The sequence below is a fragment of the Squalius cephalus genome, assembly GCF_949319135.1.
Source record: "Squalius cephalus genome assembly, chromosome: 5".
Lineage (NCBI taxonomy): Eukaryota > Metazoa > Chordata > Actinopteri > Cypriniformes > Leuciscidae > Squalius > Squalius cephalus.
This window is the reverse complement of record NC_137126.1, coordinates 37,376,479-37,520,657: the sequence shown is the minus strand read 5'-3', so window position 1 is coordinate 37,520,657 and position 144,179 is coordinate 37,376,479. Positions and strand designations below refer to the sequence as shown.

General features: G+C 37.9%; 10 protein-coding genes across 19 annotated transcripts in view; 3 read left to right on the top strand and 7 right to left on the bottom strand.

The window, feature by feature from the left end:
* Positions 1-5,142: 5,142 nt before the first annotated feature.
* On the bottom strand, positions 5,143-42,834 carry gria3a (glutamate receptor, ionotropic, AMPA 3a). 4 transcript variants are annotated; one of them, XM_079872523.1, is made up of 16 exons: positions 42,496-42,834; positions 42,107-42,265; positions 36,558-36,797; positions 32,151-32,338; positions 30,753-30,806; positions 30,498-30,659; positions 30,036-30,203; positions 29,659-29,763; positions 27,335-27,442; positions 24,753-24,959; positions 23,088-23,461; positions 21,505-21,703; positions 15,356-15,603; positions 14,394-14,508; positions 7,917-8,164; positions 5,143-6,567 (listed from the first exon to the last, which is right to left on the bottom strand). In XM_079872523.1, exons 1-15 carry the CDS (start codon positions 42,581-42,583, stop codon positions 7,919-7,921), a joined length of 2,661 nt encoding a protein of 886 aa, XP_079728649.1. In that variant the 5' UTR covers positions 42,584-42,834; the 3' UTR covers positions 5,143-6,567; positions 7,917-7,918. The 4 variants fall into 4 exon arrangements, 3 of the variants coding, with proteins under 3 accessions (XP_079728649.1, XP_079728650.1, XP_079728651.1); XM_079872524.1 differs by lacking the exon at positions 14,394-14,508 and adding an exon at positions 10,783-10,897; XR_013821352.1 differs by lacking the exon at positions 14,394-14,508.
* Positions 42,835-53,930: 11,096 nt separating this feature from the next.
* On the bottom strand, positions 53,931-65,850 carry cchcr1 (coiled-coil alpha-helical rod protein 1). Of its 3 annotated transcripts, none has more exons than XM_079873042.1 (19): positions 65,617-65,850; positions 64,649-64,898; positions 64,414-64,566; positions 64,251-64,326; positions 64,005-64,112; positions 63,450-63,544; positions 63,258-63,372; positions 62,960-63,070; positions 62,707-62,847; positions 61,701-61,811; positions 60,020-60,126; positions 57,415-57,527; positions 57,266-57,341; positions 56,385-56,506; positions 56,128-56,295; positions 55,707-55,805; positions 55,447-55,598; positions 54,952-55,081; positions 53,931-54,751 (listed from the first exon to the last, which is right to left on the bottom strand). In XM_079873042.1, exons 1-19 carry the CDS (start codon positions 65,678-65,680, stop codon positions 54,624-54,626), a joined length of 2,319 nt encoding a protein of 772 aa, XP_079729168.1. In that variant the 5' UTR covers positions 65,681-65,850; the 3' UTR covers positions 53,931-54,623. The 3 variants fall into 3 exon arrangements, with proteins under 3 accessions (XP_079729168.1, XP_079729169.1, XP_079729170.1); XM_079873043.1 differs by having other exon boundaries at positions 61,701-61,796; positions 65,617-65,788; XM_079873044.1 differs by having other exon boundaries at positions 63,450-63,520; positions 65,617-65,788.
* A 615-nt stretch (positions 65,851-66,465) lies between these two features.
* On the bottom strand, positions 66,466-86,720 carry stag2a (STAG2 cohesin complex component a). Its single transcript, XM_079873216.1, has 34 exons — positions 86,477-86,720; positions 85,781-85,865; positions 85,350-85,425; positions 84,192-84,326; positions 83,856-83,952; positions 83,685-83,761; positions 83,337-83,541; positions 80,960-81,111; positions 80,806-80,879; positions 80,568-80,691; positions 79,288-79,386; positions 79,106-79,185; positions 78,896-79,003; positions 78,126-78,234; positions 77,924-78,041; positions 77,706-77,809; positions 75,934-76,026; positions 75,640-75,729; positions 75,213-75,416; positions 75,064-75,134; positions 74,740-74,827; positions 73,856-73,936; positions 73,684-73,776; positions 73,317-73,488; positions 72,451-72,578; positions 72,054-72,155; positions 71,825-71,973; positions 71,316-71,444; positions 70,423-70,625; positions 70,104-70,323; positions 69,819-69,911; positions 68,832-68,958; positions 68,580-68,657; positions 66,466-68,022 (listed from the first exon to the last, which is right to left on the bottom strand). The coding sequence occupies exons 2-34, from the start codon at positions 85,816-85,818 to the stop codon at positions 67,999-68,001; spliced, it is 3,741 nt and encodes a 1,246-aa protein (XP_079729342.1). The 5' UTR covers positions 85,819-85,865; positions 86,477-86,720; the 3' UTR covers positions 66,466-67,998.
* Positions 86,721-87,830: 1,110 nt separating this feature from the next.
* Positions 87,831-96,848, bottom strand: acsl4b (acyl-CoA synthetase long chain family member 4b). 2 transcript variants are annotated; one of them, XM_079873222.1, is made up of 15 exons: positions 96,704-96,848; positions 94,304-94,537; positions 94,020-94,197; positions 92,459-92,568; positions 92,238-92,376; positions 91,996-92,146; positions 91,071-91,194; positions 90,833-90,904; positions 90,595-90,734; positions 89,750-89,919; positions 89,573-89,647; positions 89,296-89,490; positions 89,077-89,191; positions 88,815-88,972; positions 87,831-88,214 (listed from the first exon to the last, which is right to left on the bottom strand). In XM_079873222.1, the coding sequence occupies exons 2-15, from the start codon at positions 94,532-94,534 to the stop codon at positions 88,057-88,059; spliced, it is 2,016 nt and encodes a 671-aa protein (XP_079729348.1). In that variant the 5' UTR covers positions 94,535-94,537; positions 96,704-96,848; the 3' UTR covers positions 87,831-88,056. The 2 variants fall into 2 exon arrangements, with proteins under 2 accessions (XP_079729348.1, XP_079729347.1); XM_079873221.1 differs by having other exon boundaries at positions 96,700-96,825.
* A 1,224-nt stretch (positions 96,849-98,072) lies between these two features.
* On the bottom strand, positions 98,073-106,046 carry cwc15 (CWC15 spliceosome associated protein homolog). Its single transcript, XM_079871695.1, has 7 exons — positions 105,638-106,046; positions 105,067-105,207; positions 104,819-104,925; positions 104,632-104,732; positions 104,446-104,553; positions 98,628-98,779; positions 98,073-98,363 (listed from the first exon to the last, which is right to left on the bottom strand). Exons 2-7 carry the CDS (start codon positions 105,195-105,197, stop codon positions 98,234-98,236), a joined length of 729 nt encoding a protein of 242 aa, XP_079727821.1. The 5' UTR covers positions 105,198-105,207; positions 105,638-106,046; the 3' UTR covers positions 98,073-98,233.
* A 626-nt stretch (positions 106,047-106,672) lies between these two features.
* fam76b (family with sequence similarity 76 member B) lies at positions 106,673-116,348 on the bottom strand. Of its 2 annotated transcripts, none has more exons than XM_079871693.1 (10): positions 115,884-116,348; positions 114,362-114,426; positions 114,189-114,243; positions 113,944-114,099; positions 112,237-112,418; positions 109,487-109,537; positions 109,294-109,356; positions 109,054-109,189; positions 108,496-108,597; positions 106,673-107,463 (listed from the first exon to the last, which is right to left on the bottom strand). In XM_079871693.1, the coding sequence occupies exons 1-10, from the start codon at positions 115,968-115,970 to the stop codon at positions 107,374-107,376; spliced, it is 987 nt and encodes a 328-aa protein (XP_079727819.1). In that variant the 5' UTR covers positions 115,971-116,348; the 3' UTR covers positions 106,673-107,373. The 2 variants fall into 2 exon arrangements, with proteins under 2 accessions (XP_079727819.1, XP_079727820.1); XM_079871694.1 differs by having other exon boundaries at positions 109,054-109,186; positions 115,884-116,335.
* A 2,197-nt stretch (positions 116,349-118,545) lies between these two features.
* On the top strand, positions 118,546-123,779 carry kat5a (K(lysine) acetyltransferase 5a). The gene is made up of 15 exons (XM_079873223.1): positions 118,546-118,627; positions 118,739-118,805; positions 118,955-119,023; positions 119,173-119,309; positions 119,462-119,530; positions 120,150-120,323; positions 120,494-120,574; positions 120,917-120,979; positions 121,236-121,484; positions 121,789-121,878; positions 121,996-122,136; positions 122,638-122,731; positions 122,888-123,047; positions 123,134-123,215; positions 123,322-123,779. The coding sequence occupies exons 1-15, from the start codon at positions 118,613-118,615 to the stop codon at positions 123,454-123,456; spliced, it is 1,626 nt and encodes a 541-aa protein (XP_079729349.1). The 5' UTR covers positions 118,546-118,612; the 3' UTR covers positions 123,457-123,779.
* Positions 123,780-124,348: 569 nt separating this feature from the next.
* On the bottom strand, positions 124,349-132,174 carry mtmr2 (myotubularin related protein 2). Its single transcript, XM_079871262.1, has 16 exons — positions 131,948-132,174; positions 131,445-131,505; positions 131,309-131,332; positions 131,166-131,229; positions 130,988-131,082; positions 130,808-130,912; positions 130,224-130,328; positions 129,989-130,072; positions 129,272-129,421; positions 128,978-129,166; positions 128,722-128,907; positions 128,274-128,480; positions 126,617-126,709; positions 126,392-126,505; positions 125,966-126,142; positions 124,349-125,601 (listed from the first exon to the last, which is right to left on the bottom strand). Exons 1-16 carry the CDS (start codon positions 131,989-131,991, stop codon positions 125,437-125,439), a joined length of 1,863 nt encoding a protein of 620 aa, XP_079727388.1. The 5' UTR covers positions 131,992-132,174; the 3' UTR covers positions 124,349-125,436.
* Positions 132,175-138,298: 6,124 nt separating this feature from the next.
* gjb1a (gap junction protein beta 1a) lies at positions 138,299-141,738 on the top strand. 2 transcript variants are annotated; one of them, XM_079872620.1, is made up of 2 exons: positions 138,299-138,431; positions 140,560-141,738. In XM_079872620.1, the coding sequence occupies exon 2, from the start codon at positions 140,574-140,576 to the stop codon at positions 141,294-141,296; it is 723 nt and encodes a 240-aa protein (XP_079728746.1). In that variant the 5' UTR covers positions 138,299-138,431; positions 140,560-140,573; the 3' UTR covers positions 141,297-141,738. The 2 variants fall into 2 exon arrangements, with proteins under 2 accessions (XP_079728746.1, XP_079728745.1); XM_079872619.1 differs by lacking the exon at positions 138,299-138,431 and adding an exon at positions 139,718-139,829.
* A 1,190-nt stretch (positions 141,739-142,928) lies between these two features.
* The window catches only part of gja2 (gap junction protein, alpha 2), a 5,911-nt gene continuing 4,660 nt past the window's right edge, over positions 142,929-144,179 (top strand). For both annotated transcript variants that reach the window (XM_079872323.1, XM_079872324.1), the window contains exon 1: positions 142,929-143,077. The gene's annotated coding sequence lies outside the window, so the exon portion shown is untranslated. The remainder of the gene's footprint in view (positions 143,078-144,179) is intronic.

The following is a 144,179-nucleotide window of genomic DNA, read 5'->3' as shown; positions in this document are numbered from 1 at the left end:
ATATATTGATTATCGCAGAATTGCTGTCTCGTGATATTATCGGTATTGTGAGGTACCCTGTGATTCCCACCCTAAAACTTGGCTGCCTATGGAGTAGAAAGGAAATCGGTGCAACCTGACTAGAGAAAAAAGAGAAAAAAGGCCGTTTTCTTTCCTTTTGCCAAATAGGTAGGAAAACTTCAACACCCATAATGCACTGGGCACGATGCCATCAGGCCACTCCCACCAGTCTGCTATGGATACGCTTGACCAGTGTCAAATACCGCCTTGCTTATAGGAAATACTTCTTAGCAAACTTTTAGTAATAATGGTGTTGACTTGTATTGTTCCCAGGTGCAAGAATTCAAAGAGTAAATGTTTAGCGGGAGTGAGTTACTTTCGGTTTGCAGTAAAGGATCCAGTGCGTTGTAGGCAGTGGCTAAAGGCTGGATGACTACGAATACAATGTTTAAGGTCAAACGTAGGGGGAAAAACAAAGAAACTGCCGTTTTCATGAAAGCCCTGGAGCTGTCAAAAGTCACCAAGACATTTGCAGACAAATAAACATGAATTTCTCGGTCCAGGTAACACAGAGAACGACTAAATATTGTCAATTTACATATAATACTGAGCAGTTAAAAAAAAAAGAAGTGACATCAGGCTCAATAATCCCCATTTCATAACTCACTGCCCCAGAAGCACTGTTTACAGATCATGCAAATACCAAATCTGTAAGCCTTCCTAAGGCTCTGACAGAAATGCACACTTTCTGGATAAAAAACTGATTTGCAACCATTTACAGCCAGAGATGTAAAAATTATCCAAAAATTCTGTATCAGAGCTTTGATCTCATAGACATTACAGAAATAAAAGTGAATATCAAGATATTCCAAATTTATATAAAACGGCTCACAATTTCTATTTCAGGAACATTATATGAGCAAAACACTATGCAATGCAAAATAATTAACAACTTCCAGTACAGAACCTAAAATACCTGATTTCTACATGCCTGGCACTCTAGAGGCGTGAAACTACTTTCGTTCACAGTGGTGTAAAACACTGGTGTGTTGAGCAGGTGCTTATATGACCTATTTTATATAATTGCCTTTCCAGTAAATTCAACTTTAGAACTGCAAACAACACAAAATTCAAAAATCCCATGTACACAGAAACAAACTGATCTCAACCTGACCAAAAGCAACCGCTGTGCAGACTCATCACTAGCATTATTATGCCTTAAAACAGCAACCTACAGGATCAAATAATTACAATTATTCAGTGTGCAATTAACTGGGTCATTCCCATTATGCAGCACCTCTTGAACTCTGAAAAGTATTTCGATTAAAGGTACACCAGACCTTCAGAAATATACGCTGGTCAAGTTCAGGCATCAAAACCATCAATTATAACTTGATGAATTACACAATGGCAAGAGAATTTCCCATCATGCCTGTACAACTGAACAGTGAAATTAACTTAATGAAATGAGTTAATTTCACTCAAATATTACAGATCAAATATTACTAAGTTCATTGTACTTTATAGAAAAAAGTCATGTGAACTCAGTAATTGATTAGCCTATATTAAGCTGAACTTAACTATATTATATTAAACTGAAGAACTGATTATTGCATCAGACTGTAAAAGGAGAATACATGTTGGAATTAAGTGTTATTTGGTGTGTTGTAGCACAAGATTAATTTAGGGAGAGATGTGTTAGTGTAAGTGATTATGTAAGTGTATATAGTCTCCAAGCTTGTTTCATAACCACTTGCTAGCTAGCAGTTAACGTGATGTTTAGTCAATCAAACTGAGCGAGTTAGCTTAGTCAATATTTAAATTACAATGAACTTGTTTGTGTAATACAAAATCAAAATTTAAATTGTGTTTACTTAGCCTAATCTTCGAGAATGTCAACTTAAAATAATGTAACTGATTACCTCAAATTTCTTTTCTTTTTTTAACCTCTGCTGACTTATAGAAATAAGCCTAAACTAATATTTCCATCTTTTAAAATGTTGAATTTAATAAGCCATTCAGCCCTTATGTGTAGCCTACCCACGGGCTCTTTTGTGGATCTTTTACTGTTGTTCACCGCTGTCGCTGTCCATGGTGCTGATGGGATTCGCTACCTGTAGAATATCAGTATAATAAACAAACGTAGCCTACTCGCGTTTCTGTAAATATTTTTTAGCTCTGGGTTCCTCCACCCTTGTAATGTGGGTCAGTTAATCTGAATCGTGGGGGCCCATCGAGAGAATACTGGGAGTCCGTTTATTCCAGTGCCCATTTTCCAATAGCGAGCGGACAGGGGAGGACAGCGCGCGCCTGAATCAGGTCAGCTATAGGGTAGAAGTGTTTCAAAATTGGGGTCCTTGATATTTAACCCACATAACTGTGCGAGAAATGAAATGATAAAGTCTGCTTTCATTGAACTGACGAATTCAGCTCTGTTTACATGAAACTGGTGCTATTGCCTATTCAGGTTTAATGATAGGGTAAACGGCTTCTTTTCTGCATTCATTAGGAATGGGGAATGGGGAGTATGTGTGTGTTCCCCGGACTCACGGCGGGGACGGTGAAAGAGACTACCATACGAGGGATGAATACCAATAGTCTTGTCCCTCCCCCTCCTCCTCCTCCTCCGCCTCCGCCTCCTCCTCCTCCGTAGCTCCGACTGAACGGTGCAGTGGCGGGATGGCGCGCGGATAATAAACTATGCGGGGGCATTCATTATGAAAACTCTAGCGAGGTTCAGTATTCACTGCACATCTGATAACAAGTAGCTCGTGAAACGAGCTGTGGTGTCACGACCCTTCCCTCGAATCGGCTAATGCCAGTGTTTTGTAACGTAAACATACAACATAACGCCTAGACACACACGTGCGCGCGCTGGCAAAGCTTTAAGCAAACCATGCCAGCAAATGGTAAAATCACTATGACAACTTGGACTCTGTACCGGCCTCGCTTCCTGGATTCATCCACACGGACGGTCGCGACACTGGTTCCTGACTGGCTCTCCCGCGTGCGCTGCCGTTACCTTTCCAACAGGTGACGAACTGCGCTTTAATTCACACGCGCTCAGCGTCACGCGCCGTCCGTGATTAATATACCAGCGGGTATTGAGCATGCACGCGGAGAACAACTCGACCCCCGAGTGTCCCTCGCGCAGACAGGCCTGGAGAACAGCTAAATAACGGTGCTGGCAGAGGTGTTTTTAAACAGATGCGAATAAGTTTATGTAGTCTGACAACGAGTAGAACTACAAAGCCGACTGTTTACGACCATCTAATGACTATGATTAACGAGACCCCACAGCCCAGATGCAGCAAATCACGGCTTTGAGGTTATTCGAATGATAATTCTCTACCTCTCTCTATCAATTCGTATCTCTCTCTCTCTCTCTCTCTCTCTCTCTCTCTCTCTCTCTCTCTCTCTCTCTCTCTCTCCTGCTATTGCAAGCTTTCATGTTGCAGATGAGAATGAAAATGTCGTTAAAATCATATCAAATCAATTGAAATAAAGAAAATGAAAACATTTCCTTTACAAAACCCACATCCTTTTATCGTAGCCATTTCCCAAACACAAGCAATGCGGCGCATTCATTAGACCGTTCATTGTTCAATCAAAACGCGTTCCACATACACTCATACACAATCCAATTCACGCCTTTTTCATAACTACCCATATTTTTTTATTCACCAGCATCGGAAAATTGCTCTTATTACACGGGATCGTTCGTTCTCACCGCTGGCTGATTTTGAGAACCGACGGCGCGCATCAGATCAGCCATAAATAAGAACATTTTGGGCTCACCTGCCGAATCGCTCAGCCGGTATCGCATCCGAGCGTGCACTGTAATATTCTCGTATCTCATCGTTCCCACCATCCAACATGCCCCCTTTTTCCCCGTCGAGCCGTATGAACGGCGCTCGGCTCTTCTTGCGTTTTTCTTATTTTCAATTAACGTCAATCTCCCCGGGTCTATTTTAAGCGCGCGCGCTGTGCGCGGTCGCGGACGCAAGGTCAGGAGCGCCCACTGCCACGCGCGTTGCCAGGCAACCAAAGGGACACGAGCAATCTTACAAACCGGCAGCGAAACTAAATAAATAAATAAATAAATAAATAAATAAGGCTGATGTAGGCAGCAAAAGGTCGTCTAATCCAAACCAGACACGAAGCTTATAAATTAAAACAAACACCACTGAGTCATGGGGAAATGAGAGCGTATAATGGCATTGGTGGGGTGTGGCGGGTGCATCACCATTTATTATCTGAATAAAACTCGTAAGATCAGTTTGCAGAGCTGCTGCAATGGGAATAAATACAGAACCTTCGATAATAACAGAATAATAGTGTATTTTTAACGTTTACATTTGTTCATGTGTTTTTAGAAACACATTTAGGCTACTCTAAGGTTAAAAAAAAAAAAAAAAAAAAAAAAAAAAAAAAAGCCGAAATTTAGCTGAAGCTTTTATCCACACTTACAGATACAGTCCTCCTGAATGATGCTGTTTCAATGGATCGAACCAACAACCCTCTGATGATCAGCCCAGGACTTTTGCCGCTACGCCACATCAGCCTTTATTAGTAAACCTTCAGAAGAATTAAGCAGAACTGCAATGGTCATAAAGCTCTAAAAACAGTTTCAGTAAAGCACTTTTCCATTAACCTCTTATTACACAAACCTGTATAACTGCCAGCTGCTGCTGTGCAACATGTACTACATTTGCATGCACAGCAGCAGGCGCCTATTTGCTCAGCAGGTGGCATGTATTGCAATAGTGATGAGGCTTATTTGTAAGTGAGTTATTATCAATAAGATCATCTCTTCATGTTACAGTAATCTAGAATGCAAAGCTTCTGACATGATCCTGGTCTTCTTGTGGTTTAGTGGAACATGTCAGTCAGCAGCGGGAAGCTGTCAGTCCTGATAAAAGATGACATCAAATTAATATGAGGTGTTTTTTTTCAACGTTACAATACTTTCTCCTATCAGCCTAATGTGCACAGACAACCTTAAGAAAGACAAACTGAAATTCCTTGGAGAATGTAAGCATCAATGACAAAAAAAGAAAAAAGAAAAGGATGTTTGAGATAATAATACATATAGTACAAACTCATTGCTTCTGAAGCAAAAAAATCACACATTAGTCAGTAGAAATTTGTCTTAAATCTGTCTTTATTTACAAAATTAAATGTTTAAGTGGGATGCAGTCATGCAGCGGGACAGACTATTGTTTTCGTCAGGATGTATCTAGATCATTTCATTATTTTCTATTCATTCTTTTATTATTTTTAACCAGGAATGGAGGAGGATATGGGAAGAGGGGCATGTCAAGGGAGGCTTTACTGAGGGGAAAGCAGTTTTCATCCTTACTGTACATGCAAGTTCACTTAGAAATCATACAGAAGTCAGTTTATATAAAATCTTCAAAATAAATATGCATTTTACCATCTAAACAAATGTTAAGAATTTCAACAGAGTGGCTTTATCTGGATCTATAAAATCAAAGATCCATGTGTTTTCTTTTCTTTTTTAAATCGGTTTAACAGATATCATACCTCTGTGACAATCACAGTTCATTAAAGTATTTTTAAAACCAAAGTATACAAACTATTAAACATTTTGCTGTTGTTTCCTAAACATGACTTGAAGAACTTATCTATGATAGTGACGAATATGATTTTTTTTTTATATTGTTGTTGCAGATGCTATATGAATGTGTTGTCATTATTTATCTCCTATGTTTAAGAATAAAGTAATATGGCAATAACAATTCAGCATCTTCCACCCTTGTTGGGTTTTGAGAACAGAAAACGGAAATATTCACTCTCTCTCTCTCTCTCTCTCTCTCTCACACTCACACAATATGAATTCACTCTCCCGCTAAAGTAAATGCACTATGAAATAAAAAATCTTAATAAACTGTAAATTGTGAAAGGAAAACAATATTGACATTTGTTCTTGAATGCCATAATGTATCTGAAATTATTATTTACATTATTCATAACATAAGTTGATGAGGACAGAATCACAGCACACATTTTTTAAACAAATTAATGAGCAGAATCCTTCAAAAACATTTACTACAGTTTGCATAATATGTTTGTTTGCAGAAACCCTTTTGGTGTGAGTTTTCATGGAGACAAGCTGACTGTCGCTCATTAAACACTGTCATCACTGATCAGGAGATCAAACTTCTCTATGGTGTGTGTCTATCTCTCCCTCCCTCCTTCACCGTCTTTCCCTCTCATAATAAGCATACGTTTTAAATATGGTTTGAGACCCAGCACCCAGCAGGACATCTCCAGGACTTTGGTGGGATGGCCTGCATGTTTTGTTGTTTTGCCACTGGTTCAGTAAGGCACTGAGAGAGGGTGGGCGGGTGTTTGGTCCATCCGATAGTCTGTCGCGTGATTGGTTCAGGTTGTGGTCAGAGGCGAGAAGACAAATGTTCCGGTGAGATGGGTTTTGGTTGGGTGCGTGTCCACTTTCTAAAGGGAAATCACAGTCGCCTCAAAGAGACGGAGAGTCTATCCCATGCCGCATACGACATGATCAGCAAGGGACAGGCTTCCAATCTGAGAATAAGAAAAGACAGCAGCCCAACCCATTTGAGACTTGCAGGAAGATACGTTCTTTTGACAATAACACAATTCACCGACACCAAAGGCACTGAACTAAATGCAGGAAGTTTGAAGAGATGGAGCCTCTGATTCATGGCACCAACGTAAAGCCACTGTAAGTACCACCAGACTAAAAGTGAGGTCACATTAGTGAAATATCAGCAAAATTTTACAGGTAAAAGGTCCATTGTCTATTGTCAATACTGTATGAAGCACAGCTCGCAGAGAAGTCACTTTCAATTCAAGCAAATTTGCTTGACCAACTTATGCAAAACATGTGCGGGGAAATATTTCGCTTCCGTGCAACATTCCTGATCGGACAGATTCCTATTGAAAATTCCCTAAACAATGGTAAATGTGACCGCACTTTAAGCACTGAATTAGAGAGCACCTCCTATGTGACAGGTTGAGAGGCAGAGGTTTTATGATTGGCCAAATTCTCTTACTGGTAAAACGCCACTATTTCAAATGATATAAATCACAATTTAATTTGTAGTTATTTATTTTATATATGGTTCCTTTTTAATATAAGTAACTATTTATTTTATATACATTATCGTTCAAAAGTTCAAGGTCAGTAAATTAATGGATGGATTAAAATAATTGAAAGTGACAATAAAGACATTTATTATGTTCCAAAAGATTTCCATTTCAAATAAATGCTGTTCTTTTGAACTTTCTATTCAAGGAAGATTAAGTATCACTGTTTTCAATATTGATAATGTAATGTCTTGAGCACCAAATCAGCATTTTAGAAGGGTTTCTAAAGAATGACTGATGTGACACTGAAGACTGGAGTAATTACAGCTTTGCATCACAGGAATATATTACATTTTAAACATTAAATTAGAAAACGGCTATTGTAATAATATTTATTATTATTTACAGCATTTTTGAGAAGATAAATGGAGCCTTGGTGTGTATAGTCTTGCTGACTCCTTTAGAGTATAAGACTTCTCCTTGAAGACCGACCCCAAACTTTTGAGCGGTAGTGTAATTCATTACAAAATGACACGCTCCAACTCTGCTGACTGGGCCACGCTCAGATTTTTTTTTGAATGTTTACGGTGCCTAGGGCAGTTAAAGAGACGAGTGTGATTTCTCAGAACAACTGCTATTCTAAAAACAAATAGCTAACAGCAGCTTTAACACAGTGGAAAACTTTACTCACCTCAGAATTGAACACCAACTCTGATATCATCACTCATCAGAAGTAGACCACCCATCATTAATACCTTTTTTAAGAAATGGTATCACTAGTAACAAACATTCAAAACATACACATAAAACATCCTTAGACGAACCATTATATTTTGACGCTCTCTGTTCCGTAGACGTTATAGCCTTCTCTGTATGTGGTGAAACTTTGTGCAGTGGACGGAGGAGCTGGTTTGAAGTTCTGGGCATTTTTGGCAAGTTTGAGTCGTTTGGTCTCCTGGTGCGACTTATAGCAGAACTCCACCAGAGCCACAGTCATAGCCAGACCCAGACCCCCCACCAGGATATAGAACACGCCGGCCACGTTACTGAGACTCAGCGCGCTGGTCTTATCCTGTGGGGGGGAGACACAGTTAGTACAAAAGTAGTATACTTGGATGCACACCAAACTACTATATAATAACTAATAAAGAACCTTAAACATACGCATGCAAGCTTTCACAACCCAGCATGCACTTATTCACACACATCAGCGTATCCTCACTTTCGATCTCAGGGGTTGCACGACTAATCGACTCAATGGGTCTGCGCCAACTCTACATACATTGGACGGCAGGAGGATCATTTTTGTGTGTATGCTCAAATAATCTGGAAATTATTTAAAGGTGCACTATGTAGTTAAAATTCAAATGAGTCAATACACCATCAATCTTACTTCCAAAATGTGTTTTTGTCTTTCACTATGGTAAGCCTGTTAAAACTGTTTATATTTTCGACCTAGTTAAATGCTTTTAATGCGAAATTGCGTACTTGCGTCACTCTATTCCATGCGTGTTTCGTCATATACGTAAATAGAGAAAAGTTGCTCTGGCTACTTTGACGCATGTGGGAGTGGCATCGGTTAGTTGTCACAACAAGCGAGAAAGGTCATCATGGAGCAACTAAATCTCTTTATTCAAAAATGTATTCAAATCAGCATAGAGCAGTTTACTTTCACAAAGCAGTAATATGCGAACGTTACATAAGTGCTCCGGACATCTGAGATGGTTCATTTTCGAGTTCAAATACAAGCCAAATTTATTGCAAAGCATTGTGAAATTAAGTGAACTTAAGTTAAGTGGCACTCAAAGCCAGACAGAAACCGATTAAGAATTAAAAAATAATAATCTGTAAATTGCAATTTCTCACCTTTCTCTGCTCTTGCAACCCCCTCCATTAATGCAGAATTAGACTTGCCGGAAACAGCAAAGACTGCTGATGTTGAGTCATAAACAAGATAAATAGTGATTCGCCGACTACTGTTCGCCTAGTAAAAAAAGAGTAGTCGTGCAAGCCCTGTTACACACATACCATACGCAACTTGCTTGGAGGTAAAGAAGATGAACTAAATAAAAAGGGGTACTTGAGGGCTGTATTCAAAAGGGCATCAAATCATTATGAGGTGTGCCCAGAGGTCAAAGGTTAATGGATTAAAAGCTCAGGCAGCTCAAGAGAGGAAGAAGTTATTCCCTCTCTCCTCTCATACCTTCACTCTACTGGCCAGAGAGACAGTGAAACACTGCCCTCGAACAGAATGGAAACAAAACTCACACACACACACAGACAGACAGACACACACACACACACACACACACACACACACACACACACACACACACACACACACACACACACGAAGAGCCAGCTCTGAGCCTGTTGCCCCCTCTAGAGGTGAAGTTGAGTCAGTACAGAAACATGACAAATAAGCTGCCACCAGAGAGCTACAGTCGGATCCTCTGGCTTCTTCGGTCTGCCATCTTAACAGAGGAAGTAAGGAAGAGGAGAAGGAGGGGGGAAGAATATTGATGTTACTATGGCAATTCCCCTCTCTGAACTACTTCTGCAAGCTTCACAGCCTTCAAAACTCATTAACAGACACCTGCATGCGACCATCGCCACACCTCAAAACACAGACAAGCCTCAACAGGACTCGGTTCTGCTGCTGTGACCACCAGCCTGGCTGTCTACGAAACACTCTGACACACACAAACATGGTCTGTCTTCACTAGAAGCCTGTGAAAGGGCACCATAGCAACCGAGGACTGGGAGTGTAGCATTACGGTCTTGAATGCAAAGCTAGAGACCCGTTTTCCCTCGAATACGGTTACCATGGTTACAGGCCCATATAGTCAGTGGTATAGCCTCGTAACGGATCTGCTGTGCTTATGCACATGGGACATGTTTTCAGAGTTAATTAACTTTCTTATCAGACTGGATTACATTGAGAATTGGGATAAAAGAATTGCAACTAGAGTCTCCAGGCAAACACGCTTTCCTGCACGTGGTCTTTATTAAACCGATGCCACTGGCTAATACAGGGGGCGCTGTGCAGTTCCATAAACTCAATCAGGACTGGAAATAAAATGACCAGGATATGTCCCTGGTATGTACAATTCACTTGAACAGAATGTATTCATCTTCACATGCTATATGGCATTCAGTCTCCCTTCATCTGGCCAATTAGAAATACTTTCAGAATGACTGTGCTTCTTTTAAGTTTTCATTCTGTTGATTAATATCTATGAATGTTGCCTGGAGACCATTTATAAACTAATTGGTTAACGAAACACCAACAATATTGAGAATGAGGCCATGTCACAGCAGCAGAAGAGGAAAAATTGAATGAACTACTTAATTGCTAAATCACTGTTATGAATGCTTACTACAAAATACTTATGTAACACTTAATTACTACATCATTAAGATAATGAATCTCGAACACTGGTAAGAGCTTCCTTAATGTGCCATTTCTCCTTTTGTGTGTGTGTGGGTGGGTGGATCTGTTGTGTTGTCTCATTAATGCTAAAGGTTTTGATATTTGCTACATTTGTAAAGAGGCTTTCAAAAGAAGGGGCCAAAATGAAGTGAATCCAGCTGGAGCCAAATCCACTAAATCCATTAAAACCAGTAAGGCTTGTTATGATGTTTGTAGAATATGAATATGTTTGTTGGCAAATGAATGAGCAGACTAACCTTACTCCCAGAGTCTTTGGTCCCACATTCACCCTTATCGTACCACCACTTGTTTTTCAGCTTGTCTAAGATGCCTTGTTCACTGAGTTTCAACACTGCAAGGTTTACAGGAGTTCTTCACGAGGGGAAATAACATAAATAACATGGCACCATTATGTTATTTTATGTTATTAAAACTTAAACCTACCGAATATCTGTTAACCAAAGCGATACTGTAGGACACCTGGCCTTGTGCTGTTGATATCGTAGACAGCGAAAGAATAAGAGAGGGAGAGATGGAGAGAGAGAGAGGGAATGCAGGCAGGGCTAGCCTCAGTGTTACCTTCGACCTTTGACCTGGCAGTGCTACCTACTGTTATCGCTTTGAGTAATCGGCACTCACTGTTCCAACAGAGGCAGAGAGAGTAACCATGGTAACACAGCCAAACAGAGCATAATTACAAAGAGCATTGGGCAGATGAGTTTGGTTATTGTAATTGTGGTGTGAATGCAGCTTTTCTAACCCAGTATTCAGCAAGCCGGATCCATCGGGAGAAAAAACCCTTACTTGACTAACAGATAAACAGGACCCAGCAGTCAGAAGGGGAACCGGTCTGTGGTGGGTGAGGGCTGAAGCCAAACATCTTACAAACGAAAACACCAAGCCCTTATGAAAGTCAGCACATAAATAATAAACAGAATATTAATATTCGCGGGACATTCGTAGATATTTGCATAACGCATCCTATGGCAAATTTTATTGGTAAAAAAACATTAGTTTAAACGAAAGCAGACAAAATAATGGAAACGAAGATGTTGCTATTCCTTCTGGACATTTCCGTTTGTAAGATGTTAGTATGTCATCAGCAGGACTGCTGGGAAACTCAGTTTATTTTCCTTCTGCTAAATGATGAGAGTTGTAATCCAGCAAAGCAAATATACCATACTTACCACCGTGACACAAGCCAGCTTCGGACCTCGAATGGTTTGACACCTGACGAATAATACCTTGAAAGAATGAGATCTGTTTATGGAGAGATGGACCTAATGCTTGAGTACATTCAACTCGTACAGTATGTTTACTTATATTAGAATTGAAAATCCACACTTTTATTCAATGCAACAGCACTGTACAAATATGGTTTCTCCAATTTTATTCCAAATTTTAAATAAATGACTAAATATTGTTCCTACTGTACTTCAACAGGGTGCTCTCGTCAGAATGAAGTGGCCATGGTTGAATTCTGTTTTCAGCATACACGGGTTCGAGAGCACATGACTCTATGATGAGCTTCAAAGAACTCAGAAGTGTGTCAAATCGCCAACAGCTAAAAAAAAAGGGTTTTCAGTAATTCATATGTGAAAAACGGGCCCCTGATTCCTACATTCATCAATACATCCTATGTATTGGGGTGGATTTTCACCACTGTTTTTGTACTGTACTGTACTGTATGTTTGTTCTGTAAAGCTATATGCTATATGTGTTGGAGTTGTTTTTAATTTTGCTATGTGTGCTAATAATAGTATAATATACTTGCTAGGTTTGCTGAATTACTCCATTCATGCATTTTGGATCAGACTCAGGTCAATAAATGAGAAACATGCAGTTGTGATGTCATAACAGACTAGACACCCTCCACCCAGCATGCTCAACTTATCAATGCACGGACTAGGCGGCCATCTTCCTCTGAGTTTTTAGAGCTCAGACGCCACTCATGAGAGAGAGCCAATTACTGTAGTGAACCTGCTTTTGAAGACCAATCAGGACAGAGTGGGGCTACCTTGCCCTCATGATAGGCTGAACACAGGGTGACCATTCTGCAGGCACAGGGGCTAAAGAAAAGTGGCCATAAATTAATTTAGAAGTGTGCGTGTATATATATAATGAATAATGAATTTGTGCTTGTTTGTGGTTTTCTGTGCATTCGTATGCAGATGAAAATGTGCGTTTAGTGAGTCTACAATACGGCACCAGATCTTTCTCCACCTTTGATTTCTAGGAGTGTTTAATTAGAATTCTCACGTTTTCCTGTGATGTTTTAGTCCCTTCAGGACTGTCTGTCCCAGTGGTCTTATATTTTTTCTTTAATCCCACCAACAAGGGAGCTACGGCTTTTCCATGGATTACACGCCAATTCAGGGAATAATCTGAGAGAGCTAGCAGCTCCAAAAGGATTTGCATACTTGTAGCAGGGAGTTGGCCAAAGGCCAAAGATCAAAGATGGCGTCTTTTAAAAAAAATCTGTCATCTGACTATTTGATTGGAGATGTGAAGATACCAAAAGTCTTTGCATTTCTCTTTTGCCACTACCAGAAATATGACACTAACAAACAGACACTCGACATATAGTGCCCTCCAGATGTTTGGAAACACCATAGGCATAGTGATGTGGACAATATCAGCATAAATATTTGTCATTTGTGAAGACTTTGCATTGACAAGGGACAACTATCTAAACTGTGTTCTAATTGGTCTTTTTGTGTACTAACCTTAATAGGCAATCAATTGGTAAAGCTATGAAGGCATGCTGACCCAATACTCTGCAAAAAAGAAACTCGAGTTAAGTTTATCCAGTATTTAGGCCTTACAGCTGACTGTGGCATGCATATATTGCCATTAATATTTAATTAAGAACAAATTCATTATTTCTGGTCTTCAATGATAACTGCAAGTTACGTGCATGCATTTACACCAAAACATGTTACATTCATGTTGATATTGTCCAAAAATGCCACTTTACTTAGGGCATTTCCAAATTTTTAGAGGGTATTGTAAACTGCAACCTAAACACGTAATCCCAACTACGCTAAACTACAGCTCCAAAACTAGGGATCATTTACCTAGAAATGGAAATTCTGTCATCACTTACTCTCCCTCATGTCATTCCAAAAAAAAAAACACTTTTTATGTTCCACAGAAGAAAGAAAGTCACATGTTTGGAGCACACTAGTACAGTAAATGATGACAGAATTTAAATTTTTGGGTGAACTATCCCTTAAACATAATAATAAACATCAAATAGGCTCATCCAATTCTCTGTGCTACAGACATCCATTTTCCAGAGCAGTTTTGGTCTTGTTTGCACTATCTATTAGATCCCCATTCTTCTCTATTTTTTCTTTCTGTTGATAGCCATTAAATCCTGGAGCCTTGGTATACACAAACAACACTACATTTTGTGATGGTCTGATGTTACAGATCAGAGGAGAGCCTAGTCTATTCTACCTAGAACAAGCTGCTTGTTTTACCACACAAACAAACCCGCGAAGCAGGTTCGCAAGAACCTAACCATCCTAATAAGCTCCGCTCTCGGTGACCCTGACCTCGCTCTACACATCCACCCACCGAGTCTTTATTCCTCTCCTCCTCTGCTTCCTTTCCTCCATTAGCCAAGTAAAGGTTCACATCTGATCACAGTTTGCCTTATTACGTAATCTCCAAAAAACATTACATTAGCAGCGCTGACAGTAACTGCGGCCGTCGCAGTGGTGTTAATGTCCTCGGATCATTAAGCTCAGTTTGCTCGTGTCCACCCCTGAGGGTCAGGGTACTGTTGCCGGAGGTCATAGGTCACAGCCTTGCCGATTACTCGTAGCTAGGAAATGGTTGTTTGGGTGAGATTGAGGCTGACCTTCGAGTCCCCTCCCCCGCTGCCGCACTCTCCCTTGTCGTACCACCATTTATTTTTCAGCTTGTCCAGCAGGCCCTGCTCATTCAGCTTTAACACCGCCAGGTTTACAGCGCTTCTTCAAACGAATAAACACATAGCTCGTAAGAAAAGGGACAGGTTCGTGAGAAATCTAATGAGACTGCAGCAACTGGCAGTTGCTCTTTTGTTAGGGGTCAATACAAAGGAGAGACCAGTTAACTGGTGAAGTGGTTGGACCGTTTGATTGGTTAATTGCGTCGGCTACTGGGTACAGACAGAAGCGTGTATGCAAGTGAGGTGTGTGTAGTGCCGAGTGGAGAGAGAAAAACAGAAAGAAGTGAGAGAAAGAAAAAGAGGTTGAGTGCTTGTGAGTGATGGGAAGGATGCAAGGACAGTCCGTTGCCAGGAGGACAAGAAACAGTATATGGCATGACATGCATGGAAGCAGGCAGAACAGCGCCAGTGCAGAGAAAAAAAACCCAATCCAACCACACAAATATTACAGAACTGCAATCACAGCACAAAGCGAAGGACAGAGAAGATTTAAAGGGAGGAGGAGGACAGGAGAAAAGGGTGTAGGAAATCAACAGCAACAGGCATCACACTGTAAAAATGGACTGTAAATTAACAAGTTAAATTACATTTCTGTAGAGAGAAACACGGTAAAACATTAACACGACAGACATAACTTAAAAAAAAAAAAAAAACTTGACACACAAGACACGGTTACCTTGTCATTTACCACAAGAGAAAGAGAGACAAGTAGAGTGATAAACAAAAAAGAATGAAAAAGAGTTTGAGGTAGAGAGATTGAGAAAAGGTGGAAGGGTGAGAGAATAAGAATGAAAAACAAAACATGAAGACAGAGAGAAGAGAGAGATGGTGGAATCAGGGTAGGTGGAATACTATAACAACAGAGGGAATTGTTATATTATTCCACCCACCTTAATGCCGACCCTTTGGGCGTGGCCACACCGTAGCCCTTGGAGTCCAGGTTCCCTCCCACCTTCATAGTGTCGCAAGGCTTTCTCTGCTCGATGTATTCGTTCATCGTGGACTCGAGCAGGAACGCAAACTTCCCCTTTGACTTGCGCACACGAGCCACTCCGTCGGGGGTGGTCTTAACGAACACGGAAGGCTCAGCGGACTTCATGTAGGACCACATCTTCTCGTAGACGGCGATCTTTGAACGCTGAAAGAGAAAACAGAAAGGAAATTAATGGAAAGGTTAGGAAAGATAGAAATGTGTTCTATGGAGGTTCAGAGAGATATAAATGGGTTTTATGACAGGCTAAAATGTCTTCTCAGCAAGGGATGGACAGGGACTGGGACTTACACCAGCCCATCATTAGCCACCACTGATAATTTTCCACTATATTATTAGAAAATAGCTCATTTTTGTTACATATATATCCTGTAGTCCAGGAGCATTTCTAGCTTTTCATCAGTACACATACAGAACCCTCCCATATGCTATGGTCTGCCATTTAAATGCTCATCAGATTTAAAACCAAAAACATAATTTAAATCAAGAAACATTGATTTAAAAATGACCTACAAACATCTGGTGTATAAATGAATGTGTGAATATGTTTTTCTTGAGTTTCAGTTGTCTTACAACATGTACATCCCACCCTAGACACATTGCCAACTAAAGACCTCAAACTCTCCTCTCAATGAGTCTTTTGTACAAGATCCTTCAGGGACTTTTGATCTTGGAGCCTCCTTCAATAATGAGACTAAACCTGACAAGAGCAGAGTATAAAATAATAGAAGAAAAGACAGAAAATTAAGAGCTCTTGAAATAATCACTGCAAAGTTCCCTCACATTCTCTAGAGGAAGAAACATCTGCCATGCTTGCCTGTCCAAGGCTTTTCCTTTCGCTGACATTAAAACAAGCCCTGTATCTGGAGTTAAAGTACATGACTATATTAAGAAAAAACCTCAGCAATTCAACACACAGTTATCCAACACAAAATCCTCACACTCAGAATGCACAGAATGAATGAATGAATGAATGAATGAATGAATGAATGAATGAATGAATGAATGAATGAACAGATACATTATGGTTGTACTAATACTTCTGTCCTTCTGCAAACTTAAGTTTCATAAACCAAAATATTCTGTGTCCATCTCTTGTGAGACTAGATATAAATGGCCATGTAGCGGACAGGATATCTCTGGGGTAAACACACACACACACACACCTAAGTTTATTAGGACAGATACACACACTCCTGCTTTTATAGGACACAGTTTTACACACATACACTCACAAGTATCGTACACGCAAGTAGGTTAACTTGACCTACACACAGATGGTGTATGAGTGAATGTGTTTTTCTTGCGTTTTCAGACACAAACTGTAGAATTCAAAGGGGGCCATTTCTGTGCCAATGGTGACACAAAACAAATGCAAAAATAATGACTCTTTTCAGACCTCTGACATGATAAACATATAGTCCAAATTAACACTATTAGATGAGTGATTATTCCCAAAAATGCTCCTTTAAACGATGTATTGAGAGCTAACTAGATGCAATGACTATCAGTCATTTAAAATTTACACAACCTTTCAAAAGTTTGGGGTCGGTACAATTTTTTATAGAAGTCTTCCCTTATTTGATAAAAAATACAGTAAAAGTAATGTTTAAAAAATATTGAAATAACTGTTTTCTTTAATATATTATGAAATACATTTTTCTTTCCTGTGATGGCAAAGCTGAATTTTCAGCATCATTACTCTTTTAGTGTCACATGATCCTTCAGATATCATTCTAATATGCTGATTTCATGATCAAGAAACATTTCTTATTGATATTAATGTTCTTATTATCAATTGTCAATGTTGTGATGCTTAACATTTTTGTGTGGAAACTGATACTTGATTTTTTGGTCAAGTCAAGTCTAGGGATGCACTGATATGAACATTTTGGCCGATACCGATAATTCTTTATATTTGAAAGCCGATGACCGATATATTGGCCGATAAATCTAAATCCAAATTTGTATAAAATTTTGAGAGCCTGATTACAAAAATAAAAGTCTCACCATTAAAAGCCATGTCCCAAGCACAAAATTACGATATTCTCATTATAATTTTATGTAACCTATATGACAGATTTTTCACTTCGTATGTTGCACTTAACTGTATTTTCCTTTTTGAAGGGATTCCAATGATATTTCAGCAAATTCAAAAGCATCATGGCGAACAGTGCGCATCAGAAGAGTCTCAGCTGAAGGAAATAATACATTATTTAACGGCTTTTATATATCGGCCACAATTTTCTTTTTGGGCCGATAACGATAACAGTAAAAATGAACATACATCGGCCGATACCGATATGGTGTCCGAAATATGGTGCATCCCTAGTCAAGTCAAGTCACCTTTATTTATATAGCACTTTTTACAATACAGATTCAAAGCAGCTTTACAGTGATAACAGGAAAATAATGCAACCAAGTTTGTTTCGGCTGTACAGCAGATCTAAAAGAAAATAGTAAAAGAAAATTTGTAATGTAAATGTCTTCAACATCACTTTTGATGAATTTAATGCATCCTTGCTAAATAAAATAGTCATATGGGCCTCTTTACGATCATTTTATGGTGTTTTTGCATCCTTTTTGAAGTTTGAAAGGGTCAGACCTCACTCACTGTAATTCCATGGACATTTTTCTTTTGTATTCCATGGAAGAAATAAAGTCATCAATTTTGGAATGACATGAAGATGATTATTCCTTTAAATCACTTTACTTGTGGGGTCCGTTTGGCTGCCAGAAAATATGCACATTGTTTTTTCTACGTAAAAACCTAAACTCAAACCAGCATCACCATCTAATAAGTTGAATCGTCTTCATTACTTGCTAGTACAGACAGGAAACAGAATTCACTTCTATTGACATGATGTTTTTTTATATTTCTGAAATAATAAGTTATGAACACAAGGTGGAGACTGTCTCCACATCACATTCAGTCCAACTCCATGTCAGCTGCTCTCCTGTCATCTCTGCTCTGATCCAGTGTGTTAGCAGATGACAACTCATGAAAGAGAGAAGAGCAGAAGGCATCTCATTTCATGTGTTCTCTCTCTAAAACTCTGACTCCAACCACTCTATAGGGGGTCTGCGACGTGACAGTGACTGTGAGTGACTGATTAAGTGAATGCATGAGTGTGTGCACATGTATATCTGCTTTCACACACACGCATTCGCGAGTAATCGTGACATTAAGGTGAAATGACAGGATGAGCTCATCAGCAGTGTTGTATCTGGGTCATCTTAAAACTGCCCTGTTCCCTGTCATCTCAAAACACATGGGCAGACAAGAACACACACTCTGCCCCCTGGCTAACTCACTTGAAAACGGTTTATGGCAAAGATTCAGTAAAACATGTTTTCAGTCAAAGATGGTTTGTCCACATGTCTGTGGTGACATGTCTTTGTCAGATTGCCAGTAGTCTGTCATCATATTTTATTGTCAGAATTTCTTGCACAAAAATATGTGCTTTCCTTGATATCACCTATTTTAGTATTAAAGTTACTTAACACCATGTCTACACCAGACGTGAGCGGCCCGATGCAACGGCACCAAAGCAAATAGAATACGCAATAAGAACCCATAATAATCAGTGATGCTGTCTACACTGGATCCGGCAGGACACAAAAAATCCCGACAGTGAACTGATGTCCCGTTTTATTTCTGATGTACTCCAAGCACTCGTGCTACTTCTGACACAAAGAACAAATAGATTTGCAACAGTCGCTTTGTTGCGTCCAGTGTAGACATGCTTCAAGCTGTTGCGGTGCAGTGCGACAACTTCGCTAACTAATCGTTTAAACTAAACTAAACTAATGTTTCTGACTATTGGGTGCTTTAATAATAGAGTTGTGTTTACGTGACATCATTGTGTGGTTATGTAAACAAACTGGTGAATCGTTTTTTTAACCAGTTTATTGAAACGAAATGTCAGAAAAAAACAGTTTGCGGAAAAGAATCGGACTTCCCATCTCTAGGTGTTAGGCAACAATCATTTATATTCTTGCTCCTCTAATGTGTAAAGTAAGCCAATAAAGTATGACATTTATAAATTGTCATCATAGCAATATCACATACTCCCTCAATCCTATATATCAGTGTTTTTCAATCCTGTAACAAAGTCCCTTCCAATAGTGCACATTTTGAATGTCTCCTTTAATTGACAAATTCAGTTCAGCTACTATGGCTAATGAGTTGAATAATGTACATTAGGCTTTGTTCAGACAGGCAGATTTTTTTTTTTGGCACATCCATTTAGTTATTTAGCAAGGATCCATTGAAGGCACAGTATGTAAGTTTCACCGCTAGAGGTTGCTTATTCAAAACAATAACAAAGGTATGAATTAGTGCTTTGGGTTTAAGAAAAGCATATTACAAATAAAATGTATTATTATTATTATTAAGTCATAGATTGATGCCGTGAATGAGCGTGGAATCCTGGGAGTTGTCGTCTTCACCTCCACAGCAGAAGGAAAGTAATCCGAAGGGACTAAGGCAAAAATCCTATTCATAGACAAGCTAATTTATTAAAGTTTTATTAACAGTACTGTGGTATGAAGCAGGGCGGGGCCGAGAGCCGTGGGAGTGGAACGAGGCCAGCAGAGCGAATGCTAATGAGAGGTACCTGTGCGAGTCACCACACACCGTTCTCGAGTCCCATGGAGGAGCTCCGGAACAGTCGGCCGCTGCCGCTCCTTTCGTTTGGTTGTTTATGTTTATTTTACAATTAATGTTATGTTTAATGTTTGCCGGTTTGGTTCTTCTTCCCTAAACTTGAACTTTGTTACAGTTACATTTGATCACTTAAAATCATGTTATTTTAATTCATTCTAATGAAACAGCCGCAAGTGCTGAATTACTACACAAACAGGTCACTTTATTTGACAAACTAAAATTGTGAGGTAACCCAACTCTATTTTACTTGGTCAAAACAATCATACTAATAATACATTTGAGTGTGTTGAAAGTTATGTTAATGTTACTGGCTGGTATGAGACACTGCACACTGCAGTCAGCTAGATCGATATTAGAATATCATATTAATAAAAGCTGGGTTGCTTACATGGCATGCAATTCATTTTAAAACATTGTATGGTGGAGAAAATGCTGTATTATTGTTACAAATAAAGCTCTTTCTGATTATGTTAGCAACTTGACAAAATAGTGTTGTCTGATTTACCTTTTAGGTACAAATATGTTACTATATGAACTATATAACAATGATTAGTTTTCTGTCTAGAAAAGTATCCAAACTGTCGCTCACCTGTCTAATTTAACATACCGGTAATATATTAAAGCGTCTTTTGGTGTTTCCATGGTTTCTACGGAAGTAAAACTGGAAATCGAGGGTAACACGTCACGGATATCATATGACATCATTGACAGGCTACGAATGACACGGGTCGTTACACTAGTTAAAATAGCTGATTCTCCAGATTTAAATATTGTTGGAAACATTTGGGATAGTGTAAGTACACAAGTCAACTAAATATATAACTTTGTTCTAGTGGTTTTTGGATATTTTAGTCAAGGAATCTTACATTTTGTGCCTTTAAATAGATCAAAAGTTAAGTAAAAACCTTTACATTCTTACAAAAAATGTCTATTTCAAATTTTCTTTGATGAACTTTCTATTCATCAAAGAATTCTGCATTTTTTTTAATCATGGTTTCCATAAAAATATTAAACAGCACAACTGTTTTCGACATTAATAAGAAATGTTTCTTGAGCACCAAATCAGCATATTAGAATGATTTCTGAAGAGTGAAGCAATGATGATGAAAATTCAGCTTTGCCATCACAGGAATAAATTGCGTTTTACTGTATTTTTGATCAACTAAATGCAGCCTTAGGGAGCATCAGAGACTTGAAACATTAAAAAAATCATACCAACCCCAAACTTTTGAATGGTAGTGTAGATGTAAATAAGATCAAGATATGGTTGGGAAACAATGGCACTGAACACTATTTTTACTATCATCAATAACCACACCAGCTTGGCTAAAAATGGTGGTAATATTGCATTTGATAGAACATTTCTATTGCTGTCTTACCCTGAAGAACTCTTTAGTGGAACCGGAGTCGAGCGTTCCGTAGGCGATCTCAGTCTGCTTGGCCAGGTCTTCTGCGCCCTCTATAGGCGAGACCATCCTCTCCACAGTCAGGAAAGCAGCCAGATTGGCAGTGTAGGATGAAATGATGATCAGAGTGAAGAACCACCACACACCTCCAACAATACGGCCAGACAGAGACCTGAGAGAGACAGGGAGTGAGGGAGAGAGACAGAGAGACAATAGGAGAGCAAACAAATCCCCTGTGAAAGGTTAACAATTAATACACACATATTAAAGCTATTACTGCTGATAAATGATGCAAAGGTCTTCAAGCTACGGACAAAACAATCACTCAAAGTACAATTGAAGCTTCTGTTTGGGCAGGTCTCCCTAATGAAGGGCCGGAAGAAAGATGAGGATGAGAACAGGGTCACAAAGATCACCTCAAGAATGAAAGACAAATCCAAGAGGAATTTGGTGAGTAAGATGGACAGGAAAATCAAATGACTGAATAGAAGAACGATGGAATGAGTGAAGAGGGCTGACAATCCTCCACTGAAACAGTTTATAAACACCAAACTGCTGACAGTAAAATAGAGACATGCAGCAAGAACACGGTAGCCCTCCAAGAAAGAGAGAAAGACAGTGAAAGAGAGAAAATCTGTACATTTTACAGTCAACACATGGTGAATATAAATTATTTTAGCTGTTGTCAAGCATCACTTAAAGCAGTGGTTCTCAAAGCGCAAGACAGTTCTCAAATATTGTTTACTTACAGTATGTTTGAAACATGACAATGAGTAAATAACTGAATTTTCATTTTTTGGTGAACTAACCTTTTTATCATTGCGCCTGTAAAGCAGTATCATTTGTTTATCATTTCATTTATTTCTGGATATCATAAAAGACATTTCCTGTTTTATTTCATATATTTTTGCCAACTTTTTTCAGTGAAGACTGTAACTTTTCATAATTCACCAAACATGCTGGATCATTATCCAAAACATGCAGTTTTCATTGTGTTTTTAAAAAGAATTTAATATTTTATTATTAAACAGCAAGCATTTGAATAAAAACTTCATAAAGTAACTGCACATGACATTGGTTCATGTGCATTAAATTGTTTGTTGTTTTTCCTCATTTTTAAGTTGCTTCGTACAAAAGCATCTAATAAATGATTATATGTCATTATAAGTGCCAAAACTTGGCAGCAATACTGATAGATTATTATATTATTGGCTGAATGTGGAGCGAAAGTTTCTTTAGTTCCAAAGAGGAGTGAAAAAAAGAGAGAACCACTGATTTAACAAGCTGTATTTCAAAAGAGGAAAAGTGGAGAAAGACAGGAACAGTTGTAGTGACAATATTGTGACTGATGAGTGTTTGAGTGAATGAATGAAGTGACACAATGATAGAATGAGTTAAGGGTTAGGAGATAAGCTTTAGCTTACTGACAAGTGAAACACCCCAAGTAAAATAACATATATGCACCATGAAATACGAGACAACCATAAAATGCAAAGATGAGGGGAGAGAGAAAGATGAGGATGGAGAGACAAGAACGGGCTAAATAATACACCAACCTTGGCGAGATATCGCATCCTTGCTGCATGAAAGCTCCAAGAGAGAACCAGAGACTGTTAAAGATGCCAAAGTCGTTGGGCGGGTCAGGTGGCGTCTGCGGATCCTTCGCCTCTTCATTCTCGTCCAGGTGCCATTCGTATGGACTGAAACGACTCACCAGGAAGAGAACCACGCTCACACCGATATATGCAAACACGATACACATCCAGATCTCATAGGCCAATGGGTCTAGGAAGGAGAAGACTCCCGGTTTGGACTTCTGTGGTTTCTTGATCATGATGGAAATGCCCAGACTCATGAAGGGCTTGGAGAAATCTATCACCTCCTCCCGGACAAGGGTTATAGTGAGAGGAGCCACAGCTATATCTGCCCTCTGGAAACATGGAACACAGTAACTCTCAGTTCATAATATGAGAAAAACAATGTCATGGTGTGATCATGGAAATGTGATTAGATAGTTTAACATTTTCAAAGTCTAATGACAAAAAAAATGCAGAATTGAGGAGTGAACCAGTTGTTTCAGTACCAACAACACTTTTACAAGGTTCATAACAGCAAGTAATGGAGAACCTTTGGTTCACTCTTTACATTTAACTGTATGTTGTAACTGTATGTAGCAGAATGTTACCATGTACTTCTGTCCCATAATGCCTTCTTGTCTCCATCTGCTTATGAATGCAACTCAGAACTCGATTTAAAATTCAACAATAGAACTAAATAAAAATTCATAAAAACATTGTGTGTAAGGATGCGCTCAATTCTGGCCAATACAGAGAAGCCAGGAATTATTTTCATGACATGACATTTTGTTATCGTAAACAAAAAAATTGTTTACGATAAATGCCTGAAAAATATAAATTTATATTAAATTAAATTAAATATTATATATCTGCTGAAAAATATCAAATATTTGTCAATATATACATAAAAATTCCAACATTAACTGATAACCGATATGATGAAGATACACAGTGCATTATAGTATTGTGTATAAGATCATTTCAGTTAAAAAAAAGACTGAAAATCCAGTTCAGTGTTTCAGGTGAAACACTCTTCACCTGAGATTATTAAATGATAAGCATCTCATATAGTCAGGATATGTTGAATATCACACAGAAACAAAACAAAAGCATAGAGACACAAACTCTTCTCATTCTTAGAGAACATATTGTGTTGTTTAACTTTAACAGCAACCAGGAACAAATTGGGCGAAGCTGTTTTTGGTTTTTTTTTTGTAAATAAATTTAAATGGATTTAGTCAAGGTGCCTCAACAACATGCAGAGAGACACTACTTCGGAGCTTTATTGTGTAAAAACACTGACCATGACCAAAGACTTGGGTGATGTCAGCAACACCAGGAGACTGTAAATAATGTAAAAATCACATTACAGTGTCAAAATAAATCATGTGACACAGGAAATAAATGTTGAGAACAACCCTGACAAGCACCAAAGTCATAAAGCAAACAGCTCAGTTATATGAAAAGATTCTGCATGACACATTTTGAAACCTGCAAAGAAAAATAAACAGTGATTCTGTGACTTTTATTTTGACAGAGTGGTGAGTGATTATATATGAGGCCTCCTAAGTGTTGCTGGCTTCACACAGCCACTATCCCACCACCAAAACCTTCCCATTGCAGGATCATTTTCCCAGCACTCACCCCATATACCAACTCCCCCACCATGCCGTTCCAGGTCTTGGTCTCAGGGTCGCGTGCTCCGTATTTCCCATCAGCTACAATGGACAGTTTGTACCTAATGCCGACGTGCTTCGCGATTTCTGATGCCAAGTCTACACAGTAGCCCTCATAGCGATCATTTCCATCCATCTGCATATAATTCCTCTTGTACATTACATATGGAGCTTCCTGTTAACCAAATCAGAGGAGGTTGAGCTGGCTTACAGGCTGACAGCCCAGAAAACACAAAAAAATCATTAGTCTGCCATCATGCCGATACATCTCTCTCACACACACATTTACATTCATTCTTACTCATTCGCACAAACACATACTGAAATATAAACATGCATTTTGAGTCTTGTAACAGCAATGTGACCAACAGCCAAGCTACCAAACAAACAGCAGCTGTGAGGAAGGCTAGTTTGAATTTAAAGTGGGTTTTGGGTTTGTGGACAGTGCTATTCAGTGGAATCTAATTTCTCAAAGTGGAGAGAGAAAGACAGAGCTGACAGAAGTGAAGTTGCAGGTCCTCTCATTAGTAAACTGGAGTCATTCGTCAGTCTAAAGCAAGCAAATTTAAGGGGGTTCCACTTAAACTTACACACATGTACGTCTAAAGTGCATGCAGGTGGGTGGGTTAAAGAGGGTGGCAGAGGTTTTCTCACATGTGTGCATGCTTTTAACTATTTTAATCAGGCCAGACGTTAACATGAATGATGATGAAACTCTAACATTAAAAGCAATCAAAATACTGCTTTAATAGCATCAGATCAAACTCTATTTTAAAAAAAATATTTTTTACAAACTGGCCCATCTAAACTCATTAATATTTTCAGTCAGTTTATATGAGATTTCTATACACAGGCACATCTGTCCAATCTATGCAGAATAAAACTCTTATTAACCTAATCATCTAATTAACCTAAGATTTAGTTCTTCTTTCACTTTCTGTATCTACTTATGAGATCATCATAGGCAGAGTCAGAAAGAGGTCATTATCACTTTTAAATGTAACATAAGGCGAACCTTGTGGTACATTTAAATATGACTGCTTCTGTGACTAACTAAATTTAGTGAAATATGTTTATTTACGTAATTCTGACTGGTCTTATAAATGCTCACTTTTCTAATGAACGTAACGTACCTGTATTAAAATAACTGTATTCCTCATTGACATAGTTCTGAAGTTCATTTGATGTTTTCCTCACTAGGATTTGGTTTCTGTGACCTTCAGGTTATGCATTATTCAAAAGATTAATTACCATATTCACTCTTTAATTAATATTCTTTCAGTTTCATCTCAGTCCTCGCCTCTATCCCCCCCCTGCCCTCAAGTTCTCAGAGTTCTTCATTAAGGACGTAATTATGAAACTCGTTTAAGCCCAGCTGTAATCACTCTACAGCCCCAACCGATTCACTTCCAGCATTTGGTTCAATTAACACGTTTCTTTAAACACAATGAGACGTCCAACGTAACATGTCCAGTAGGCAAAACATTATCACGTGCATAACCTGGCACGTGTCCTGTTTGAAATGCTCTAGATTAAGAAGTTCTGCATTTCTTGTTAACTGTTAATATATGGGATGGACAGTAAAATTCTAATTACATTTTGCTATTTTAAAATTGTATAAAACCACAGTTCACTCGAATATATTCATCTTTTTGCTTTGGTTGGGAGTTACAAAATTAGGGCTGCTTGGTCTGATTTTTTATTTTTAGTCAAACAAAATTGCAGCTGTATTTCATGGGATGTATCTAAACAGTGGCAGTACATTTGTATTCATTTAATTTTGTAATATTACTGGAACGTAATATTGAATGAAAAGGCACTGAGCTGGTTCCCAACCACAACTCGTCTTCATGTGGCACTTAAATAGCCACTAATAAATTAGAGAAATACGTAAAAGCCAATCTAAGCAAAAACTTTAATTGTATTGATTTGCTATTGAGTGGACACTGCTCACTCTCGCTCACAGTCATGTCCCTGCTCACATTCATCGTTTCTGCTGGGACGATTATGTCATTTTAGGAAGCTAAATGAATAACTGTCTGCACCTAATGGGCACTTCTGATTTGACAGCTGGAAATTAAAAACAGCTCAGCTAGAAAATGCAGAGAACATCTGAACTCTGAGGGGATGTAAAATAAAACACTTTACTTAATATTGCACATGTGTGAGAAAACCCTAAGCCAATTTTTGTTTGCATGTGTCTATGTACACTGTCATTTGCATCCAGCCCGACATCTCAGTTGTTCAGTACTTACGTTTGGTGAAGTGAAAGAAGCAGAGATAACCTATTTCTTACCAAAGCCAGTATTGTGATGTCACTGCTACAACAGGCCACTGGAATGGAACTGAAAATGCTTTGGCACTCACACGGATACAGTTGAAACACTCTATTGTGATCGACTGTTTCAACATGTAGTGAGTGAGTGCAAAGCAAAGCAAAACATAAAAACGTTCTGACCCCCCCAGGATGCAATGCAACTGTGACACTAAACCTGAGAGGGCAGAAGGGTCATGGTTCGGCATATTTAAAAGCAGCTTTAGATAGTGTACCATGATAGTAGTGACCACAATGGTTCTGTTTTCCACAGATGAGGATTCGTTGGTAACCTGCGGCTCCACTATATAAACAAATTTCTCTAATTCATTCCAGTAGCCAATCTGCAAGGGACAGAAACAGAAACAGAAACAGCAAAAGCATAAACAGAATCAATCAATCACTGTCAACCAATAAAAGAAATGAGTAATACAGAAAGAGAATGACTCAGTAGAAACATGATCTCATGAATGATGGAGGAGGAAAGCAAGTATGACGGTAGCTTGAGCATTCAAGTGCACGTTAAAGGGGTTGTATAGTGAGAAATACAATTTTCCTTGATCTTTTAAGATAAAATGTTTGTTTGTACTATAAAAAACAGTTAAGAAAAAAAAGAAATGGGAAACAAATGAAACATTTAATGATGAGGGTCTAAAAGAGGGAGGTAAGATGGCAATAAAAAAAACTCTTGCTTAACTCTTTCCCTGCCAGCGTTTTTTTTTTTTTTTTTTGCCAGCCACTGCCAGCATTTTTGATAATTTCCACAAATATTCATGCCCCCCAGAATATTTTGTTGCATGAATATTTGAACATGCAATATCAAAAGAAAGAACAAAGCCTCTGCTTTTAAACAATTCTTTTTTATTCTAGCTTCATGTATTCTATTTTTTTTTTTTTTAAATGTGGGTAAGCAACATTTTGAACAAAAAGCTGAAAAAAAATCACATTTTCGTCAAAGACTACATGTGCATAAGCAGAGCTTCTATCACTTGTTTCTGCTTCTTTTTCGCATGTGTTTTGATCCTGAGATTTTGTACTCTTTCAGAAGATGCTTAACAGCACCCCCTACTATAAAACAGTGAAAACACGGATTGCCGGAAAGTTCCATCAATGGTGGGAATCATCCTGTCAAATATGACGGAAAATTCCAACGATGGCAGGGAAAGAGTTAATAATGACTGTTTTTCTGTTTTTGGAGCAGAATTTTTTAATTTTTTTATAGTATTCATTCTCATCGGCCACCCTTTCAACTGCTAGTTAACGCAAGTATCTAATTAGCCAATTACATGACAGCAACTGGCATGGCAGACATGGTCAATACGATCTGCTGAAGTTCGAACTGAGCATCAGATGGGGGGAAGAAAGATGATTTAAGTGACTTTGAACGTGGCATGGTTGTTGGTGTCAGACAGGCTATTCTGAGTATTTCAGAAACTGCTGATCTATTGGGATTTTTGCACACAACCATATCTAGGGATTACAGAGAATGGTCCAAAAAAGAGAAACTATCCAGTGAGCGGCAGTTCTGTGGGAGAAAATGCCTTGTTGATGCCAGAGGTCATATATTAATATATGGCTTTTCTCGTCACTCAAAATGCTTTACATATGGAAGGGGGGAATCTCCTCAACCACCACCAATGTGCAGCATCCACCTGGATGATGCAACGGAAGCCATATTGTGCCAGAATGCCCACCACACACCAGCGTATTGGTGGTGAGGAGACAGAGTGATGAAGCCAATCAGTATATATGGGCCGGGGATGATTAGGAGGCCATGATGATGGATAGAGGCCAATGGTGCTTTTTTACAGGATAGTGTCCCCAATCCCCATCACTATACTGGGGCATTAGGACCCACACAGACCACAGGTTGAGCACCCCCTGCTGGCCTCACTAACACCTCTTCCAACAGCATCCTAGTTTTTTCCAGGTACTGACCACGCTCAACCCTGCTTAGCTACAGTGGGCAACCAGTCTTGGGTTACAGGGTGATATGGCTGCAGACAACCGAGGAATGGACAACACGTCGAACCTTGAAGCTGATGCTGACCATGTCCATCCCTTTATGACCACAATGTACCCATCTTCTGACAGCTATTTCCAGCAGGATAACACATCATGTAACAAAGCTCATCTCAAACTGGTTTCTTGAACATGACAATGAGTTCACTATTCTCAAATGGCCTCCACAGTCACCAGATCTCAATCCATTAGAGCACCTTTGTGATGTGGTAGAACGAGAGATTTGCATAATGGATGTGCAGCCGACAAATCTCCAGCAAATGCATGATGCTTTCATGTTAACATGAACCAAAATCTCTGAAGAATCCCAACATCTTGTTGAATCTATGCCATGATAAAATAAGGCAGTTCTGAAGGCAAAAAGGGGTCCAACTCGGTACTAGCAAGGTGTACCTAATATAGTGGCCGGTAAGTGTATAAATATATATAGTCTCATTTTCAGCACTGCTAAATGTTCTAATTCTAAAGTGACTTGTGGCTTCACTGTGACATTAATATTGTGTGAATTTATAGAAACTGCCTTTCCAGAGCCACTAACCTTTTTGGCTCCTCCCGGTTTCATTTCATAAACATCAATGGTGTAATTTGATCGTCGTCCAAAGGAGTCGAACTGAATATTTCCCGTCATACCCTGAACCTGAACCTGCAGAAGGAAAGCACACAGGAACAGTAACACCCACAAAATAACAAGCAAAAGAAAAAGACAAGAAAAGCATGAAGCAACATTATTAAAGGTAATATAGGTATCATTTAACCATACAGGTGAAAATAAACATTTTTCAACAAATGTAAATGCATATCTAAACAGTAGTGAACATTCATTTATAGTAAAAAAATGTGAATGTTGCTGTTTTTCTAACTCTTAGAAGAAGTCTCTCAGCTCTCTGTCTGAGGCCCTTTGTGGACCGCTCCTACCATTTTGAGAGCTCTTTCAATGTCGATTCCCTGGCTCCATGGTACGGCCGGGTTGGCAAGGCAGTCGCCTGCACTCCCTCGACGGGAAATATCAACACGCTGACGTCTCAAATACCGAAATGCCTCAGCGATCACCAGGATGGCATCGTGTGTCAGTGCAGATGTATACTAAACATGACAACAAACAGACAAACGGTTTGCATCCATGGAAACATCAGTATAGAAAGACCAAATGAGTGCTCATATTCTATTAAATAAAGGTGCAGTATGGGAGAATTTCAGCAACATAGGCAAGAAACAACAAAAAATAGATGATTAATAAAACTACTGCATGACTGCTACATTAAACTCATCAAAATATGTTATCATAAATTACACATACAAGCATATTCACAAGTGGCACACTCCCAAATAAACACATCACAAATGCACATAAATAAGCATAGAAATATAGAGAGAGACCTTTAGGGGAGTGTTTCTAGACTCAGGGAACTCTCTCTCATCGAGCCGCTCCCAGCGCTGGAGAAACTGCTGCACAATCGGGCTATCAGAATTTATGATTTGGAATCCGGTAATATTTGCTCCGCCTGAAAACACCTTATCCAAACTCATGTTAGAAAACCCCTGCAGAGAGCAATGGCCAATAGTCATAAGTGAAAGGTCACTCACAGAAGGTTAGGAAATAAGAGCTCTTTGCATGTGTGTGTATTTTCTCACAAGATTAGCCAGGATGTAATGATATCCTCGACCGTTCTTTCCTGAGATAACAACCTGGAAATAAAAGAATGGAAGAGTGTCATCTAGCATTATGTCTAATAGTTTATGTGGACATGATATCAAAACCAACGAATGACAGGCGAAATTGGAAACAAAATGCAAAAGCCTTAACTGCAGAAGGGTGATTCTGTAACTATGGGCACTCTGCAGTCCCAGCGGAGGAAGGAAAAAGTTTGCTTGCGTTTTTCTTTTTATTATTAGTAAATAATTGGGGGGGGGGGGGGGGGTGTACTGGGGAAAAATAATGGCGTCTTTCTTTTTATTATTAGTATAGCTGAATACTAGGGAAAAGTCACAGGCCATGAGTGACAAGGTCTTTTATTGTCATTTTTATGGGTAATAGTTTCTGCCACGTCATGGAATATTTGAAATCACAAATAAAGCCAAATATAAAAAAAAAAAAAAACTTTATTTTAAATGAAAAATGTCAAGTGTCACAACCACAACATTTATGTTAGGGAAAATGTATATACACAGATAGATGGATAGATAGATTTAAAATGTTTTTTCACTAAACCAATCAGGTCAGTAGTGCCCATTGTTACGTAATCAGATATGAATGAACTGTGTCCTGCTTGAACCTGTTGGGAACTGTGGAGCTGTTACAATGCATATTCCCACACATCACAGGACTGTGTTATTATTTATTGTTCTACAAAGTTGCAGTGCTTGAATACATTGGCAATATTGAAATTTTTAGTGCTGTGCCAGCACAACATAAAGGTATGACCCAACCACAACCACACACACACACACACACACACACACACACACACACACACACACACACACACACACACACACACACACACACACACACACACACAGCTATTGATTTACAAATAACAACAGACAGCCAGTCTGCTGAAAGCGCAGAGCTCTGAGCACTGATTGATCTACTTGTGGATTTCATTATCTCTGTGACCTCCTAGTGACACACGCACACACATTCTTTTCTACTCTGTTTCAATGCATATGAGTGTGTGGGGGGGAAAAACAGGAAAATATAGACAGAGGGTAAAAAAACTGAAAGAGAAAGAATAAGTGAAAGAGACAAACAGAATCGGAGAATGTAACAGTACCTTTGAGAGCTGTATTTTTGGATGAGAGGAAAGGGAGTATTTTTAGTTTTCTCACTGTTCCCTTGTTATAGGACGCTGTGCCCTACTTAGACAAACACACGCACGCTTTCACACACACTATTTTTATCACCTTATTCGCTAACGACAGTTGAATTTTGGAAAGGTATTGATCAGGTATTGTCACCACTGTGACAGACAGACAGTCACTGTAAACAGACTCACAGGCAGACAGATGAAATGATGTGTTTTTATTTACCTGCTCTAGAATACTGTTAATGCGTTCAACCTCACAGTCGATAAGGAAGCGTTTCTCCTGCCGACGATCCATTTCTTCAACAATGCGTCGGTATTCCAGCGGATCCACTATGTTCCCCACTGAACGCGCCGTCACCTGCCAATTATTCATCACTGCGGATTCCATGATGGCCTGTAGGATGGAAAACCCTGAAAGAAAAAGAGAGAATAATACATGGTGTGAAAAACACTGCTACACCGGGCCTGTGCAGATGTAGTAACAGGGCAGAATTGGGCCAGAATGATGGAGCAAGTACAGCTTCATTTCTCTTCCTGGTTTGAGAACACACAGGAAATGCTGATGCAGTGCAAATCTGAAGGGATGAAAGGAGGGAAGGCTGAGAAAGAGAAATGGTGAATGTAATTACTGCAACTCTGCACCAATGATACTAATGCAATGGCAGAACGCACATATTTTATGCATATGCATATGTTTGTGCAGGTGTGTTTTTGGCCTTCATTCATGTATTTCTCTGATACGTTACACTATAGATCAGATCCAATGCAGATAATATATTTTACGCAACTGATCAGGTCTTCTGTAATACATCAGATCCACTGCAGCACATATTAGACCCCTGGACAGGCACCCCGCCTCAGCGAGTGAGTGTTTTGTTTGCTCTGAAATAAGCTATGCTTACCGTAAAAAATTTGGGGAAAAAGTCTTTCCATCCTATATGTCTTCAAGAGAAGAAAAAAACATCACTAAGGAAAGTGGTGCAAAAAATACAGATAGATAGATAGATACATAGATAGATGATAGATTATTTTCTGCATTAATAGACAACATACCACAGGTATACTTAACCTGTTAAAGGATTCAAAGCAAACACAAAAGCAATAACACCCTTTATCGCCTCCAACTCAAGGCCATACACACACACAGGACACAAATCAGCCCTGTTCTATTTGATCTCGTTTTTAGCCCCGCGACCACATTTATTATAGGACAACACGCGCACACATACACTCAATCACTATTTTAATTAGCATACGTCCTAGAGTGCCAGACCGCAAGGCTGTTTAGCAGTGACCAATTAATCCAGACTGACAGCTTGCAGAGAGGTGAGAATTCAAATGACATACATACACACAAGCACTTCAAATCTTTAAGTCATACATGTTATTAAGAGGAAGGGCACATGCCATGTGATAGTAGCGCTCAGACCTGCAAAGGTTTATGAGTTAATTAAACATTGCTCCTCATTAGCAATTAAGAGGGTCTTGCTAACCACTGTATGGACAAAATCTTTTATAGTCCTTCATTAAATATCTCTTAACCTCTGACAGATTAATTTTCCAAATTATATACTTGGCCTTTTGAATTATTTATTGAGCATCTCTGCCAAATATTGCGGCACCCATCTGAACATCACAACTCGATGTCTCTGAATGTTTATGTGAACCATCAAGCCAAGGCTACAATCTCACGCAGATTTTTTTTTAATCGTCACTGTTTAGCATATTTAACAGATCCAAGAGCCCTGTGGTGATGTAAAACCATTTAAAGTTTGGCACTACCAGCACAACTCCCTGCTGAGTGTAGTGGATGATTTCAAGGGTGGTAACAGATTGAGACTGTCTTCACTGTATCATGATTTGAGAATGATCTGATTCCAAAGAGCATGATCTTGTGCTTCAATAGAAGAAAATCTGACCTTTTGTACAAATGAGTTCACATGATCAATGAGGTCTCTGAATTTTGCCGCCTATTGTATTAAGAAGTGGAGGTCCAAACAAAATTCCATTAACTTCTAGCTGTAAGTACACAGTTACTCCAAATATTCTGTGCATTAGTTTGATGGGTTTAATCCATTAAGGAGGATCCCTGGAGTAAACATAACAAAGTCTCTCGTTATCTTAAACGGTCCCTGTAAGCACTCTCTTCAGAGTAAACAAGCTAGGAAAAAGTGTGATTGTTGGCTGTAAGCCCATCAGGTGATTTGGAACACAAACAGAGAGGAAAACGGTCCTCAATTATACCAGTGTTTGACTCTGCTGTCACAATACCTGATATGAGGAGTGATGTCAACTGCTTTAGCTGTAATTTGCAAGCCAAAATCTGATTTCTAATATTTGTGTGAACAAAAGCAGACATTAGACCTATACAACGCTTCAGGCACGTGCACAGATAGACCCTATAAGTGGTGCTCAAGCACCTGCCATTTTGGCCTCTAACTAGACACTTTTTATTTTATTGTATATTTTACTTTTTGTTTCTATTTGGTCCGTGGCATCAATACACAGCATGTGTACCTGACAACTTTTTCTTAATAATTCTGTGAGACCGCACAAGCCCCTCCCCCTCTCCAACATCCCTCGTCACAGTCACCACAGCGCTCTGCAGAGCAGGCGAGCAGCATCCACGTCTCCCGGATCTGCTTCATTGGTGACAGCCAGGTAACGATTGTGTCTGCGCTAAACCTTGGCACTGTTTGTCACCACTGTGAAATTAAACCACTATTTAAACATCTCAATACAGCCAGCCTAACTTAGCCAATAGCCCTCCATATTAAAGGGGTCATGACATGAGAAATCAAATATGCCTTGATCTTTTGACATATAAGAGGTCTTTGTACCAATAAAGCATCCTCCAAGTTTCATAGCATTTATTTATTCAAGATCAAAAAAAATGGCTTGTTTTGATTTTGGCAAATATGGGCAAATATATTTTGCCCCTTTAAGCTTAAGCACAAGCTAGTCTGCCATTGACGTGAAATAACGTCATACAAGGTCAGAAATACCACTAAAATAAATAAAAATGCATCCAAAATTCAAGATATGAATTGCCCTTGTATGAGTTCTTGTATTTTGTGTTTATAACATAATATTGTTAAGCAATATCACACTAGCAAGAGTGCTCTTTTCTTCAGCATGATTGCAAAATGTGATATTTATTTTATACAACAGTTCAATAAACTATAAGTTGATTATTTTCTCATTTATAGACACAACTTTGCCAATTTTGACTGTTTTTGCTTTATTTTACAAACGAAAAGAGTGATAGTTTTTTCATACAAGTGTTTTTTGCCAAACTAAGCAGAAAAGTTGCGTCTCCCAGTAACACACAGCGGTGTTTCGTTCTTTGTTCAATGACTCATTCAGAAAGTGAACACTTGCTTCATTCATGAAAGAATCAGCCGGTTTGAACGAGTTGGTTGAATGAATCATTCTATGATTCACTTATTATGACTTGCCGCCATTTAATTTTTTTTCCCCATCATTTCACATTTCTATATTCAAAATGTTATATTTAGAACATTAATATCATGACATTATTTGGGCAATTGTAATTGCAGTGTAGGCTACATGTTTGATAAATTGTAAGATGGATTTTGTTGATACTGATTTCAATTAATTGGTATAACAGCCCTATAGTGTATAGTGATAAATAGTGTAACTAATCAACAATTTGACACTTTACATTTTATAAGTAATTATACAAGGGGTGCCTTTTTTTCACTTGAGCACTTGCCCCCCAAAATGTCAGTGCGCGTCCCTGACAGACTTGGTATTCTATAGGCCCAGTTTCCACCTGGTATTAAGATGCTTTTTCAGTCATCCAATCACACGAATTACCGTTTACACCTGATATTAAAATACGATATCGGATTTCATTGAGACACTCACCTCTTATTTAGTCACATTCTACACCACTTTTGTGGTGCACGAATACTACTGACTGAACCCATATTACGCGGATTACCAGCAATCTAGAAAGGAAGTGAATGAAAAGCTAAAGAAAGACATCTGCGATTTCGACTGTAATCCATGTGTTTTGGTGCAACACAGCAAAGTTTGAATTGCTTGTTTTGGTGCAACACTCACAACACTTCTCACTACCCTTCATTCAATGATTACATATTAGGTTAGTAGGCAGTCTTTTGTATCAGTTTGAGCACATTTAACCACATGAGCATCTACACTACAAAAGAAATTCAGTTGAATGTGTTTGTTTTTGACTACCGATGTAGAGATCCCCACCATGGGTTTTTTTTGTAATTTTTCAATATGCTGTTACATTCAATAAGCTATTTAAAGATGCTGACTCGGCGTCACAATATGGAAGAAAAGATCTGTCGCTACCTCCATTTCATTACAACTTTAAAGGTATAATTCACCCAAAAAATTTCATACCACCATTTGTATGACTTTCTTTCTTCTGCAGAACACAAAACAAGACATGTTGAAGAACATTGGTAATCAAACAGTTTTGGTGATCACTGACTTTCATTGAATAAAAAACAACAACACATTTCTCAAAATATCTTCTATTGTGTTATTGCGTTTTCATTTTTGGGTGAACTATTCCTAGTGTTTGAATACTTGTTTGAATAGTGTTCACGTGAGTGTGTGTGTGTTTACTCACCTCTATCAGTGTCATACAGGTAGACAAATTTCTCCCATTTGTAATGGGCTAGCAAGCTGAGCAGCGCCCCCCGGAGGCTCGGCCTCATCTGCATGACAAACTGCACATCTGTGTCCGTGGGAAAAGATGGAGTGATGAAGGAGGTGTGCAGAGCGCCGCAGAACGATGTCAATGTGTTCATTGACCTCCTGTCATAGAATCCAAATATTGCATACACACCCCTGGAGAACTGAGAACAGACTGCCAGACCAAGAGAGAGATGGAAGCATCAGTCAGTACATTTTAAAATAAACAAACATTAAGCATACAAACTTACAAGCATTTTGATTTGTATTATGACACTCCCTACTGAGTACATGTACTTGTGTATGTGTATGTGTGTGTCTGAGTATGTCTTTAAAAAAAACCTGAAGAGACAATAGCCTATTAAAATGGAGAGATTTTGACATCATATTTGATTTCACAGACTGCATGTATTGCAATATGGCGTACATTCTTCTCAAATCCAAATCAAATGTCTTATTTATTTATTTTAAAATACCCTAAATGCAGTTGTCATCTAAATTATTTAAAGATAAACTGCAAATGTTTCTAAATCTAGCAACCATGTAGCGAAGCTGACAGTAGACAGATTGAGTTCACTGACGTCTCCACGACCCTAACCATGATTGAATCCTTAGAAAAGTCAGTGTTAAGCATTAATTCAGCTTTTGCTGTCTAATTAACTGAATATTTACAGCCATATGTTATCCAGAAAGAGTACATTTTAACTATTTGTTTCCAAAAGCAAATTATGTTTTGCCTTACACAAACACCTGCCTCTTGAAAAGAAGAGAATATGAGAGAATAAGCGACTATGGAAGGATTAGAGGTTAGTTGATTCTAGGAAAAGGACCAAACGGGACAAATGTTCCCAAATGTGTCCAGAAGACATACAAACAAAAAAGCAAGGCAAAAAAATGATGTGGCATGTAAGCATGAGGGAGAAAATGAAGAAAATACAAGCAAATGTCAAATTAGTCAGAGAGCCCAGAGGTTAAAAATCATCACACACAGATAAACACACACATACACAGCCTACGCTTGAAAAAAATAATGCTCAAATGATCATGCAGCACAGAAAATATATTCATACACAATTGAGAGCTTTGGTACAGCAAAAAAACAACAGCAACAACAACAACAACAGCAATGAACAACTTTGCAAGCACTAACTACATACAAACACACACACACGTAGGCCTTTACATAGAGCCATACCCATCAAAGACTGAAGGGGAAACATCCTCAATATTTAAATTAGCAGTCAATCAAAATGTGTTTTTTTAATAAGCAGAATTTTTATCCACTAAAATTGTGGTGGCTGCCATTTCTTTCCTGTGCACCACCCCTCACTTCACACTCCAGTCCAGTAGGTGGCGGAGGCTGTATGGTGCACAGGAGCACAATGGTGCCCGTCATGATTTGACTTTTAATACTGATTAACTATTGGGATCTTTTCACAAAAAACAATCAGAGCACTTGGACAATGATCAGTGAGACACATAGCCTATATTTTTTGCTGACACTATTGGATGTTTTAGTAATTGTTCAAGCGAGTCCTGAATGGACTCTACACATGAACGTTTCCACATTTAGCCTCAGTGGCCACTGCAACTTCTACTGAAGCACAATGTAAGCACAAACTGTGAGAAAATGAAGCACAAAATTAAATCTTGAGGAAGTGTTACATGACAGAATAAAGCAATATTGATATAATCCACCTTCACACTAAATGTATTTAAAGCTGGTGTTTAGTTTGGTTAATAATGTATATAATATACAGTAGCCTGCTGTATTATAATATAATGTAATTATTTGTGATTGACAAAGATTGCTATGGGAGAATACTATAGCAGAAGCCATTCACCAACTGGATATTCATCAAATGAGTCCAAAGAAGAAAGATAACCATACACGTCATATCTACACACAAATTGAGTGCTGTTTTTGTGTGGGTATATGTTTTAGTGTGTATTTGTGTGGGGGGGTATATGTTTTAGTCAGTGTGTGTGAGTGTGGTCCTGTCCTGTCCTTTTTCTATATTGATTGCGCCTCGGTGGAAAGCTGCTTTCACCATGATAGAACAAACCAAACGATCACTGCAGTTCAGAAAGACACATTCAGTTCTTACTCACTCTCTCATTTTAGTCCTTAAAGCTGAAGAGTGTACTTTTTTTGTTACAATATTTTCTTTTACTCAGCTTTATATAGAGTCATCTATAACTAAGTGTAGGTTGATTTTCCTGAAAAGTGTAAACACTGTGGCTCTGTAGTGCAATCAAAACATTGCTCAGCTTGTTTGCTCAGGCCAATGACGTGGTGGGACTTTGTTTGTCTGACCAATTACAGATGAGGCTTTGAGTGTTTGAAAAACCTGTTTGATAACAACTATAGGTGCACAATATATCTGTGGCCATTTGCATTGTGTTCTCCTCCAAAAAAATATGAGCTATGGGGGTTATTTGAGGGAGGAGGGGTAATTGTTTAGACATTTTTCAAAAATATAATTATCTCACCTACATATTTGAACATGCAGTGCATTTTTGTTTTTACAATGGGGCAATTTTGTTGCACATATAGCTTACACACAGCACAAGCCTGATTTCAAACGCTGAATTGAATTCACAAAAAAAAAAAAAAAAACCTTGGGATAGTAATGGTCTGAACCTGTGGGCTGCTGTATGTCAACTTTCAATTTTTCTGCTCGCACGCAATAAAACGTTTGGTCCGAGCGCACAAATGTGAAGCCTGAAGCCTTGCACTCCTATAATAAGTTTATTTTATATATATGTTTATATGTTTATTTATATATATATATATATATATATATATATATATATATATATATATATATATATATATATATATATATATATATATATATATATAAATAAAATAAACTTATTATAGGAGTGCAAGGCTTCAGGCTTCCATATATATATATATACACACACACACATTTACTGATTGCAGTACTTTACTGGTTAGATGTTTCATTGGCTCTGTACTAGTACTCTGCACAATGACAATAAAGTTGAATCTAATCTAATAATTATTTTACCCGTGCTGGACAGAGATTGAGACGGTGCCACTGCATGTCATGCCATACCTCTGACGGCAGGAGCGAGTCGTAATGAGATCGGTTTACGAGATTGGCAAATTGAGAGATTTGCGATTATCGGCCGATAGCGATTGGTCGCAGATCAATCAGAGCACCCTAAATATTTTCTTACGTATTGTGATGTACTATATTAGCAAAAACTGTTTTAAGAAAGTGGGCCGTTTATGAGGACGAAATTATTTTATAGAAGTCAGACACTAGAAATCCGACCAGAGAGAAGTTGTGACACTGCACCAGAAGATCAAGCCATTTTGATAAAAAAAAAAAAAAAAAGATTATTTTTTTTTTTATGAAATGCATTTCGTTCAGTAAGATTAATAACATGCATTTAGAAAATAGATAGGGTGAATTTCAATTTCATGCCGTCGTTATTTTTGCAATTCTCTTTGGTGACACTAGTGGTGCAGAAATTATACAGAGACAAGGTAATGATTACATGTCTCTCTCTCCTTCATTTGTTTTTCTGAGCAAGCAGGTTACATCTGCTTATACCTTTCTGCCCTTCTTTTCATCTGTCTCTCGAACGCTTCAGGGAGCAGTAAGGAAAAAAATGATGAGAAGACGGAAAGTAGAAAGGGAGGGAGGAAGAGAGAGCAAAAGAGTGAAAAATAACATGTTTACAAACCCTCTGACCCCTACCGTTTTCTCTTCACTACACAGATTGCCTCAATTAAAACAGCAGGGTCACTGCATACATATGCTGTCAAAACCTTTTCTCGCAGGATCCGTTAGACGCACAAATCGCACTCACAACACCGAGCGACTGGTCCGAGCTAAAACCGGCTCACCTGACTAATAAAAGCACTGCATACAAAAGTTTGTGTGCTCAGATTCAAACACCACCCCAGAGAGAAAAATAAGTGTCTGTCTCTATTTATGAACCATTCTTGCATCACTGTTAAAGCACTTTGTCATTCCTGTCATGTTATTCCTGGATATGTACTTTAAGCTTTAAGAGCATCTCCACAGATTATTCATTAAACTTTAAAATCACCTTCAGAGTATGAGAGGTATGTGTATATGTCTCGCCTTGGAAAATCTTTTTATTTATGTTTTTAAAAGCCCGGCCAACCTGATGCTTGGAGCAGTGTGTGTGTGTGTGTGTGTTAATGCAGTGAAGAAAGATCAATGACTGCAGCAATAACACCATAAGAGAGGAAACCAAAAGCTCACAAACACTGTCTCTCACATAGACACGCTCAGATGAGCAGCCAGGCCAGTCAGAGACACAAAATGGTAATGACAGCAGCTGTAAACAGGCATTTTATAATGATGGTAAAGCTCTCTCACTCTCACACACACACACGCACACTGCAGGGCACTAACCCTTGCACTGGTTTGGGCACGTGTGCAAATGTCAGCCTGCACTCATCATCATCGCTCTTTCTCTCGCAGTCCTTCTCCCTTTTTCTTTATCTCTCCATTATAAAGACCTGAGGCTTGTGCCACAGAAGAGTTTTTCACATTTTATTCTCTCCATTCTTCTTCTTTGCCAACTTCTCACACTATCAGTCTTTATTTGTTCTTTTTTCTTCTTTTTCACTCGCTTTATTTTCTTTTTCTTGATATCAAAAACAAATAAATAGCTTAAAACATTAGCTTTTTGTCACCTCCAACAAAATGATACATTTTCACTACACATGCTCCATTTTTCTCATTTGAACATTTTCTCTGTGTTTAAGGACTAAATATGACAGTTTATATTTGGTTGTGTTTTATTTTATGAATTCACTGGAGAAAATGTTTAAATGAGAAAAATGGAGCATCTGTCTTTATAGCAGTTGTGTGGGGGCAGCGCTTCATAACGAACGCTGACGCTTTTTGACGTCTAGTCCCCTAGCTAGACTAGAAAGAAGAACACCACTTGATAAAAAAAGAAAAAAAGAATGCATACTTAATGCATGCAATGAACTTTAAAGTTTGTAACAACAGGTAAAACGGTATAGGATTCAGTGACATACTATCAGATATTAGAAACAGGACAGATCAACAGTCTTATTTATATGGTGTGGGCTGAGAAATTATGGAAACATGCATGTACTATGAGACATCCACGCAATTGAATTTTCTCAACACCTACATTGTGAAAATGATCAAGGTCCTGTGACTCATTGCTCGAATTGTTTCTGTTTGTTTTAGAAATTAGAATCTGAGGGTTGTCTCCTGCCTCCTCACAATATGTCCTTGCAAAGCAAGCCTACATCTTTGGTGAGAATTAGGAGCTTTTATTCTCAAAGAGCGCAAGAACAAGTCTTTTCTAAGTCTTCCTATAATATCTATGATGATATATATATATATATATATATGATATGAAGTGTATCGTTATGAACACTTAAAGGAGAACAGGTGCAGAATTGCATGTAGGAAAAAAAGAGCATAGACTCACACGCGTGCGTGACTGAGAAGCTATTGGACGACTCCAGATTGTCCACGTTATAATTCAGGTGAAAGGGTTTCTCAGTGACGTTCTGATTGGTGTTGTAGAGCTGAACGGCGAAGCGGAACGCGCTGTGTTCCTGAACCGTGGAGCGCATGAAGAGACCACCTGTATGTGAGATCAGAATCAGATGAGTTAAGAACATCTACCTGAATTTACACTTGTTCGAGTGAGGGATAGTAGCAGTGCCATTCATATAATTCACACTCTGTTTGGCGCTAGAGGTGCAAACTTCTCGAATTAAGAATATGTGGGTGATGCAGCAGGTAGATGAGGATCAGCACGCGTACAAGGGGAAATGTTTTATGTTTTGAGCAATAAATAATCAAATCACTTACCGATATTGATCTGGTTTGGAAAGCCTGCCTGTGTTTGCAGCACAAGCCACGGCAGGAGCAGGACGCTCGCGTGCGCTCGGCGCCGCATTTTGTCTCCGACCTCTAGAATTCTTCAGCTCGCGCGCAACATCCAGACCGGGCGCGAGGGCGACAACAAAATCCTCCAGATGTGCACCGACTCCCTCACGCGATGCCGGATAGGTGCATTCGGGCTACAGGACGAGAGCCGAACACGAGCAAACAAGCACAAGAGCTCCTCAATTCAGGACAGCGCTGTAGATCATCCAATCGGACCGCTGATCAAACTTGATGTGACGTGAAATTACAACAGCAGCACCCGCGTACGCGCAAACGCACGCGCGCAACCCGCCACTGCGGACCCGCGTGCGCAGTCCGCATACAGCTCAGAAAAATCGGCACGCGACCCTGGGAACCGTCCACTTCAAAGACGTCGTTTAAACCTCCTATATTCAGCTACAAATCCCTTCTCCATTTGTGCGCTCGGACCAAACGTTTTACCGCGCGCGAGCTGAAAAATGTAAAGTTCACGTACAGCAGCCCACAGGTCCGGACCATTACTATAGTCTATCCCACACCGGCATGCTAGTCATATGGTGTTAAAGTACGAATCTGTCGAAAAACAATAGGTGTCGATAAACGAGTGTAAGGTGCTTCTGCCTGAATTTTTTAACAGAATATTAATATTTTATGTCGAATAAAGGTTATCTCTGCAAGCTGTTAACTTGAGGTCTTTACCAAACACACGGCACTGCATGTGTAAACAATCCAAATTTTTATTTTTTCCCTCCGAATTTACCCCTACTGAGGCTCTTGCAGTTTCGTGATTATTATGGCTATTATGATTCTATTATTTTCACATACGTGTTTATCTATTTTGTCTTGTCCATATATTAAGGAGAATATTTTTTCTATTTTAATCCTCTGATCTGTTTGATCACTGCTGTTGACTGTGTGTGAAGTCTGTCTCTGGAGTGCTTCAGATAACACAAGCTGTCCTTCCTTTATGCTTCTAAGAACTGACTGACTCATATAAAGAAAACATGTTCATCAGTATTGATGTTTCAATGCGTTTATGCCATTATATGTTCTTTATTCTTGAAACACGCTCTGCTAAGAGAAAAGCTATCTGCAGGTGCCTGTAATTGTGATATGCTTCCACGTTTTCAGCCTTGGCATCACCCAAAACTGAAAGCTCACAACACTGAGCTGGATACGGCTGACTAACAGCGACCCAGATTTCCTCAGCTCCTTATTTCCTATGTGAGTGAGTGTGTGTAAACTGACCGTACAAGCCATGTCTGTGTATGCGGTGCCAGATTTATCAGACTGACTCTCTTGTTGAATGCAGACACACACACTCTCACAATCATCTCTCTCACTCACATTCAAAACACACTTATAAGTGTGTGCTGATGTGAGTTGACCATCTTGTCTTTTGGGTAAATTTTGACTTGTAACTTGATGTGCAGATGGCTGGACAAGTATATACAAATAGTATATATACAAATAGTTATTTAAGTCACACATAGTGACTATAAAGAGAATTAACTGCCCAAAATGACCAATCTTGCACCAGTTTCTTACAGGTGTCACTAATGAAATGTATTGCACGCTGAACTGGTCGCATTTGAATTCAGATTAGCATGCAACTCGCCCGCAATAAATTATTGCCACAGAAACAGTGATGTTGTCTACAGCTGGCTTTTTCACTCTGAAACAGCAGCACAGATGGAACGCAGCTGATCTGATGTCTTTTGAGTCCCTTGTACTCCCACGACAGAGAAAAGCATAAAAGATATATTGGGGGGAAAAAACATGAGATAAACAATAGGGTTCCCTCGCAAGCTGTGCAAAATACTGGACGTACAACACAAACTAATCTATGAGGCCTTAAAACAAAAAACATGTTACTTAACCTTGAAATACCAAAATATTCTATAGATTAATTTGTTCTTGATAATAATTATCACTGATGAATTAGCACTACACTTGATGTAGCATGACAGTAACAATGTCACTGTTCCAGGATCCCCCCCAAAAACTGTAATCTATAATGGTATCTCAATGATAGTACTATAATACTGCTGCAAGCTCAAGAGATTGATTAAAGGAACGTACTAATTAATGCATATGCATAAGCACTCACACACACACACACACACACACACACACACACACACACACACACACACACACACACACACACGAAGCTCTGGGGAGTTATCTGTCCTATATTCAGGCAAGTGGAAAGTTCATTCATTCTGCATAATGATTGAGAGCTGTGAACAAACTTAATTTCACTGCAGGTAACATTCAAATACCTGTGAGCTCTCATTACATGCATTCATATTCAGTGTTCCTTAAAATGTTTACAAATATATTACACACACACACACACATACACATGCACATATTACTCTCCATAGGCATAATGGTTTTTATGTTTTATATACAATATATATAGTTTAGAAAATGCTAATAAAATATGACAAGAACTCAGAGTTATCAAATCCGTTGATATTTCACTGGTTTTGGACATCCTTCTGTTAGACTGTCTCACAAATGAATTAGGTTGAATAGCTGTCAGATGTTAAATTTAAGTGCACAATTAGATAATACCAATTTATGTCAACCAATTACCAAGCAATGCTTAATTTAGTTCAGTCTGTGGTGTAAAAAGGTGCATTAGCAATTAAAGAAAAAACACTTAAGCAAAACATGGTCAGGTCAAATTGTCTGAATAATTTTTGGTCCCAATTTTACTGGTAGTCCACTGTATGAAGAATATTAGGGTATAATATGTCACAGTTTACTTTTTTCTGCTATCCTCACTCACATAAATGAACTACAGTGTCCTACACCCACTACTAAAGAAATATCCAAAATTATATTTGCTGTCTGAATTTTTTTTTTTAAAGGAACACTTAATGCTATGCAGTTAAGGTCCAATAAAGACTGGTTTAAAGCACTTACTCAATGACATTTTTTCCATTTTCTGTGAACTGATCTAAAGTGAGAACTATTTACGGTTAAAAAAAAGCATTAAAAAACATTATCTAATTCTTTACATATGAGCTATTTAAACAATAATAATTAAGTCAATTACAGTGGCAATGAATAAAGAACTCACTATTTGTATATAGCCTATTAATATATGAACAATGTAGAGACTATAATATATCAACTAGAAAATAACTTAGCAAATGATTTATTAGTACTTTATTACTGTATATGTATTTTAAAGTGTTACAAAAAATATAAATAAGAATATGTGCATAGTAAGATTGTATGCAGAAGCTGTTCTTCGTATATTGTGTTTGTTTATTTATTTATTTTTGTTTGAAAGTGTACCTGTTCAATTATGCTAGTTGCAAACGAATTAAATAATTAAATGTATTTGTTTTAAGTTTTCTTAAATAAAAAATTAGTCTATGTATGTGTGCATTTAGTGCTCTGCACAGCTGTCACAGTGATCTCACCATAATAAATGTGCAGGAAGTGATGCGATATCTAATGTGGCCAGTGGCATCAGCTGGTGGGCAGTCATCCAGTGAGACACAAGAACAGCGGTTTTGCAGCAATCACTCCATTTTCACACTGAAGAAAGAAATGGACAAACAAGTGAGGATGAGGCATTTCTTAGAGAAGTGTCAGTGCAGATTAGGAGTTTAGTCAATACAATGCTAAAAGACACACAGTTCTGTGATGGACAGGCTGAAAATAATAAATAAATAAGCATCAAATTACATAATCAAATTTCAGCATGTATTTGAATGTGACCATATTGCCTGGTACGACAGAAGCTCATCTTGTCAAATTCTAATTGGACCAATCGGCTACAAAAGCTCCTGTGGGGATTTTAAGAGAAATGGGAGTTTTCAGCAGTAAACAGCTTTTATCCATTTCATTTTCTGAGAAGGCACTTGGCCCCAAACTGTCACTTAAAGATCAAATGAAGTCAAAATTAGACTTTTGTGGCTTTTAGTCCATGTCTGTAAGTTTTTATTCCATCTATATGCTAGTGTACTCCAAAGAGTTGACAAAATTCACTTCAATTTGACAGTTTTTCCTCTATATGGTAAAAACAAAACAAAAAACAACCAAAATATTGATGACTCAGGTAGCTCTCAGAGGCATAGCCAAACCTTTGTCCAATAAAATGCTCTTCAGAATGAAAAAAGTCCTTCACTTCTAATACCACATGCATCTGACTAAAGTGGTTAATTTTCATCAAAACTATCATTTTAAATGCACTTGCTTGAGTTTGACCATGCTTTTAAGAGTGAGACATTTTACGTTAGCAAAGAAAGAAATCACAGCGAAACGACGAAGACAGCCATCCAGGTCTAAAGGTCTAAAGACAACTGATCCGAATGAAATTGAATGATGCTAACCCAAGTGTACAGACTGCACAATTATATGGGCTATCTAAGATTTAACCACAGAACTGCTCCAAATTTGAAACTGTTACTTTTTATGTCACTTTATTAAGAAAGTCTTGTAAGTCTGCATCAAAGAACAACCAATTTAGTCCAGAAACTTTCTCTTGCTCTAGCTCCGTCCATTCCCTTCACAACTCTGTTTCCGTCTGTGCGTTGGCGGAGAAAAAAAATATAGCCAAATTGTTTCTCTATAGTAACTTCTTGTTTATTTAACTTCAGTATAAATATCACACTATCAATCATGCTGTTGTATTAGCTAAAATGCATGATTGTGAATCCGATGCTGCTTAAAGAAACTTATATTTCTATAAAAAAGTTAAAAATCTGCATTTTAAAAATTAGGTTTAAAAAAAAGCACCCAAATCTATACTTAAAGTCTTAGTGACCACAGCTCTGACAGCTGATTTGTGAAATAATATGTCAATAACAGCAAGCAAGCGAAATTGACTTATTGACTTAATCAGTAATCAGAGCATTGTCCACGACTGCTGAAAATTCATCTCACAACCTCTCATGAACACTGCTTACAATTCTGCAAATCTTTTTTTTAAGAAATGGGATGATGCCAAAAACTGAAAAAAAAAAAAACCCAAAAAAACCAGTAGTAAATATAAACTATTTTTATAAGAATATATGCATCTGTATTTTTTTACAGGTCTGAGGTGATGCTGACCTGTCAGAAACTGGAAGAGAATAACTAATGACACACGGGCTGAAGTGATGAGGAGTATTTAGTATTTTACACAACGCAATGACCATGAGCCACCTGGACTGAATACACACACCACAGAGGTCAAGCTGTAATTTATCTGTGTATCGGTTATATGTGTGCATGTCTTCGTATACCGCTCACTTACACTGGACATTCTGTAATAGGAACTCATGGTTGACTAAGCACACACACGCGCACAAACCCACACACACAGTAACAGCCTCAGCAGCCATCACTCTTTCTTTTTTCCCCCCATTTCTTCTCCATCATTTATTCTCCGCATTTTTTCCAGGCAGAGATTCTTCAGTGCCGACCCACTGAAGCATAGAGATTCGCCCTGAGCACACTCACAAACACACACACACCCCTAACTTGTCTCTGCAGTCTCTTACACACACCATCTAAAAGAACAAATCAGATTTACGGCAGATGAATCTCTGACTTCTTAAACAGAATCACAGCAGAGAGAGAGAAACAGATTTATATTTATTTTTATATATTGCATTAATTATTATTAAATGATCACTGTTCAAACTCAAATATTTCTTAAAATCATATATGCAATACTGTATTCCAAGTTATTGCAAAAAAAGTTTACTAGACTACCTTGTGAAAAAATACTTTATTATACTTTTAATTAAAAGGAGTATTTATACTTTAAAGGAATATACATAAGCACATACTTAGCGCTTTTTATTGCAATTAAATTAAAATGTGTTATAGTTTAAATTAGCATACTTGCATATCCACTTTGCATATTGTCTTTGAAATATGGTTCTAATGTACTGACAATTATTTACGGTAATCTAAAATACAGTATAATGCCATTTCTACTAAAATTGTCATGCATTTAAATATATTTGTAATTACACATTTTTAATAAAGTTCCAATTTAGTACATTTAAAATATATTAACATCGAATAACACTACTTAAATGTGCTTTAGAATGCTAGTCAACATCAAAATAAGTGTACGTCTTTTAAACACAGAAAATATTATTAAACAATGAATTAAAATGTATTTTAAAATAAAACTTTTCATTTGACATTATTACAAAGTGCTCTTTTTAAAAATGTACTTGATTATCTTCATTTATCTTCAAGTACAGTTTTAAAAATATATACTTTTAAGATATTTTCTCTTAAGATACTTTCAAGTGCACATTCAGTACAATTAAATGGTTAGTTCACCCAAAAATGAAATTTCTGTCATTAATTACCCTCATGTTGTTCCAAACTCGTAAGACCTTCGTTCATCTTCGGAACACAAATTAAGATATTTTTGGTAAAATCCGAGAGCTTTCTGAACCAGCCATAGACTGCAAAGTCATTGCAACTTTCAAGGCCCAGAAAGGTAGTAAAGACACCGATAAAATAGCCGTGTGTGCGCGTGCGTCGTGGTGCTCAAGTAAACAGCATCGAACAATGGTGAGCCGGTGTTCTGACGTAGAACCTGGAAACGCTGCACTGTGTTTACTGCGTGATCAGCGTAGGAGACTGACACGGAAGAGAAGAAAGTGTTGAATAAAGTCGTTATTTTTGTTTTGTTTTTTTGCACACAAAACGTATTCTCGTCACTTCATAACATTAGGGTTGAACCACTGTAGTCACATGGACTATCTTAACAATGTCTTGACTACCTTTCTGGGCTTTGAAATTTGCAATGATGTTGCTGCCTATAGCTGGTTCAGAAACCTTGGATTTCATCAAAATATATTAATTTGTGTTGTCTTACGGGTTTGGAACGACATGAGGGTAATTAATGACAGAAATTTCATTTTTGGGTGAACTATCCCTTCAAGCACACTTCTTTTTCACAAGGGTATGCTTGGAATCTCATTAATTCAGATTAAATCACTAATTTAGATTCAGCAATAAGTGCTTTTACACTGCTTCTAGTCAATAACTTAAAGCACTCTGTGAAATCAAACACAGCTAGATGATTGCTTGAGAACCAGAGCTCACTGCTGCAGAGAAAGAGTTATCACAGGGGAGGTTTATTTATGATGTTCAAATTGTACTGCCGATGCAAACAGGCTGTAAATTCCATGCTAATATGTTAATGAATAGCCTGCAGACAGTGCCTGTGATGTTCAAATCAAGATTCTACATGATTTGGTTCATGAAAACATTTAGCTAGGAGCTGCTTCAAGTTAATACCACCAATCAAATTCTGGGGGTTTATAATTAGCTGTTTCCTCAGGCACAAGCACTGCCTTCATCAGTTTTCTCAAGAGCCCATATCCACAAGGGTCATTCAAACTTTATCACACAACTCTGGAAGTCATCCGTCTACCTGCTACGGTTTCCTCTAAAGCTTGAATTTAAATGCGACTGATGAGTAAAGCAGCCGGGGGCGTGGCTTAGAGGGCATTTGATGATGCTGCGAAACACCCGTTGCCGTGACGATTGCACTGATGACATCATAGAGAGCAGGAGATCAAACTATGCTTTGCGGCAAAAGTGCAACAGCACAAAGTCTCCCTGTAATGCAGACACACTCACAGGAAGCATTAGGGGTTCTAAGATATCAGAGGAAGTAAAAGCCTCATCCATCATTAAGTTCCCCCTCTTAACCCCCTTGGGGCTCTATCATTCCTGCACATTCATCTGTGTGTCCGTCCTCTAAGTTCCCTTAGGAAACCGTTCTCCCTGTCCTTGTGTTGCTCACGCAAATATGCCCTGTCAGCAGCTCTCACTGTCCATCTGCTAGAGGCCTGAACCCCAACTGCAACGAGCCCACCGAAAGAGCAAAAAGTGTGTGTGGAAGAAAGAGTGTGCGCGTGTGTATGTGTTTGTCAAGCTGAATTATGCCCCATGGTTTCTGTAGTCGAGGTCAGACTCAGATATAACGTTATGGACAGTTTCCATGGCTGAGATCTATAGCGATCACACAAAGACCTTGTGACATTACCGATAAGTTATTTACAGTCACGCATGACGTCCATGAACCGTTTAGTGTGGGTCACAAATCTCCCTTCATTGAGGTTCTGATATGGCTGCAGCGGGTCATACCACCTATTACTGCTGCACACACTTCCATGCGTTCAGTACATATCCATATATTCAAATCTTGTATGGCAGCTGTTTGTGCTTTAGGACAAGCACACAGGCCAGCTGCAGTTCTGCAAAATGGTTACATGAGCAACGTCACTTTTCATTGAGGGAAATGTAGAGTACGTGTCTTGAGGGAAAATGAAAAGTTTGAGCATAAGACAAAGACTCAGTAACGTCACGAATCGGAAGAGAAGTGATGCAACCAAGAGGTCACGGTTTGGCTGGTTAGAATGACCTGGTTTGTCCCTCCTGGTACGGTGTAACTAAACCATCTGGACAGAAATAGGTATCTCAGTCTCCCTAGAGTGCTGCAGGAATGAGTCCTAAAACTAATGGGTTTTTGATTAAATGGCTGAAATAGGGCCTGTGGTTAACGCAAGCTCAAGATAGTTTCGTGTTTTATTCTTTGGAATAAAATACATCACTAATATCCCACTTTATTATTATTTTTCTAGTCTGTTATGCGTCAACCCTCTGGTGCTCTTGGGTCATTTTTGAAAATTTGTACTTTTTGTTTTTTCAGAATTCAGAAATCGGAATGGTACGAAACATGGTAAAGGTTTTGGAACTTGCTATATGAACACAAAAAAAAAAAAAAATGACCGCATTGAAAATGAATGGGAGACGAATTTCATCTAGTGAAAATATTTGATCCTGCGGCCAAACAAAATCTTACTGAAAGCTAATTTTTTGAGGTATCAAGCTCAAATTTGGAACACAACTTGTTTATATTTATGGCTTTGATTTTCTGGGAGTTTTAGAATAAAACGTGTTTTTGAAAATATATATTTCATATAAAAATTGAAAATAGTAAATGTAAAATTCTGTAACTTCACTTTTTTAAACTTTTTTCACTTCAGCAATAATCTGCCAAGTGTCATCTTTGAAAAAAGATCAAACTTAAGTCTGTAAAGCAATTGAGATTTACGACAGATTAAGTTAAAAAAAGAGTTCAAAGCTCAAAAAGTGAATAAATGGATTGTAAATGCAGCGTAAATATAATTTAGTACCATAAAATCCCCCCAAAATAAAAATATATTAAATAAAAAACATTATCAAACTAAAATATAGTGCATTCATTTCATTGAAAAAAATAAAAATTCTGTCATTTTTGACTGACACGCGAAGAGCACCAGAGGGTTCAAAAGGCGGTTGCTGTAAAGTTTCTAAATGGGATTATAGAGGTTGTTGGGAAATTACACATCACACAGAACAGAAAAAACTCATCTACTCACTACTTTGATTATACAGCTTCCTCGTGTTTATGTTCACGCTCTTGCAAACTATTCAAACTCAAAATTTGCAATTTGTACATTTTAATTGTCAAATGCTTAGTGGTGGTGACGTTGAAGTCATGAGCCATTGTGTAGTTATTAGTTCATTTATAGCCTTAAGCTTTTTACTTATTTTTTAAAAAAAAGTTCATGTGTGAAGATTATCTTGCTGAACAAAATGTGTAAAAATTATAAAAGTTAGTTGGTCAGAGTTTATTTTCAGCAAAAATCCAAAAGCCAATGGAAAAATGCTATTGGCTTTTTGTGTGATGCTAACTTCCAATTGGCATATAAAATTATGTAGCACTCTATTCGACGTCCATTAACACATTAGCCATGTCTTATGACAAACTCTGACTGATATACAGAAGTCCCCCCAAAAAACAACTAATAGAGAGGCACTGGATTAAAAAAAAAAGGAAGAAAAAAAATGTATCATCAAAGAGGCTTTTCCCTTTAAAGCATACAAATCACCCACTCAATAGTCATACTCACTTCTTTCAATACTACATCATTTACTTGTCACTTTTAGACACTCCACTCTTTCTTTCTCCTTAAATGGAGTCACAAACTGGGATTTTTAAGGCCTCTCAGTAACCTGTATTAAAGCCCATTATTGGATACATCCCAAACATCACCAGTAGATAGTGAATGCCATAGAGAGAGAAGTGTGTTCCAAAACAGAAAAATACAGACATACATGTAAAACTAGGCATATATGTATGAAGCAGTCAGTGACAGTGAGTGATGCCTTTCTCTCTTCAGCACAGGCTGAAATACAAGCAGTAACGTTACTCAAAAGTTCTCTGGAGGTGAGTTTAAATTTTAATAGATACACTCTACGCTCTAAAAGCGAAGGAGTGTATCCATTCAAGAACATATCAAGGAAATATATGACAGGAAGGACAAAGTGGTTTAACACACACACACATTATTTACAGGTTCTGCAGAAAAAGCTATTAAAGTCAACATGAAACAATGTTCACAGCCCATTTTCCTATCATAATGAAATGACTACTCACAAGAGAAGAGAGTGTTGGCGTGGGGATTTCATTAATAGGACAATGAAAAATGGGCATTTCATACCAGAATGGAACCAGGTGGCTGAAGGAGAAGGGTTGAATGACAAGCCAAAAAGGACAGTCAGAGGTGGAGCAAGTTATGTTTTTGATGAAAGATTGCAAAGCCACTAATAATAATTAAAAAATTAAAAAATTAAAAAAAATTCTCAATAAGTCTCATTTTTATTTCATGTTGACTCTTAAAATGAATCTTCATTCAATGTATGATCATTATTTTTCAAACGTAAGATTTAAGATATCAAACTGGGCAACCCCATTAAACTATTGGGCAAAAAAAATCGTATGCTTTGTTTTATCGTACATTTCTTCATATTTGCAATACCACTCAAATGTTTGGGGGGCCAGTAAGCCACTTCATTTTGGGAGTTTGGGGTTGTGGGGGGGGGGCACTTAATTTTTTTAAGAAATTAATATTTATATTTAGCAAGGATGCACAAAATTTATCAAAAGTGACAGTAACAACATTTATAATGTTACAAAAGATTACATCCAGGCCAGAACATCCAGACTCAAAAACAGTTTCTTTCCGCAAGCGGTCAGACTTCTGAACCGCAAGCCTGAGTGCATCTAACCACGCTCAACCCGCCAAAAGATTGTGACCATACCCCCATTATAATATATATATATATTTTTTTAATTTAAATATACTTGTACCTCAATGCTGCTACACTTAATAATATATATTGCTTTATTTATTTGTATAATTTATTGTCCATCTTTTTGTATATCTATTGTTTACATTACTGTTGTCTTTTCTTAGTCTTCATGAATGTTACCGTTGTTCCCTGAAGGAACTGTTTCGTTTTTAACAATTGCCATGCAAGGTTCTAAAAATGACAATAAAGTTGACTTTGACTATTACTATTTTTATTCATCAAAGAATCCTGAAAAAAAATGTAGCACAATTTTGACAAAAATATTAAGCTGCTTAACTGTTTTAACAATGATAATATGAAACGTTACTTGAGCACTAAACCAGCACATCATTTCTGAAGGATCATTTGACACTGAAGATTGGAGTAATGGCTCCTAAAACGTCAGCTTTTCCATCACAGGAATAAATTAAATAAAAATCAAAAATCAAAAAATCAAATAGAAAAATATTATTTTAAATTGTTGAGCTGCTCTGGAAAAAAGGGCCTGCTAAATAAATAAGTTATTCTATAAAATGACGGGAGGTTTTAGTGACATCTCACACACTGTATTATTTTTCTTGACCAATGGCAGCTTCTCGTTTCCCTCATTCTCATTTCCATATCCCTGATCTATGGGATAACTGCAAACAAATCAGAAATATAAACCAATAACTAATAATAATTGTCGTAAAGGCACTGACAGAAATGTGTATTTTTGCAAGCCATCTGAGATTAACTGAAGATCTGCAAGTCTAATTTTACAAATAACTCTTTTATTAAATTATAAAAACAGACATCGAACCCCATGAGAGGGATTGGAAAGACAGTGTGCGTGTGTGTGTGTGTGTGTGTGTGTGTGTGTGTGTGTGAGAGAGAGAGAGAGAGATTGATTGGTGTGTTCAGCACTATTCTTTATGTGTGTCAGCACAAGAGGGTGTTTGTGTCACAGTGAAGGCCTGACTCTCCTCATCATCCTCTTCCTCTGAGCTGCCCATCACTGCGGCACTAAGAGCCTGCAGTGCCCCCAGCAGACCTGAGAGAGAAGCAGGATGAGGAACCAAGTCAAGTGTGAAAGAACATTGAGTAGACAAAGCAAAATAAATGAATGAATCAATGTATGAATGAACAAATAAAATAATCAAAGATTTTACAATATTATAAAAAATAAATACATATCATGTGCAAAAAAGCATTAAAAACCAACTGCATAAGTGAGTGTCAGTGTATGCTTACGTTCAGGAGTTGGAGGATTGCTGCACTCAGACTGAAGATTATGTTTTTGTTTCAGAGCATCGGTTGTCTGAATTGCTGATCTTCTCAGTCTTTTATACTCATTCATCAAACCCTGTTCCTGAACCACTGCCTGCACACACACAAAACACTATAAGGCAAGGAAAACAGAAACAGATCTAAACCCCACATTTAGATATTTGAACCAAGTGGATTTAAATACGACTTCCAAAAAATTGTTTGCATCTTTGACAAGTTAAAACAAAATATCACACCTTATGTTAATCTCATGTGTTTTTTTTTTCTCAGCAAAATTTGTTCTGAAATTAGCTGTAAATATTTGGATAGTAAATTTAAAGCTTCAAGTTTGATTATAAAACTTGCGATGAGCACCAATTGAGCCAGGACTGCCACTGATTCCCCCTTAGAGAGAATAGATGAGTATGTGAGTATGTGTGTGTGTGTGTGTGTGCGCGCGCGTGTGTGTATATGACTCACTAGGAGAAGGTTGCAGTCTTTGTCCTTGTTTTTTAGCTGTTTCTGCAGATGTGTGATCTGTTTGAGTGTGTGTTCTGTTCTCTCTCTCTCTCCTTCTTTCATCTGTTCTTTCTCTCTCTCCACCTGCCTCTGAACCTGTCGCAAAGCTACAACTGCACACATATAAAACAGACCGTGTGTGTTCAGTTCCGTGCAGACACTCAAGAGCATTATTCAGAAATATATAACATAACATTTGTATGCAAACTATATATGTATACCTGCTTTTGTGTGCTCTCTCCTTGCTGTGTTGAGTTGAGCCTCCTTGTCCCTGAGCTTCTCTGCACACACACTCTCAGCTTCTGATACCTTTTGTAAAACTGCACAAACATACACATCTTCAAAAAATAAGCAACTGTACTGTTAGATGTTGTACACTTTGTAAATATTGCATGGATATAAAGAAGCACAAATGATTCATAATTAGAGTATGTGAGCTGAGTGGAAGCAGAGCTGCATGATTTTGCCTGGAGCAACGAGCAATTGATGTCAGCAGAATTCACCGTGTGTTAAGCACAGTGTTAATAGACTATTAGCAATGAGAATTAAAGAAAGATGGAATTTGTGGAGTGAATACAGAATGCTCTGTGTGGGGAGGGGAAATTACCATTGCTCCACTCACACACACTGTTTTTCACACACCTGAGTCACACTGCTGCTGTAGTCTCTGGGCCTCAGCACGGAGCTCCCCGATGGTCCCCTCATGCTCTTCACATTGTCCCTGAATCTCCATTCGCATTATTTCTGATGCCTCCAACTCCTCTCTGCTGCGTGACAGAGCTTCCCTCAGGTGGCTCAGCTCTCTCTCTCCTGTAATGTGCATACAACACACAGTTAGGGCTCCTTTATTTAATCCACTCTATAAACATTCAGTGTTAGGCTGGGGTTTGTGTACATACGCTGCTGCTGTAGTTCGGACAGGGAGGCCTGGATGAGGTCTGGTGTACGTTTGAGCTCTTGTGTGAGTTTGTCCCTGTCTGCACTCAACAATGCCACCTCAGCCTGGAGACTCTTAATAAAGCTGCAACACAGAGAGAAGATGACAGAACGGAACACTAGCGTATTGCTTATTATACACAATTTACTACTAAAATAATTGCAGGTGAAGCTGTACACATTATGCAATGATTAACATTTCAAAAAAAGTTTTATACTATACTGTCATCACACAATCTCTTGCATGTTTAGTTTAGAAAAATTTGGAAAACCGGTTTTCTTACCAGACTGATCAATTAATATTAAAAGATAAATATAAAGAAAAGGCTGATGTTATTTTGCTTATTTCTCACATTGGATATAGAAGGTTAAGGTAGTAGTAGTAACAACAATTTGTATTACTATCATAATTATTATTATTATTATTATTATAAAGAAAAGGTAGAAAAAAGGAATGCTGATATAATTTCTGGATTATCTGTCACACTGGAAAAAGGTTAAGGTAATAATAATAATAATTATTATAATCATATTATTATATCATTGACAACAACAACATGCAAAAACTATTATTATGTGTATATTATTATGATTCATGGGATAAAATGTCTAAAACTCATACAACTGATGTGTTTCGGGTAATTTAAAATATGTATATATACTGTGTATATCTATATCTATATATCTATATACATATATATATACTGTATTATGACTGTGCTGAAACTCAAGGATCTTTTCTGGCTTTTCCAACAATCAACGGTGAAGTCACCTTAAAACAAAATAACTACTCAAAATTGACATTGAATAACAATGTCTCTAAATCTTTCCCATGATTCTCTACCTCTCTGACACTGCCGGCTCTGGAGATCTTGTAGCTTTCTTGGTTCTCCACAGAGCTTCTTTCCTCAACAGCAGCCCTGCAGACAAACAACACACGTTACTAAAAGTGAAACGCACTTGCACACGCTCACACACAGATGACAATCTCACCATGTACTGTGTCCAGACGTTTGGCAGCGAAGGCGAGTCTCTGGTTCAGCTGACTTACACTGGACTGAACTGCTTCCATCTGACCTGCCTTCATCTCTATGGCTGACATCACCCTGATGACAGAGACAGAGAGAGAAAGATAACACAGAGAGAGGCAGATGTTTATGGATGAGCGGACTTCAGGGGTTTGGTCAGAGGAACAGTCAGCTTTAATCTAATCACGACAGTCATGTTGGTGTTTAGAAGAAGAAGAAGAAGAAGTAGTAGTGGTTTTATTTATATGTGACCCTGGATCACAAAACCAGTCACATGTCGCACGGGTATATTTGTGCCAATAGCCAACAATAGAATGTATGGGTCAAAATGATCGTTTTCTATTTTATGACAAAAATCATTAGGATATTAAGTAAAGATTATGTTCCATGAAGATATTTAGTAAATTTCCAACCGTAAAAATGTAAAACATTTATTTTTGTGAGTGAATGCATCACAATCGCGAAGATAAATGGTCAACTTTAAAGGCGATTTTCTCAATGTTTCGATTTATTTGTACCCTCAGATTCCAGATTTTTAAATAGTTGTATCTTGGCCAAATATTGTCCTATATACATCAATGGAAAGCTTATTTTATCAGTTTTCATATGATGTATAAATCTCAATTTCAAAAAATTTACCCATGTGACTAGTTTTGTGGTCTAGGGTCACATATAGCATCTTTCCGTAGCTCAAGGTCGCTTTACATTGTACATTACAATACATTTACACACCCGCACACACATTACAATCACATAAGGACACATATAGTCACATTATCCAAAATACATATTAAATAGATATGTTTTAGCTGAGTCTTGAATGTAGCCATAGATGAGATATTACGAAGTGTAAGGGGTAGTGAATTCCATAATTTAGGAGCATTGACACTAAATGACCTTCCACCTACAGTAGACAACTGGAAACGAGGGATGGACAATAAACCAAGTTCAGCTGATCTAAGGGACCGGGCAGGGAGGTTGAGTAAAGTAGATCAGACAGATATGGAGATGGAAGACCATTTAATGCCTTAAACATTAGAATTAATACATTAAAGTGAATACGTGATGCCACGGGTAGCCAGTGAAGGTCATGAAGCAGAGGAGTAATGTGAGCAGAACGCCTGGTGGAGGTGAGAACTCTTGCTGCTGAGTTTTGAACATACTGTAATCTTGCAATAAGTTTTTGGGCAGACCAAGAAATAGAGCATTGCAATAATCCAGACGTGATGTGATTAATGCATGAATTAAGGTTTCAGCATCAGCTAAAGTGAGAGAAGAAGTGCAATATTACGAAGATGGAAAAAAAGAGTTTTTAAAGTGGATAAATATAAATGATAAACAGTAGTGGGCCAAGAACTGAACCTTGAGGAACACCCTGTGTAAGCGAAGCAGTGGCAGATCTATACCCTTGTATGGTGATATAGTACTTTCTGTCGCTGATGTAAGAAATGAGCCAGGTAAGAGCGGAACCAGTGATGCCGATATCAGAAAGCCGAGAGATCAGTATTTCATGGCAGACTGTGTCAAATGCAGTGCTTAGATCGAGAAGCATCAAGATGTTTATTTACCCTGAATCCACGGACAAAAGAATGTCGTTAACCACCCGAAGAAGAGCAGTTTCAGTGCTATGAGATGGGCGAAATCCTGACTGAAAAGGTTCAAAAAGACCATTAACATCTAAATATGATCGCACTTGCGAAGCCACAACCTTTTCAAGGATTTTGCTTAAGAATATTAAATTAGATATTGGCCTGTAATTGTCCATGTTTAGATGGTCTAGGCCTGTTTTTTAAGAATGGGGGTCACCGCAGCCATTTTTAATTCTGCTGGGACAATGGCGGAAGACAAACTACAGTTTATCATATGTGTTATGAAGGGTGCAACCTCAAAGACACACTTCTTAAGCAAAACAGAAGGTGTAGGAAGGATCAAGCCGGCAGGATGTGGAATTAGACTTCACAATTAGATCACTTATGGCAGCAGGAGTAGTCAGAGTAAAAGCAGAGAGAGAGTTTGTCGAGTGAGCTGAATCAGATAACATCAAATGAACATTTGAGTCACTTGTATGAGGGGTGTCTTTGGTGATGGATTCAGTGATTGACTTCAGTTTGTCTGAAAAGAATTGGGAAAAGCTATTCACAAGCACCCCAGAGCCCGAAATAACATTGTGAGTTTGTTAACCATAGCAAAGAGTGATTTGGGCCTGCATGTGGAATTCCTAATGGTAGAGGAGAAATAAGAAGATCTTGCATCTTTGAGGGCTGTACGGTAGTTGAGCCAATGTTCTTTAAAAGCCAGAGAGTGCACAATGAGTCCAGTTTTCCTGTATAGTCTTTCTAGGCGGCGACCCTCAGTTTTCACCATTCGAAGTTCAGGAGCGAAACAGGGTGAGGCACGAGTAGATGGAACCAGTCTAGTTTTAACAGGAGCATGCCTCTCAAGTATTTGTGAAAAAGCATTATTGTAAATACAGCAGATTTCTGAAGGACAGTTAGATAGCAAACATTCTGACAAGGTTGAAGCCCTTATTGAAACAGAGAAAGCTCAAGGGGTGTGACTGTGTGTGCTACCTGTGTGCAGTTCCACTGATCTCATTCAGTGATCCCTCTGTGCTCTTATTGTGCTCTTTCAGCTGAGCATTCTCCTGTAGAGCTCCGTCCAACTGTTGCTGTATTCCCTGAACACACACAAAAAGCAAGCACACAGGCTTTCAGAAAAACACACTTGCCTGTAGGCGCTACAGAAGAAAAGTTTTGGTGCTGTCACCGTGTAACACAGCTGATCAGCTGGACAGCTGCTCTGCATGCAGTGAGTAATCACAGATGAACAACGCGATGCTAAAATAGCAGATCTTCAGTGAGTCAATGCTGAACAAGCTTAAACCTCCCTAAGCTCAATCCAACCTGCTCAGGCTGTTAAAAAGCAAAGATAAGAAGGCAGAAGGAGATGAGCTCATGAGGGTTAGAGAGAAAGCTCAAAATCTGATGCTGAAATGATTATGTGAATATCAATGAGCTAAACTTAAGATATTTAGTGAGTAACCCCTTAAATTTCAGTCTGTTTCTCACACAAAGCAATCACATGACCTGGAAGACCTGGAATGTAGTAAACCCTTTATCACACCATACCTGGTTAGAACACGTGTAACAATGTGAAAATGTATATATTGAGTCCAGAAACCCAATATGAATGACAGCAACACAGATGGCATCAGTGCATACTTTAAGGCCTGTTTCACACCAAGAACGATAACTATAAAGAGAACAATAACTACTCTATTAGCATCCACACCAGTGGAGGATATCATTGTTTGTTATGTCATCTGCCACTTCAAATGCTTGTGCTTTAAAGCAGGAAGGATTCTGATTGGCTGTCAATGTTTTTATCGTTCATCAGCTAGAAAATCTCGTTCTGAAAGTGATTCTAATGAAATTGTGAGTGTATCAATCAGCTCAGGGCACTGATCAGGGAGTTGGCCTCAATTGTAAAAATCCTTCCAGTGCACTGAAATGCTCACTGCCTAAAAAAGTCCCACAATGCACTGTGAAAACCAAGGAGCATCAATGCTCACTATGTTCCCTTTTCTGAAGCATGAAATAAAACATATGAATACTTGAATACTGAAGAAATTGAATAGGGGAAAGTCTTATAAAAATTATAAAAAAAAGTATTATAAAAAAAAGAAAACTGGAAAGTCTTCCCTGAATAAATTAAATACAGATTAATCCTTACAATTAAAGTTACAAAAGTTATCAGTTTAAAAGCATGGGCATTAATGTTAATCAAACAACAAAAGTCAAATCAGAAACAATTATTAATATTAGGCTGCTGTCATCCTAAGAGCTGCACAGATCCATTACTCCATTGGAATTATGCATTAAAATTATCGATTTTTCTTTTATGCAAATAATCATTAGGATATTAAGTAAAGATTATGCTCCATGAAGATATTTTGTAAATTTCCTACCGTAAATATATCAAACATTTATTTTTATGAGTGGATGCAGCACAATCGCGAACATAAATGGTCAACTTTAAAGCCGATTTTCTCAATGTTTGATTTTTTTGCACCCTCAGATTCCAGATTTTCAAATAGTCAAATATTGTCCTATCCTAATAAACCATACATCAATGGAAAGAATATTTCTTCAGCTTTCATATGATGTATAGATCTTAAGTTAAAAAAATTGACCCATGTGACTGGTTTTGTGGTCCAGGGTCACATATGTGCATATGTGTATGACAGAGTACCTGCGCTTGTACATGCTGTAACTCCAACTGGGCTGTTTTGTCCTCTAGGTGGTGCTGAAGGACACTGTTCTGCGACTGCAAACACTCTACTTCCTGCTGTAGAGAGGATACCTACACACATTTACAGATTCATAAATTCATTATTCACACATTCAAACATGATAAAACAGACAATTATTTAAAATGTGTTAATGACATCAGCTATTTGTCTTTTTGATGTTGATTTGATTTTGATAATCACAATTTTATAAGCCATAATTTAACAGATTGAGAATTTATTTTAGATTGATTCAATTAATTGACACACTACTGTTAAAAGCTTGGGGATGGTCCATCTCTTATACTCACCAAGGCTGCATTTATACACCTATACCTATTTATACATCTATACAGTAGAAACAGTAATATTTCAAAGCAGCTTTACAGAAAATGCATGAGTGCACATTACAATTTAGAGAGTGATCTATAGACCTTATGTAGCCCCGCTCCTTTTCAGCGATGCGCTCGTTGTCTTTTGACTTCCGGTCTGTATTTTCACAGCGATCTTGGGTATTTATGAATGAACGGCTCGTTTTAAAATCTTCCTGGTCTACTGACATTTGTTAAGACATCTGCTTTAAACATTACAATCCTCATGATAACTTTCGTTAACTTTACATTAAGTAAATCCACTTCAAAAGCTAATAACTCCTGGACAGCAATGCCATAGAAATATACAGCGCGACCACAAAAACAGAAGTTAAAAGACAATATTCTAAAGATGGCAGTGCCCTTGTTTCTCTGGCGCATAAGGTCTATTATGAGGTAACTGAGGTAACTGTCTAAGTTATGCATTTCAGAAATGTACATATACAAAACCACAGTTAGCAAAAAATGTATTAATTTAAACAATGTAATAATTTAATGCAGAAACAATGAGCTCATTGTTTGTTAACAAATGATTATCTATGTAATGAATATCTATGATAGTACACTATGTATGTGTGTGGGAATTTGTTTCTATTACCATGTTGTGTAGTTGTGATTTCTCTGTGTGGAGTTGCAAGTCCCTTGTCTGCAGTTTAACAAGCAGCATGAAGACCTTTTGCCTCCAAACACTCAACATCTGCCCAGCCTTACTGCCAGAGTACAACGGGTCCGTCTGCACCTACACACATAACAAGTATCACTAAATGTACTAATGAATTCTTAACAATAAAACTGCATTTGTCATTCAATTCAAACACTAAACGCATATCTATATGCGTGTGTAATCTTACCTGTTCGCCTAGCTCTTTTTCTTGAATGGATAGAATGTCACTGGATGCATTCACTCTGACATTCAGTAGCTGGACAGATAGAGACAGAGCTTCCTTTTCCTTCTCCAAATGCTATAAACACACAATCATTATAAAATTAATGTAGTCACTGGAAATAATAATGCAATCACCACAATTTACACAAGCTGATGTACTGATGGCATTTCAGTAGACTGCACATGTGTGTGTGTGTGTGTGTGTGTGTGTGTGTGTGTGTGTGTGTGTGTGTGTGTGTGTGCGCGTGTGTGTGTGCGCGTACCTGTATCTGTCGTCTAAGCTCTTCATCTTCTTTTCTTTCAGTGATGTTGCTGCCAATGTATGTACGCAGTTTCTGCACACACTCAGACTGTTCCAGCCATGAGCTGTTCAGGACACTGCATAAACACATTTGGAAAAGTGTTTATGTCATTTAGAAACAGTTATATGAGCAACTTATTTTTTATATACTCACCTCAGCTGATTTTTCAGCTCATCTCTCTCTGATATCACTTCTTGTATTTGGGTCCTCAGTGAGGTCGCTTCCTGTACAGCATCATTTATCACGTTCTGATATTCAAGGAGGTTAAAAGTTAGATCAGTTAGATCCTAACTGCTAGTGCAGTGGTTCTCAACCAAGGAAAAAAGGTCAACAGGATCTTAAATAAATTCATATTCATATATTAAACAATCTAATTCTAATAAGTTAAAATTATTAAAAAAACACCCAAAAATAAAATTAAGAAAATCCCAATATAAACACCCCAAGAATAATGATTAATTCAATTATCTCAACAAAATATTTTGACATAATTATTGCATAAATACAGATACTATCTTAGCCTACATAGGGGAGGGGGACCATTTGAATAATGTGTTGAAAATACAGGGGCCTTTCAAGTTAAAAAGGAGAACCACTGTGCTAGATGGAAAAAAGGTGTGTAGTGTTACTTTAAGACACATTTAATTGATCAGAATATCATTGCACTGGAAACAAAATATTCCTAATATTGTGTCAATTATGCCTTACCTGTGTCTCTAATTTTTGTTGCAGTCTCCCCATCTCCTGCCTTGAGTCCTGTAACTCTTTCTCCAAACGCTGACATTCTAATTTATACTCCTTTTTTAAGGTCAATATCTAGACACACAAAATAAAGATGTATTCAGAAACTAGCTTTTCTGACCCTAAAATACACATTCTACATATATGTTACATACACGTAAAACTGTTTCTTTAGAATCAGAGAATAAGGGAATAGTGTATCCATGTATTTACCAGGTCTTGGCTCATACTGAGTTCAGACTTGCAACTCTTCAATTCACTGTGTAACTCATCGCGCTCCATAGACTGTCTGCAGACACACACACACACACACATTTCAGCCTACATACACAGTGAAAGTATCAGACATGCAGTCAGTCAGTTTGAGTAATTGTACCTGTTTATTTGGCTTTGCTGATCTCTAATCTGCTCTTTCAAACACTCTACTCTTCCTTTCAGACGCTCCATCTCGACCATCATCATCTCCTTGTCTTCTCTTAACCTTTCCACCTGCAGAGGTTTTGAGCTGCTCCTCTCATCTTCTGGCAACCTGACAGAGAGAGATGAATTTTTAGACAGACCCCTAAAATCACTAGACTGGATTCAACAGGGGTAGTGCTTGTTTTGTGTACCTGTGGTCAGAGCGCTGCTGTAACATTTTCTCGCTTTGGTGTTTATGATGGACGGGCCGCCATGCTTCCACTCCATCACTCTCGGTCCAGGCGAGCCCCTCCCCATTGAATTTAGAAGGGGGCGGAGCTCTGAAAGGTGTGGACTGTGGCAGATCTTGGGTGGGTGTGGCCTGTGAAGCTGTGGGCCGGGGCACAGGACCCCCAGTAAACTGAGCAGGTGTCATCAGAGGAGAAGGGTTACAGACAGATGCTGGGAGACAAACAGACAGACTGATATTATTATACTAAACACAGAATGGCAGAAAGAAAGAAAGACTTGACCTCTAAATCTCTCTTTTGAGTATGTGTCCCGAGCATCTGGGAGTCTTTTTATCTTTATATTCACACTTAACGTTACAATATTACAGATGCCTGGCATACAACACAACAGAACTGCTCATTATCTTCCAAGTTTGTTATTTTTAACCAACGTTTGGCTTTCTTCCAGTTCACTTTAACCCTGTAAAACCTCAAAAGGAAATAATAGTCAGGAAAAAAACAAACACTTTTTTTAAATGGAAGTTTATTGAACCTTTATTGATACTTTAGAGACCATAGAAATGTGTATATCAAATGTTAAACTGAAGGCTTTATTATAGCGTTAAAGTCCTGCGGTGTGAGTGACAAATGAATTTTTAGAAGTACAAATAGTCCATGTAGAGTGACTATGGAGTTCATTTGAGATATATAAATTGCAATTATGATAATATACAATACTGTTTAAAATTAAGTTAGATGAAATTTCGCATATCAGACTGCCTGGCATGTCATGTCAATAAGTTACCCTGATGTAAAGACTAATATACTGCTTATTTTGATTATATAAATTGTAATATCACAAATATTAATTAACTGATATATATTTATATAAGAGCACCAGCACATTTGGGTTTGTTTATACCGGTCATTATTCGGATAATTTTGTTTACCTCCGTCAGGAGCTTTCATGAAGTCCGCAGGCGCGTTAAGCCTCTCTGCTTTCCACAGATCCATAATAACCTCTAAAAGCAGAGTCTTACAAAAGAGGTATCATATAAAGTAGTTAAAATTATTAAATCGAAATGTTTTGATGAATATTTCACGTCACAATTTTAGAAAGTGCGCGTCCTCCCCGCCATTGAGTTCAAAGCTGCGCGTGCAGTTGTCACGGCACTGACGGCAGAGATTTCCGGTCGGTGCGAGCCGAGGTACGACAGCAGCGCCCCCTGCCGTGTCGTTTGAAAAACTAAATCAACTATACTAGAATGCAATATATTCCCATTTTCAAAATATTTGAATCGATATATGTATACACCCGGTACTCCTTTGAATCATTGTCATTAACCTTCAATGTTGTTTTTGCTCATCTTCTGCATTTGAAATTTCCAAAAGACAATCTGCTGACACTGAGGGGCCGAGTGTGAACAAACCATTATCTACTACGTGTTTATTTCTGAAACTTGACCAGTTATTTAAACTATACTTTTTTACATCCAGGGTGCACATTCTTTTACGTTTTTATGAAGTGTGAGTGTTTTAAAACATACATGCGTATGCTTACTGCATAAAAAAATAAAATAAACTAACCCTTCATGTTCAGTGGAGGTTTGTTATGCTGTGGTGTTTGACACTGATCGCTCTCATTTGTTCTGGTCGGATGTGTTTGTTCAGTCATTGATTCTTTGTGTGAATGAAGGCTTTGATTAGGCCACTGTTGAACACTGACCTTCTTGTTCATGACCCAGAAAATGTCACTGTTGTATTCATGGTTCATAGGAAGAGATCAATGAAGCAACAGTGATTTGTATGGCAATTGTTTGTATTTTATCTATGACACAAAAACATAGACAAAAAATATAATTAATTTTGAGTTCCAGTATTCTTCAATGAAGCATTTAACAGAATACAATTTAAACAAACCTTTCAGTAACATTTGATGACTGGGCAAACAGTCTTCTCTCTGGGAGTTGCTGATTTAAAAAGCAGTGCTAAAGACCAGGAAGGTTTATTTTGTATCTAAATATAAATGCATAAACATAGGAAATGAAACAACCGACATCTTGCAAATAGAATAAAACATCTTGGTTTTTATGTACAGTCCAATACATTAAAATACATACACTCACACACTTTTGGAAATAAGGAGACATTGCAGAACTGGAAATTAAAATCAAAGTGGGACAAATGACCAACAATGTGTGAAATGCATATAAAAAGACGTTTCCTTTCCAATCCTGAACAAAAGCTCCTCGCAGAAATGCATTTACCCTGCTTACAATCACCATGGTTGCATTTACCAAGATTTCTTACCACAAAAACAATCATCATGATTCGCTCTGATTAACAAGCCATTCATGATTTAAACTACCCAACCTCAAAAACAACACACAACCTGAATCCATACCTCAATGAACTACACAAAGGGGAAAGATTATAGAATTTTTCACAGTGGAGCTTTTCCAAAATAAAAGTGAATAAAACATCAGTGATTCTCTCAGGACAGATGAAGCGTGAATAAAACAGTAGGTTGGATACCAAACATAAAAAAATATTAACTTAAATATAAACCAGCAATGATTCACATTACATTACCCATTTTGTGTAAAACAAAATAATACATACATATATGTATGTATGTATGTATTTAAGATATATAACATTATATTATAATACCTCATTCTAATCTTTAAAAAGAAATTAGATATATTCTACAGAAAGAGCTTTTCTCTGAAAAAGGGGGTAATGCCCTTTGTGCAGAAATACCTTTAAAATTATATCTATATATTCAGAAATTAATTTAAATCTGAGGGAGGGGCAGGTTTTCAAAGTGTCAGCCAATCAGCACAATTGCTTTGAGCTCTTAGAGGACCAATAAAAACTCTAAATCAGCCAACCACCACCATAAAAGTGAGGAATATCATCACAATATGAGTTTTAACCTACTTCTGGGAAGCGAAAACATTGTGAGAGAAGTACTGGGGGAAAAACAGACACTGCAAGTCTAAACCCTTTAAGGAAAGTTGAGTTATAAATTTTAGATTTCAAGCACTCTTTATAAAGTCATTTACAACTGATTGTCTTTACAAAATTACTTAAAAATCAAAACTCCTCCAGGAGTTACAAAAAACAGCTATTTTTAAACCTCCATTACAAAAAAGCATGAATAGATAAGTCTGATCTCATGCTGTAAATGTTTGTCTGTTATATGTACAGATGGAAAGTTATGGTGTGTTTTCAGGAGGGAACGATACACAGCACCATCATGTGCATTTAGTCCATGGAGTGAAATCAGAAGAGGAGAAACATGTCAGCGATGCTCTCATTTACCCATCTCAGAACATGGAGACATTAAGAACCTGGAAGGCAAAACACAGAGTCGCTTTATAACCCCAGTATTGCAAAATGGTTTAAAGAGGTTCTAATGATAACAGGGTTCAAGTTGGTCACACAGATTCCAACAGAAATGTTTTGGTTTCAGAGTGACTTCTGTGTGATCTGTGTGCATTGCTGTTATTGACAAAAGGCAATGGAATTAGTTGCCCACAAAAATTAGCTAATGAGACCACACCTTCACAATGACGTTTTAAACATCATAGTTTATCGTTATCGTTCACTTCATAGTTGATAGGTTTTGTTCTTGGTGTGAACAGGCCATTAGTACTGTATTCTTTCACAGCATCTCTCTCTGTCAGTTCACAATGACAAGAACAATTGGACAAACAGAGAGAACAAATGAGCAAAGCAGATTTTTGAATTTTGTGTGTGTGTGGGGGGGGGGATACATATAAAAACACATAATGCTCTGGTCCATCCTTTAATTTAAGTCTGAGGGATTTCTTACAAGCACCACTAATCAATAGACTGAGTGGATTAATAAGTTAATGAATAAACATTCGGATGAATTAATGCTCACCGAGTCGTCCATAATGGAGGCAGGGTCAAAGTAGTCTGGTTTCAGCTCTGACCTCTCCCTGCGGTTTTTGGATGGAGGCTTCAGAGGGACAAAAAAAGGTTAAGTTAAAAACAATGACACACAAAATGTGTTTTCTCTCTATGTATGAGTGTGTTGACCCCGCAGCCAAAGGAGATTGGATTAGATGGACTATGTAAAGATCTGAGAAACTTTCACTGTCACTTTCATGCTATCCTGAACTCTGACTCCTACCAGATCAATGTCCATGGTGTCAAAGTCCATGCCCTCATTAAGGTCGTCCAGTCGTTCTTCTGATGACATCATCACATCCTCTACAATTGGCTCCTCATCATCCTCCATCAGTCCGCTGCCACGGCGACTGGCAAACAAATCAATAAAAAAAATGTATCACAAATATCACTACCGTTCAAAAGTTTTGGATCTTTAATTTTTTTTTAAATGTTTTTTTTAAACAAGTCTCTTATGCTCAACAAGGCTGCATTAATTTGATTAAAAAAAAATACACTGATAATGTGTCCCGGGATCGTTCAATTTTGGTTTTGGAATCTGAGCGGTCGTTCACACACATCTCGTAAAGATCCCGTAAAGACACGTGACATCAGGATGTGACGTGTTTGCAGACATTTTTCCGTCCTTTCTTTGTTCCTTGACAAACACAAACTTTCTTCTTTGTTAATGTGCAACGTGAACGTTGATCTGCATTTAAACACCCCGGTCAAAGAGTCGCACGATAACTCATTGAGACACCCCTTACAGCACTGGCCCTGTCTTTTGTGCACACAGGGCGCATTCTGGGACTAATCCCACCAATGTTACTAGGTCCCCATCCCGGGACATGTTTGTGTTCACACAGAAGAGACTCTAGCAATTCTATGTCAATTTTCTGGGATCAACGCTCTGAAAGGGGCTAGTGTCACATGATCCCCACATGATGCTGATTTGGTGCTCAAGAAACATTTCTTATTATCAATGATAAAGTTGTGCTGCTTAATATTTTGTGGAAACTGTAGTACATTGTTTTAATGATTCTTTGATGAACAGAGAGTTCAAAAGAGCAGCTTATTTTTGAAATAGAAATCTTATCTAAAATTATAAATGTAATTTATTGTCACCTTTGATCAATTTGATGTATCCGTACTGAATAAAAGTATTAATTTAAAAACGTCCTGACCCCTAACTTTAGAACAGTAGTGTATGTGTACGTAGATGTGCACTCACATGGTGTGCTGAATGTGGCCTCTCATCTTGCCATACTGCAGGCTTGCTCTGTCCTGCTGCTGTTTTTGGGCCATCATCCACGCGACCTGAGAACTGAAAACAACATTTCTCAGTCAACTCTTTACTAATAGAGGGAGTATGTGTAAATCAGGGGTGGGCAAGTTCAGTCCTAGAGAGCCGCTGTCCTGCAGAGTTGGAGGGTTGGAGCTAAACTCTTCATGACAGCGGAGTTCTATACCTAGAACTAGCCCTAGTATATACATAAATGTATGTGTGTATGTTTACTTGTAGTCCATGTGTTGGTGCGGCTGCTGCAGGGGTGTGTGTTGCGTTTCGTTGTTCATGCTGTAAACTCCCATGTACCCCTCCTCTGGTCGAAGCTTCTTTGCGTCCCGCAGGACAGTGGAGACAATGTGGGGTGATGACATCATTACAGGAGTGTGTGGGCCAGTCTGCTCTCGGTTGACCCACGCGCTCACATCACTGCTGCTACAGCTACTCTCCTCTGAGAGACGGACAGATAGAGAAGACAATGAAAGGGAAAGTTAGTTTTAACTCTGTAGAGATTATAATTAATGATATAATTACGACTGAACACACAAACCCTCAGGCAGTTTTCTCTTGTTGGCAGCGGGTGGTTTGCTCCTGCGACTGCGGGCGGAGCTCCTGCTCATGCCGCTGATGACAGACAGTGTATCATCATCAGCGCCCGCTTGCAGAGAGTTCCGGTAGGAGATGAGCGGCAACCAGCAATCGTCCCTCTGCAGGGCCATTTGAAAGGTCATAAACCGCTCTAGATACAGGTGCCTGATGGGAAAGATCAGAGGTCAAACAAAGAACACAGATATACTTCAGTAGAGAAATTCATTTAAAAGACAGTACACAGTTAACCTTCAGAGACCCAGCGCAGCAGAATTGCAACACTTGTATATTCACTAAATATGGGTAAAAACTACACATTCCAGTAGCTGAAGATTGAAATGTATCACAACAGCAGTTTTAGTGAGAACAAAAACAAATCAAATATTATCTGCCACAGCTTGCTAAAGTCACTCAAAATGTATGTCTATATATATTAGATGCCTGCTACTTCAGATAAATTTGTTCCAAAAGTGTTAATAATGGCTGACACAATTCTTAACACTTTTGGAACAAATTGATCTGTTTAAAAATAAATAAATAATACACACACTTTTTTTTAAATTTTTTTAATTAAGATGTAAATTTAATTTACAGTACTTAAATTGTCAAATATTTTTACCTTCCTAGCTCAAATGCATTTGTGTTCAAATATTCACTTATTGTATCGAACAAATAGTTGCCCATCGTTGCAATTTTGCAACATTTTTCCAACGTTTACGCCAATGTAAGTTTTTATAACTAATGGTTTCCTAAAGACATTTTTGAGGTTTAAAAAAATGAATACATCATGAATAACAATGCTTAGGTCTCTGAGGGATCTGAGAAAGCAAGGGATTCTCAGTGTGAGTGTCTTACACAGTCTTCTTGTCCTGCCTCAGTAGTTTGGAGGAAAACTCACTGAGGATGTCAAGGAACGGAAGGTTGAGAGGAGGGCCGCCTTCTCCCTGTGGACTGGGTTCTTTAAATGCAAATTCTATTCCATCCCTAAAACACAAAAAGCACATATACACACACACTTAAGACTCTGTCACTAAGACATAAGGGGACGCTGATGCCCCTTTTCCACAAATGGTGCTGAGCAGTATGACAGTCAGAAGATTTGTGAACCTCTCTTAAAACATAAATCATTTTCTTTTAATATTGGTATCGGCCAGTGAAAAACCCATTTCAGTCAACCACTATTTTTATTCATTTGTTTCAGTAACTTTATGCAATCGAGAGCTGCTTTTGGTGCTTAATCTGGTGACAAAAAAAAAATCCTAGACATAAATAAAATATATGACTTATACAGACAGGAGAAAGATAGTGGATGGAGCCCATAACCCTGTTGGGTCTTAACAGCAAGCATGTTTGAGTTTTCTTACTTGTGGAGCATTGCAATCGCCTCTCTTGTTTTGACCTGATCAAGTCCAAACGTGAGCGAGAAGCGCCGGGCCAGTTCTTTAATCCCACAGAAAGCAGATGCGGAACGATCAAAGTTACAGCCTAGATCACTCAGCATCTCATTAAACAGCTGAAACACACACATCACCCTTCTGTTATTCAGTGTTGCTGGCAGAGCGGGTCTGTGTAAGGATAGAAGCGCTATCTCACCTGCTGCAGGCTGAGGATCAGAGTCTTGGCACACTGAATCTTGTCGATCTGACGTGCCTTACTCATGGTCTCCTTAATGATGTCACCATAATCATTATAGTACTACACACAGACAGAGACAGAGATGCACTGTAAGCTTCAAGTAACACAGAGGACTGTGTTGGAGCCGATAGCCTCATGGGCAGGGCTCAGACTTATAGCAAGGTTGCACTTTGGGTGGCCTGAGTTCTTCTCCCGGTTCACGGATCTTTCCCGCTACCAATCCCACTCCCACTTCACATCCTGTGTACTATATTTGATCTTATCCCAATAAAGGCAAAACACTAAAAATAAATCTTTAAATAAATAAATAAATAAAACACAGAGGACTGTTACAAGGACTGTGAGTGGGACTCACTCTCATGTACTGTTTGAAAACGTCAGCTCCTGTCTTCATGTCCACCACGTTGTAGATGATCAATTTGCAGAAGGCGGCCAGTAAATTCCTGCGTCTGTGGAGCGCCTCAATCTTACCAGCCTCATCGTCTGCAAGACACACCCCAGAAATGGATGAATTGGACTGAATAGTGAAAAAAGCAGCCAATAATTGTGCAGAATAACATAATAATAATAATTTGTACTTTTTTATTCTTTTTTGTTACGATTTTTTTTAAAGCAATGATGGAAATAAAAATGAATAAAATTACCAACTTCTTGGTAATTACCAATTTGGTTTTTCTACAAATTTTAGTGTTTCTAAATAAATTAATGAGGTGCAGTGTCTCATTTCTGCTCCAATAACAGCACCAAACCAAAAAAATTATAAATACATTTCCTCACAGTATTCTTAAATGGAATGAAAATTCTGTCATCATTTACTCACCCTCAAGTCATTGGTTAATCATCAAAACACAAAAATTAAGATTTAATTAAACCTGGGAGATTTTTGTCCCTCCACAGAAAGTTCAGGTAACTAAAACTTAAAAGATCCAAAAAGCTCATAAAGCATAATGAATCCAGATTAATTTATTTTAAACAAGGTATGCCACAGTTTGACAACAACAGTTGTCGTATGACCCCAAACTCAAACCTGAGACATATTGCCATATCATTTATTTTTATTTTATTTTTTTGGTGATGTCAGAAATTAGAACTATGCATTACAAATCAGCAGCTGATCGTGCCTCTGGAGTAAAGACTGCATACATGCTGTTATACATTTAAATCCACTTTAGAGTGGATCAGAACAGTCTTCTGTCCTCTTTGTATTTGTTTTTTGTTCACCTGTGCTGCTGTCCTCATCCTGGTCAACAAACACGTGATCCAGGATAAAGTTGATTAGTTCGCTCTGTAAGGATGCATCTGGACTGAACACCAGGGGTTCTAAAGCTTCCCGCCCCGACGCCACAATCTGATAACTGAAGATCAGGAGTGAATCGCAGAGAATGGTGAAGGCCTGCAACACACAGATACACACAGTTCATTAAAGTACAAATAATGTCCTGCCGGTATTAAGAATCAAACATGCAACATTCGGGTTACCAGTATGACTCTAACAATTATAGGCCATGACTGCCCCTAAGAATTCATTCATTTTCCCACAATCCCATATGCATGAAAGGATGTGTGGTCTGTGGCAGGTCAGACTCACCTGTTCTTTGACAGTGGTACTGATGCTGTTCAGGTACCTCTGACACATCAGACAGAAGGCTCTCACCTGCCTCCGCAACAGCACCATTTCATCCTGAAATGAGACAAGAGTGTGACTAAACATTCAAAATGACAGTCTCACACAGGTCTGGGCACGTACGTGTGTGATGTACCTTGTTGGCACTGCCCTCTGAGACTTTAGCCAAGTGCCAGAGTATGACATAGTGAGTGCACTGGAGTGCATGAGCCACAATCTATAAAAACAAAACAATTAAATATCAATGAAAGTCCCTGAAGTGAGGTCAAAGAGTTTAGAGCAGAGTCAAACACACAGGTCAGTCACAGACCAAATATGGCCTGTAGAGAACTACAGTACTTGTAACTAAAAACTATGCACTACAGTACATTTGTAAAATAAATAAATGAATAAGTCAGGGGTAATAATCTTTATAATTATATAATAATTAATTTCTTCTTTTTAGATATGATAAATTAAAAGGATAGTTCACCCAAAAATGAAATTTAAGTCATCACTTACTCACCCTCAAGTTGTTCCAAACCTGTATGAATTTCTTTATTCTGCTGAACACAAAAGAAGATATTTTGAAGAATGTCAGTATCCAAACAGGCCCAGGGCCCCATTGACTTCCTTAGTATTTTTTTCTTCCATACTATGGAAGTCAATGGGGCCTATTTGGATGCCCATATTCTTCAAAATATCTTCTTTTGTGTTCAGCAGAAGAAAGAAATTCATACAGGTTTGGAACAACTTAATTTTCATTTTTTCGTGAACTATCCCTTTAAAACTGATTTGATGCTTTCAAGCCAAGTTCATTGAGTAGTTTTTCTTTTTCTTCACAGCATCGTTGCTTGATTAATATTCCTTAAGTACCAATTCATGTAGGTACATGTAATCTAAATGCATCAGGGGAATGAAAAAAGAAAATTCCATGTGCTCCGTTTTTTGTTATTAAAGCAGCATGAAGTTGATTCAGGACAACATTTACCTGCAGAATAGCTGCTAAAATGAGTTAACCCCTGTGTTAGTAGTCAGTACCTGCTCAGGCATATCCCCGTTTTGCAGGCCAGAGTTCAAAAGTTTGTAGTTGCTGGTGAAAAGGTCCCATTTAGTAAGGTCATGGGCACTGCAGGAAGACAGACACACAGACACACACAGTTATGATGAATACACTCCTCTGGTCTCACAGAAATATGTCCAGATCTCATTTCGCACCAAAATCAAAAGAATAAATAAGAATAATCTGCTTATCAAATGAAAGCAGTGTTTTAAGAACTTTAAATTTTAAGATTTTAGCAAGTTAGCTCAACTATTTCTCAGTTTTAGCTCAATTATTTCTCAGTTTTGAGTATGTGTTCTTACTTGTGGAAGGCTGTGATTCTTTTGAGTGTTGACAAAACTTGATAGGCGTCATCTTCATCAGGCTCCTCCCCCTTAAAGAAACAAAAGCATTCAAACTCAAACTGGCTAAAATTACACAGAGCTGTAATTAAACTAAAACACACACAAACCTCCTGCAGGACGTCCTCCAGCAAGCGGTGGAACTTGTCAATCTGTTCATCGAGCATCTGGCTGCGGACGATATCTACGCGGTTATAGATGGTGAATTCCTCATTGCACAGTGCATGGAATGTCACAGAACATGCCTCTAATACATCTGTGTCTGTGTGCTTCTCCACCACATCGCGGACCTGACGCAGCAGAGCATCCAGATGCTGCAGGACATCATAGTTATTTTACTTACAGTACTACTATAACAAAACAAAAACAATCAATAATTTCTTTATATTCATGTTATTAAAAAAAACTATTGGCACTATTGGAAACTTTCTTCCAATAGAAAAAAAAACTAAAACACAAAGCCATATTTTATAAGCACAATATTTGTATTACTATGTGGCACAATATGAAGTTTTTTTTTTGGATGAGCATGATCACCTTCTCCAGCCGACCGGTTGTATAGATCTCCAAATCAAAATACTGAGGAAACTGCAACAGATTAGTGACCTTCTCTGGGTCCACTGAATACTGAGAGAGAAAAAGAGAGAGAGAGTCAGTTCAGAAATCAATCGGCTTGCATCCTGATTCAGGTGGCCCGAACCATTTGGTTGGAATATTTATATGCAAATTGCAAGTTGTGGACTGTTGTTTTATGCCCAAAAAGTCAATCAATATTGCAGTAAAATTTCTTACAAAATTACACACTGTCTGGCAGGGAAGAGAAACACTTACTTTAGCCAATAACAGAGGCAAAGCCACAGCAAACGTTTCTGTGATCTTTGTTCGATCATCCAGCTGGGTTTTCTTTTCTTTAGTTGTCAGAACCTGTGCCAAAATAAAAAAACAGCAAACGGGTTTGAGAATGAGTGAATAATGACAGCATTTTAAAAGAGTTTTTAGACAATTATTTTATCTATTCCTTTAAGTGACAACATAAGTATGATGGTTTGAAAATAGAACCTGTGAGAACATAAGAACTGATCCTCTCTATTTGAAAAGGCTCATAAATCACCCAAATCATGCTTTATAGTTGAGATGAAACAAAAGCAGTGTCAGATCGCATCTTCCATGTAGTAAACAGATTATCAAAAGAGAAAAATATATAGGATGGAGACTTGGTTCTAATCATCAGTTGTTGATTGGATGGTGGCAGATCTGAATACAAGCTTGAGGTTGATTATAAGAAATGACCAGGGTTTAAGCAGACTAAATGATCAGAGAAGTCTAGCATATGTGACCAGAAAGAAGCCTTTCGTTTCAAAGGAAGATCGAGTTTAAAAAAATTATTAAATTACAAGGTCAACTTTTTTTTTTACATGAAACATACATGGATGAATCGTTCAAAATAAGATAAATAACATGCATTTAGAAAATAGATAGGGTGATTTTTTAAAAATCTAAAACCAACCCCTCTATACCTTGGCAATATATAAATATATATATATATATATATCAATCATTCCACCAAATCTGTTTATCTTTGTAAAATGGCACAGCTTTTTAAATATCTAAATGTACACTCTTAAAATCAGTCAGTCAAGCATTATATTATGATGCTATGATAATCAAGCATTATTTAATGATAGAAATTTAGTAATTAGATCTTAAACTTAATAATCATGAATATTTGTCATTTTAACTGAACTTAGGACTGGTGGTGGTGTTTAAGATATTATTGTTCATTCCGTGTTTCTGTAAGAAAAATAGATATAGTAATTGATAATAGCTTTTTTTTTTAAAGATAATAATCATACAACTAATTCTACTACTAATAATGACAATAAACAACACATGAGCTGCTGGGTTAATGAATGTTAATCACGTTGTCAGCGTTCGCTCTAACTGATTTGCTGAAATTAAAACAGGGATGAGTGCCAACCAGTGAGATTGCCGTTTACGCATTAGTTCCGCCCACTAACGGAGAAACCGGCATATATTCTGCTTGTTCTTAAAAGCTGAATAATTCCAGATGAACTCCATTATTTTGACAGGAAAATACAAGCAAGAATATTGTTTACATGTAGCGCGTCGATTTTGCGTGTTATATAAGACTCTCGCTCTCTCTCTCTTTGCGTGTGAGAGAAACGCGACGGTTTATACTCACACTAGAGTTTACACAGGTACGCTGAGCTGAATATGAAATACTACAGAATCAGATCGCTTGACGGAGAGCGAAACTCTCAAGAGCTCAGTCAGTGTTCAACGAGTGAAAATATATCTATGCTAAACTTATACTTGGCATCTAACACACACACTGGCCAGTAAAATCTAAGAATTTATTAGCCAATGGCTATGATAAGACATTATTTAGTTGCCCAGAGAGAAATTTACACGCATATGCGAGTGATTTACTTGCATTGTAGTGGGTTGACAACTTTTCCATAGATTAGGTTCATGGTTAGGGGTTAAGAAAATATCTCCTCTAAGTAAAAACCACTGCATCTATGGGACATCCTCACTAATATAGCAAAATCAAAATGTTGTTTTGTGTGTGTATGTCTTACCCTTCTTCCAGAGCCTCGTCCAATGGGTGGGTGACACTCACAAGTCTGTCTGACAGCACAGAGCATGATCTCAATCAGAGCAGTTTCCTGAGCATCAGTGAGAGCTGAAATACACACATCATGGTGTTTAAGTGATGTAGGTTAGAAAGATTTTTAGCCAAATTTTGGTACAGACACAAAAAAAAAACTATGATAAATACAAGTGTCTGCATTTGTACCTTCCTCTCCAGGGAACGGTTCGTCTAGCAACAGGCTGATCATACTCTCCCAGTCCTTCAGGAGCTCTGATGCACAGTCCCACAAGCTGTCCACCAGATAGGCACCGTGCTCATGGAGCTAAAACACATAAAAATTCATAAAAGAACCCAAAAAATACATTTATTTTATTTCTACATTACAGGCCGAGCACATCAAGCACACCTCACTTTCCAGAAAGAACAAGACAGTTGTTCTGATGAGGTTAGCATTCAAACACTGTCTGCCTCTCCTGGGCCGCCCCTCATCCTCTGGACCATGATGACTGAACAACCTAGGAACACAACACACAAAATTGTTGTGTTCACAAAATAGCCACATGGCGGAATCAGTCAGGGTGAGAGTCAGATGTATTATGGATCAGAACTAAAGCCCAAAGTATACTTCGGTTGTTCGGGTTCCACGAGGGTTCGTGCAATGACGTCATTTTCTTCATCAGGAGGCTCCACGGACGTCTGCGCACAGCCCAAATTTTGTGTCTATGGTGTGCATACAACAGCGTATGTGCAAGTGGCTTGAGCACTTGAAAAGAAGTCCACTAGATTTGCACTAGGGCTGTGACGGTGGCAGTTTTTTACCACCGCGGTGGTAATGGACCAACTACCGGTGGTGGTACGGTGGTTGGGGGGTTATTTTGAAATAAAAGAACAAAGAAACAACACACTAAAGCCTGTAAAGCATTGAAATAAATATCAGTAAATACTGGTAACTTAAATAATATAATATTTTATATAGTGCTTACGCACTCAACTGTATAATCGGACCTAAAATTGGGCTGCACGTGGACATCCGCGGACCCTCCTGATGACGAAAGTTATGTCACGAGGAAAGTGCGCGAAGTATACGTTGAGCTTAATGTGGCAAATGCGTTTAATCACATTCGTATTTAATGAAGCACAGACCGTGCAGTGGAATAAAAAAAATGTGGCACTCACTTTTTGTAGAGAAACTCCCCTGCTGCCACAGCAACCGGTCGGTGGGCAGAGTAAACCAAGTGGTAGACGCTCTCACAGTCTTCAGCAGTCAAGACCTCATCACTACTTCTGTGTGAACAAACAAACATACCCGCAAATTAAATGGACACATCTTAAAAAAAAAGAAAAAAAGTATGACTGTCAATGATGAATGATCAGTGCTGAACTCACTGCAGAACTAGCGTCAGCAGTTTAATGGCCTGAACTGCAACATCATATTCCTTATCCAGAGTCATGGACACAATCCGATCCTACATAGACAAAAGAGGAGAGAACTGTCAGTAAGATAATACATTTTTCAGAGCCTTTCAGAGTTGTTGTTGCCATTTCAAGTATCCTGGTGGAATACTCACCTTAAAGCGGCTTGTAAAGAGTTCCAGTCTGGCGTTAAGTTCTCTGCTATAATACAAACCCTGAAGAGCTGTAAGACACTTCAGACGGACCTCCCCTTGCTGGAGAAAGAAAAATAACATATGACGGATGAGACAAAGAGATTGTAAAAGTCACTCTTTGTATTTAAAGAGTGTATAAAGTAGGGCTTGCATAGACTAGTCGAGTAGTCGATAGATCGACTACTTCAACCACTAGTCGACGCTGTCGGAAACAATCGACTACTCGAGCGTCCATTAACCATAAATGAATTAAAAATGGCGAACGTCACCAACAGACACCACACGTCAGATGTGTGGAAGTATTTCATCAAGGATGACAAAAATATTGTAATTGGCCAACTCTGCGAGAGGCCGTTCACATATTGCGTCTAAAAACGTGTGGAAAGCGGGGCCGTGGCGCTGTCTCCTACAAGCGCTTTGCGCTCCCGTGGCGTCTGTCGTTGCTATGCAACCATGAACTGCGCTCTCCATGATGACGACGAAGAAGTATCAGCAAAGGATTAATGATTTCTAGCCCTTTACTAGAAAGCTTTACTACTATATATATTTCTGGAGATGAGAAGGGAAAACCTGCCCTGTACAGCTACGATCAGCTGTTCGGCCGAGCTTTGATGATGTTACGGAAAGGCCGAAGCTGATTGGTTTTTGTCACACGACCTTGAGGCATTCTGAAAAGTTGAGATGTTTTTATCTCGCCGCGGCATCGGCGCGCCTGGAAAAACTAGCGCACCACGTTGCTTCCATTATGAGCGCGCTCGCCGCGCGCCTACATTTGAAATAATGAACTTGAGCGCGAAAAAGACACGATATGTGAACGGCCCCTAGAAGCAGACGTCTGAAATGAAAGGCAAGAACGGCTATTTATTTGACTTTAGACTGTTACATGAAAATGTACAAATGAAATGTCATAATTATAATGTTTTGAGAGTTGACTTGTGTAATTGTTGCATTAGGCTATGAATTAATAAATGTTTATTGATAAGATCTAGCTATTTCATGTCTTTTCATTTACAGTAGCATGAACCACGAGTAGTCGAGTAACTCGAGTATTGTTTTGATAAGAAATCGACTATCAGAAATCAGTAGTCATGCAACCCCTAGTATAAAGTCAGTATTTATATAGAGCTTTATACAATACAGATTGTTTCAAAGCTGCTTCACAGTAATAAACATAAGCATGCTGTTTATTTGTTTAGCTTTGAAGAGTACATAATCAATCTGTGTGAATGTGTTTGTGATACCTTATCATACATGGTCCAGCCCACGTACTTCAGGTAACTGTCATTAAGAAAAGCATCACTGTACATCTTCATCCACATACCAATCTCCTCAATGCAGACGACTCTGATCTCAGCAATCACATCCCTGCAAACACATACATGAAAAAAATAAGCTCTTCAAAGACTGTGTGGGTTATTTTAAAATATTAATTCACTGAATAAGTCATTTAATTTAGTTAATTTTGAGACGTTTCCTTGCCTGTATCTGTGGATGAACACTCCTTTAAAAATGGCATTCATCATGTTTTCAATCTCATCCTGGTTTTCCTGGAGCTAAAAATGACAGAATCCATGTTTGAATCAGGTTTATTGTCTCATTTTCGAATGTGTGTGAGTGTGTGTGTGTGTGTCACCTCTTTGCGTTTCTGCAGCAGGAACTCCAGGCGATCATTGGCTCGTTTCCCGATGCTCTTGTTGCGTTCTGTCTCATATTGTCTTTGTGTGTTGTCCAAATTGATGCTCAAATTCAGAGCAACGTTCACCAAAGCGGTCATCAGTTTCATGGCTGAAATACAGTGAAAAACTTTAAGGTTAGGGTGTACAATTCATACTTTATGATTGAGAACAATAATATAAACATTTAAATGACAATAAAATGTAATAACTTGTTTTCATTCATGTCAGATTTTTTTAAACATACATTAAAGGGATAGTTCACTTTGAAATTTAATTTTGGTATGTTTTAGCTTACCTCAAGGGCATCCAAGATGTAGGTGTCTTTTTTTCCGCAGTAGTTTCAATTTTGATATTTTTAGGTCAAACCGTTCTTGTCTGTCAGTCATATAATGCAGGTCTGTGGTCACTGTCTCAAAGAGCATGCACAGAGTCCAAATTAAAACAATTCTCCATCGTTCAAATTAAACAATTCCCCATCATAAGTACACATTGATGGCCTAAGACACGAAACGAGCGGTTTGTGTGAGAAAACGAACAGTATTTATATCGTTTTTACCTCTTATACACAGCCACATCCAAGTGATCTGAGGGCGTGCGCGCATTCTGGTGTGTGACGTGTACGCAGACTGGTGCATAGATATATACACTAGATGTCGCCTTAAAGACACTAAAAGAACTGCCGTAGCCAAGGCGACATCTAGTTTAATTGGGGAATTGTTTAATTTGGACGATGGGGAATTATTTTAATTTGGACCCTGTGCATGCTCTTTGAGACAGTGACCACAGACCTGCATTATTAGGACTGACAGACAAGAACGGTTTGACCTAAAAATATCAAAATTGAAACTACTGCGGAAAAAAAGACACCTACATCTTGGATGCCCTTGAGGTAAGCTAAAACATACCAAAATTTAATTTCAAAGTGAACTATCCCTTTAAGTAATGAAGACATCACTAACAGGTCAAGTAAAATTATAATGAATAATGGATATGTAATACAGTGCATATATTTAGCAAAATGCTCTTCTGTAGAGTTATTTTTTCTTGCTAACTAAGTTTATGGACACTAAATAGCTTTCTTGAGGTAAATGTAATGTTAAGTGACAATGTATAGCCTACAAGCTGGTATATTGACGTCCTGCCACAGTTGAAACACTGATTGAGCGATTACATGAGACAAGATTCATCTCGGTAAGTTGTAAAGTATCTTTCAACGTGTTCACCCATTTTTATTTTGTGCACAAAACTAGTAGTAAAGAAGAGATGAGATGATCGGTTCACATGTGCTACATCCGCTTGAACTGAGGAGGCTACCGCGATCTGTCACACTGTATTAAAGAGCGTCAACACAAAATTTATTGTTTAAATTTCGTAATAAAATCGACAGAATTTTAAAGTTGAGACTTTGCTTCATATTAAAAGTAACAAAGCTTTTTGTAATTATTGGATGGCAGGCGTGCTACAAATATTTAGTGAAGTTTTGTTCACATATCAACAGAAAGAAAGAAACCATATAATTACTGATGAAAAATTAGAAATTAACTTTATCCAGAGGTAGTGTCCACACAGCTGACATGTTTAACTGTTGTATCTTATCTACGTTGTGTGCACTGTGGTGAACATTGAACACAGTCAAAAAGTGCCATCGGAAAAGCGCTAATTGAACGTCTGTTTCAGTCAGATTTCGGCCCGAAACCGAAAATAGCTGTTTCGGCCGAAATTTTTCAGTAGTCGAAATTTCTGTGCATTAAGTCATAAAAACAATATACACAACTGTTTAAAAGTTTGAGGCCATTAAGATTTTTAAATGGTTCTGAAAGAAGTCTATTGTGCTCTTAAAGGCTCATTTTATTTAATCAAAAATGCAGTAAAAATTGTGAATAAAATTTCAAATATTTGTTTTATATATTTTAAAATGTAATTTATTTCTGTGATTGAAATGCTTAAGTTTCAACATCATTACTCCAGTCTTGAGTGTCACATGACCCTTTGAGATTCTAATAATTTGCCGCTCAAGCATTTCTTATTATTATTAATGTTGAAAACAGTTACTTTTGTGGAAACCATGATTTTTTTCAGGATTCGTTGATGAATAGAAAAAAAAATAAAAATTTTGAAAAAGAAATCTTTTGTGATGATTTAAATGTTTTACTATCACTTTTAATCAATTTAATGCATCCTTGCTAAATAATAGTATTAATCTATTTAAAAAATATATGAATGATATGAAACTTTTGAACAGTTGTGCAAATCATAATATCAGTATACTGAAGAAGCAGTGGTTAGGGTATGCTATTCTGAACATTGCATGGTACGTAGCCCAGAGTCACCCACCTGCCAGGGTGCTGGTGTGTCTGAACGCTCTGACCTGTGAGTCGGACAGGCCGGTGAGGAGAGAGATGAGCGTGTCCATCATGTACTCATCATAGATGATGCTGTACTGGCACTGTCGGACCAGGACCGCGATGAACTCACACAAGCTTAATTTAAACTTCTTCCACACAGGACCTGAACTCGCCAGTGGGTAATCGCCACTGTCCTGAACACACATACACACACAACCTTTTTACACATATTCATTTGAAGTAGCTAATCTCTTCCATCCCTGCACACACACTGTTTTACATATCATATATTCTTCCTATTGAAATGTCTGTGGTATAAACTCACACATTAACAAACCTCATCAAACTCTTCTGTCATTTTCCTGATGATCTCAGAATTCTGCATGTTCCGGAACATCTCGGAGCTCACAGCGCCTACAACAAGCACACGCATTGAGTAACACAAAACACACACTTGAAGTATGCAAACTTATCTACCGGTACACCTAGAGAACATACAAACACACACCTTTACAACCAGAACAGTGGATGAAGAAGTTGATCAGTTCCAGAAGGGCAGAGTCTCTGTCTGTCTTATAGGACTCAATCCAATCATCAATCACTGACTGCAGAGAGAGAGAACACACACACACTCGCTCAAACTACCTCAGTTAAACCTTCTTTCATACACACACAGCCTACACAGAAAGCACACGCTGCAGTTAGGCCTGGATATAATAACTAACCCACACACACACCACTGATTCACGTGATGATACATCCGAGCACTTTGAAATAGAGTCTATGAATGAATACAGTGCAAGAGATCAGAATGTATCTGAAGATGTAGTGCGCATGTTGGTACCTGTGTGGCACTCTTGCCCAATTTGACAATCTCGAACAAACTGAGATTCTCCATGTCATTCTCCTGATGGTGGCCATTTACCCGACCTCTCACCTCTGACCCCTTCAACTTTTCTCCAAGGGTCTTCTTCCCCTTCTGGACACAAATGGTAAAAAGCAAGGAGAATTCCATTAAACATGCTAGTATCTATTCCATCTCAGATCTAAGGCTGCACAATATGAGGGGGGGGGGGGGGGTTGTAGAGCTGCACATTTTAATTTTGTTTCATTATTTTGTTTATATAGCACCTTACAGGCTACCACAGTAGTTCCAAAGTGCTGTACATTACAATAAAAAGTAAAAGAACAACAAGACAAAACATAAAAACATCCATGTACTAATGTAAGTAAACACAACATAAAAAGTAAGAACAATAAAACAAACTGAGCAAGACGTGCAGCCAACACACCACCAGGCGTTTTTGGAGAGACCACGGGGCGCCATCTTTACATCAGATTTTGGTCAAAAATGCTGTGATTATATATCAATATGATGATAAAATAATAATAATAATAATTATTATTATTATTATTACACATTGTTATTATTAAATAAAAATAAGAAACAATGAGAAATGTCACTGCACTGTAATATTTCAATAGAAAAAATATCTAATTTAGAAAAAAATAATACAATAATTTAAATTTTCAGTACAACTGTAAATTTACAATACAAACATTTATGGTTGTCTTAAGTTCTTCATTTTCAAATGTTAAACCACTGAGCTTTAATTTGGCAGAAAACCACCAAAATAAGCCCTCAAAGCTTCTCTTTTGTTGACAACCACTTGTTTAAAAGCGCTTCTCATCACAAGATACGAAGATGTTGCATTCTTAAATGCACGTTATAAGCTAAGCACATGCAGAGATGGAGTTTGTGTCCAGCAGCATTTACTGTGAACCAAGCCACTCCGAGATACTGAAAACACTGGGTTTTCATTTCCACGCGTGAGCTGCAAGTGTGTAAATGAAAACAGTACCACACATCACTCTGAAACATTAAACGCAAATTTTCATTTCATTAAATCGCACTAAGCCATGTCGCGATTTCAGTGTATCTGAAAGCTGTTTCACTCATGAAAAAGTACTGATATCTGAAAGCTCATTTGCTGATAGGTACCTTCCCTTTTCCAGGTTTGCCATTTCGACCTTCGAGATCTTCAAGATCGGTGTCCGAGAGCCGAGAGTGTCCTTCCCTAAACAAAAACGCACCAGTGATTACAGCAGTGTGTAAGTGGAGATCAAAGTAATTGGGGTGTGTGTTAAACAGGTGCTTTAATTTCCTAACATACAGAGTTTAGATGTACTCTGTGTGCATCCATATGTAAACACACAAGTTGTAGTTTAATTAATTTCCCTACAAACATGGATATATTGGTTTTGTTATAGGTAACACAAGTGCATAATAAGCAAATAGTCATGTAACAGATGCTGGATGGACTTCTTGTTCATATGTGCTTATAATTCCCCAAAATGCCGTTTAGGTAGGCAACTCACTAGGTTTTGAGACAGACACTGTCTGGCTGGAGAAGGAGTATGTCTGGTACTTACTGGTAGAAGTCTGCTTGAAAGTCCTGAGCTGCTATCATTTTTTCAACATCTTCTGTCTCTTCTGGAGTTTATAAGTGTCCCCACACTGCAGAAGAAAGACCCAAACAATTTAAAAACTGCTGTATGAAAACCATTTCTTAAAATGTCTGCTTTAAAACAAACATAACAACTCAGTTACTGAATGAGGTTTTTTTACGCGTGCGTTTGTGTGAAGGACGGTGTTTTTATGTGACTTTAATAATAAATATCAGACATTTGCTGTCAACATTACTGTACGAAAAATCAAACATTATACAAACTCAATTAAACACATAAAATCTCGAAGTATTCGTGTAACGTGTGAGATTTTATTAATTGTGTTTTAATATTGAGTTTGATTTCCGTAAACACGGGCTAGCATGCTAACATGCTAACAGGCCTCCAGGTCCTCTAAAAGACATTAAAACCGCCCCAAACCCACCAAAACAATTTAAAACTGTAAAACCACATTAGAACTTTACGTTTCTTCACATGTAGCACATTATAGTGTCTCAATAATTCTCAATATTCAAGCTAATGGCTGAAACTGTCTGACATATGAACGACTCTGGGACATTTATCTTCCCACAAACTCACAGTAAAATGTCTTTTATTTATTTCATTTTTTTTTCAAAATCGCGGATATTTATGAAGATCGGCCGCCATTTCCTCCCTCACCTCCCTCAGCGTGAGTCCAGCTGCATAAAACCCGCCCAGAGCCGCCGCCGAACGGAACCGAACCGGACCTCCGCTCCGCGGTTAAGACATTAAAACATGACCCAAGTGGAACTGGCTCAGTTCTGTTATGGTTCGAATGTGGAAGAGGCAGTTTGGTGCTGTGGGCGGACAGGAGTAAAATACAGCCTCGAGGAACCCAAAACACACTTATTACGCATCCACACACACTAGTATCCACAAACACACCCACACACATACATGCACATCATGGAAATAGCCTACCACATATCAATTTTGGATGACAGAGACAATTTCCATGGTAAGAGGAATTCAATTCAGGAACAACAATTGGTATAGAGAAGGTTTGACAGATAAATTAGGAGAAATAACCAGAATCTCTGTGTCCAGTTTTGATCAAATAAGAGGGATAAACAAGAAGTGTACCTAACCCTACACCTGAAATGTGCAAATCAAGTTATAGAGAATCAAAAGAGCATCCAAAGTCTGTGGAGTGATAGTGGACAGACAAGATGGCAAAGGATCTGTGTTTATTAGAAACTGAGTGATATCATATACATAGCACAGTCAGGAATGTATTTGATTTATTTACAAAATCCACAGGTATAAGGCATATATACAAATAAACAACTTTTAAATTTATCAAAAAACTAATCAAGCACACAAGAAACAAACAGAAAGCCAATTATAAATGTTTGCTTTGTTGAGGCAAATAACAAATGAATAGTAAAAAAGTTTATACTGTGGAATGGTGATATAGTTTTTAAAAGTGCAATACAATATATTGCTCAACAGGAAAATATGACTTCCCAGTTTTATCTCTAGCACACAGTACACAATGACATTGGGTTCATGGCACCACATAATGACATTGGGTTCATGGCACCACATTCTCACCATGTGCAACTAGAGATGAAGTGTAAAAAATACAATGCAAAATATGTAGGCTACTTCTTTTTTATATTAATAGTATACAGATAAAAAATCTTATTTCCCATACATATGTAAACATAAACTCATCCCACATTATATTGTATAGTTTACACAGTTCGCAGTTGAATTTCTGCAGGTCTTGAGTGACAGTTACTACTCTTACCATCAGAAACAAGAGAATCACACTAAACAACATTTCATCAGTTTTTTTCTTCAACTGACTCTAAACAATATTACACTGAGCAACTAAAAATGTGACATTTACCACTTACATCCCAAGAACACTTTCAAGTAAAGGTGGCACAATTTTTAAACATTTATCAGAATATGTAACATAGCTATGCTTTAGGGCACTTTTTAAAGTAAAAAATACAAAACCATATATAACACCACTGCATGCATCTTCTATTCCCATTAAACAAAAATGGTCCAAGAAGTAAATACTATATATATCCAGCAGGAGGCAGAATGGTGTTTCTACTGAGATAAACAGGATTGGCAAGAAGTGCTCAATTAAAAGATACTATTATCATGTCTACTATATGGAGCAAGACTGGACGACAATACAATACACGTGATATACATCTGTATTGGAAATCAGCCTAGACCAGAGGAGTGTTGCATGTGCATCATTTAATCCCATATAACCTCTCAATGTCCTTTATATAATGATTTTTCAGCTCTTTTCTCTTTAGCTTGAAGGCGTCCGTCACCAGCCCTGTTTCTGGAGTCCAAACCTCAGAACTTAAACGGATCTTCTGTGGAACCTCAAACCTTTCCAGTTTATCTGTAGTACCACACACACAAGTTTATATGCAGTTTATACACATAGACACAGTGACACACACACAAACACACAAATATCAGTAGTTTACAACAAACACTGTTTAAATGTAAAATGTGTAATCTAGTGCCACCCCCAACTCAGTCTGCATATTAAAGTCACTTTGAAATCAAAATTGACAATTCTTCATTTTTTATTGAATATTGCATTCATGTGCCCTCTCTTTAATCAAAATAGCTTCCCCTCCCTCTTGCAATGACATCTCTTCTCTTATCTGATGACGTGTGTTTACTGGTCTGAGGTCGGGACAACCTGTCACTCACATGAGATCACAGCAATAGCAAACCACAATCCAATCCATTCCCAAAGGACAAATTCAAGTCCTGCCCTACATTTTTTTTCTTGTTCGAGAAGCCGTTTTACTCAGACATACATCACAATAGGGAAGAAAAGACTATCCAGTTTCTGTTTCATGCTGACTTTAAGTAAAAAAACACAGAAAAAATACACTTTTCAATTTTAAATACACAAACAGCAGATCTCTGCAAAAAAACTAAAACAAACAACCACGCACAATTAAAAGGCTTGTAAAAATGTGCTTACTTTTTACTGCAATCTCTTTGATGACTTTGAGCACTTCCTCCTCCATCATGGTGTGGTTACAAAGCTCCTCCCACTCGGCCTCTATCCCATTCTTGTTTGCCAGCTCAGTCAGTTGCTTCTGATTGGGCACCACAAAGCTGATCAAGTAGTTCTGGTCACTAATCGGGAATAAATCACAATGTAAATGTAGTGTTTATCCATGTTAATCTGTATTTAGAGAAAATTGTTTTGCGATCAACTGGGATATAAGGTTCTGGTGTACCTGCTGGCATAGACGCAGATGTTCTCAATGAGGGGGTTGTTTTTCAGGGCGGCTTCTACCTTCCCCAGAGACACATATTCACCAGCCTGTAGCTTTACCAGGTCCTTCTTACGATCTGAGAACAGGAAGTGGAGGATTGGCATGCTATGGTTGACGTAATTCAACATCGGACTTCTCTGACGTAACTCTTCCCTGAAAGATGATTCAGATCTTACTCACCCACAATCTGCAAGCAACCGTCTGGATGAACTTCCCCGACATCTCCGGTACAAAACCACCGCTGCCCCGCCTCGTCTACCCAGAAGTTGTCATTTTCTCCCTCACCCTCACTCCCATAGTATCCCATGGCAACATTCGGTCCACCAATCAAAATCTCCCCACGTGGGTGGGGCTTGTCCTGACTGGTGTATCCACCTAATGATGAAAGAGAGAAGTAGGTTAGGAATGTAAAATGAACCCTCAACTGCAGTTGTGTGTGCGTGTGTGTCTGTCTTACCCTCAGGCCAGTCTCGCAGCTTTATTTCAGAGCAAATGAGAGGAGCTCCAACTCGTCCTGTACTGTAATCAGAAACTACAAACATACAAACACACAAGACTAAACATGTCAGCACAGGAATCTAGTCATTTTATAGTGCAGGAAAAACATAAGTTGCATGAGCGTGTGTGCACTTACATTCTGAGATAGTTCCTGCTCCACACGTCTCTGTAAGGCCGTAACCCACAGCGACGGGGCAGAAACACACGTTCATGAATCTCTGTGTGGATGCAGACAGTGGAGCCCCTCCGCACAACATCCGGCGTACACACCCACCCAGCAGCAAGTTCACATGCTTGAAGATCAACCTATCATACACAATCATAAAAGACAGAGACAGAGAGAGAGAGAGAGACAGAGAGAGAGAGAGAGAGAGAGAGAAAGAGAGAGAGAGAGAGAGAGAGAGAGAGAGAGAGAGAGAGAGAGAGAGAGAGAGAGAGAGAGAGAGAGAGAGAGAGAGAGAGAGAGAGAGAGAGAGAGAGTAAGAGAGAGTTTCTGGTTGCACTATATTTTACAGTACATGTGCTTACAGTGTACCTACCTAGAGAAGTATTGGGCAATATAAGGTAACAACATGGGTTAAGGTTAGATTTAGGGCAGGGTCAGGGTTAGTACCTAGTTCTTATTACCCAGTTATTATAATTACTATAATCAGTTCATAGTATATGCATGTGGAACAAGACTGTACAATTTTTACTCTATTTTATTTTGTAATTTGTCTAAAAATTGTATACTGTTTACTCAGTTTGGACAGTGTTTTTTACATTGAAACCCCCAGAGACTTAAGCAATGATATTCATGATGGTTTTTTTTTCACTCGTTAACATGTTTTTAGGAAGCCATTAGTAACCATTTCGTTTAGGAAAAAATTGCATGCATTTGTGTACAATGTTGAAAAATTTCATTTTTAAACGATACATTAGACAGACGGACGGACGGACGGATGGATGGATGGACGGATGGATGGATGGATAGAGACTCACATGTTACACACCGGAGAATCAGCTCCTTGTGACACCTGCTGCAGTTTATAGTTGTATCCCACTTTAAACAGAGTCCTCCTAACCACTGACATCTCTCTCAACTTCCCATTAACACTCTTGCAGATACGATCCATGATCTCCTACACAAACACATACACACAAACAGACACAAATATTGAGTAAAGCAAAGGGAACATAAATACAACACCTAAAGAAAAGTAACATTTGAAAACCTCACCGGTACTGCTGCTATCAGGGTGGGTTTAAACACAGAGCAATCTCCCTTACCGCCGCTCTTTATTTTACTGGACTGCACAGATAAGAGTACAGGTCAAACACAGAGAAGATGGTATAATAGAGGAAAAGAGAGAGTGTGTGTGTGTTTGTGTGTGTGTGTGTGTGTGTGTGTGTGTGTGTGTGTGTGTGTGTGTGTGTGTGTGTGTGTGTGTGTGTATGTGTGTGTGTGTGTGTGTTACCTGGTCCGTGAGTGTGTGTGGGGAGGAGTATCCGACCCTGCAGCCATATGACAGACAGGATATTTCTGCTGTCAGCTCCAGCACATGAGCCAATGGGAGATAAGCTATATATGAGTCCTGTGATCTGTATACAAACAGCAATGTGAATATTGTTAACTAAAACTAAAAGTAATAAAAATCTTTTTTTCTTATTAAAATAAATCTGAAATAAAATAAATTATAAATATGTAGATGAAAAAAATAAAACCAACTAACAACATAAGTTTAAATTGAAGAACTAAACTTGATAAAAAACTGAAATAAAATATACCACAGCTAAAGTGAAATATCAAAAAAATAATAAAAATGACAAAAGCACATTTACTAAAACTTAAAATGAAAATAAATAAATAAAAACAATAGGGTCCTCTCACCATCTGTGCTCAGGCCCTATAATAAAAGCTAATTCAATATATGAATAAACACTACAATAGTATATAAATAATACTAAAAGAACACTGACACACAAATAAAGATTTAAGTTGAAATATTAGAAAGACACTAAATCATTTTTACATGCTTTTAATCATCAGATGCTACAATTTTACACCCACACGTCTTTTTCGTTCTCTGTATTTACTCAATCACACACCGACTTCAGTTTTACCCTAATGTCATAACCAGGCGACTTAAAGGTTTAGTTCACCCTAAAATGAAAATTCTGTCAGTAATTACTCACCCTCATGTTGTTCCAACCCCGTAAGACTTTCGTTCATCAAAAGTCTTACGGGGTTGGAACAACATGAGGGTGAGTAATTACTGACAGAATTTTCATTTTTGGGTGAACTAGCCCTTTAAGTGATTTAAGCTGGAAGTAATTTGAATATCTGTATATATGGAAAAACATGCAAACTAGTGAACTGGTGTTGTTGTTACTGTTTCTCACCCCAGGCCCGGAATCCGCTGGCACTGACCCGCCATTCCTGCAATCAGATTACTGTGTTGCATCTTCACCCCTTTAGGGAGCCCTGTAGACCCACTGGTATACATAACCACTGCGAGATCAGATGCAGTCGGCCTCTCATACTCGGCACTTACTAAGAGATACACACAAAGAGAGAGTGAGTGCATCAGCTTGTTAAAAAGCACATTTTGGTTGCATAAGTAATTGTTTTGCACGTTGCTCACAGTTCTCTGGCTTTTCCCCAAGCTTCATTACTTCATGCACACTGTGAATGGTGAGAGACTTTGGATAATCAGCCTGACATACTTCACCACTGCCTGCATAGATAACATGCTGCAAACCTGAGAGTACACTCAAAATGTTCTGAGATGGAGAGAAAGAGAAATATAAAGTTGGTCAGACCACACAGATAAGCACAGATACGCATGTCTGTGAGTTTGTGTACCTTCAGTTTGCTCTGCAACAGTTCTGTGCTGGTGATGAGATGAGTGGCTCCACACTGATTCAGCCCATAAGCTACGGCATCTTCACCCAGAGTTGCATACAGCGTAACCACTGCACGCACACACACACACACACACACATACGCACAGTTGTGTTCATAAAATGTGCTCATCTTTTGCAGAGTCTGCAAAATGTGCATTCAAAAATTAAATAAAATGAGGGTTATCCTAAACTAAATTCACACAAATTGTTCTGTAAATATAATATAGTTTAAGTTATTATTTTACAGGCTATTATGCCAGGGTTGCCCTGGCATGGAACTGTTAAAGAAATATACAAGAAGTTAACACATTACCCGGTGTATTTTAGACAAAATACTGCCAGTTACTTTGTCTACTTTTTTCTCAACAAAAATAGTGCCAAACAAAGTCAAAGGACAATTAACTATTGAGTATCAAAGCAACAAAAAGTAGCGGCATTCCTGAATGAATTAGTGTTGTTAAAACAAATCGGGTGAATGATTCAAATGGCTCACTGATAAAACCAATAATTTGTTTTAGTCCTAAATGAATCAGTGTTTTTGACAACCCGGTTGAGTAAGTGATTGAATGACTCACTTATAAGCCACTGAAAAACTCTACCTCTAATATCCACCTAATTTTATATACACTGCCCGGGCAAAAAAAGAAAAAAAAATTGCTGTTTGGTTTTAAATAGGCAAATACTGTAAATAGTCTATGACTGGATCATTATTGCAGTGATTAATATGTTTCTAGCATGTTAGATATTTGGGAACAGCTCTTCAAACCGCTTGATGAATTGTGTCGCTTTTCATTTCTTAAACAACCATGTAGGAAGACGTATTATCGCAACAAGAGTCAAGAACTCTGTGAAGTCTACTCCAGCACATCCCAAAGACTTTCCATGAATTTAATGTCTGGACTCAGAGGTGCCAATTCGTAAGTAAATATGATTCTTCATGCTCCCTCCTAACTATTCTTTCACAAGGTGAGCCTGATGGACATTGTCATCCTGAAATATGACCATGTTGTATCTTCCTACATGGTTGTTGAAGAAATGAAAAGATACACACTCCGTCAGTTAGGGTTAGAAAAACTTTTGCCAAACATATAACATGCTAGAGACATACTTAGACAGACTCTTAATTATATTTACTTATACTTAAGTAATTTAAGGCTTATACGCCTATTTAAATCTAAACAGAAACTGCAGTGTATATATATTATCATACAAATACCAGTTTGCAACATCAAGCAGCATAACAAGCTGGTTTTGTACAGATAAAATAACTGGAAGCAGCTGATTGCAGCCTTGCAGATTTGCAGATTTGAGTTAAAAATGGCTGTAGCTGCTAGTTAAGAAAATAAGCAGACTGCATGCAGACTGACAATCTGTCTGGAACGAGCAAAAAAATGTGCAGTGATAAAAACAGTGAAAAGGCAAAAGCCAATCAAATTCATGGTCCAGAATTTACATAAGCTCAAAGAAAAAGGTATGATGAAATTGTTTGATTTCATAAAAAAGTGCTGTGATTGTATTACATGGGTAGTTGCGTCTGAAGCAGGCCTGCGCTGTGATCATCCATTCTGCCCGTGTCTCACAGAAGATGGCAATGGTATTTTTTGGCCGTTGACCCAAAGCTGCCAGACCACTGCCAAAAGATTCCACTGCTTGGCTGACCGCTTCATAGGTCATCCAGCTGTATTCTCCTAGGACCACCTACAAACAAAAACACAAATAAGTTTCTTCACCAACTGTCCTTAACATCTTGACTGTGATCAGCTGATACTAAAACAGAATTAACTGAATCATTGGATGAATTTACCTTCTTAAAGACCTTCCCATTGGCTTGTTTTTCTTCTTCTTCACTAAGGACTTCTCTGGTGCCCAGACAGGGTTCCTGACTGAATCTCTTCACAGCATGAAGAAAAAGTTTGTCCAGCGTGTCTACGCCCTCAAAGCCCTGTGTAGCGAGAGCATCTGCGCTTTCTACCGCCCGATACGGCCCTTCTGGACGTCCACTTATACTCCGCGCTCTCTCACACTGAGGCAACATGACCTGCACAAAACATACGCAGACCAACAGACTTCCATATGAAAATCAAATTCACTCTCCGAAAAAAAGGTACAAAAGCTGTCACTGGGACAGTACCCTTCAAAAGGGTTCTAATATGTACCATTTAGGTACTAATATGTACACGTTTGGTACCAATATGTCCATGTTTGGTACCAATATGTACCTATGAGGGACTTACATGCACTCTTTAGGTACAAAGGTGTACCTTTTGAAAAGGTACTGCCACAGTGACAACTTTTGTACCTTTTTTTCTGAGATTGTACAAATAGTAACAAACAACACATGATAAGAAACTTCAATCATCTCCATGTATCCTGCACCCCGAATTAGACCAGAAACCCCTCTGGGAGATTCAGAAGACACAGAAAAACAGTTCGGCATCCATTAGACATAAACGATAAGGGGAAAAGAGGAAGAGTAAGTATGAGTTAGATACATGTGCATGTGAATGAATGGCTGATTTAGGAACTACTTCACCACAAATCTACCACTAACGTTCAAGGAAACATCAAGAAACATCCGTGGTTGTGGCCGACCAAAGCTAGTATGCTAACAAACTAAATGTTTATCCTGTGCAACACTCACACGCACCCACACACAAAGACATCAGATCAAACTGAAACGGCTGTTTCTTGGCACAGTTATTGAGGCTTTTTTAAAGTCTTATGTTAAAAAGACTGCATTAATAGAGCAGTTCAATCTTGCTTTCAGAGTTGAACTAATGTTAAAACTGAATAAACCGCCAAAACCAGTTTCAGAAGCTTCACTTGAATGATACATTGAAGATCCGCTGCTTGCAAAGGAACAGATCAACATGCACAAACACACACGCTCCACCAGCATGAGTTAGAGCAACACTATCCAGGAATGCCACTATTTCCAAACTGATGACATCACAGTTTGGAGGGATTCAAGCAGCGTGTTCAGGAAGTCAGATGACCCTCTTAAACATCTGGAAAAACTGTCTAAGAAGACTGAGTTAACTTTTAGACACGCATCCTGTTATGGTGATATCACCTTTATCTGGCATGATATAGCAGATGCAGCCCTCTGAATCAGAGAATCATTTTTTTGGTTCAGTGGTGGTTTGCAAAAGCTTGGGCTGAGTCAAGATTTTGTTGTTTAAGGAAATAGATACTTATATTCAGTTACTTAAAAGTATGCATTCAATTGATGAAAAGGGAAAGTAGCCTAAATATGTTTCAAATAAATGCTGTGCAAAAATGCAAAACAATTAAAACTTGAAAAAATGCAGCATTGGTGAGCATAAGAGGGTTTAGTAAAAATAAAAATTGTACAGACCCCAATAATTTGAATAGTAGTGTATGTTGTTGATATATAGTTGTTGTTTTTTAACAAAATATGGTATTTTAAATAAGGTTTTGATTGAACTAACATTAATAATGAACAATTGTATTTTTCAACATTGACAAAGATTAATGAATGCAGTATATTGCTCATTGTTAGTTCATGTTAGCTAATACATAAATAATTACAACACCCAATTTTTATTTATATATTTTTAACATAATATTATAATGATGTCATTTTGCCATTATCACATTAATTACTTTAAGCTAAAACTTTATATTTTGTGTTAGCAAAATATAAAAACAGTTTCTGTAATACTAGAGGAATCACATGATAACATTTAAATTATTTCCTTTCATAAAAAAAATAAACTACAGTTGTGCAGAGATCTAATAAACCTTATTAATCAAAAGTAAAATATATAATACATTGCTATACTTTCGAACCAATCAACAAAAGGTTTCAAATGGACAAGGTCTTAATATACTAAGACCATTTAGTCCAATCTGATTTTTTTTTATTGTTTTTTTTGTTGAATTTTCCATCAAACAAAATGTATAACCTGTCTATTACACATCCATGAATGTTTCTGAACCATAAATTCTCACATACAGAAAATGTTTAATCTACATTAATATTAATTTACATTAATAGCTTACATGAGTGTAAACATCCCATGTCTGCTCTCCGCTTAAACACTTCAAAAACATCAGCAAGCTGCAGTTAAACAGTATAACATTACTGTAAACAACTGAAAAAGAAAGCCACCTTCATTCAGACAAACATGAAACCCAAGGCAAAAGAATTGTAAGCACAGGAAGCTGAAATCTTACCTACAAATAAACACTGTGCACAGCAGTTCTTCTTTTCCTTCTTCAGACAGACGGCACACTGCAACAGGAGGTTTGGGCTTCCCTTTTCTCTTTCTCTCTCTTTCTCCCTCTGTGTATCCGTCTCTGGCTCTCTTGGCTGATTGGATGCCTTTTGTAAAGTTCCAGTAAACCTCATTTTGAGCCCACCCGCTAGCCTCAGCCAATCAGAAGACAGATCTGAGGAGGAAGTTCTGAGGTTACGTTTAGAGGGATACCAGGAGGTGTTTCCTTTACACACAGTCTTGACAAACAGTTTTTCCTTTAGCTCACTTTCACAATCATACACGTCAGAGCTAAGAGCTTACTCAAACTCTGAACTGAAGAACGCACAGTTCTATTACTCAGACACCCACTCAGCTGATGCACATTTACTGTTGCAAGAAAAAATGTGAATAATCACTGAACACACAATGTGGGTCTTTTGGTCATAGTTCACACAGTTGCCAACTCAGAACAGGTCTGACCAGTAAATGTGCCTCAGGTGTAGCGATTCATTAACTTTGACCACATAAAGACATAACTGACTGATGCTTGTGAGCTTCTAACGTTGTCCTCACCATGACCACAACCAACCATCCTATAGTTTTATCTCGGTTACTGACCGTTTGTGTGCTATCAGGACATCTAAACACATCCTTCAGGGCTAGTTTTCTTACCAAGGAAACAGTTGGGACTACTCATATTAGACAAACCGTCCATAGAGAAGCACAATTCTGATTCTATGTACAGTCTTTCAAAGAATTATTAAGGCCAAACAGAAGAGGATGGGTTTCCTCTTTCAACTTTGGATTCTCACAAGATATATTAGTTAGATTAAGAGAGTTTTTTTATGAAACTGTTGCCATTTTCTAGCTCACTTGGGGTGGGTGGTTAGGCATGCTACTTTGTACAACTGCTTTGATACATTTACCATTGTTAAAAGTCCTAAATAAATAAAACTGAATTGAATGGAGAGAATAATACATGCTGAAAATGAAAGCTCAAATTACAGACGGGAACAGAATAGAAAGCCCTTGTGAAAGAACACAGGTCAGGTTTGGTTTTGAAGTCAGATCTGCTCTACTGATTCAAAGCGGCTCTGCTTCAGATACTCTCAAAAAACAAAACAAAAAACGTTCTGACCTTGAGCAATAAAATTTGTCAAATATATGAACATATAAAGAGTTATTAATATTGTGATATGAATGTAATCAGGTCTAACAGGGTAACAGGCCATTCTGACTAAAAATAAAAAGATAAAGATAAAGACAGACACACTTTCACAGGATTAGTGAAATGTCGTAAAACATGACTTAAAACAACTGGTTCACATAAAGTAGAAAGAGAAGACAATAAGCATTCTATTTTTCATTCTGTTTATTGGTACATTTCTATTACAGAGCAACTACTGAATGGAAGCACACAAAGACCATATTTCGAAAAGAAGTACATGTGAAACTTACTAAAGGACAAAAATTTTACAAATTGCTGAAATACAATTCCATAACAGGACATCTTATTTAACATATTTCTCCATGAATTTCTTGTGGAATTCAGAGCGCAGTGTGTCATTAATGAAGCGCTTTTCTTTACGTGCTTCATCCACTCCTTTAGCGCAGTTCTTAAACACGACATCATCATCCCACCTGCCAAAAACAGAATGTGTTTGTGTGAATACGTGGAGCTGTTGATATTGCTGTACTCAAGAGTACAGAAACTATCACACTATTACTATGCAACTTAAAAATGAGTGAAATGTTTACTATTAGATGGGCTGTACTTTTTAGTGTTGCATCATCTTATATTTAAGCACTTTTTTTTGCTTCGGTTATAAGTCTGCAACATGGGTTTGAAGGTAACTTAAAGGAAAAGAACAATCTTGTTACTTATTTTTACCACCACAAAATTACCTTCTTTTCACACTGAATGTGTTCTGGATCTGCGTTTGTTGTTGTTGTAGTTGTTGCTGCTGCTGCTGCTGGCCTGCCAGATTAAGCAGTGGATTCCCGCTCAGAATGTTCTCCATACGTATCCTCTCCTCTTCTGCTTTCTGCTCCCTTTCCTTAATCGCACACAGAACAACAAAAACAGTGAAGACTCAAGCCAATAAGATATCAAGCCTAAGTGTCAAGCATAAATGCACATGAAGGCTGGTCATTATCACAAAAGAAACCCTAACAGGGTGACCACGATCATTGGGATTGACAACGTCAAGATTTAATTCGATTTTGATTCACAAGCTCGCAATTTGATTTAATTCTAATCAATAGTATAAAGTGTATTTAAGGCAGTTTTTATAATACTAAAATAACTATAATAACCTTATAGTAGCTGCGTTGCCATTACAGATTTGCACAAAACTTTTGCGATATTTTCTAAATGTCAATAAAAACTATTGCGAAATTACGACGTTTCCATTAAGCAATGTTATGCGACTGAAACGTAATTTTTTGCTCTCGCAATAAGTCATTCCAAAAATCATGGCAACGGATGTTGGTAGGTTTACATGTATCCCAGCCACCGCACTGGCCATTATTTTTAATCGAAGGAGACATAGGCATGTTATCCAAGCATTAATGGCAAGGAAAGCCCCTTATACTTGGGAGCGGCTGCGTATGAGGCGTTTCTCCCTTACATCTGCTTCGAGGTCTTGATTGTGACCCCTAATGCGCAAAACAGTTTTGCGAAATACTCCTTTTTCAAACTGCCTGAAAAACCACCTCATGCGAGCGTAATTTTTATTTTGCGATATATGGGAGTTTTTGCGAAACTGAAATGTTTCCGTTGAATTTGCGCAATTTAAAGGGTAATGGAAGCGCAGCTAGTGACAATTATGTTTCTACACCAATTTGGTTTTGAAATATAAACATTCAATGTTGCTACTTCTGACACTTCATCAGATCAGTAAAAGCATCCACCAACACTATCTTAACTCTTAGCCCCTTAAAGCTGCCCAGCTTACAAAGACTGAAATGACACCGCAGGAAAACCCTGTGAATGGCCCACAGTGCCAAATGGAGGTAACTGTAAGGCGGGTGCCAAAAAGTCTGGGCTACTCCTCGAGAGAACACAAGGCTCTCCTGAGAATTAACATTTGAACTCTCTCCTGCTATGTAACAGCAACATCCGTCTCGGATGCGCCCAATGCGGCTCACTTGGACAATCTCCCTCTTCTCCCACCTTCTCCTCCTCACCTACAACTCACTGAAAACCTATGCAATGTTAAGGATGTACAAAAAGTAAATATGCACGTTTGGTATCATTTAAAATGTCTCCGTGCGCCTGGTAAAATGGTCTCATTCTCCCAACTATAATGAAAAGCTAAAAGAAGTTATAAAATATGAAAAAAGGGATGTGTCCCTCCCCCAGATCCTCAAACTACCTCCTGTATGTAAAACAAGAACCCATTCAAGTACAAATTCTGATCTCACAGTTGTGAGCCCCTCAATAGGGGACCAAAATCTAATTATAATGACAGACACCACCATTTGGTAAGAATATTGAATTATCTGGGTTTATAAGGAAAAGGAGCAGAAAAGTTTGAGGAGTCTTTAGGTTGACTTCCCACACAACCGCTGTGTAATTTTCGTTGCCAGGTAAATGTTTCTTTAATTCCTCGATTTCCGAATTATTGTTATTGTAGTTGATTGACCGATGATTTTATTGTATGAATTGGATTTTTAATTATTGCTTCATTACCTGGTCAATAAATTGTAAACATTTGATTTTATTCTGACTGACTCTGAGATTGTTTTCCCAAGTAGATTATTAGATTCATATATTCCCACAAGTTTGCGTCAGATAAGTGACGACTAATATTTGACATCAATTCAAGTGTACTTGGGTTGCAGAGAAAAGTTAATTCCGTTTAGGGCAGCGAACGCTGTTTGATCAACCTGAATCTGGGTGTGTCTAATTACCTCTGTCTTAATTTAATGTTACTTTAGATAAGTGTACTTAAGAAATCACAGGCTTGGCCAAATCCAAAGCTATTATAAGTAAAGTTGGTCAACTTGCATCTTTTAATAGTGGCCAAAACCTCTACTGAAGTAAAACGATTAAATTAAGTTTAAGTGTATGCAATTTCCATGGGGGTTATTAAAGTATCTTTGATTGTGTAAGGGTGAAACCAACCATCTAAGATATTATAGCCAATTACCTCTGTTTGGTGACCAAAACTGGCGAGATCGTGAGACCTCTAAGTGATATAGTTTCCTAATCTGAGCGGGTAAAACTTAATTAAAGAGTTAAAAAAGAATAATCAAACATTCGCTCCCTTTTTAATGATGCCCAGATATCATTAAAACCTTTTTCATTTATGGAGTCAGATAATGAGTTAATACATATGAGAAAATGTATTTTATTTAATCTTGTTGAGTTGCGTAAAAGGAAAGACAGTAACACGCAGAAAGCTTCACCCGTATTATTGGAAATCCGACATTGGGCCAATAGATGGGCTAACAGTACTGTGGCTGTTTTCACAATAGATTCATTCAAACATTCATTAAATACTGAGGAATTTGTTAAGTACATACATACATAATATATATTATAGTGCATAAATTTAGCAAAATGCTCCTCTCTAGAGCAGTGTTTCTCAAACTTTTTCAGCCCAAGGACCACTTTATCTTCCAATTTTTTTCTGAGGACCACCTAACAGAATCCCACTCTAACACGCCCCCAAAAACCAACAAAATAGGAAGGATAAGCTAAATTTAAGTTTAATATGCAACTGTTTCAAGTCAAAAACTAATTATTCAAACACAAATGCAATGATATGATCAGAAATTATTATATTAATTTTTATTTAATTTGAAAAAGTAAATGTGAAATGAGTTGCAGCTTAATATGAACAACAAACTGCACATGTGGAAAAAAAAAACTGCAAATAAACATACTGTAACAGCCTAGGTCCCACTTAATGTCATTCCAAAGAGCCATTAGTTTAAAACTGAGGTGGTGGGTATAGAAAGTCTATGGTTGTAACTATGGTAACAATAAAATGCTGAAAAGAATGTTCCCCTTAATGTCCAATATCACTGAAATTACTGGGATTTTACACATGAAACAAAAACTAGTACATTACAAAAATAATAGATCTGTGGATTTTATATTTTGAGATTTCCATCTAAAACTTAACGTGAATATTAATGAGACGGGTGGTGCTGCTTATCACACATCAGTTTCTGAATGTCTGGCTCCAAAGAGGAGAGTTTCAGTCTCATACTAGGCTCCACGTTTAGTCTGTTGCGCTGTTTTGTTTTCAAACCAACCAGTGTGGAAAACCCAACTTCACAGTTGTATGTAGTTGGGAAGGGCATGAGCACTTTGAGGGCAGATTCTGCAAGCTTTGGATGTTCAGGAAGGAGCTGAGCCCAGAAGTCTGTTAAGGGCTGTTGTTTGAATGACATTTTGAGACCTCCATCTGATGCAATGTCCACAAGACTATTGCCTTCCTGTATTGAGAGCTTGGTACATTGCTCAATGATGTCGCCAAACGGATTTCTGATCCACTCAAAGTCCACATCTAGCTCTGGAAAGTATTTCCCCAGCTGCATGTGAAGGCCTTGTAGATGTTCCTTTATGGCTGTGACGGTGTCGTCACCCAGGGTCTCTTCAGTTTCGAGAAGAAAGTCCGCTAGAGTGGGGAAACAGTCAAATTCACGGCGATCGATACGTGCGCACCAGAGCTTTAATTTGGTGCGGGCCCCTTTAATTTTGTCCTGTACAGTGAAGACTGTGACCGTTTTTCCTTGCAGTGCTAAGTTGAGCGTATTGAGCGTGCTGAAAATATCTGCAAGATAGGCTAGTTTTGAAAGCCACATAAAGTCATGAAGTCGATCATACAGTTCATCAGCTTGGTGCAGAAATAATTTTACTTCATCGCGCAGTTCAAAGAGACGAGACAGGACCTTGCCACGGGACAACCAGCGCACTTCAGTGTGGAACAGAAGTTTTGTGTGCTCTGCTCACTCCCCATTTCTTCACACAGGACTTTAAAAAGACGCGAGTTGAGGGCCTTGCCTTTGATTGAGTTGACTATTTTAACTGCCTCGTCTAAAACAGTTTTAAGGCAACTTGGCATCTTTTTCACCGCGAGCTGTTCTCTGTGAATGCAGCAATGAGTTGACACAGAGGATGGAGCAACATTACGCACACGCGTTACCAGGCCCTTGTGTTTGGCTATCATCGCAGTTGCACCATCAGTGCAAACTCCAACACAACATTTCCAGTCAATTTTATTATGCACAATGAAGGCATTTAGTGCATCAAAGATCGCTTCTCCTGTGGTGTTCGTTGGAAGGGATTTACAGAAGAGAAAATCCTCGTGGACTGAGCGCGCATGGATGTATCTCACAAAACACAGAAGATTTGCCTCGTTACCAATGTCCGTGGACTCGTCCAGCTGAAGAGAAAAGAAGGGACTCTGGTGTAATCGTGTGATCAGCTGCTCTTTGACAGTTTCGGACATTGAAGTTATGCGTCGCTGGACAGTGTCATTGGACAGAGGTACTTTGTGCATGTCATCACTAGCTTTCTTCCCTAACATTACGTTTGCCATAACTTCTGCAGCAGGCTTAACTAGAGTCTCTCCAATTGAATGGGGTTTTCCCGTTTTTGCAATGAGTAGAGACACTCTGTATGATGCCTCAGTAGCCTTTGCATTTTCACCGGGCATAAAAAACTGTGAGGTGTTTTTACTCATGTGTCGCTCAAGCTCATCACGTTTTCTCTCAAAAAATGACACTGGTTTATCTGTACAATCTTTGTGCTTAGACTCAAAGTGACGCTTGAGTTTCGATGGTTTCATTGCTTCATTAGCCAATATTTCATAACACAAAACACAGTGAGGTCTAGGATCCTCAAGATCCCCAGTCCAGAAAAATCCAAACTTCATGTACTCATTGTGATATTTTCGCTTAACTTTCTCACATGGTTTTCCACGGTGCGCTAGCTCCGTGGTATGCGGGAGTGTGGTGGCCAGTGGCCGTGACTCGGTATCTTCGGTTCCGGCTTCAGTGGGCCTTTGTGGTGCTGTAGTTTTGCTGCATTCAGTGGACGCTTGATCTTTTCTTTTGACTCCTCTTTGGTTTAGCCACCGATCCATTTTTACGTTATTAAAACAGAATGGCAAGAACTGTTTCGCAAGTACATTAAAAATCTACTTAAATAAGTGACTATTTTATAAACACTTGCCTAGTTTAGGTCATCTTTTCGCGGACCACTAGGGGGCGATGGCGGACCACTAGTGGTCCGCGGACCACACTTTAAGAATTACTGCTCTAGAGTAAATTTTTCTAACTATCGCGCTATAGCCAATGCATGGATATTTTAAGCTAAATGCAACATTTCGTGACAATGTTTACATGCTGATTTATTTAAATCTTTTCACGGTTGAAACATTGAGTGATTACGAGACATTAGAGATTTTGGTAAGTTCTACTGTATCGTCAACATACCTTCTGATGTTCATTCAGGATTATTTTGTGCTATAACTAGTAGTAAAGAGAACGAGATGATCTATTCAATTGCCGCTAAAACTAAGGCCCATTAAAGAGCGCCACAATGGTTTTGACTAAAAGATTGATTCTTGGGATTTAAGAATCAATATCAGTTCATCAAAATGAGAACCAAAAGTCTAGAAACCTTTATTTTCAACCCAGCCCTAGCTGAAATTATTTGATATGATTAAAAAAAAATTGGTGATAATTGGTCAGTGAGGCTCACCTTCTTCTCCTGCTCCTCAGCTCGCTCCTTCTTGATCTTCTCCAGTTCAGCCAGCAGGGCGGCAGTGTCATCATCACTGTCAGAGCCGGAGTCAGAGTCATCTTCATCCTAAAACACACACATCATTTAAACTACAGCCAAAATCAATCCGTACACCTAAGTATGTATAAAAAAAAGTGTATGTACATCAGTGAGGGGATCGTCAGCATCCAGGTTGGCCGCAGGAATCTGATCCAGACGTGGCCGCTTGGAGGAGGATGAAGACGATGACGACGAAGTTGTGTGTTCTGAAGGAAACAGGAAAGGATCATGGTCAATGAACACATCTTGACCGAACAAAGCCACAAAAAAAGAGTCACATATGCTTCCTCACCCCTTGCTCCTCTATCTCTGCCCTTAACAGCAACTCTCTCCCTCTCCTCCAGCTCACGTCTGAAATCACGAGCTCTCACCTCTTCTGGAGCATCCTGAGTGGGCTGCCTGCAGGGACACAAGCATATCAGGACATTTTTTAATTCGGCATGAAACGATCACACAATCATTGAGTCCACAGGTACTAGACAAATTCTCCCCTAATAATTGATTCTTCTGCAAAAGAAAGTCTGTAAACAGCAACTTCACCTGTATTTGATCTTGGTGTGTCCTGGCAGGTCTCTGCTGGAGTATTGTTTGGACAAAGCGCTCAGATCACCCTCTCCTTTGCCCCGTCCTCCTCGTGCGGGCTCAAACGTTGGCCTTGCCGCTGTGGTCATGTTTGGTTACCTGAAACAAATTATTTATAACATCAACTTAATGATATGACATCTTCAGTCAAGTGTCTGATAAAGTTTAGAAATGTTCTACACTATGGAGATTTCATATAAACACATGAAAAATGCTTTGGACCACAGTTGTAAAAATACAAAATTGCATTTGGGCATAGGTTAATGTTGTTCTTTTTATAGGTAAAATATAGAAATCGTTTCCTTTGTCACCATTAAATTCATTAGACAAAATGGAATGACTTAACCCACTTTCTAGACCTCTAAAAACAGGGAACCGTGGAGTATTTTCTTTGTTTGATGAATATGTCAGAACACACGTGTAACGCCCTTGTAACGTCTGTAATGTTGACTTTTTATATGTTTATGTTCTCGATAAAAACATGCTCGCTTTACGTTATGTTACTTGTGTTTCATTATTTTACACTCACCTGCAGCAGGACGATATAAATCCCGCGTATACTTCTGAACTTATCAACGAGAACACAAATTAAACGTACTAACCCTAAACAACTAACTAACTCAAGCGAGTTTGTATTATTATTTTTTGCGATTAGCCTTTCTGTTGTTGCTCATCAATTATATCCCATCAGCCACCGCGATACGCACACTACAGTCACGTGTGTGGGGTCACGGTGGCCGGAGCGGGACAAACGTTGAAGCGAGAATCAAATACACTTCATGATAACACAACGGATCGTTGTAAATCTGCAACAAATAAATGGAATTATATAGGAAAATTGTATAAAGTTGTGTAAATACACAGAAAATACTGACAACTAAAACCAAAGTCTAACGTTTTATATTGTTGTTGCGCAATGTTAGACATTGACTTATACTGACACCTAGCGGCGTGGATGCAACATCGCACAAACATGTCCTGTTACCAGCCTGTTACAGATGCCATTGTAAAATACCTCTATGTAAAATACGCTGTTCAGTCAGCCATTTTTTTCCACAAGTGATCTTACCAAAATAAACAAATCATATTTGGTTGGTCATGTGAATTCATGATGTCGGCTCCCATGAGGCGACCCGCTGTGTGAATGGTCAGTATTTACTTAATCATCAATATAGTTCAGGCGTCACTATTTTAATTCGTTATTTTATCATCCTACTTTTGAGAACAGGATCATCTAGCAGGTTTTGCAATACCACTTAAAAATCAGAATGAAATGAACCCGCCTCTCCCCTAGGCTCTGATCATTGCTGCTATGATAAATTCAGTACAGAGATAAAGACCTGTCAACGTTTAGTGAACTCAACGGCTTCTTTAACTACAATTAATTTACAACACATTCTAAAATGAATTAATGTGCCCGCTAAATACTAAATTGTAAACAAAACTAAACTGAAAGTAAGAGTACACATGGAATAGTATTTACAAAACTTTTAAAATGCAAAACTATAATAATCTTGCACACTTTCAACAATTTTATTGCATCGATAAGGATACGCACACAAACTGAGGTTTTTACTAGCTTTAATATTCCTGAAACATCTGTTGCAGAAAAAAAAAAAGTACAAAAGTGTCTGACAGTAAAAAGATGCAAATGCATGGAGGGACATAAGAGAGGCTCACTCACTAAAACAGCAGCATCTCATACAGGCCTGCAAAATTCATCTCTGAAATATCACTAATACGAAGCCAAACAAAACAGTGATTAATTAACATACAAAACCACACAGTTGACCAGGCAGTAAGACATGCAATAATACAGTCTTTTCCGTGTGTGAGAGTGAGAGAGAGAGAGAGAGAGAGATGAATTGAGCATCTATAAAAACTGTTCATTATATCAGACACAAGTTCAATTCATAACATTCCATTTATTTGTTGACAGCACTTTCTGCTTCCTGTCAGTCTGTTTTCAAAAATTCAGAAATGTTTTGCATATGAGATCTGAGGCTGTGATCAGCCAGGGTTCCTGAAATGGCTCTATACAGTTCTGTCTGTTTTGTAAATATGTATGATTACTAAAACCGCTGAGAACAGCCAAAGAAAACGAACAAAAAATTATAATAATAATAATAGAGATTTTTGCATATGTGACATCATCAGAATAATAAAACACAACACACAGAGAACCTGTGAGCAATGGAGGGTGAAGCATCCTCACAGTAATGACACATCAGGGAAAGGGGTCATTGTAATGGCGTGAGGTCATTGCTATGGTAACAGCAGTGAGCTACTGCTGCGGTCAAACTTCTTGCCTTTCGAGAGTGCAGCAACCTGTTTCAACAATTCTCTGTTCTTCCCCTGAGAGACAAACACAAATCCACAGTTAGTGAATTATACATACACACAATTCAGTATTTCTTTTTTTTTTTTATTTTTTTTTAAAGAAAAATATACTTTAATTCAGCAAGGATGCAAGAAGAAAAAAAGATTTATTTAAATCAACTTTCTATTTATCGAAAAATAAAAAATATATCATGTTTTCAAAAAAATATTAAGCAGCACAACTGTTTTCAACATTGATAATAATAAGAAATGTTACTTGATCACCAAATCAGCAAAAAATGACTTCTGAAGGATCATGTGACACTGAAGTTTAGAGTAATGATGCTGAAAATTCAGCTTTGCCTTCACAGGAATAAATTAAAATTGGAAAAAAAAAAATAATTCACAATATTACTGTATTTCTGATTAATTCAGCTTTGGTGAGCATAAAGGACTTCTTTCAAAGTGCTCATCAAAAAACTGAGACACAATTTCCACAGTTTTAACAATGACAATACTGACTGATAATGACAATTCCTGTTACCAGTTAAATTCACTGATTAGTATGTGTGGTGATTTGAGTTTGTTTTTAATGTCAGCTTCTGTGGCTATTTTCATGGTGAGAAAAATTTATGGTAAAAATATTTCAGGTTTTTACTATTTATTTCTCGCTAAAAACTCTAAACCTATATTTAGTTTAACTTTGTTAATTTCTTTAGAAGAGTTAACTGAATGAAAAGGGTTTCTCACTGGTTTAAAACCAGCACAATCTACTAAAACATGCTTCATTGATAAAGAGTTTTGACACAAAGAAAATCTTCTTCTAGTATTAAAACTTGTGTCATCCTGGAATGGGTATAAACAATCTGGTCCCATCGGTTTGAGATAGAAACTTCTTCCAACATTGGGGCTAATTTCATGAAGTTTGTTCATAGTATATAGATCCCATTCTCTTTGCCATTTGTTATTATAGAAATTAATTATTGATCCATAGGAGGTACTGTGCAAATTTTGACGTCTGCTGATGTGGTGATTTGAGTATTGGAGAGTGTGTACGGTGTAAGTGACCTGTTGTTGCTCCATGGCCTCTTTGTGTGCTTTCTCCATGTTGTTCATCTTCACCCGCATATTTGACTCCTGATACTGAAAGTCTGCCTTCAGCTCTGTCAGCTGAAACGGTAAACAAATTCAGAAAATCTTCTTTGCAAACTGTATTGACAACACTGGATAGAAAGTTCAATTGGAATTTATTGTATGAGATACACCATAGTCACACAACAAATGCAAACCCAAATCTACATCAATACAATTTTTATATCTTCACTTATAGACTTCTAGTAACCGCTTAACCATTCAGCATAATTATCATCTTCAGCAGCAAAAGGACTGATGTGGGCGGCTGATCACAGACAGCAGGATGAAACTCAGAAAGAGTCTAATAATGTTTCTGTATCTCATTTTAGAGTTTGTCATATATATATATATATATATATATATATATATATAAAAGAGAACTGTATATGATACTGATTCAGTGAGTCATACTGTAACTTGGAAGAGCTACAGCTACAACACTGACTCCATGTGAATGTTGTGCCAAAGTCAGGAAGTGGCATCACAAGTTACCTTCCTGTCTTTCTCAAGAATGGTCTGGTCTCTCTGCTGGAGCATGCGCTTCAATGACATCACTTCCTCTTTCAGTTGGCTAATCAAGATGAAGTTATCCGTGCCTCCAGAATCCATTGACTGAGTGATTGAACTACTGGAGGGAAAGAAAAAGGAATGTTTGGCATTGAAAGAAAGATTGTGTCAGCTTGTCCACACCGAGAAACCAACAAATAAAGGGGCAATTGCAATGAGAATTACCTGTCTCCATTGGATGGCTTTGTCTCTAGTTTGGGTTTTTTCTTTGGTGTTTCCTTCTGAATGCTACATAAGAGAAGCAAATTAGAGTCGATCCATCTCAACACAATCCCACAGCATGGACAAAGAGACACTGACCATCCTGAATATTAAACTACAGCCGAATAGAAACGCATGTAAAAGAGACACGTCTCACCTCTGCTTCCACAGCCCCTGATCCTGCTCTGGACTTAAAGTACCACTCATTCTGTAACACACACAGTGACAGCATTTTCAATAAGCAATAGGGGTGGGAATCTTTTGGGACCTCGCAATTATATTCAATTCTTGAGGTTTCTCGATTCTTGATTTTGAATCAAATTTCAATTCCATATGAGCATTTTGAAAGTAGTTTACTGTTTTATGTTACTTTTCTAAATTGACTGCGGTAGACAGTTTAATAGGACTAGAAGAGAAAAAAAAACTGAATTAAATGTGAACCTTGAAATTTATTTAGTTTTTCTTCCCATTTTAGTCAACACAATATTATAAAACAAATACCCTTTAAGCTGACTACAATCATTACACACAGTTTTCTGTAATAAAGCAAGGCAGGCAATTTTATTTTTGATATCAAAAATAGGAACAAAGAAGCAAATTACAAACAATAGGAAAAATATAATAGAAAAATATACAAATTAAATTTTAAAATACTAAAAAGTTTTTCAGGTACAGTTGCATAGGTTTATTAAACGTAGTAAGAAACACTACCGAAATTAAATAATCCAATGTAAAAATAAAACACTATAGTTTTCACTGTATGAACTAAATGCTTAAATGCTTAAAACTAAATGATTCATAATAAGCATAAAAAAGTGATTCAGTCAAAAGTTATTATTAACATTAATGAAACGGATGGCAACAATTTATTAGGGCGGCTGTCCCTTTAAAGGGATCATATAATGGTACATCCACTTTTACAAGTTGATTGTACTGAAATGTGTGTTGGCAGTGCCTGTACACAACCATCATAAAATGATAAAAATCCATCCAGTGTTTTTTTTTTAAATCTCCTTATATGTTTTCCAATCTCTCAAATCAAGCCGTTCGACCTAGTGACGTCACACGGTCGGACGCCCCTCCCACGATTGTTGATTGACAGCAGCGTTTCACTCGCTCGTTTCACCGTTTCACCGCCCTCGCTCGTGAGCGAGCTGTCTGTCATCATAGTCCGCGTGTCATTGTTGATACCTGGTTGATACACTGGAGCATCGTCTATGAGCAGAATGGCATCTAAGAGATTGTGGTGTTCTGTTCTTGGGTGTAATAAGGAACACAGCCATACATGCCAACCCTCCCGATTTTTCCGGGAGACTCCCGAATTTCAAAGCCCCTCCCGAAAATCTCCCGGACCGACCTTTCTCCCGAATTTCTCCCGATTTCCACCCGGACAACAATATTGCTACACCATCCATCACTGGGCGCCGTTTCAGCTTGCGCTCCCATGGCGTCTGTCGTTGCTATGCAACCAAACTGCGCTCTCCATGATGACGACGAAGAAGTATCAGCAAAGGATTAATTGATTTCTAGCCCTCGGCTCGCATTAGCTTTACTACTAGATATATTTCTGGAGATGAGAAGGAAAAACCCGCCTGGAAAAACTAGCGCACCACGTTGCTTCCATTATGAGCGTGCTCACCGCGGCCGCGCGCCTACGGTTGAAATAACGACCTTGAGCGCGAAAAAGATGCGATATGTGAACGGCCCCTAGAAGCAGACGTCTGAAATGAAAGGCAAGAACAGCTATTTATTTAGCTTTAGACTGTTACATGAAAATTTAAAAATGAAATGCCATAATTATAATGTTTTGAGAGTTTACTTATGTAATTGTTGCATTAGGCTATGAATTAATCAATGTTTATTGATAAGATCTAGCTATTTCATGTCTTTTCATTTACAGTAGCAAACAAATTAGGGTCTAACCTCCTGAGGAGAGGCCTTAAGGAATTGAATTTGTCAAATAAATGAATTACATTTTTCTTTGCGTTTGTGTATGTGATATATATGACGACCCCCCCCCCCCCCCCCCCGGTCCTTTTTAATATCTCCCTAATTCTGAGGTCTCAAGGTTGGCAAGTATGAACACAGCAGTCATGTTGATGTTCCTAAATCTGAACCGCTGAAGACACAGTGGCTGAGTTTGTTTTCGAAGGGAATATTCCCCACGATCAACGTCAATGCTTTCATGTTTGCGCGAATCATTTCACACACCAGACTGCTTTACAAACGAGGGTCAGTATAAAGCTGGTTTTGCTAAGAAGCTGCGCCTGAAAAAAGGATCGGTACCAACTATTCGTGTTCCTGCTGCACCTCCAGAAGAAGAAGTGAGTATAACGTTTTATTAACCTTTATATTAATATTTATATTAATCTTTGCAAATCGCTAGCACGCTTCACGATGAATGCGGCTAAGGTTTACACTCAGGGTACATTACGGCATGTTTTCTATGTATGACGATCTCAATATAATTCATAATCCCACGTTTATAATGAACAACGCGTGGTTATTGTGTTATTATTACAAACGGTGTACGCACAGAACAGAGGGGCGGGGTGAGCAAAGCTCATTATCATTTAAAGACACGCACTTAAACGGCGTGCTGAAAACAGAGCTGTTTTTGACCAGGTAAAGTGAGTGTTTTCTTACAATACTAATGAGAATTTTTAATTAAAGTATATTACAAACTTTTAATTTAGACCCTAAAGAATCATATTAGCTTGTACAAAAATGGCATTATATGACCCCTTTAAGAATGAATGCACGGATGTAGTTACACATCCGATTTTCTCCCATTTGTTTTCGTTCGTGTAGTATGACACAACAGACTCTGTTTACATTGGAGGAACCGTTACACCCCTAGTGCTCATGCGCTTCGGTTGCTTGTATTTGTATATCATTCAAACTTACTTGTGATGTGAACTTCCGTGTCTGTGGTGCTGATGATGATGATGGTGTCTCTGATGTTCCTTCTCACTGAGGGAAGAAGAGTTGGAGTGGGAAGAGCCAAGGCCTTTCCTCTGCTCTTTTGTTTTTTGTAGAACACGACGATATGACAGTGTGCAAAGCCAACATAAGAGCTTCCCATCCACCTGCAGAAAGAAAGAATTCTGCATCAGGTGTGTCCAGTGTTATTTTAGTATTATTTATATAATAGAACATTTATTATACTTTTATTTTTATATTTTCAGTTTTCATATTCAGTTTTAATAATTTTGTAATGCTATTTTAACATTTCTATTTAGCTTTAAATCTCTTTTTACTTCAGTTTTAATACTTTCCAAGGCAATATCTCTAGTTTGTTTTCCATTTAATATTCATAATTTAATTTATTTAAATGAATCATTATTATAATTTTTTAATAGTTTTAGTAAACAACACTGTGCACTCTTATTACACATGCTGTACACTCGGTTTGCATTTTGCCATGACGCATAAACACCTTTGATGTTAAAAAAAAATTAAATTTGATACTTCTTAGTATTTAATGATAAAAAGTGCTGCAGCAGTTCAGCTTAGGGTTAACTCATATTTTCAGCAATGTTATTTCGAACAGAATATCCATAAAGAATATTGTTAAATGTAAAAAACAGCGCTGTCTCAGTTGCTTGCAAAAAGTCAAAACTGCAGCTGTGGGCTACAATCAAATTCGAGATGGATTCATGGCCATAAAATAACATTTACATCATACATTTGAATGTTTTAAAAGTAAAGTAAATTTTTCTGCACCACCAGTATCACCAAAAGTATTTGCAAAAATAATAAATTATGTTTTCCAACAGGTTGACCTTCAAACAAAAATGACACCAGCTTAAAGACATAACGGCAAATGTTTCCACATCTACAGTAGTGGCCAAAAGTGATGATCAGAGTGGATATTTTTTTTAGTGACCCAACAAGTTCAATTAAACCATTAAAATATGAGGAAAATATTTTATATCTTAAATATGAGGGAAGAACAAAGCACTAAACTTGGTTAAGGTACTTAGCTGACAAAATAATTTGGCAAAAACAAATCTACAAATTTTATTTTACTATGCATTATTTCGTTAGTTCTCTCGTTTTTGCAAGCAGTCATAATTTTTTCTGGATGCCAGCCTGGCCAAAAATCATGTCTGCACCATTTGGCATGCTTCATTGCATTATCATAAAAAAACAATTGACTCCAAGCTCAACTACGCAATATGCTTGCAAAATCTTTAACACATTTTTAATAATATTTGAATAAAGGAAAATAATAGAAAAAAATTTCTAGGCCGGATATCACTTTTGGCCACTACTGTATATATCATGAAGAACGCAATACACTGCTGATCATAAATAAGTAAACTTGGGTGATCAGTTGTCAACATTGGTGGAAGGAATGGGATAGGGATTTAATGATTCAGTTCTGTTTTGTGCATAAACCAACAGCAGTTTTGTACAACTTGCTCAGTAATTAATGACAGACGTGATTGAGCTTTCAATGTGCTGAAATCTGAAAACAGTAACCTGTCAGAACCTGAAAGCAATCTGTCAGAGCACGATGAATCACATCACACACATGCAGTCAGGAGAACACAGCCAGAGTGTGGATGAGTAATAAGACTGAATAATAATGTGCATGTGATTGGTCACCTTTCTCCTTCCCTCATCCTTCCTGTCGAAGGCACACTGCTGCTTGCACTGTTCGCAGGTCTGTGGAGGGCCGTACTTCTTCTCAGAGTTGGTGCAGCGCTGACATTTGGTCCCAATGAATGCAGCAATGATGTTACAGTACTGACATGGCTTCGGCTGGAAAAAAAGAGGAAAAGATGTGTGTTAATGCATTCATCTGCGGGATTTCCAGTAATTTAAACATTTATACTCTCACATGAACTTACCGTTCCAAACTGTTTGACATTCTGTGCACATTTCTTACAGATAGTGTTGGTTTTGCTGAGAAAAAGGAAAGATCTTCCATTAGCGCAGATAGGATGATACATGTTTAGCAGACACTGCGGCTGGTGAGCAAAGACTTAGTTTCCCACCCTGATTGTGTATATGAGTGTCTCACCTCTCCTGCTGAAACTCTGACCGGCAGAAGGTGCATTTTACTATAGGGTGCGCGATCCGACACTCCTGGGAGGAAAAAACATCCAATGATAGTATAAACTTAAAATGTGCTTTAATATATAGGTGTATAGGCCACATAAAAAACTAACAATGGCAGTGTTGTGTTCATTCATGAACGATTCATGTTACAATCTGATATACTGTATGACTGCATCTTTAGACGTTTTCACACTTGGTCCTTTACAGGAATCTGAGCATAGATGGCTGGATTTTTGGCCCATATGAGAATACTCCAAACAATATCAGACCCTTTTAAAGCGAACCAAACAGACATCATCTTGGGACACTTTAGTTTGGTCAACAAACGCCTCCATACAAATCGGCTATTCATCAGGGCTGCTTCTGCTGACAGATCTCTCCAAATTAATAATTCCCAAAATACACTTGTCTAGGTCATTCTTATTCCAATCGCTTCCAAATTCTGTGAGAGAGAGACGCAGCTGTGAGAACGTCTTGTTTATGTTTTATATTATTATTAAAATACTGTATGTAATAAATAACAATGTATGTTCAATAATGTATGGAGTGAATACTTGTTAGGTCTCATAATGCCCGAATTCTCCAGTAGATTTAAGTACATTACTGGTTATGTACTTTTTTTTATATTTAGAATGAATGCAATCACTGACAGTAGCCTATTATTTTAAACTGAAAAAAAAAAAAAAGCATTCAAATATTGCATCAATACTAGACATTAGGACAATTGTTAAATTGTAAAAACAATCATAATAATTTAAAACGTTTAAAATGTATACTATGAAATCAGTGATCTTGTGCCACCATCTGTTTCTAACACATTTATGCATTATTAGCAAAGTAGAATCATGAATATTTCTGTGCTTATGTCACCATTGCCTTATGCCATAAATAAAAACACGATTTAAAGCAAACAACTCAAAATAAACTGGATGTATACGTGTGGAGGTATGATATAGAGCAAGAATAAGGATTTAGTACTGCAACAAAATGTATATTTTTGTGCCAAAGATATGTTTCTATATTATATATATATTATGTTTAAAGTAAAACTAACTCAACAGAATTTGTAGAAATGTTGTTTAACATATTAATAAATAAACATAAATAAAAGCTTGGTGTCACAATGTAAGTGAATTGGATAAAATGTTAGGGTAAAGTGTATAGGGTCAGGCATCGCGCATTAAATGTGACTAACTTATATCCAAAAAACAACAGTAAGAACATAAAGAGGTTTGAGACCCCATTACTACTTAAGTGGACCAAAAGAGTTCTTTTAAAGAGGACTCAAGTGTGAAAACATAATTGAAACACATAAATAGGTTAGGACATCACTGGTGTTTTAGCTTTAACAATGTCTGGAGGCTTCTGCCGTTCACAATTAACACTTAAATTACTCTCTGAACAAACACAGACAGTACACACACTTTTCCCGAGACTCTTGAAGCGCATGTTAACAGTAAACTTCCGTGCATGTGTACTCTCACCTTGCAGAGCTGCTGGCCCTGCGACAACTCCTCGAACGGGAACCGCTGGTTACACTTGGTGCAGGCGTACAGGGCCGATGTGGCCATCACCAACCCCACAAACACACAATTACCGCTGCTGTTAAAATATAACTACACTTACGCGAGGACGACCTTTAACACATGAGACGAGGCGAGACCTGAGAAGATTCAATCCCAATTAAAACGGCAACTAATCCCGATAAATAAAATGGATCCAACCATCTAAAACTGCTCTGCGAATACTACTATAAAAACATCAATGGCTTATACTCATGAATAAGAACTAAATATAAACTAAAATATGGTCATACACAAAAAGAATAACTAAAACCCTGATTTCATAGCTCGGTATTTCGGCTCCTAGCGAGAATTTTTGCTTTCTCCTTTTTGTATCTCCGTCGACGCACGAACCGGATGCGACCTGTGACTACAAAGGAAAGACTCAACAGCCAATCGGGAGCCTGCGCCAATGGGCGGGAAGAGTGGTTTTAAAATATAAGCACCAATCAAAGACCTCGTCCCACCCCTTTAAAGAACTACGCAATGTGTTTTGTGACGTGTTAGTGATGTAAAAATATCACCCTTTCTTATACAGTGAGTGTCAAAAAAGCGTCAACAATTTTCTGAAGAAAATACTCGGATCTGATTTTGACACTAAATGCTCCTTTTGTCAGAATGACACTGAAACTCTTCTTCATTTGTTTTGGTCGTGCAACTATACTTTTCAGCTCTGGAGAGACGTTAATCTGTTAATCTCAAGGTTTTTGTTTGAAGCGGATCCAAATGCCTGCTTTATAATAAACCTACTTCTCTTTTTATGTAGATTTTATATTCATAAATGTAAATTTTCGAATTGTAAACCTTTTTTTTTTTAGTATTTTTACAAGAGATAAAACATTATTTAGGCCTACTTTCAATTTCACTTTCCCTTAACAAAAAAGCTCTCAGAACATATACAATTTGCACGGCCTACAAACTTTTTTACTGTATTCAATGTGTAATGTTTTATTCATTTGTGTAATGCCCTCCTCTTTACTTTTCTTTTTTTAGTTTCTGTCTTTTTCTGCTTTGAGCTATGGTATTGTTTGTTCATGTTTTCTTTATTCTCTCTATGTTGTTCTTAATTATTATGTTCTAATTTTCATACCTCTAATGGTCATAAACTGAATGTTCAAATAAAGCATCTAAAAAAGTGAAACAGGAAAGAATATGACTGTAAAATTGTCTCAGACAGAAGAATGTAGTTCTCTCTAGAGCAAAACATAACAGAACGGTGTATATTAGAAGCAACACATCCCCCTTCAGGAATAGAGAGAACCCAGTTGCATTATAAAAATAATTATAATAATTGTTTATTTTATTGGAATTACAGTAGGGGCATTTAAGGAATATTTAATATGATCATTAGGGATTTCCAGAAGAATAATCTCAATTTTAGAGCTGTAGAGAGCACAGAAGATAAACAAGAAAAATAGAAGATTTTCAGCGGACAGATTCCAATAAAAATTTACAAAAATGTTACAGAAACCCTAACATTACTCACTTATTTAACCTGAACTATTATTAACCACAGTGTTCACAAGTATTGCGTTTTGCTCTGTGTTCTGCTCATTGTGCATTAGTATGCAGTTTACTGAAACTTTTAGGCTCTACATGAACCTGGTACATCCAAACTATTTGTGATAGAGATAAAGAAGATTTAAATAATAGAGATTTAAATAAGAAGAGTTCAAATGCAAAAGCCTCTAAGTGCCATCTGAAATTTTCTTCTAGAATGATCATTTTTATAAAGCTTGTAGCCTATATTTAAGTTAAGTAATTTCACTTAAATGACAATTAATAGGTATTTGCATTGCCATTTAAGTGAAATTATTGGACTTAAATATACAAGCTTGATAAAAATGATCATTCTAGAAGAAAATTTCAGATGGCACTTAGAGGCTTTTGCATCTGAACTCTTCATATATAGATATTTCAACTAAAGATATAAACTTGTTCTTATATATATATATATATATATATATATATATATATATATATATATATATATATATATATATATATATATATACATATTACCGTTCAAAAGTTTGGGGTCAATAAGATTTTTAATGTTTTTAAAAGAAGTATCTTCTGCTCACCAAGGCTGCATTTATTTGATTAAAAATACAATCAAAAACAGCAATATTGTGAAATATTATTCCAATTTAAAACAGCTGTTTTCTATGTGAATATACAGTAAAGTGTAATTTATTCCTGTGATCAAAGCTGAATTTTCAGCATCATTACTCCAGTCTTCACTGTCACATGATCCTTCAGAAATCATTCTAATATGATGATTTGATGCTCATATATATATATATATATATATATATATATATATATATATATATATATATATATATATATATATATATATATACACACACACACACACACACACACACACACACACAAAAGAACCAAATACAAAATACTAAAGATTGCATGCGCATGAAACTCTTATGTATCTAAACGTTATGGGTTTCATGTAAATGTAATCTTTAGTAGGTTATTTTGTATTTGGTTCTTATGTGTTTTTTTCTACACTCTTTTCCCCATGTGAATAAAACCTTTATTATCTATTATGGTTCAGCGCGTCACTCGATGCAAAATAAACGCGACTGGCGTTTTATTATAACGCACAATTCTGTGCGCCAGATAAAAAGATGGCGGATCACTCGGTGAGTATTGGACAGACGGTTGGTTTTTATGTTGTCTTATTCGCGATTTAAATAACATTTGTCCTGTCTTTGTTGGTCGATGTGATTCATAAATGCGTTATGTCCTCTTAGGGTGAGATCACTGAGGGCTGTCGACTGCCTGTGCTGCGAAAAAATCAAGAAAATGAAGACGAATGGCGTAAGTATCAGCCTGACAGCTGCGGATAGAATGTAAACAACATTTGTCGCGAGCGCAAAACTAGCTTCACCTAAATAGCAGTATACGTATATTTAAGGATATAACTGCTTGCTTGTCCAAAAGTAATAGATAATTTCGTCTCTTCATAGCTTTGGCTGAAATTCTCAGTGTCAAAGACATCCCTGGGAGAAAGCTTTACTATGTCCACTATATTGACTGTGAGTATTAACTATCAGCCGGACTAAATACTTTGGTCACTTACCTAATTTCTTTCCTATAGTGTTAATATTTATATAATGCATGATTCCATTTATTTAGCCATTAATTGGAAAGAAAAAACTCAACTAAATTTGTTGTTTGTTGTTAGTCAATAAGCGCCTGGACGAATGGGTTACTCCAGACCGACTGGACATGAAAAAGCTCCAGTTTCCCAAGAAGGAGGCGAAGACTCCCATGAAGAATGGCCTGCCTGGGTCTCGGCCGAGCTCCCCAGAGAGAGACGTGGTAAGAGAATCTACTTTGTACCCAGTGACACTAAATGTAGAAACAAAACTCCACCACATCAATGATAAAAAGATATAACATTCACAGTTTTTGTTCAAATTTGCATGCTTTTCAGTCCATTTACCATCTTGTTACTTTCTGTTTAAATTTAGAAGAAGAGTCTAGATCTCCACGGTCAGTCTGCTTCAGCTCCTTCAAGAGGCAAAACCCTCCCCACACCGGTACAGACGAACCCTGCCCATTGTATTTTACTGATCAATCTGTCCTACAAGAGTTTACGGCGAATGGGCTGAATTAAAGACTAGTTTGAATAAACTCAATATACACTTTCCAAACAGTGTGAGGGAAGCAGTTTTTGCCTCATCTCAATTTCAACTGCAGATTGCAGAACCTTTTGTGTGACATAATTTAAAGATATTTATCCCACAATAATGGTAGCATTGTTAAAGGCATTACATGAGATTGAAACTTTGAAATGCACATTTTAGATAGCCGATACGTTGTTAATATTTGTTGCACAGGGAATTAAATGGATAGTTCACCAACTTCACCCATCTTACAGGTTTGGAATGACATGAGGGTGACATGAATTTTCATTTTTGGGTGAACTATCCCTTCAAATAAGATGTTTTATTAATTTGAAAGCAAATCTATTAATTTTGCAATCTTTATGGAAAAGCTCTCAATGCATCCAGACCTCATTAGTCATTCTCATTACTCCTTAGTTATTTTCATGAGGTAAGTGGCAGGTGTTCACTCATGGTTATGTTTTCATATATGATGGATTTTAGTGCCTTTTAAAGATTAAAAAGTATCACTCGTTTCTGTTTGATCTTACAGAAAAGGAAAGCAGAGTCAGTCTCTTTGGCAACACAAGTGACCGCAGCGACTCCAGTGCCTTCACTTCCTGGTTCTGCAGAGGCGAGTCAGGCCTCTGTATATCCAACAATTAGAGATTCCCCTTTCAGCATCAAATCCAGAGAGGAGCATGAACCACTCACCTCTCTAACAACAGTAAGAAATTACTTTAAAACAATTTAAGACAGTGTGTCTCTTCTTGCAAAACAACAACAATAATAATCCTTATTATTATTATTAAGTTGTAAGTATAGGCCTAAAGTAATTTTGAATATCATTTAACAATCAAACCTTTCTTTATTTCCTCTGCTTCTTCCACCTGGAAGAATGGCACAATGTCCATTCAGCGTCATCTCATTCCTCCTCAGCCTGGGAGAAAAAGAAAAAATTGTGGCGGGACAGATGAGGTAAGTCCTGCAGCTTAAAATTAAACATCACCTATTTTATTGTTATTTGGCAAGAACATATTGCTGTAAGATGTTAAGAATTAGATTGTTAGGCACTTCACATTTCCTTTATTTCTCATGAAGGAACTTAATGTTTATTATGTTATACAAATTCTGTGCTATGCAAAGTTTTACTTTAAAAACCCACACTGGCTACCAATGAGATAGCAAGTCTGTACCTGATTTCCAATCAAAACCAAATCCATCAGATGTTTTCCAAATAAATATAACTCTTTCTGCTCCATCAACTACCTTCCTCCTCTAAAGTGTCCTAAATTATTGCAACCCCTTGTGTTTTTCTAGATGGTAAAGGTGTTCCAGAATAACAGTCCCCGCTGCTCCACCGTCTATTTGCTGCCAGGAGAGGTCTGGCTCATTTACTTCCCTTTGCTTTGTTGAGTGCCTTGCCAGAATAGAGGCTTTGGGCTGTTAAAGATGTTTCTTGATACAATGGATTCTGTAAATGCAGTATACATTTATCACTATAAAGGAAATCAGGAAAACCTGACATTCATAACAATGAAAAACAAAACAGTTTACATAAAACCCACAAACATTTTTAAATATGAAAGACATTCATGTTATCGATGTAATTCTCCCTAACACTACTCTCTGATCTCAGGACTCTCAGGACAGTTCAGATGGAATCCCATCTGCCCCGCGCATGACCGGTAGTTTGGTGTCGGACCGCAGTCATGATGACATTGTGACGCGAATGAAAAACATAAACTGTATAGAGCTGGGCCGGCACAGGCTGAAGCCTTGGTACTTCTCTCCATACTCACAGGAGCTCACCTCTCTGCCCATTCTCTACCTCTGTGAATTCTGTCTCAAATACCTCAAGAGCCTCAAATGTCTTCAAAGACACCTGGTAAGAGTAGTTTCAAGACTTAAGCTTAAGGTGTGGTCACATTGGTGAAATTTCACGGGCAGTAAAAAGTCCATTGTCAGTGGCTCACACTTTCAAACGAAGCAGCTTTCTGTTGAACATTTCCACCCTCAGGCGAAACTCTCAATAGCATGGAGGATTCCTATTGAAATGACCCACTAAATTTCGCTGGACAATAATAAATATGACCATATCTTTAAATAGCTTTTATTATATAGTTTTACATGCCTTTTGTATAATTTCCACTACATTTAATATACAATTACTCCCCCTGTAACCTATACAGACAAAATGCAACCTTCGGCATCCTCCAGGAAATGAGATCTACCGCAAAGGAACCATCTCCTTTTTTGAAATAGATGGCAGGAAAAACAAGGTGTGTAATTTTTTTCCCCCCTCCACTAATAATGTCCTGTGCACTGCAAGTATGTACTGTACATCTATGTGGTCTCTTGATGGTCTTTTAAATCTGTGATTCTTTTTTGCTGCACAGGCATATTCCCAAAATTTGTGTTTATTGGCCAAATGCTTCCTGGACCACAAGACCCTGTACTACGACACGGATCCTTTCCTCTTCTATGTTATGACGGAGTATGACTCAAAGGGTTTCCATATAGTTGGCTACTTCTCAAAGGTATATTCCCTCTCTGCTGGCATCTGTTGTTTGCCTTTTAATTCTTCAAACATTCGCTTGTGCTATGTTTATTTCAAATTAATTCCTCTTGTTTTGATATTCTCTAATATAAAGTGACCAAATACTCTGAGGCCACTTAAATTCACCATGAAATCAAAATGGATAATTCTTGTTTTTTTTTATGGAATTTTGAAGAATGTAATATAAATGATTTATCTGGGACGTGATTATTTATTTTAAAATGAATGTGCCCTCTTTAATCAAAATAACTTTCCCTCCCTCTTGCAATGACATCTCTTCTCTGATGACGTGTTTACTGGTCTGACAACCATCACAGCAATAGCAAACCACATTCCAGATGGACAAAATCAAGTCACTGCCTACATTTTGTCTTGTTCGAGAAGCTGTTTCACTCGAATATACATCACAATAAGGAAGAAAAGACTATTGTAACTTCTGTTTCATAATGACTTTAATGTCTTTTTTACTCTCTTATTAAAGGAGAAAGAATCAACAGAAGACTATAATGTGGCCTGTATTCTGACGTTACCACCTTATCAGAGAAGAGGCTATGGAAAACTACTAATTGAGTTCAGTGAGTAATTTTACAGTTCTTTAGGACTAGTCAAATTGGGTTAGTATGGTAAGATTTTTGCTTAATTTTCAGTCAATATTTTATGCCTCAATTTTATTTGTGAAATATAAGAAGCTCTAAATGTCATAGCCCCTGTTTCACATCTCTGCTTCCAAGGTTACGAGCTCTCAAAGGTGGAAGGAAAGACGGGTACCCCAGAGAAACCTCTGTCCGATTTGGGCCTGCTCTCCTACCGCTCATACTGGTCCCAGACCATTCTGGAGATACTCATGGACCTCAAATCAGAGAATGGAGAACGGCCACAGATCACCATCAAGTATGTGCCCAACTCTTTGTGTTGTACTAAAGAAATACTTTGTAGGCACAAAGTTCTAGCAGTGTTCTCGCTTTTGTTGTTCTTAGTGAAATTAGCGAGATCACGAGTGTCAAGAAAGAGGATGTGATATCAACTCTTCAATACCTCAACCTCATCAATTATTATAAGGTAAGAAATCACTTCCAATGAAAAGGAGTAATTAGCTATATTCTTTGCTAACTCAGATACTGAAGGGGTCTTTCAGGGTGATTGATTTTGCTCTCTTCCCTCGCAGGGTCAATATATCCTCACCTTGTCCGAGGACATAGTGGAAGGCCACGAGCGTGCCATGCAGAAACGCCACCTCCGCATTGATCCCAAATGCTTGCATTTCACTCCTAAAGACTGGAGCAAGAGGGGGAAGTGGTGAAGGACAGAGAGAGCAGGGCCACTAGCTCACAGACACACAGGAATTCAAACCAACATAAATACTGTAAATAAACTTGTATTTATGTACTTTCATGGTTTTTATAAAAATAACTTCTCTACAGATATGGAGTCATTTAAAAAATGTAACTGAATGTGATAATGTGTAAATAAACAGTCTGTTTGGGGAGTTGATTTTACTTGCCAAATGCAAACTGGGAACATGTATGACATTATGATGAGTGATTAAAAACCTTTTAGTGGGTTTTAACTCCATGTTTTCTCACATTTGCTATAGATTAAAAGCATGTGCTACTTGACAAATGGTATAGCAATATATATTTTCTTAGTGTTAGTCCCGCTCACTTGCAGGGTCCACTTCATCGGAATTATCAGCACACGCATTAGATTTGGCATAGGGTTTATGCCGGATGCCCTTCCTGACAAAACACTGAGAGTTCTGGGACACACTCACTCGCACATATTCCTATGGCCAATTTGATATATCCAATCCATCTAACCTGCATGTCTTTGGACTGTGGGGGAAACCCACACTGACACTGGGAAATCACACAAACTCCACACAGAAAGGACAGGAGCTGGGGCTCGAACCGTGATTAATGTTATAGCGATGTACGACTGGAATGAACTTTCGGAAAAGAGCCAGCCCCACCTTTCATTCAACAATAAAACAGCAGCTGAAGGAGGACAACAGTGGGGCCATGATTTAAGTCGTTAGGTAAATCAGACGCTTGATAATTGACATTTGAAAGCTTGGTTGGATGCAGTGCATTCATTGCAGTGTTATTTTGGTTTTTATTTATATACTAATGTAGTATTTATTAACCATTTGAATTAGCCTTTTATTTTAGTATTCCGTTTTCATTGTAATTTTAGTTAAAAGTTTTTAGTAATTTTGTTACATGCTTTGGTAATTTTTTTTAAGCTAAAATTTATTTTTTAGTTATATTCATTTTAGTACTTGAACTTATTTCTGTTATTTGCCATGTAAGGATTATATTTATTTTTTTTTATTGAAGTTTTTCATGTATATTTTATTTCAGCTTTATTTCAATTAACACATTTCTTAAATAGTTTTAAACACTGATTCATTGACATTCACATGCACTTTAAAAAGTTTACAACGTAAACGCTTTAGTCCGACTAAAATCTTATGGCAATTCTTTGAAAAGTGAAACTAAAAGACCTAGATAATGTGATTGTGCACACTTTAATCAAGCTATTGACTTTGGCACTTTGCACATTATAAGGTAATGCATAACATGCATTTAATCTTTCAAATATTAAATTACACGTTGTGTCATGTATAATCGGACAGACTGCAGCCTAACTACACAAAAACTCAAAAAGCTCTAGCTCAATTATAACTGCATGACATAGCTGTGGATTAGCTGTATCACAGCACCACCGGATTGGTGACGACTGACAACAGAGTTCCATTTAATTAGTGTCAATACACTTTATTGGTCAATAATGTTAATGTATAAGCAAAAGTTAGATTATAGAGCATATTCTATATGACTCATAACATGATTAGATAGTGTCATCTTTATCAAGCCCAAGAAAGTTAGGAATTTCAAGTAAAGACAGAACTCTGTACATAAAACCCTGAGGCTAGAAAGACTCGCCTCAATTTCCCTCCGCATCAAGATGATGCAGACAGAATCCCAGTAACATCACAACGCTTTCGTCATGTTCTATTACATACAGTTCATTCAGTACAAGCCCTAATATGTTTCTAACATGTATTAATGCTTCACTAGTCTTAATAAATGTATTAATATAATACTAGTATCCAACAGTTTTAGTGATTAAAAGCTTCTTCCATCCACCCAGCTTGTAGCAGCGAGGTGAATGTTAGTGTGTGAATTTACATCAGTTGTGCATCACTGCAAGTAACATGAGAACCGTGTGACGCTCACGTGGTGTGTGGCGATCTACATTCCTCAAAGCTGTCGAGCACTTATACAAAGGTTTGAACAGGTGTGATGGAGCGTGTAGGAGACCCCGCCCTCTCGGAGGATGACGAGGCCGTACGATTGGCCGCCTCGCGCTGAAGCTCTTCCACCCTCTTCTGAAGCTCTGCCCGTTTTGCTAGCAGCTCTTTGTAGCGCTGATGGACGGGCTCCTAAAATACATTTTTAATCAAACAGTGACTTTCAAGACCCATTATTAACTAATATAAGGTCTTTAAATGATACCAAAAATGTCAGATGTTTAGGTGATGGATAATAAAATCCATCTAATTACATCATAGAGTAATATTTACTGACAATCAAAACAAAATAGCTGGGTTTAAAGATGGAAGAATCTAGTCCTGTTAGTTAAACCAACAGATACTTAGATGTTTTGTAGTGACGGACACCTCTAGTACACACATTATTATCTTTTAAACATCAGAAGATTGTGAGAACAATCTGGAAGAATCAGAAAATGAACCTAATAATTTCTGCACCTGCACATTAATTTAAAAACCATTCACACGTGTGTACCTGTGGCCGCATGCGAGGATTCCAGCGTATGTAGTAGGAGACCCAGAGCTGGAGGTGTCGTATACCGACGGTGGGGAAGAGAACGTGGGAGGGGTAGTGTACGTACAGCGGATTCACAAACTCCTCTAGCTGACTGTTCACAAATGACCATACAGACACCGTGCGCTTCGGGACTTCCTAAACACAAAAACAGACAGTCCCTTAGACCCACACACAGTTATATATGCTTGTTTATAAATAAGAACAAATCTCAAAGTTTTGAAATGACCCTTATTGTGGCCGAAACACGGTTCATTCGCTGTAAGTTAAAGATAATAGCATCTACCAAATTATGTCCTGATCCATTAAACATTCATATTCTTACTGTTAAATTACATACATTCTAAGTGTGCAAACATTTATACCTAAGAGTAGGCTCGCTCTCACCTCTTTGAGTCTTTGCTGCTCACTGTTACACAGAAATGTGCCAAAAAGGCAGCTGTAGAGGTGATCCAGTATTGTTATGAGGAAATTCTCATTGAACTCGAAAGCTGCAGGAAACTACAAACACAGAGACACAAATATTTATTACTCATACAGAGACAGATCATAGCAATACACTGAAGAATTAGGCAGGTCGGCCAATGGAACTGTGGGGTGTTTTGCACTAACCTGTCTTGTCATCTGCCAGACACAGTCAATGAACTGCAGGAAGATCGGAGAGCGATCTGCATCTGTGTGATTCTTATCACCATGACCTACTCGCTACATACACAAAAATGATCATGTACTGTATTCATAATAATAATAATAATAAACATTTATTTGTATAGCACTTTTCATACATAGAATGCAACTCAAAGTGCATCACATGCATAAAATCAAATAATACAATCACACAATGTAAATATACAAATATTCGTAAAACAACTATAAAGGTTCAGAGTGTAAAATAAAGTAAATTGGCAATATAGTTTGATCTCAATATCGATATAAAAAATAAAAAAAAAACCTGAGAAAAAATTTGAATGTAAAATAGAACATAAAACTGACTTACACACAGCTTTGTTATATTACAACACTTTGTCTAAGCAACTTTGTCTTAAAGATATGTCTTAACCCGCTTTTTAAAAATATGAATGCTAGTAGCCTCTTTTACTTCATCTAGTAGAGCAAATAATGAGCAAAGTGACTTAAAATAATTACAAAACATGGATCTTTTTTGTTTTTGAATGTTATTATTTCAATATTTGACATGCTGCTGTATTTAATACCTTTCAAAACATTGGGGTCAATATGATTTTTATTATATATTTTTGAACTAAGTCTCTTATGCTCACTAAGGCTACATTTATTTTGATCAGTAAAACAGTAATATTGTGAAATATTATTACAATTTATAATAACTCTCTATTTTAATATATTTTAAAATGCCATTTATTCCAGTGATGCAAAGCTGAATTTTCAGCATCATTACTCCAGTGTCACATGATCCTTCAGAAATCATTATAATATACAGATTTGGAGCTCAAGAAACATTTCTTATTATCAATGTTAAAAACAGTTCTGCTGCTTAATATTTCTTTGGGAACTGTGATAGAATTTTTTCAGTATTCTTTGATGAATAGAAAGCTAAAAAAGTCCATGCTGAAAAAAAAGTATTAATTTCTTTTTTTTTTAAAATCTTACTGACCCCTTTTGAATTGTAATGTACATATGCAATTTTTAAAAGTTCTACTGAAGTGCCTTGAAAAGCACAGCGTTATTCAATGTTTTGATGTAATTTCCACTGAAACATCAGGGAGGGACATGTTGAGTGGCTCGTCCTTTTGTTAAAAAAATAGCCACTAGTATTTATTTTATGTTGCAGCCTGGCAAATGATGTTGAATTCTCCATTTAGATATAATTTGGAAAAAAACTGATAATTTTCAGTAATGCTGATGTTCAGTTAGAAAAGCATGTAATATAGCTAGTGTATAACACCAGTGTTATCTCTTCTCTTCATCATTTCCGTTTATAATGCTGAGAATGTCTAATGATATTTGTCATATGATATTTGAAAATGAAACCACTTTATTTAATTGGGAAAGGCAAAATAAAGTTAATCTAGCAACTTTATTTTGACTTAATTTAAGACTTTTCAGTAGTGCAACACATTAAAAATCACAGTATGTGCCCAGAGTAGACACCAGTGCACTTATATGATGCACTATGAAGCATTCATTATATAGTAAATAGTGAATGAGTTAACAAGTAAGGAATTTGGAAAAGAGCAAACATTGTATCCCCTTACAGTCTTGTTTGTTGTTGTCATGTAAGTTGCCTGACCTGTTGGAAGCGATGTCCAAAGCTGAGCCACTCTTTCTCCACCAGTATCTGAAAGCCTCGTATGGTTCTGTAGTGAGAGTCCAGCATTATCAGGGCCAGTGAGGTCAGCTGAGCAGTTCTGTCCCAGCCGTCACTGCAATGAACCACCACTGAGGTTTTCCCAGACTCCACCTTGTCGGCTATCCTTAAAGCTCCTGCCAGAATCAACTATCACACACACACACACACACACACACACACACACACACACACACACACACACACACACACACACACACACACACACACACACACACACACACACACACACACACACACACACACACACACACACACACACACACACACACACACACACACACACACACCACACAATCAGTGCCATCTTCATCATCCTTATGTTTCTTAACATGTGAGAAACATTATGAAGAGATCCCTCTTGTCTCACCTTAATATGCTCCAGCCAGTGTGTGGACTCGAGGTTGGACAACCAATGAGATTCTTCAATGTTGGGATAGACGACATCCTTCAGTTTCCGTAGTGACTCGCGCATTACATGAATGTTGTGGATATCCAGAAACACCAGCTCTGCATTCTGATAAGCATCTTCACTCTCATACCCACCTCCTTTCATCTAAAACACAAACTGTCAAAACTTTCCCTTTCATTTAAAACACACGCTTGAAAAGAAAGTGAGTGTTTACCTTGTTAGCTGCAGCATTCACACTGGGTCTGGAATCAAATATGAACAGTTTGTGTGATTGTGCGTTTGCGTCCATGATGGCCTGAAGGAGTTTCTCATCTTCTTTGCTGCGTCGACCATTCTGACCCACCATCGGCTGACTGGACCGAACCACTGCAGCCTGACTCTCCGGGTGGATCCATGACAATACCTAAACCGGAACGAGCCAGCGGCTTCAGTGATGAGATCTGAGGATGAATTATTGCTCACACACAAACTGAAGTGTGAAGATTCAGAAACGTCTCAAGACACTGACCGGAATGCGTCCTTTGGCCCTGAAGCTGGAGACGCGCCGCAGTTCCTCGTCAGTGATTGTTACCGGCACAACTAGCACCGCTGGGTATGAATCACACAGCTCATAGTGATCATTTACTTTGGAGATCCTCCAGCTCTCATTCGGAAGACCCTATTTATATTTAAAACACGACTCTCTGAAATACTTGTTTCTTATTGGTCAATCACAGATTCTGCAGTGAAATATGTTTTGTATAATGACCCTAAAATGTATAATTGATTTACAATATCCTACATAGCTGTGCCAGATGTCTCTTGTATCACTCCATAGTCTCATTCTTTTCTAATAATAAAATATTGTTAAAATACTGTAAATTATATATTTATATGTAAATTAAATATTTTTCATATTTTACATAATGTATATACACTATATTACAGTATATACTAATATTATTATTATTATACTATTGCCAAGTGATAAAATCAAAAATTAATATTGAAATATTGTAGAATAAAACCACTATTTCATATTATTATTGTTGTCATTATTAATTTTTATTTATATTAATTCATTTATATTAATTTATTTGGTAAGTAACTGTGTAATACATGGGATAATGTACACCCAGCCATCATTATTGCAAAACAAACCTTTTTAGGGTGATACAAGCCGCCCCTGCTTTACATTAGAGTCCTCGTCCCTCTGAAGGGGTGAATGAATAAACACACAACGTACCTGTCTCTTGTATTCAGCCAGTGGATCATACACCCTCCATCCATTCTCAGGAAACACCTGCTTATACTCAAATGCAAAGAGGGACTAGACAAAGAGAAAGGAGGGATACAGAGGAGAGAGATTATGAGCTCTAATTACTTTTAGGCTGATGCTGATTTTGTTGAATTAGGTTTATTAATCATACTAAACTGTATGCTGGAATAATATACGCTATTTGTCATCTTATGTTTCTCACCATGTTGTTTGACACTGGAAAAGCAAACTTCATCAGAACCTCAAACACTGATTTCTTTAGTGAGTCCTCAGGTTCCTTGTGCACAAAACGCAGGTTCCTCATATCCTACAAGACACATATTGAGCAAACATGCAGGGAAAAGAATGTATCAGGACTCAACAGTAAGGGTTTTTTCTGCTGGCCAGTTTCCTGCCCTGCCAACATTTTCATTGGCCAACCACAAACAGTGTTATTTTAGTATTATTTATATACTATTTTGTTAGTATATAAACAACACTAAAATAACACTATTTTTAATAACACCCCGTTTTATTATTTAGTAATATTTTGAAGTAGCCTTTATTCGTATATTTTCAGTAAAAAAAAAAAGTTTTTTTATATTCCAATTTAGCTTTAAATTATTTTTTATTTGTTTGTCATTTTTGTAAATTTTATCTCAAAATCTTTCATTTTAAATAAAAAAATTCATTCAATAATTATATTTTATTTCAGCTTTATTTTTAATTATTGTTTTTTTAAACATATGTATAGTTAAATGTCAAGTCGTCTTCTTCTTCAAAAAAATGTACAAAAAATTCACAAACCTTGCAGACGAGGACGTATGAGGCGTCTCCTCTGCTAGTCGCTGCTCCGATCTTCTCTACTCTGCTCAAAACTCCCAGTGGCAGATCTAGCCCAAACACCGGCTCCTAACAAACAAATAAGTCTTTAGTTTAGAAATTCTCTCCAAAAGTACAGAAACAGCATGTGTGCATGGTTCTTACCCTGTCAGTGCACCTGAAGAACAGTCTGTAGTTAGTGACGGTCAGAGATCCTCTAGCAGGCCCAATGAATGGACAAATGTAAGTCACGTCTTTAGCTGTGGACAAGCACACAATAAGCATATATTAAAACCATCAGAATAGCTGATGCACAGCAGTCAGTATAAAGTGCCACACATACCGGCATCCTGAACCAGTTCCTCTTCCAGAAGAGGAAGTTCGCCTTTACCAGGGTCTTTATAGACCTGCATACAGGAAAATATGATCAGTGAACATAAACTGAAACTTTATCCAAGTCTTTTGCACACATTCACACTTTAATACCTTTTCAAATGTCCTTCCTTTACTCTGTAATAAGAAAAAGTAACAGATGAGGGTTAGTAATAGTAACAGTTCAGAACATACATCAGTTTTAAATACAGAAAAATAAATGCTGGGCTGAACTTTGGTTCTGACTGACCCGCAGCTCAGTGTCTGAAACTTTGGTGCCACTTGAACGGTCAGAGCGGGTCGTAGTGGAGCTGAAAGGACATTAGAGGATGAAGGCGGATTAAAGCACACCTATGAGCTTTACTCATCTTAAAGGAAAGGTTCACTCAGAAATGAACATTCTTTCATCATTTACTCACCCTCATGTTGTTCCAAGACTGTATATTTTAAACTGACTTTATTTCTTCCATGGAATATACAATGCAGAATGTTAGAGACTGACAGCCTCAGTCATTATTCACTATCTTTACATCTTTTTTTCTATAAAATAAAAATAAGTGGTGTCATACGTGTTTGGAGCAACATAATGGTTAGTAAATAATGGCAGAATTTCTGGGTCAACGATCCCTTCTGACAGTGAAGTGAAGACAGTTAGCGGCTGCGCTTGTCAAGAAGTTTCAAAAACATTATATAAAAGCCAGCGTGAAATTATACATTACATATTCACATAGAGAGTGTGTTTTCTGTTGATACCTGCACAGCGATTCCACACTGTCCACACTGCCGCTCTCCTCCATCCCGAAACAAACCGAACCGCAACACTTATTGAGTTATGATGTCAACTAAACTATTAATTTAGTGACTGTTGTTCAGTACGGAAATTCCGTGAACACAAACAGCGGAAGCTGCCATGTCTTCCCACAATTCCTCTAGGTGGGGCTTGTCGTGCGCGCTGCCGCGCTCGCGCGTTCTGTATGTGTGCCAGAGTGCTGGTGCGCGTGTTCGTGGGTCACCTTGTGGAGACCTTTGGGAAGTGAGATACTAAAAATGAAAAGAATATCCCCTGCATTTACAGTTTTTTCCCCCCAATTACTAATACACAATTTTGCAAACTAAAAACTGCTGGTTTTTATCAAATTACTTAACACAATTCACAAAACCACACACCCAAACTGCGAAATACCTAATATATCCTGCAAAATTAAGCAATGCAACCAAAACTATAGCATTATGAAAACTTTTGCACGAAATGGCACACACTTCATATTACCAGATGTTTGTCTACACACTGTTAGGCATAATGAAAAGCACTTTCATCTTTAGTAGCCTATGCTTTGCCAAAATACTAAAATAGTTCAAATTGTAGAAAATTCTTCAGATTGTTCACATGCAACGAAATATTTGCAGATACACATATGCTGTTGAAACATTTATTTATTTATTTATTTATTTGTTTATTTTCACCAAACAAGTCAGTGCAACATATGCACAGCAGATATATTTACATTGGACTGAACAAAAATATGCTCAAAAAAAAAAAAAAAACAACTGAAAAAGAAAATCTTTTTGAAAAAATCTTGCCGCACAGCTGGATCTGGCCACAATGCCTCATCCACATCACAGGCAATATCTTCCCTTGCCAGACATCGAGGGAAGAAGTGCCTTGAGTGCCTTATCCATCTCTGAATCGCACCCACATCAATCTCATCACATGCCTCTTCCATAGCCTGCACAAGAGGCATGCGCACAAAGGGCTGTCGGTCGTATACCTTCCACCAAAGGTGGAAAAGAACTCTTCCGAAAAGAACTCTTCTATGGGGTTCAGAAATGGTGAGTATGGTGGGAGGTATTGCACGAGAAATGGTGGGTGGTCAGCAAACCAGTTTTGGACTGGGGCTGCACGATGAAAGCTCACATTGTCCCATACTACAACGTACCGGTTTCTTTGATGGTCTGCATCATTCATACGCTCTGGCTGTATGAGAATGTTGTGGAGTCTGTCCAGAAATGTGAGAATATGGGCTGTGTTGTATGGTCAAAGGTTGGCATGACGGTGGAGGACACCATGGCAGCGCACATTGTGTTGTTCCCACCACGTTGGCTAGGAACATCTATAATGGCTCTGTGGGCTGTGGCCAATGATGTTTCTCCCCCTTCTTCTGGTCTTTGCTAGGTTAAAAAAAAAAAATCAGTCAATATGGTGTTATCCAGTACACTGGGAAACAATGTTGCGTGTAGTGTACTGCAGTCAAAATTGTTCTTACATTCACATGCTCGTCTGGAGGAGGAGGAGGAGGAGGAGGAGGAGGAGGAGGAGGAGGTCGAGGAAGACCTGAAGCAGGAGGAGAATGTGCACAAAGAAGAAGAGGACCAAACTTATCAAATGACATTCGTGCAACACTAGTGGACCATGTTGTGAACCACGGATTGACGCTGAGGGAGGCTGGACTGAGAGTTCAGCCAAATCTTAGCAGATATACAGGGGCATAAGGACGTTTCGACAGGAAAACAGGTAAAAGATGATCTGTCTACAGTTACAGTAATCAGCCGCTTATTGTATGCACCATATCAGCACTTGTGATACCCCTTCCTGTGACATTGTACAGTAAGTTGCATGTATTATCCTCTACATAGGATTAAGGGTCGGGAATGACAAGGAGGAAGGGGGCCCATATTCACGCAAGAACTAGAGAGAGAGATAATGAACATGGTTTTGGTCAATAATGCTATCAGGCTCAGAGAACTACAAGCAAACATTATCGGTGACCATGCCATTTTCAATAATGTCCATCAGGTCTCTCAGTCAACACAGGCACGCATCCTGAAAAGACATCAGGTTCAAATGAAACAACTTTATCAAGTGCCTTTTGAGCGGAATTCAGAGAGGGTCAAACGGCTGCGGCATGAGTATGTGGAGGTTTGTATTGTTCACTTTAGCACTGTGATATTGCATACTGCACACATGACTTTTTTACATTGACTGTATGCTAGACCTATATCCTGAACTACACAATCTTGTCTTTCACTGTATATCAGAGAGTTTTACAGATGGATGCTGAGGAAATCCTGCATGAATTCATATATATTGATGAGGCAGGGTTCAACCTCACAAAAGCAAGAAGGAGAGGCAGAAATATCATTGGCCACAGGGCTATAATCAATGTCCCAGGGCAACGTGGGGGTAACGTCACCCTTTGCGCTGCCATTTCACAGCATGGGGTTCTCTTCCGTCATGCCAAAATGGGCCCTTTCAACACACCTCACATTCTGCGCCACATCGTTACAGCAGGTAATGCAATGCAACAGATGCAATACACTGTCATCTGGGACAATGTGTCATTCCACTGCTCTGCTCTGGTCCAGAACTGGTTTCAACACCACAGTTGATAGTACTATACCTTCCACCATACTCTCCGTTTCTAAACCCTATCGAAGAGTTTTTCTCTGCATGGTGGTGGAAGGTTTACGATCTCCAGCCCCAGGTTCAGGTACTCCTCATTCAGGCCATGGAGGACACCTGTGATCGAGTCGACGCCGCAGCTGTGCAAGGATGGATTCGACATTCAAGACAGTTCTTCCCGCGTTTTCTTGCTAATGAGGATATTGCTTGTGATGTTGATGAAATTCTCTGGCCAGATCCAGCTAGGCGAAGAGATAATGTATAGTATGTTTACTGTAGTATTTTCTGTACAATATTGTCATTTTTTTCAGATTATTTTTTGTTTGTTGTAATTGTCATTTACTGTAATTGTAACCTGTACTGGATACAGTATTTTACGTTTGTCTGTTTGCTGAGCTAACAGTGTTATGCACACTACTGTAGTAGCATGAAAACTGGGACATGTTTTGTTGTGATTCTCCATGTTGACATGTTGACTGATTTGGGTATATGGAGAGAAATAAATGATATTTTCCTCAGTCTGCACTCTGCAGCATTGGTCTTGTGTAGTGTTTGGTGAACTATTGTATAGTCGCACTTTCTCTGTGTACTTCATTTACAGTACTCTAATCACTGAGAATTAGACTTGCTAAAAGTGTTTTAGGTTAGCAACAGCAGTGTGTAACTGGTTCAAAAAGATTGAAGTCATATGAAATGTGTGTGTTTCGTAACAAAATATTGTTTTTATGAAGTCGTGTACAGTTTTGACAAAAGTGTTCCATTTAGCAAATTATCTGAAGTGTTGTGCTAATTGTGTGTAGTGTTTTGACAAACCGGGACCTGTTTTCAAAATTGTGCTTACAGTTTTTGGAGGAGGAGGAGGAGGAGGAGGAGGAGGAGGAGGAGGAGGAGGAGGAGGAGACCCCTATTTCTGATGATATAAGAGCAACTTTGGTGGACCATGTCATCAACCATGGTCTGACTATGAGGGAAGCTGGGCAGAGAGTCCACCCACATCTAAGCCGCTTCACAGTGGCATCTGTAATAAGAACATTCCGACTAGAAAACAGGTATGTCTTCACCTCTCTACCTTCTACTACTCAGATGGTATTTACAGCACTGTACTACAGTATATCACATTACCACATCACGTGTACAGGGTATTGCAGGGTGCTAATGCTCCTTTTGCAGCCAAAGTGGTAATTTTTGTGAAACATACCATGATTACTTATATTGAGATGTTTCAGTACAGTGGATGATACAGTATAGTAAAGTACTGTAAGAAAAAGAAGCAAACCGATGACAATTTGTGGTTGTATTTCTCTAGAATGACTAGAAGACCTTCTGGGGGAGGACGCCAACGCCTGTTCACACAACAGGAACTTGCCGTTGTGGACCTAGTGAGGGCAGACAATGCCATCCGTCTCCACCAGCTACGACAGAAAATACTTGCAGACAGGCAAGTGTTCAACAACATAAACCATGTGAGCATCACCACCATCAGACGCATCTTGGGAAAACACAACATCACCATGAAGCAGCTCTACAGGGTCCCATTTGAGAGGAACAGTGTCAGGGTCAAAGGACTTCGAGCTGAATATGTATGAGTAAGTGTAACTGTCCTTTACATTAACAATACAGTATTGGTGAAATCCAGTAGCAGCTGAATATGTACCATATCAGTACCATATGGATCCATTCGGAGAGCTACACAGGTACCTGTGTGATGGGGTGAGGGTTCTGTATGTGTAGCACTGTAGTACAGTAATATGTTTTTGTTTTTTTTGTTACAGAGAATCTTGGCCATGGATGGAGCTGCACAGCCTCATGAATTCATTTTCATTGATGAAGCTGGATTCGACCTGAGCAAAACAAGACGACGGTGTCGTAATGTAATTGGCCAAAGGGCAATTGTGCACGTCCCGGAGCAGCGCGGGGGAAATATCACATTGTGTGCCGCCATAAGCCTTCGAGGGCTTCTGCATCATCATGCAAAACTAGGTCCATACAATAGCCAACATATACTCACATTTCTAGATGCTCTCCATAATATAGTTGTACAGAACAGACCAGATCAGCCCAGGTTTGTGGTGGTATGGGATAATGTCAGTTTCCATCGGGCTGCTCTGGTCCAGGCCTGGTTCACCAACCACAATCAATTTGAAGTGGTATACTTGCCCCCTTACTCACCATTTTTAAACCCTATAGAGGAATTATTTTCGGCTTGGAGATGGCGTGTATATGACCGCCAACCACATGCCCGCATGCCTCTTCTGCAGGCAATGGAACAGGCCTGCGGCGACCCCAACAGACAGCGGGATCCATGAGCCCACGTATGCACAATTGCCATGATTTTCTGTGTTTACAGTATACTGTTTTTTCTATTATTATTATTCATTTGTTTTGCTTTATCTGAATTCATGTTACTGCAATGTATATTGAGTAGGCCTATTTGCTTTTTTGGTTGTTTGAAAATGTGCCTCCTGAAAATAAACAGTGAAAATCAAAGACTGCAGTGTTTTATATAAAGTAGACTAGTGTGTTCCCCCTGATCTGAAAGTGTATGCATATGATGCAAGTATGTGTCATTTTGTCATCAGAGTTACATTTTGTCAAAGGAATGTTAGGTTTTGATAGTAGAGTTTCAATTTGACACAGATGTGAATGGTATATTTCCCAGTGTTGTGTCATGTTTACTTGTGTGTAGAGTTTTGGCACAATGAGCGAAGTTTTGCAAAATGTGTTCAAGCAACCGGCAAAAACTGTAATTGAAAAAAACTGTAAACAGGTGTCACCCAACTGATACACTATGACATGGGGTGTACTACATGCAGTTACTCAAGTCTAAATGTCCGGATGACACCAGCGACAGACTCTTCCTCTTCCTCTCTCTGCAACATCTTCCATTGTTGTTGTAAAAAAGGGTGCTCACCTGTGGTCTTTTCATAGTGCTTACATCCTGATTGAAGTGTTAACAATTAACCGAGGTGTTTGGCCAGGTGGCACATGTATTGGCCAGTTAGCTCATGTAGTGTCATTTTGAATGGCAGTGTTTTGAAATGGCAAACATGTGACTTTATGTCAGATTGTTGTGTCTTATGTAGAGAACCATGTTCAGTGCCATTTTGAATTGCAAAATGTGTGTAAAGCAGAAAATTTGTTTAGACTTTTGGAGACTTGAGAAGAGGTTTTGCTCTCTGTGTGTCAGTTTAAATAAGTGTGCTGTGCATGTCATTTTAGTGTGTTAGCAATTTGAAAAAAACTGTAAAAATACAAAAATACAAAAAAAAATTGGTGCTTATTTATATTTTTGATGAAATTTCCCTTTAATAAATGCTGCTTTTAATAGACAATATGGAACAATTTGGATTAATTTTATCTTTTCTTTTGCTGTTGTGACTGTGATTGGAGTGATTTAATATAATACATTTAGGTCTATCTAAAAACAGTTCTGTTGTACAAGTATACATCTTTTTGCAGACACAGACTTGGTGTGCGTTTAAACGTTAAACTTTTAGTCGCGCCTTTAAATGATTGAATGTGTGTGAAAGAATTGCTATGTACATGCTTGTGCATGTGAGTTGGTGTATGTTCATGTGTAAATGTGCGTTTGTACATAATTTGCGTCACAGTTTCTGCTGGTGGGTGTATGCCTCGGATCTGATCTGAATGGTTAAGGACCGGCAGCACAAGCATCTTTTGTGTGGAGATGTTTGTAGTGGGGTGAGTAACAGCGTGACACGAGTGATTAGCAATGCAAAGCTCCGGTACTGCGCCATAATCGGCACTAGGGAAACATCAACCCTTTCCTGTGCGACTTCAACCTCTTCTTCTGCTCAGGGACCACACCAACCGCAGGTAAACATCAGCCAAATATCAACCCTATCAAACACAGTACTAAACCTACCAATTAAACCTTTGTCATAATCAACTACCAACCATGTTCACTCCAGAAACTCAATAATCAACCAACTACCAAACCCAAACCAGTGAATTCAGCTGTGTGAAACTCCCCTCTATATTTAACTTAGAAAGTTTACAACACTCCCTGTTCATGGAATAGCCTACTACACATAATAATATCAGAAAATATATTGTTTCATAACACCACTCTGGGAAACTATAAATCTCTAGGCTATTTGAAGTCAAGATGTTACACAGCATCTTGAGACTCTTTTCTTTAGTGGATTTCTGATGTACTTGTAGGATTCTGTATCTTTGTGATGACATCCATCATTGTATTTTACTAAAACAGTAATAAAACCACAATCAACACTTTCCTAGCAGAGAGAAAAAGAAAAATGTATGGAATTAAAAAAAAACAAAAAACATAAATGCATTGATTAAGAAATGTAAGACTTTTATTTTTAGACAACACTTTATATTAATTCATTTGTATAGTATGAATAATAATATTTATTATTATATACTAAATGATATTCTATTATATTAAATATTAAAATATAATAATAGTTATATTCATCAATAATGTAAAAGCATGAATGAAAACATAAAATGACATGATATGAATGGATGTCCTGCACTAGCCTATGACATCATAATTTTTATGAATTTTCACACGGATACATATTATTGATTTGCAAACCAAGCTATTGCCATATTTCTAATTCCTAAACTTACCTATAACCAATTATAAACTCACACATAAAATTTGAGTTCATATGAGTGTGCTTACGTTTGTTTAAAAATATGTTACATTGTCCTGTGAGGTAATCATTTCAAATCATTAAATTGTGTTTTTTGAGTTTTAATTACACCCAAACTTTTTTTATTTTGTCAATTCAATACATTGGACAAATGAATTGGATAGACATAGAAAATTAAGTTTACTAAAATCAAAAAAGATTTTGCCTATAATAGTGTATATAATATTAATATATAATATAAAGCTTAAAATAGCTATTACATAAATCTATGAGGCAGAAAGGCAAAAGTACAAGATGAAAGATACCCGGTGACCCATATCACACAAACACACACATCAAAGCACACACTCTTGTTCTGTGACTGAACCCACGCTTTCATTGTGTGATGGGAGAATGACATTGGCTCTGAGTTCGCCGGTCACATGGGTGTCCGTTCCTTCATAAATGGTGGCTGCAAGCCGGAGACACTCCATCTGACAGAAGTACACACATATAGACACAGGCATACACACACACCGGAGACACGGCGGGTCTCAGAACCCCTCTGAACGGGCTTTGCCCATGCCACTAACACCACCTGCGGAGTCTGGTAATGCTGAATACTGCATAAATCTCTTTCTCTCATTTACTTTCTCTGTCTGTCAGAACATGGGTGGTCTGCTGCTGTGTTCTCCTGTAGATGTAGTTGTATTTTTCTCTTTGCATTTGCTTTACTTGTGACATGTAAATGGGTTTCAGTCAATGAGGTTCTTTTAGGTAGTAGTCATGAAAAATCACTTTGTGCAAGTACCAGCCTATATAAGTTCATTGTTAGCTCTGGTCTCAGATTATTGTGTTATGCAATGTTTCAGATATATATTTTTAGATTTGAGTCAGACATGGTCATTATGTGTTACATATTATGATGTCTTATGGTTATTGTGTGGTAATAAAAAGGCTTAAATCAAGACTGTGATGTAATAATGTTCTATGGGTTTTCTATTTTAAATTATATTTTATGTATGGATTTTCATGTAGCAGCCATTAGCTACTCTAGTGTCACATGATCCTTCAAAAATCAGTCTAATATGCTGATTTTGTGTTTAAGTAACATTTCTTATTATCAATATTAAAAACAGTTGTGCTGCTTAATATTTTTGTGTAAACCATGATGCATTTTTTTCAGCTGAGTATAAACTGCCACTTTTGATCAATTTATTGTTTCCTTGCTAAATAAAAATATTTATTTCTTAAGAGAGAGAGAGAGAGAGAGAGAGAGAGAGAGAGAGAGAGAGAGAGAGAGAGTTTGCTAAGAGTGGAGTTTTTCTCTTGTTTTGCAGATCTGGAACCAAAAATGAACTGGGCGTCTTTTTATGCCGTGATCAGCGGCGTGAACCGGCATTCCACAGGCATTGGGCGGATTTGGCTGTCTGTTCTCTTCATTTTCCGTATCATGGTTCTGGTGGTGGCGGCGGAGAGCGTGTGGGGCGACGAGAAAGCGCATTTTATCTGCAACACCCAGCAGCCTGGCTGCAACAGCGTGTGCTACGACCACTTCTTTCCCATCTCTCACATCCGACTGTGGGCGCTGCAGCTCATCATGGTCTCTACCCCCGCCCTGCTGGTTGCCATGCACATTGCACATCGTCGGCATATCGACAAAAAGTTGTATCGCCAAGCTGGCCGCACCAGTCCGAAGGACTTAGAGCAGATAAAGACTCAAAAGATGAAGATTACTGGTGGCCTTTGGTGGACATATATGATTAGCCTGCTGTTCCGTGTGCTATTCGAATCTGCGTTTATGTATCTCTTCTACATGATTTACCCAGGCTACAAGATGTTCCGGCTGGTAAAGTGTGATTCGTACCCGTGCCCAAACATAGTCGATTGCTTTGTGTCTCGGCCAACAGAGAAAACGGTGTTCACTATATTTATGCTTGCGGTGTCCGGCATCTGCATCCTGCTCAACATCGCAGAAATCATATTTCTTGTTGCTAGGGCAACAAGTCGCCATCTCAATAACTCCAAGGACTCTGCAGTGGGAGCCTGGATCTCTCAGAAATTGTTTTCCTTTTAGAAGTGCTCGTCTAGTCACCATGAAAGCTAAATATTTCACTCACTGGCCTAATAATATCCTCACCTCATTGATGATGTTTTTTTAATTTATTTTATAACTCAATGGTCCAGTTTCACAGACAGGGTTTTGATTAAGCCAAGATTAGGCCTTAGTTAAATTAGGAAATTTATTAAGCTTTTATAAACGTGCCTTAGAAAAAAACACTGACATTTTTTTAAGATATGCCAGTGCTATAGCTTTCGGTTAAAACAGCTCAAACATTTTAGTCTGGGACTAGGCTTAAGCCTTGTCTGTGAAACTGGGGAAATACTTTTTAAAATATGTAGGCATACATGATATTACTCCAAACATTTTTAGACCATTGTTTAAATAAATTTACACTGCTGTATAAAAATGTTATATTGTAGCTAAAAATACTACAATTAAAGAAAATCTTAATCTTAATTTATTTGTGATAGAATCTCTGCCTGATGACAAAGGTTAGATTTCACACATTGAGATCTATTGCAAATGTCAAAAGTGTTTGTAACAAAAAAAAGTTCAAAATGTTTCAATTCATTCATCAGTTGTAGCTACTTCATTATCCTGTAGATCAGTGGGTTTTACCAATAAGTCTTAAACTGATTTAAATGTAGGTATATTCCCATAATCTTAATTGTTAATGCTAAAACAACAGAAGTAGAGGTAGCCTACAATCAGCTTACATTGGACTGAATATTGTCTTGGACAATGGTGATCTTGGAGTCAAAAAGAACCACTGCAGTAGAAAGCTAATTTATAATAAAACACAATTTTCTCCTATTCATTTTACACTTACATAAGTGTGTGCTTCACTATGTAGGTCTATAACTGCTATATCATATGCCTACACACATCTACACACAGTTTATAGCAATTCAGATTCATTATGATTTCCGGATTTTGTGTCAAACAAATGTTTAATAGTCTCTTAATTGCACAAGAAGCCTACTCTTAACTTTGAGATTTATTTTTGTTTTACTTGTACTCTAGGGGGCGCTACAGTTCCAAAAGACCAACTCTCGATAGAAACCACAGTGGCTGTAATGCTTTATCTACAATATCAAGGTCAGCCTCTTGGAGCATAATGATGATACAATTTTTTTTTTTGATGAATTACTTTTTACATTATAAATGGGCAGGACATTTGTTTCAATAATCTGTTGTTAAAATGCTTATTATTAGGACTGACCTACATTTGCTAAGGAGGTCATCAAATATTAAAATATTTCATAAACCTGTTTATGAAACTGTTTTGAGCCCTGGGTCTTCTGTCACCAGCCTTATCCTACATTTCAAAATAGCAACAATCTGAGACACACAGCCTTGTTTTTTGTCTACCTCTAACTACTTGATCTCTGTTTGGTGCAAAACACACTTTAAAAAGGTAGAAATGAAAATAGAAAGACAAAAATAATAATAATATGTTTTAGTTAATTTCCTTCAAAGGGAGGAATGCATCCGTTCAACTGTGAGCTCAGCCATTGGGCCTGACAGCTGTCACTCACCAGAAAGGCTTTGAGAAACAAGGCAGGTGGTACACTCTTCAAAATTCTCCCTAGGGATTGTGTTCCCTGCCAAAATTAACCCTAACGCACACACACACATACATGCACACATATACAGTGTATTTGTATGGGTCAGTCTTCTCTTACTGTTTGAGCCAGTGCTGGAATACAGAAGAAAGTGTGTGTATGACAGAAGACGTGCAGCACTGCGTTTGTGTGTGAGGGGATTATTCTAACTCTGGACATTTAAGAAAGGTAAGTTTCACACAGTAAAACTAAACAACTTTCACACACTCTACCTTATACACACATAGAGACTGACAGCACAGGAACATCATCTGTCAGAATGAAAAATCAATTTAATATCCTTTCAGCTTCAGATTGTACTCACATTGTTTTATTCCTTTCATTTAACAGCATGAATCAGTCTTTGTCTCTATATGTAAAGATGATGGCTTACTGGCACAAATGATTGTCAGACCCTTCAGGTTTTGGGAAGCAAAAGGGGTCCTATATTTAGTATTATGACTAATGTGATTAATTCATATATGACTGTGTGTGTATATTCGTCAATGACTAATCACAGTATGTCTGAGTTATTATCTGAGGAAGGATGTGTATATTGGTTCTGAAATACTTTGTGTTTAGCGTGTATTTGAGAACCTGTTCTTCAGAGAATGTGTGTGTGTGTGTGTGAACTAAATTAACTCAGTAGTTAGATTCACATAAAATGGAAAAAATACATAGATATTTTAGCATTTTATTATTAGAAGTGTATTACATTAGAAATGTAGAAGCAAACAGGAATATTCAAGGGCAGATGCTGCCGCCTCGCGCAAAACAGAATCAGGTTCCGTCGCCTCTGGAGAAGTGTACACGGCCCAGACACACAGAATGGCCATCGCCGTAACAGGCAGTACAATTGACCTCTGAGACCCCCTGACTTGCTACCACCACAGAAATGCTAACTGCTCGCACCGCCATCAGCGGTGTGTCCGCCAAACTGGAAGCCAGTCTCAAATGCCTATAGGGACTGCCTTGGTAGCTTCAGGTGCAGAGCTCATGACAGCCGGAATCATGGCATGGCTGCCATGACGTGAAGAAGCTCTGGCGTGGCTGCCATTACGGTTGGAAACTCTGGCGTGGCGGGTACAGAGTGAATGTTGCGTTCATCCTGCAATGACACCCACAGTAAAATCAGAGCCGCTCAGCTCCAGTCTATCTGAGCTGTTTACATGGACACGGAAAACCAGGATACAAGGGCTCAGAATTGCAGTGTCACATTGAGCATACAAGACTTTGCAGTTCACACTGAATGAGTGAAAACACCAGGCTTATATGGGCATAGTTTAACTAG

Bases quoted from the DNA above. Each gene is read 5' to 3' on its own strand.
- gjb1a (XM_079872619.1), top strand. From the start codon at position 139,802: ATGCCACTAACACCACCTGCGGAGTCTG. The intron at 139,830-140,559 runs GTAATGCTGAAT...CTTGTTTTGCAG, and splicing joins AACACCACCTGCGGAGTCTG to ATCTGGAACCAAAAATGAAC.
- acsl4b (XM_079873222.1), bottom strand. From the start codon at position 94,534: ATGTTGCCTCAGTGTGAGAGAGCGCGGAGTATAAGTGGACGTCCAGAA. The intron at 90,905-91,070 runs GTAACACACACA...TTATCTGTGCAG, and splicing joins CACACACACTCACGGACCAG to TCCAGTAAAATAAAGAGCGG. The intron at 89,648-89,749 runs GTAAGTGCACAC...GTATGTTTGTAG, and splicing joins AGCAGGAACTATCTCAGAAT to TTTCTGATTACAGTACAGGA.
- cwc15 (XM_079871695.1), bottom strand. From the start codon at position 105,197: ATGACCACAGCGGCAAGGCCAACGTTTGAGCCCGCACGAGGAGGACGG. The intron at 104,926-105,066 runs GTGAAGTTGCTG...GTGTCCCTGCAG, and splicing joins CACACCAAGATCAAATACAG to GCAGCCCACTCAGGATGCTC. The intron at 98,780-104,445 runs GTGAGCCTCACT...TGTGCGATTAAG, and splicing joins CTGAGGAGCAGGAGAAGAAG to GAAAGGGAGCAGAAAGCAGA.
- fam76b (XM_079871693.1), bottom strand. From the start codon at position 115,970: ATGGCCACATCGGCCCTGTACGCCTGCACCAAGTGTAACCAGCGGTTC. The intron at 112,419-113,943 runs GTGACCAATCAC...TTCTTTCTGCAG, and splicing joins AGGATGAGGGAAGGAGAAAG to GTGGATGGGAAGCTCTTATG. The intron at 107,464-108,495 runs GTCACTTACACC...TTTGTCTCTCAG, and splicing joins AGGCCATGGAGCAACAACAG to GGGAAGAACAGAGAATTGTT.
- stag2a (XM_079873216.1), bottom strand. From the start codon at position 85,818: ATGATAGCAGCTCAGGACTTTCAAGCAGACTTCTACCA. The intron at 79,186-79,287 runs GTGAGTATTCCA...TTGTCTATGTAG, and splicing joins TCTTTACAAGCCGCTTTAAG to GATCGGATTGTGTCCATGAC. The intron at 76,027-77,705 runs GTAAGACATACA...ATTTTGGCACAG, and splicing joins GACGAGGCTCTGGAAGAAGG to GTTCTGACAACTAAAGAAAA.
- gria3a (XM_079872523.1), bottom strand. From the start codon at position 42,583: ATGCGGCGCCGAGCGCACGCGAGCGTCCTGCTCCTGCCGTGGCTTGTG. The intron at 27,443-29,658 runs GTTAGTGGCTCT...TGTCCCTTGCAG, and splicing joins AACCGGGAGGAGCCAAAAAG to ATTGGCTACTGGAATGAATT. The intron at 23,462-24,752 runs GTGAGTGCTGGG...CCATGTTTCCAG, and splicing joins TGGGGGAGTTGGTATATGGG to AGGGCAGATATAGCTGTGGC.
- kat5a (XM_079873223.1), top strand. The intron at 119,310-119,461 runs GTAAGAGAATCT...GTTTAAATTTAG, and splicing joins GCTCCCCAGAGAGAGACGTG to AAGAAGAGTCTAGATCTCCA. The intron at 121,485-121,788 runs GTAAGAGTAGTT...TAACCTATACAG, and splicing joins AATGTCTTCAAAGACACCTG to ACAAAATGCAACCTTCGGCA.
- mtmr2 (XM_079871262.1), bottom strand. From the start codon at position 131,991: ATGGAGGAGAGCGGCAGTGTGGACAGTGTGGAATCGCTGTGCAG. The intron at 131,230-131,308 runs GTATTAAAGTGT...TCCTGTATGCAG, and splicing joins AAGGAAGGACATTTGAAAAG to GTCTATAAAGACCCTGGTAA. The intron at 128,908-128,977 runs GTAAACACTCAC...TTTGTGTTTTAG, and splicing joins TGAATGCTGCAGCTAACAAG to ATGAAAGGAGGTGGGTATGA.
- cchcr1 (XM_079873042.1), bottom strand. From the start codon at position 65,680: ATGGATCTGTGGAAAGCAGAGAGGCTTAACGCGCCTGCGGACTTCATG. The intron at 64,327-64,413 runs GTACAATTACTC...GTGTGTCTGCAG, and splicing joins CAGCAAAGCCAAATAAACAG to ACAGTCTATGGAGCGCGATG. The intron at 55,599-55,706 runs GTATACATATAT...ATATGTGTGCAG, and splicing joins GAGAGAGCACACAAAAGCAG to TTGTAGCTTTGCGACAGGTT.